Source organism: Bubalus bubalis, chromosome 12, assembly GCF_019923935.1.
Source record: "Bubalus bubalis isolate 160015118507 breed Murrah chromosome 12, NDDB_SH_1, whole genome shotgun sequence".
NCBI classification, from domain to species: Eukaryota; Metazoa; Chordata; class Mammalia; order Artiodactyla; family Bovidae; genus Bubalus; species Bubalus bubalis.
The window spans coordinates 103,339,823-103,478,179 of NC_059168.1; the positions used below are offsets into that span (position 1 = coordinate 103,339,823).

The 138,357-nt window shown below is 61.8% G+C and overlaps 1 protein-coding gene and 2 long non-coding RNA genes across 4 annotated transcripts; 2 read left to right on the plus strand and 1 right to left on the minus strand.

The window, feature by feature from the left end:
* Positions 1-367: 367 nt before the first annotated feature.
* Positions 368-47,465, minus strand: NOTCH1 (notch receptor 1). Of its 2 annotated transcripts, XM_006062210.4 has the most exons (34): positions 47,137-47,465; positions 45,271-45,352; positions 28,042-28,304; positions 27,193-27,531; positions 25,012-25,134; positions 24,295-24,528; positions 23,812-23,967; positions 23,468-23,653; positions 23,128-23,241; positions 22,316-22,429; positions 21,813-22,046; positions 21,610-21,720; positions 20,956-21,148; positions 19,358-19,503; positions 19,029-19,142; positions 17,271-17,390; positions 16,441-16,593; positions 15,527-15,755; positions 14,721-14,922; positions 13,038-13,191; positions 12,719-12,903; positions 12,193-12,325; positions 11,696-11,953; positions 11,245-11,357; positions 9,755-10,326; positions 9,122-9,517; positions 8,446-8,594; positions 7,487-7,703; positions 7,210-7,297; positions 6,964-7,129; positions 6,136-6,431; positions 4,954-5,101; positions 4,716-4,813; positions 368-3,492 (listed from the first exon to the last, which is right to left on the minus strand). In XM_006062210.4, the coding sequence occupies exons 1-34, from the start codon at positions 47,195-47,197 to the stop codon at positions 2,023-2,025; spliced, it is 7,617 nt and encodes a 2,538-aa protein (XP_006062272.1). In that variant the 5' UTR covers positions 47,198-47,465; the 3' UTR covers positions 368-2,022. The 2 variants fall into 2 exon arrangements, with proteins under 2 accessions (XP_006062272.1, XP_044782580.1); XM_044926645.2 differs by lacking the exons at positions 368-3,492; positions 4,716-4,813; positions 4,954-5,101; ... (2 more) ...; positions 7,210-7,297; positions 7,487-7,703 and adding an exon at positions 7,739-8,072.
* An 11,877-nt stretch (positions 47,466-59,342) lies between these two features.
* Positions 59,343-69,082, plus strand: LOC102415478. Its single transcript, XR_003102521.3, has 3 exons — positions 59,343-64,053; positions 64,369-64,424; positions 69,024-69,082. It is a non-coding gene; the product is annotated as an uncharacterized LOC102415478 (long non-coding RNA).
* A 61,371-nt stretch (positions 69,083-130,453) lies between these two features.
* LOC112578187 lies at positions 130,454-133,678 on the plus strand. The gene is made up of 2 exons (XR_003102523.3): positions 130,454-130,948; positions 131,293-133,678. It is a non-coding gene; the product is annotated as an uncharacterized LOC112578187 (long non-coding RNA).
* The last annotated feature ends 4,679 nt before the right edge of the window (positions 133,679-138,357 follow it).

The following is a 138,357-nucleotide window of genomic DNA, read 5'->3' on the forward strand; positions in this document are numbered from 1 at the left end:
CTCATTATGTCACCAGCCCCGCCCCCCAAAGTTCCCCTGCTCAGATGTTCCTGTGGCTCTCTCTGCCCCACGCCAGGGCCTGGACTCTTCCCTGTGCCCCTCCTGCCTGCAGTGGTGGGCCCCAGGCTAGTAAGTGGCGTCTCACTCTCCGTGACCCAGACAGTTGAGAGACAGCTAAGAGCCTGGTTTTGGGGTTGTGTGTGCCCTGCTCCCTGTGGGGTCTCTGCCCCGCTGCACAGGGCCTGGCAGGGTAGATGGACACTGGATATCTGACCCGACAAAGTGACCCTGCCACCCAGGAGCCTGGGCTGGCATTCCCTCTCTATCGCTTTCCCTCCGTCTCAGAAAGCAAGCCAGGACCACAGTCGAGTTTAGCAAAATCTGGACGACCATCGGAATCATTTTTATTGCAAATCTGTTAACAAAAAAGATGAAAAAAAAATACATCATTTTAATCACCTACAGTTTTGTAGGTAGATAACTTTTTTAAAAAGTTTTTTTTTTTTTTTATGTAAACTACACTCTATCTTATAAAACACAAAAAGAAACCACATCTTAGGAAGAGTCTGATCGTGCCCGCTAGGGGTGGCCCCACAGCACGCCCGGCGAGGCCGGGGCAGCAGACTCAGTGTGGTGGGCGGTGGGACCCCCCAGCTTTGCTCTCAGGAGCTACGGTTCGGCAGCTGCAGGTCGTGGGGCCTGGGTTCTGACATCCCTTATCAGCACGACCCTGACAGATTTGTCCAATCAGATTTCTTAAACAAAATCACCCTTTAAAAATGTATTTACAGATATGTATCTGCCACAGGCTTATACTTGATAATGTAAAAATCTGCTCTACCCTGGGCGCACACCCACCCCCTGAACTGGGAGGGGTGGCCCGCGAGCAGGCTCCTGGTGACCCGAGCACCCCAGGGCGCGCCAGGCCCTGGCACCAGGGTCTCTGAGCACTGAGGCTGGACACGCCCACATTTTTCCAAGTCTCCTATAAAAACCGGGCCTGTCGGCACTGGGCCCCAGGGGCGCCAGTTCATCTTCCGCTGAACCTGGGAGATGCAGTTCAAGTTGAGATGCCTCCAACAGGGCGGCCCGGCAGTGTCTTTCCCCAGGAAGGGGGAGGCCTCCCCAACGTGGGGTCCAAGGTGGGTACCACATGGCCACACCTCCGACTTCTCACATGATGCTTAAACATCAGCGGGGGCGAGGGGCAGGGGAGCCTCCAGAAAGAACAAGAACTCACAATGCCAAAGAACAGCTACGTAATACTGAACCTGAAACAAAGATTCATGATTGGTACCATGAGATGTACCCTGGGCATACCCCAAGAACACATTCTGAGAGACATAGCTTTAAAAAGTTTAAAAGTACACCGAAATGCACGAACCACGTCATTTTACACTTTACTTTCCTACTTCAGGTACAAAGTAACCCACATGCCAAAGGAGGAAAGGGCTTGCTTTTCTTTCTCTAGATGCATCTTTTCATAAGATGCAGGCAGTCCTGGGAGGAGGGCGGTCCAGGTTTGGAGGTGGGGGTGAGGGGATGTCTGGGGAAATCAAAGCAGGCCCCGAGCACCCCTGGAGCTTTCTAAACAATGCTGGCTCAGACCGCCCTTGTCTGACATCATTTCTTTTGGGATTCAAAAAAGAGGAAATCAATAAATAAATGGCATTTGCACATCATGAATCTTTGTTTATATTTTACAAATACCTAGGAGTCTTTATCCTAAGTAGGAAAATCATGACTGAGAACTAGTTTATTTTCTTTGAGCAGATAAAAGTTTCTACCTGATGCCATACAAAACAGTACATATAAATAAAAAGGCAGTGTTTCCATGTAAAATAAAAGTACATAAATAAATACTAAAAAAAAAAATTAAAAATCCTTGTCCTCTTATTTTGTATAAAAACACATTTGTTGAAAAAAAGCTCCTTTGGTCGGCCCCGGCATCCATGGAGCGCACGCACACGCCCCAGCAGGGCTTGGGAAAGGAAGCGCAGGGTCCTGGGGGCAGCCGGCTGTTTACTTGAATGCCTCCGGGACGTGGGCGATCTGGGACGGCACGCTGGTGGGCGGGCTGGAGATGCCCTCGGACCAATCGGAGATGTTGGAATGTGGCGAGGAGCTGGACCACTGGTCGGGGGACTCCGGGGACGGGGTGAGGAAGGGGTGCTCGGGCACCTGTAGTTGGTGGCTGGGGGTGTTGTCCACGGGGGAGGACGAGTAGCTGTGCTGGGAGGGGGGCGTCAGGAACTGGGCGGTGGTCATGGGCGGGGCCAGCGTGGGCGGGGCCAGCGTGGACGGCAGCGATGTGGGCAGGACCTGGCCCTCCTGCGGCAGGACGGTGTGCGCCGCCAGGTTGCCGGGCCCCAGCGGCTGCATGTCCGCCTGGCTCAGCTCCCCTCCCAGGAAGCTCCGGCCCAGGTGGCCGCTGGCGGCCGAGCTCACGCCGAGGTGCGGCTGCAGGTTTGGCTGCGGCGGCATGCTCGGCGGCTGCATCTGTAAGTTCTGCTGCGGCTGCAGCTGCTGCGGCTGCACTAGGTGAGGCTGGGAGGCCAGCCGCGTGCTGGGCAGGGCCTGGTAGGTCATCACCTGGGACAGGGCGGGGGCGTGCAGCGGGCCCACCGTGCCATGCTGGAGGCCGGCAGCCTGCGTGCTCAGGGTGCCCGGCGTCACGCCCCCTCGCAGCGGGTTGTACTGATTGGGCACCAGGCCGTTCTGCAGCCGGGACAGCCACTCACACTGGCCATTCAAGCCCGCGGCTCCACCCACGGTGAAATTCACAGCCCCACTGCCCCCACTGCCGCCCGAACCCAGGATCGTGCTGGTGCTGGAGGCCACGGGCAGGTGGGAGAGGCGTGGTGGCCCTGCCTCAAAGGCCAGCCGGCTGCCCCCGCTCAGCACCGCCATCTCGGGCTTGGCCGCCACGCTCAGGTGGCTGACGCCCAGGTGGGTCTCGGGCATTCCGGGCAGGTGGTTGAGGGGCACGGAGGGAGATGGCTGGAAAGGGGAGGGCAGGAGGGGTGGGGAGGCCACATCTGACAGGTAGCCGTGGGGGGACTCGAGGGAGTCCACGGGCGACATCACGCTCCCGCTGTCCAGCAGACAGCCCTTGCCATCTTGGGACTTCTTCCTCCGAGCCTTGAGGTCCTTGGGCTCCTTGCTGCCGCAGGCCAGGCCCTTGGTGCTGGGCTTGCGGGCCTTCTTGCCCTGCATGGGGGGCTTGAGGTTGCCCAGGTAGCCGTTGGGCGAGCAGAGAGGGGGCGACAGGGTGGGTGCGCCGCCCAGGGTGGCGCCATGCAGCGGGGGGCTGCGCACCAGGCTGTACTCGTCCAGCAGCCGCACGATGTCATGGTGCATGCGCTCCTGCGCGATGTCGCGAGGCAGGCGGTCCATGTGGTCTGTGATGTCCCGGTTGGCGAAATGGTCCAGCAGCACCTTGGCGGTCTCGTAGCTGCCCTCCCGGGCGGCCAGGAACAAGGGCGTCTCCTCCTGGGGGGAGCAGATGGGGGCAGGTGCAGGGGTCACCAGTCACCAGATGGACCAGCAGTCAGCCCCGCCTCCGCCCTGCTGCGGAGGGGAGGCACCTCATCTCAACCCTCCCCCTAGAGTCCTACCATCACTATTACGTCTTACAAACAAAAACACCTTAAACGCATCTTCTAAGACCCAGAGGACCTGTGGGATCCTATATTCTAAACCAGTGGGGATCCACCTTCATGGGGTCAGAGACCCCACAGGAAATCTAACAGACTGTGCCCCCCCTTCCCCTCCTCCAAAACCACACAGATGGAGACCCTGCCACGATTTCAGGGGCTTCAGGGTCACTAAAGAGTGTCTGTGGGCACCAGTTGGTCCCCGAGGAACCCTGACATCTTAGCTCTGTCCCCAGGGCGTAGTTTTCTCATCTGTACAGTGGACATGCCACGTATGCCCCCCGAGGCTGCTGTGTGGGGTAAGGCCGGACGGTGTCTGCCTGGCACACACGTGGCCTTGGCCGCAGCTGCTGCCCCACCACGGCAGTCCCTGCCACCAGTCACCCTGTCTCCCCAGAAGGAGGTGGGATGATGCCTCTGCCCCATGGCAGACTCAGAAGTGACCGGGCCCAACAGCATCCCCTGCGCCCCTCCCCCAGGACAGGAGATCCCTTCAGGGATCAGTGAAGGAAGGGGCGGGTTCGGGGACACAGGAGCCCAAGACAAGTGCAGGAGATGCAGGGCCAGGCTGGGGATGGGCAGGAAGGAAAGAGCACACTTTGACTGTGGGAACATACCGCGGCGAGGCTGAGGGAGGCCGGAGGCGGTTCACGTGTAGAAGGTGGACACCCACCATTCCATCTGGGGGCCTGGCAATGCAGAGCCCCCCACCTAGCCCACTGGCCTCTTGGCTCAGCGTGCACCATCTGGGTCAACCCGCCCCGGCCAGTGACAGCCAAGGACAGAGGTGAGGTCGCAGGTCACAGTGACATGGGGGCAGGGGGACAGCTGCAGCCGCCCATGCCCTGGGCCCGGGAGGGGACTGGTAATGTGGCCAGAGGGAGGCAGGGAGCGCCGATCACACGGGCACCCACTACGGGGTCCACGTCTCTGTTTCTCTGGGGCTTCTCCTGGGACTTTACGGGTTAGGGAGCCGAGGCCCAGAAGCTGAAGTCATGGCTCGGGGTGCCCCGGTCGGGAAGGAGTAGCAGAGGGGAAGTGTCTCGCCAGCCAGCCCACCTTGTTGTTCTGCATGTCCTTGTTGGCCCCGTTCTTCAGCAGCACGACAGCAGCCTCCACGTTGTTCACCGCGGCTGCCCAGTGCAGGGCGGACTTGCCTGCGAGGGGAGCAAAGGGCGAGTCAGGGGTCGGCAAGCAGGTCCGAGGTCGGCAGGCGGGTCAGGGGTGGGCAGGCGGGTTAGGGGTGGGCAGGCGGCCGTGACGTGCCCCTCCCTCGGGCTGGCCCAGCTGGACTCACCCAGGTCATCCACGGCGTTGACGTCGGCGTGGGAGTTGATGAGGTCCTCCAGCATGCCCTCCACGGCCAGGCGGGCAGCGAGGATCAGTGGGGTCGTGCCGTCGTGCATGCGGGCGTCCAGGTCGGTGGCTCGGTTCCGGATCAGGATCTGGACCACAGGGAAAGTCTTGGGCTCAGCAAGTGTGAGCACGAGGCCCCCGCCCGCTCCGGGACACATGCTTGGGACTCAACCTGATTCGAATGCAGCCCTCCTGGGGTCGGGCGGCCCCAGGGAGCCCGGACACATGTGGCATGGGAGCCCGGGGAGTGGGCAGAACTCCACCAGGCTCTGCTGGAGGGGTGGGGCTGGAGCATGAGAGAGAAGGATGGTCACTGTTTGCAGGCGGGAGCGGGGACGAAAGGAGCTGGGGAGGAGCTGTGTGTGAACCGGCATCACCCCGAGAAGCACCCAAGGGAATGTCTCTACGTGCCACAGAGACCGCCTGGGCAAACTCGGCCAGGGCCTGCCTCCAGGGGCTCGTTTAATTGTCCCCAATCTCTCATTTCCATAAAAGACAACATGTCGGAAATCATTAGACTTTTGTGATGCCCCCCATTTGTGCCCCATTTACCTGCCCGTCTGTGCAGAGCAGCATGGCCCGGGGCCTGGGGGTTTGTGGCCAGGGGACCGGCTGGCAGCTTTCAAAAGCTGCTTCTGCCAGGGATGCTCCCCAGAGACCCAGGCACCCACATCCCTAATCCATCCTCATCCTGGAAGCCCAGCAAGGCCAGAGCCACCCCCCCACTGCTGCTTGCAGGCAGCAATCAGCAGCCTCTAGCCCTTCTCCCCATCGCCAGAAGCGATCGATGCCTCCAGCCAAAGCAGGGAGGACTTAGGGGCCGGGAGGGGCAGGCGCAGGGGATGGGCCTGTCTTGGGTGAGGGTGAGGAGGTCCTGCCCCTGTAGGTCCCTGCAGCCTCTCCTGCTTTAGCGCCACCAGCCTGGCTGCCCCGAGGGGACGACACAGAGGATTTGACACCCTCCCTGACCTCACGCCCCCTCCAGGGTACAAAGGTTTGGGGTGCGGGGGGAACCCCAGCTGTCCCTGCTCTGGCCAGGCTTGGAATCAGGGCTCTGGGGCCCGACCAGGAAGGAGGGAAGGCAGGCGAGGGTGCACAGAAGGGCACGTGAGCGGCTGCCCACCTGGAAGACGCCCTGCGCGTCGGCAGACACGGCCGCGTGCAGCGGGGTGCGCCCCATGTTGTCCTGTATGTTGGCGTCTGCGCTGGCCTCCAGCAGGCGCTTGGCCGCGTCGGAGCGCGAGTAGCGGGCGGCCAGGTGCAGGGCGGTCTCGCCGGTGCGGTCCGTCTGGTTGTGTAGGCTGGCGCCCTGGTAGATGAAGTCCGAGATGACCGCGGGCGCGTCCTCCTCCTCCTCGCTGTTGCCAGTCTCTAAGCCCCCTCCGCTGCAGGAGGCGATCATGAGGGGCGTGAAGCCGTCTGTAGCGGGGCAGGACAGGGACGGGGCCAGGTCAGGAAGGCTGGCCCCTGGCAGCTGCTCCCAGGGGCGCGGCCCACGGAGGCCCAGTGCACACAGCCACACTGCCCAGCGCCAGTGCAATCCGTCTAAGCTCCCCGAGGGCAGAAACAAGTCCAGCTGCCAGGTAGCTGGTGGGCTCCGCGTCCTGACCTGCCCGAGACCTTCACCCACAGCCCGTCCAGGAGACAGAGGAGGGAAGCTAACAGGCACTCTGGGTGTCTCAAAAGATGGATTTTGAAAGAAGAAATCAACTCTGAGGGCACAGTGCACTTTGAGACCTGTACTCCTGGAGGGGAGGCAGCGAGGAGGCTGACCAACTCCTGGGGGTCCTCACCCCCTCCAAGGCCAGGGGAGTTTTCAGGTGCCGACCCTGAGGCTTGGGACAGGGGGTGGGCGGGTCACCAGGTCAGGGAAGCGCGGGCTGCCCGGTGCCACCAGGTGCCTGGGGGTGGAGCCCCGGGTGGGGGGCGGCGTGTCTGGCCAGCCACCTACCCGGCCCGCGGACATTCACGTCCATGCAGTCGGCATCCGCCTCGCCCTGGGGAGGCGTGGGGGCCATGGCAGACACGCGCAGGTCGGCGGCATCCAGGTGCTGCTGGGTCCACTGCCGGTGGTCCGTCTGGTCGTCCAGGTCAGGGAGGACCACGGGCTCCTCGAACTAAGGAAGGGCATGGAGCAGAGGGTCATGCCCCGTGGCGCGGGGCTGGGCGGGGCGGGGACCCTGGATCCCCGACTCACCCGGAACTTCTTGGCCTCTAGGCCCTCGTCGCCCCACTCGTTCTGGTTGTCGTCCATGAGGGCGCCGTCCGAGGAGTTCTTCAGGGGCCTGGGGGTGACGGGGCCGGGAAGGGGGGTGTGGGACTAAGCGCGGGGGAGCGGGGGTCCAGGGAGATTCCCTCCCCTTCCAGGCCCCGCCCATGCCCAGGGCCCAAGGGGGGCGCCGCGGAGGAGGGGAGGGGCAGCCCCGCCTCCCGCAAGCCCGGCCCCACCCAGACGCCCCGCCGCGCCCACTGACTTGAGGCCCACGGAGTCCTCGCCGAGGGGCTCGCGCCGCTTCTTCTTGCTGGCCTCCGACACCTTGAAGCCCTCGGGGAACCAGAGCTGGCCATGCTGCCGCCGGCGCTTCCGCGACAGCAGCACCCCGCAGCCCACGAAGAACAGCAACACGAAGGCCACCACGGCCACGTACATGAAGTGCAGCGGCGGCGGCGGGGGCGGCTCCACCGTCTCACCTGCGGGCACAGCGGCCGCGGGCGGGCGCCCGGACATCAGGCCGCGCAGCCAGGCAGGCCGGCGGCCGGGGGCAGCGCGCTGGCTCCGCGGCCCGGCGCGTCCTCGCCCGCTCGCCTCCATCCCGCCCCCCAAAATAAGGTCATTTTCTACGCGATTAATCAGAATTGCAAACTATCGCTAAATTCTCTCCTGCACCAGCCGGCTATCTGGAGACAGCTTTTACTTTTTTCTCCTTTAAGGGAGAAGGATTAGGCAACTTCAAATCGCTGCACTCGGATCGAGCTGTTAAGACAAAGGATTTAGGGGGATTTTCCAGATACAAACTTCAACACTTCACATGACATCGATCAATTCTTTGCTTTCTCTCTCTTTAAAAAAAAAAAGAAAAAACCGTAATGATTTTGAAATAATACCCAACAAAGAAAAATTGGGAGGAAGGGGTGGGGCGAGAAAAGTCTCCCCCCCAACATTTGCTGGTGGATGTGTGGACTCCCTTGGGCCAACCTCACTGACAGCTGTTGCTACGGGAGGGAGAGCGTGCCCGGTGGGAAACCCCAGAAAAGCGCTCCCCGAACTCTGGATGGCGTGACACACGCCCCCGTGGGTGGCAACTGGCACAAAGAACAAGAGCATCCCGGGGTGGGGGTGCAGCTGGGAGACCATCTCCCATGCACAACCCTTCCCAGGACAGTCCAGAGCTCCCGTGGGAGTGCAGCTGGGGGAGCAGGGCTGGCCACTCACTCTGCACAGCCTCGATCTTGTAGGGGATGTTAAGGCTGCCCAGCGAGGCCAGCGCGCCCAGGAAGGCGGCCACATCCGTGGCGCTCTGGAAGCACTGGGAGGACGACTGGACGCACTGCCGGTTGTCGATCTCCAGGTAGACGATGGACCTGAGGTAGGGGGAGAGCCCAGGTCAGGGGGCTTGGGCACCAGCCCCCTCCTGGCACCCACCCGGCCAGCCTGTCTCCCAGGGACAGGCTCTGGCTCCTGGGGTGTCACCCGGATGGATGGGCGGGGAGAGAGGGTGCTCCCAGAACCCCAGGGGGGCAGCCTGGGGAGGCAGAGAGCTGGGTCTGGACAGGAACAAGCCTGGAGGTGCACAGTGGACCTGAGGGCTCGCCTTGTCCAGCACCAGCAGGGCCCGTGTGGTGCTCACACGGACACTCCTCGGAGTGCTCCCCTGCCGGCAGTGGGGCTCCTACAGAGCCACGGGCGGCCTTGGTCCCCATCTTGGAAGGATGGAGGTGTCCAGAGCCCAGTCCCTCGCCTCCCTGAGAGCTGAGCCTGGGCGGGAAGCTGTCACGGAGCTGAAATCCCAGGTCTCTTTCCCCATCTCGGGAGGACAGTGCTGCCCTCTCTGGGAGGGGGGTAGCCCTGAGGGTCAGGGCGTGGAGGCCGCCAGGAGGGGCTCGCTCACCCACGGATGTCCATGGGGTCCAGCTCCCTGCGCTGGCGTCTGCCCGCGCCGCCCGGGAGCAGCGGGGCCCCGCCGTCCACGGAGCGCCTGACGGGGTGCTTGTGCAGCTCCTCCTCGCGGCCGTAGTAGGGGAAGATCATCTGCTGGCCGCTGGCGTCACGCTTGAAGACCACATTGGTGTGCAGCAGGCGGCTGAGCTCGCGCAGGAAGTGCAGGGAGCGGTTGCGCAGCTGCTCGGGTGGCATGAGCACCACCAGCACCAGCGTGCCGGCCGCCAGCCGCTCGGGCACGTGCTCCGCGCAGTCCAGCCCGTCCCACTCGCACTCCGCACTGTTGCAGCCCTGGTCGCAGTGCCCGTCCCTGAAGTGGTCCTTGCAGTACTGGTCATACAGGGGGCTGGGGGCACACGGCGACAGCTCAGGGCCCCCTCCACGCCTGGGTCCCCTGGGGCCACGCCTGCTCCTGTCCACCCGGAGACCCTCGGCCAGCACCCGGCCGTGCGCTGCCCTGCCCGCGAAGCCCAGTGTCCTCCCGCCTGCTCTGTCCTGCTGGTGAGCGGACGGCCCCCTCGCCTGCCCCCCACCAGCCCCGCGGGACATCACGGACGTGGAGTGGCGTCCCCGCGGGCCTTACTTGCACTGGCCTTCTGCACGCTGGCAGTCGAAGCCGTCGAAGAGGCAGCCGGCCGAGTTGCACTGGCTGTCGCAGCGGCCGTTGCTGAAGTACTTCCAGCACTGCAGGGACTGCGTGCAGTTCTGCCAGGGGTCGTCGAAGTCGAGGGAGCAGTCGCCGCCGTCCCAGCCGCACGCGTGGCTGTTGCACTGCAGGCTGCAGACCTTGTTGCCGGCCTCCTCGCGGCAGCCAGGGAGCTCGCAGGTCTCCTCGATCTGTGGCGGGGGGATGTCGAGGCCCACGCCACCCCCGAAGCTGTAGTCCAGGATGTGGCACAGGAGCCCGTTGAACTTGGCAGGGCAGCGGCAGCGGTAGAAGGGGCTCTCGGCGGTGGGCTCGCAGACGCCCTGGTTGTAGCAGGGGTTGCTGCCCACGCAGGGGCTGCTGGCCGGGAACTGGCACTCGGGGCCGGTGAAGGGGCCCAGGCACAGGCAGGTGGGGCTGCGCGGGCCCGCGATGCATGTGCCGCCGTTCAGGCACCGCAGGCTCCCGCAGCTGCGGGCGTCGTTCTCGCACGTGGCACCCTCGAAGCCCTGCGGGAGGGGCCATGTGGGTGTGAGGGGTGAGCCGGCCCCCCCAAGTGCTGGGGACCGCCTGGCTGCTCCATTGCGTCCCCCACCCACCCACAAGGGCTGGCGGGCTTTCCTTTTAAAGAAAGTCAACACGAAACGCTCGGGGGTGGGGGGTTCCCAGGAGTCGGGAGGGAAGGAGGGTGGGGTGGGCACAGTAGGAGCCTGGGGCACTTCTGGGCAAACTGACGACCTCCTGGGATCCTGCAACAGGGGTCTCGTGGCACCGCGTGTGTCAGACCCAAGGAACACACGATGTGGAGTGGACCAGACTTAACGGGTCAGTGTACAGATCACTTAGCAACATATTAATGTTGGTCGTTGATGGTAACAGTGTTCCCCAAATGCAAAAGAAAGTGAAAGTGAAGTCGCTCAGTCATGTCCGACTCTCTGTGGCCCCATGCACTGTAGCCCGCCAGGCTCCTCTGTCCATGAGGGATTTTCCAGGCAAGAATACTGGAGTGGGCTGCCATTTCCTTCTCCAGGGGATCTTCTTGACCCAGGGATCGAACCCTGGCCTCCAGCACTGCAGGCAAACTCTACTGTCTGAGCCACCAGGGAAGCCCACAGGCGAGCAAGATGTTAATAACGGGAAAGCTGGGTGTGCAGGGGGCGAGGGTACACAGGAACCCTCCTGCACCAATTTTCTACTAAACCGCTCTAAACATAAAGACACAAGAAAAACTGTCTTGAGGGGAACGCGGAGAGTGGAGTCCAGACACACGAACCACGTTTTGCCTTCCAGCTCACCCGCAGGCTGGGGGCGGGGGGCAGCAGGGCGGTTCTGGCCACCCCAGGGCACTAGATGTGCTGAGTGGGGGTGTCCTCCTGCCCCCTTCAGACCAGAAGCCCTCCCCACCACCTGCTGCCCATGGCACCTACCGCTGGGCACTTGCAGATGAACCCGCGGGCCGTGTTGGAGGCCACTGCACAGCTACCCCCATTCTTACAGGGCCTGTCTTTGCAGCCGTTGATGACCGACTCGCAGCGGCGTCCTGGGGACAAGAGTGGCGTGAGGCGCTGACCCCCTGCCCCCAGCACCACCCGCCACCCCCCGACCAGGGCGGCACCCACCGGTGTGGCCGGCGCTGAACCCCACCCCCAGCTCCGCCTGCGCCCCCGACCAGGGCGGCACCCACTGGTGTGGCCGGCGCTGACCCCCTGCCCCCAGCTCCGCCCGTGCCCCCGACCAGGGCAGCACCCACCGGTGTGGCCAGCGCTGACCCCCGCCCCCAGCTCCGCCCGCGCCCCGACCAGGGCAGCACCCACCGGTGTGGCCAGCGCTGACCCCCGCCCCCAGCTCCGCCCGCGCCCCGACCAGGGCAGCACCCACCGGTGTGGCCGGCGCGGCACTCGCAGTGGAAGGCGTTGACGCGCTGCACGCAGTTCTGGGTGCCACGGGCGTCGCAGGGGTTGGACAGGCACTCGTTGACATCCCCCTCGCAGCGCTCACCCACGAAGCCGGGCGGGCAGGTGCAGCTGTAGCCGCCCACCTGGTCCACGCAGGTGCCGTTGTTAAAGCACTTGGGGCCCCGGGACACGGGGTCGATGGGGGGGTTGCAGTCGTCCACGTTGATCTCGCAGTGCACGCCTGCAGGCCGGGCACCATCAGACCCCACGCGGCCGCGCTCGAGCCCCACGCCTCCCACAGGTGTGCCCCGGCCGGGGGTCAGACGTCCAGGAGGTGGACGCTGGCGACCAGCCCCCCGGACTCCCTCCCCAGGTGCGGCCAAGCCTACCCTGTGTGCCCCGGCCGGGGGTCAGACGTCCAGGAGGTGGACGCTGGCGACCAGCCCCCCGGACTCCCTCCCCAGGTGCGGCCAAGCCTACCCTGTGTGCCGCGGGGGCAGGAGCACTTGTAAGTGTTGGTGAGGTCGATGCAGGTGCCTCCGTTCCGGCAGGGCTGGGACAGGCACTCGTTCACCTCCTCGGAGCAGTTCACCCCGTGGTAGCCGGCCACACACTGCAGGGGGACAGTGAGGCGTGGGCCTGAGGCTCAGCAGGCAGCCGGGGCGTCCCCTATGCCTGTGTGGGCTGACGGGGCCCCATGAGCTGCCCTCTTGCCTCGCAAAGCCCTCCTACCAGAAGGACCCAAGTGGAGACCCTGGTAAGGGCCCTGGTAAGCTGCGGTTCACTGCCCGAGGCGGGAGTTAGTATAGAGGTGGGTGAACCTGGGGGAGGGGAAAGCCTGCCCTGCTTCTCAGGGTTTCCCTCTTGCAGGTGCCCGCAGAGGACGATCACCCAGCCCTCCCGGTGAGCCTAGTCTTCCCTGCTGCACTGGTTCCCAGCCAGGGCCTGGCCCTCGGCAGCACTCAGGCCAGACACACACACCCCCGCCCCGGGGCCGGGTGCCCACCTCACAGGAGTAGCCGCCGGGGTAGTCGGTGCAGGTGGCCCCGTTCTGGCAGGGGCTGGGCGAGCACTCGTCCACCTGCTCCTCGCAGTAGCTGCCCGTGTAGCCAGCCTGGCAGTGGCAGCGGTGTGTGTTGCCCGCATTCACGCAGAGGCCCCCGTTGCGGCACAAGTGGGTCACGTTGATGCCTGCGGGGGACGCAGCGGGCGGAGCGTGAGGCCCCAGCTTCCCTCCCCAGGGGCAACCTCGCGCCTTGGGCAGCGCGCCTCCTGACCTCAGAGGTCGGACGCCCAGTGGGCACGGAGAAGCCTGGGCTGGTTACCTTGCTGCCGCGCAGCCACCTCGCAGGAGACGCTGGGCACGTCGCAGTAGAGGCCGGTCCAGCCACTGTGGCACTCGCAGCGGTACAGCGCGTTGGTCTGCCAGCACCGGCCCTCATTCTTGCAGGGGGACGAGTCGCACCAGCGCACAAGGGTCTGGGGACGAGGGGGCAGCCTAGCTCACACCCCACCCACCGGCCCCCACGGGCCCAGCCCACCCAGCGGGGGACACACATGGGCGCCAGAAACCCTCACGCCCAAGGTGGCCCGTGACCTCCCCCCAATCCACAGAAACGGACACCGAGGCCCACGGGGCCCCCCTGCTTGGGAGCAACTGGGGCTGCAGGGGCCCCTCTCTTGCTCTGGGCCCTTGGTGGTGAATCCAGACAACAGGCTGCCTTTCCTTGAAGGAAGATTTTTCTTAAGAAGGAAACGGCTCTCTTCTAATTGGTGTTTTGTGTGTGAACATCTTTAAAGAAGATAAACCTCTGATACTTTTACACAGTCTTCATGCAAACACTGGCGTTCAGCCGCCTTCCCCCCCAACAGCTGGTCCTTGTTCTTGCTCCGTGGCCTCTGCTGCCTGAGCTGGAAACCGCCCTGCTCACCACCTCTGCCTCCTTATCTGGCCCCTCCTCGGCTCCCCGGGGTGGGAGAGCCAGCTGGAATCCAGGCAAGGGGCCCAGGCGTGCGGCCGAGGTGCTCAGTGTGTGCCCGGGGCTGGCCAAGGCACTGGGCGTGTGCCCGGGCCCCCCTCACCTGGCCGAGGTGCTCGGCGTGTGCCCGGGGCCGGCCGAGGCACTGGGCGTGTGCCCGGGCCCCCTCACCCGGCCGAGGCACTGGGCGTGTGACCGGGCCCCCCTCACCTGGCCGAGGCGCTTGGCGTGTGCCCGGGCCCCCCGTCACCTGGCCGAGGCGCTCGGCGTGTGCCCGGGCCCCCTCACGTGGCCGAGGCGCTCGGCGTGTGCCCGGGCCCCCCCTCACCTGGCCGAGGCGCTCGGCGTGTGCCCGGGGCCCCCTCACCTGGCCGAGGCGCTCGGCGTGTGCCCGGGCCCCCCCTCACCTGGCCGAGGCGCTCGGCGTGTGCCCGGGCCCCCCCTCACCTGGCCGAGGCGCTCGGCGTGTGCCCGGGGCCCCCTCACCTGGCCGAGGCGCTCGGCGTGTGCCCGGGGCCCCCTCACCTGGCCGAGGCGCTCGGCGTGTGCCCGGGGCCCCCTCACCTGGCCGAGGCGCTCGGCGTGTGCCCGGGCCCCCCCTCACCTGGCCAGGGCGCTCGGCGTGTGCCCGGGCCCCCTCACCTGGCCGAGGCGCTCGGCGTGTGCCCGGGGCCCCCTCACCTGGCCGAGGCGCTCGGCGTGTGCCCGGGGCCCCCTCACCTGGCCGAGGCGCTCGGCGTGTGCCCGGGCCCCCTCACCTGGCCGAGGCGCTCGGCGTGTGCCCGGGGCCCCCTCACCTGGCCGAGGCGCTCGGCGTGTGCCCGGGGCCCCCTCACCTGGCCGAGGCGCTCGGCGTGTGCCCGGGGCCCCCTCACCTGGCCGAGGCGCTCGGCGTGTGCCCGGGGCCCCCTCACCTGGCCGAGGCGCTCGGCGTGTGCCCGGGCCCCCTCACCTGGCCGAGGCGCTCGGCGTGTGCCCGGGGCCCCCTCACCTGGCCGAGGCGCTCGGCGTGTGCCCGGGCCCCCTCACCTGGCAGTTGAGGCCCGTGTAGCCCTGAGGGCAGGTGCACGTGTAGGTGCCGTAGCTGTCGTGGCAGGTGCCGCCGTGCAGGCAGGGCCGAGAGTCACACTCGTTGACGTCATGTTGGCAGTAGCTGCCCGTGAAGCCAGGTGGACACAGGCAGGTGAAGGAGTTGATGCCATCCACGCAGGTACCGCCGTTGAAGCAGGAGCTGGAGGTGGGCAGGCAGCAAGGGGGTGGTGAGTTGGGGGCAGGACCCTGCCCAAGCAGGTACGTCCACACTGGCACCCTCACCGCCAATCAGGGTGGCCACAGGGGTTTGGGTGCCAGGACAGGCCGGCAACAGCCTGGCTGAGCTCGGGGAGGCCAGTAGGAGTCCCAGGGGACCCCAGGCTCTCACACCACACCACGCTCCTTCCTCTGCCTTCTTTAGAACTCGTGCTGAGAGGAGCTTCATATCACACGTGGGTGTGTCGCGATCAAGACAAAAATGAGCAGAAACCAGAGCGCGTGGGAGATAAATGCTAGAAACCAGGGACAAGTGTGACGTTCCATGCCGAGCTTCCTGGCAGCCAAGGCAGATAAGGACACACGCCAGTTACGAGGTCCCTGGCTGATGGAAGCAGGAACAGCAGTTCCTGAGGATAAACCACAGGGCTCCTGCTTCTAATCCACAAGGGAGAATGGACGATGGCCCTTGCAGGAGGAATGGTGTCTCCCGCTGGCACCGAGTGCCGCCCCCAGGCGGACACCTGCTGGGTACACAGGTGTGCCGGCGCCGCGTGTGGCCCGTGGCCGGCCCGCGCCCCTGGCACCTGTCCGTGCAGTCGGGCGTGTTGTTCTCGCAGTGGACGCCGCTGAAGCCCGTGGGGCAGCTGCAGGCGTAGCTGGCCACGCAGTCGGTGCAGCTGGCGCCGTTGCGGCAGGGGTTGCTGGCGCACTCGTCGATGTCCTCCTCACAGAAGGCGCCCTGGAAGCCGGGCAGGCAGTCGCAGAAGGCCGTGTTGATGCCGTCTGTGCAGGAGCCCCCATTGTGGCACGGGTCTGCGAGGTGACCGGAGAGCAGGCCTGAGAGCTGGGCACCACCCCTCTGCCAGGGCGACCAAAGCTGCAAGCTCCTGGCACTGCCCCTGGGGTGTTCTGCAGGGAGCCCAGTCCAGCAGGCCGCATCATGAGCTTGGGGTCTACGCTGCCCCACGAGCTCCTGGTCCCCAGGCCATAAGCGTGGGCAGGCTTAACAGTGAGACCCACACAGGCCGTGGCCACACGCTTCCCTGCCTGCTGGTAATGCCAGATGAGGCACTCGGCCTCTCTTGGACCACAGGTCGCGTGAGCCCCATTCCTCAGGGGTCAGGACAAGACCTAGGTTAAGAGCCACGCTGGACGGGGCAGCTGCGGCCCCGGGGAGACGAGCCCGGGAGTCCGGCTGGGAGATGCTAGGATGGACGAGTAGGGGGCCCATCAGCCTGGCACCACAGCCCCTGGAACCGCCTGTGACCACCTCGCTGGTCGACAGCAGCCACCCAGCCCTGCCCCAGCACTTCCTCCAGCCCCCAACTGGGTGCCCTTCCGAAAGGTCCAGCTGGATCGAGAGGGCTGCCAGCGCCAAGCATGCACCCTGGTACTGCCCTGCCTACCCTCCCACGTGACCCTGGCACGCTCCCTGCCCCGCACCCGCCTGGGGACACGGGTCTGGGCGTCTCAGAGGCGGGGCCGGCCGGCTACTCACTGGGCCGGCAGTCGTCGATGTCCGTCTCGCAGTTGCGCCCCGTGTAGCCCGCCTGGCAGTGGCAGCGGTAGCTGCCATTGGTGTTCTGGCAGGAGGCGCCCGCGCGGCACGGGCTCTTCACGCACTCGTTGATGTCGATCTCACAGGTCTGCCCTGGGGAAAGGGACGAGAGCCGCTGACTCAGCCAGTGCCCACAGGGCACTGCCCGTCCCCCCCGGAGCAGGCCCTCCACTGCCACAGGACGACCCTCTGGGGGCGTCCGGGGAAGGGAGGCTCTCCAAAGGGCTGCCCCGACTTGGGGCAGGAGACAGACCTTCAAGCCTAGGAGGGTCCTGCAGCCCACTGGCTCATCCTCCAAGGACGGGGGCCCACTAGCAAGAGTCGCCTGAAGCCCCCGAGCCTCCCCACCCCATCCCCCCACCCCCTGGGCTGATCCTGCCAGCCCGTGGCCCCCAAGCCTCTCCGAGCCTCCCTACCCCGTCCCTTTGGCCTCACCCTGCCAGCCTGTGGCCCCCGAGCCTCTCCAAGCCTCCCCACCCTATCCTCCTGGGCTCACCCTGCCAGCCCGTGGCCCCCGAGCCTCTCCAAGCCTCCCCCAACCCAGTACCAGCGTCCCCTGGACTCCCCCTGCCAGCCCGTGGCCCCCGAGCCTCTCCAAGCCTCCCCCAACCCAGTACCAGCGTCCCCTGAACTCCCCCTGCCAGCCCGTGGCCCCCGAGCCTCTCCAAGCCTCCCCCAACCCAGTACCAGCGTCCCCTGGACTCCCCCTGCCAGCCCGTGGCCCCCGAGCCTCTCTGAGCCTCCCTCTGTCCCACCACCCCTGGACTCACCCTGCCAGCCCGCGGGGCAGGCACAGGAGAAGCTCTCATAGTCCTCTGACTCCTGACACTCACCGCCGTTTCTGCAGGGCCCGGGGGCACACGGGGCCAGCACCACCTCACACGTGGACCCTGAGAGGGAGAGGCAGGGTGGTGAGCCCCCCAGGAGCCCCAGCCAGAGGTCAACGCCCCGGGAAAGTCCTGACAGAGGCCACGGCAGCCACCATCAACAGGTGGTTCTACCGTCCAAGCACGTCTGGTTGCCCTGCGTGGGGGGCGGGGGGGGTACATACAGCGGGGCACCGGGCCCCTGGCTGTGTCAGCATCTGAATGTGAACCAGGGGAACACTTGGGCCCCACCCCCCGATAGTGCCAGGAGCAAGGGCTGGGCCGGGCCTGACAACCCCCCACACACAACGTCACAGGGGCCCTGGACTGGCTCCCAGCCTCATGCCCTGCTGGTGGCAAAGGACCCTGCGCTGAGCCGGTGGCCTGGGAGCTGATTCCAGGGGTTCGGTGCCTCGGGCGGCTAGTGCCCATCTTGGGAGGCCCCTGAGCAAAGGCTGTGAGTGCAGGGAGCGTGCCAGCCTCAGCCCTCAGCATGGCTGCTTATCAGGGGAGCACCGGACACGGTGTCAGGACCCCGGGTGGGAGCGGGAGTCTGCCTGGACCCCGGCACTCTGGGTGACCTTTCCTCCCTGAGAGCCCAACGCGGGGTTTCCTGTTTACGGCCCACGGGGCCGTGTCCCGAGCCCGCGAGGAAGCGTTATCTTCCCGGCCGCCCATTATCTCCCCGGCCCGCGGGGGTGACCAGCCCGGGCCTTTCATTCTATCGGTTTCCACAGTGACCCCAGCCGGCAGGAAATTCGCCAGGGTTTCCGACAATTGTGCAGAGGGAAGCAGGAAGCGGGCGGACGGGAAGCGGGTCAGCACAGGCCGGCTCCTCCCCGCCGGCCGCCGGCCCCGATGGCAGCGTGTCCGAAACGGACTCGGGTGCGCCCTGGGCGGCCACCGGGAAGGGGGCGTTTCCTCACCGACGGAGGAGAGAAAGTCCAGGTCCCCAGCTTCGGTCAAAGAAAACACTGCTGGGACCACAGGCCGCCGGTGTCGTGAGAACCGCAGCCACGGGCCCCACCCCTGCCTACGGGGGCCTCTCAGGACCGTCCCCAACAGCAGCACCCCCTGCCCCATCCCCAGGGGGCCTGGTGGCCTGAGCGTGCATGACTTCCATTTTTTAATACTTGCCAAATCTCTCCTTAGGAGGGGACCCACATCCCGCCTCCCCCGGCCGGGCCAATGGCAGCAGCTGAGATGCCAGGGACCCGTCTCCCGCCACCCTCAGCAGGAACACAGGGCTCCTTGTTTCCCCACACAAAGAGGGCCCACCATCAAAGGACTCCCTCAGGCCTGGCCAGCAATGGGGAGGGCAGCCTGGCCCCCCTACCTCCAGGGCAGCCTGAACGGCAGGCGGGGAGGCTGACAGACCAGGCCCAGCTCCCCCACCAAGGGGGCCACCTCACAGGCAGGTCCCCCAAGTAGGGACTTGCTTGTGCTCAAATTTTCTCCCAGGCACCTGGTTATTTTATAAGCAAATACACCTGCAGGGCAAGGCCCTAACGCAGCCAGGCCTGAGGCTCAGAGTACAGAGCAGGGCCTCTGGGATGCCTGCAGAGGGATGCAGACAAGGCCAGCCCAGGAAGGCCGCCTCGCACCTCAGCCACCCGCGCCACCTGCCGAGGCCCCGCCCCACCCTCCAGGCCCCGCCCATACCTGTGTATGGCAAGAGGCAGTTGCATTTGTACCCTGCCACGTCATCGATACACGTGCCCTGGTTCAGACACGGGTTGGACGCGCACTCGTTGATGTTGGTCTGGCAGTTGGGCCCTGGAGAGAGAGGAAACGCGGTCAGTGTGGCCGTCACCCCGGGTGCTATGGCCAAGTTCTGCCTGGCATGGAGGAAAAGCCCTGCCCTGAGCCTGGGACCTGGGAACCCACACCAGCGGGTCCGGGAGCCACCGGGGTTCTCGACGGCAGACCTGTGTCCGGGCTCCAGGTGGCCCCCAGGGCCTGCGCCGGGACCAGGAACCTCCCCCACTCACCACTGAAGCCCTCCCGGCAGGCGCACACGTAGCCGCTGGTCATGTCCTTGCAGGTGCCCCCGTTGACGCAGGGGTTCGACTCACACTCGTCGTTGTTGACGTCACAGTTGGCCCCACTCCAGCCGGGGTCACAGTCGCACCTGTACCTGCAGAGGCGACCACACGGCAGCTCAGGTGTAGCCAGAGAGGGCGGGGCCTAGGCTGGGAGCAACCCAGACTCTGCCACCGTCCTACGACCTGATTAGATGGAGACACTGGCCCGCTCTGACCCTTGGAGTCCTTTAAACGACTTTAAATAGCCCACCTCGACTAAGACGGTGGTAAGGGTTTGGGACAGTGCCCAGTTCAGAGCAGTGGTCAGGAGACCATCCACTGTTCACTTGCTGCTTGACCCTGAACAGGCTGCTTACCCTCTGTGTGCAAAACGAGGGCGTGTGGTCCCTGCCATGTCCATCACCCCATTTAGATAGAGCCAATGCCAGGCACGTAGTGGGTGTCGGAAACTAAAAGTCAGCTTCTCTACACTCTAATGTTCTGGCACCACATATATGAATGGGGTTCCCACACCAGCTGGGTGTCCCGCAACCCAGTCCTGGCCCTAAGTGCCTGGAGTCAGCGCAGACTGCCCCCCTACCCCCCAGCGAGGGCTGGGACCCACCAGACTGGCCCCAGGTCAGACACTAACCCCAAGCCCCAAGTTGTCACCTCTACTTCTGACCAAACAGCCAGGAACCAGACCTCTTCCTTTGAAATTTGCAGAAACAGCTCACAAAACTCAGAAAAACTGTTTGACTTACTAGATCAATGGTTTACTATAACCAGGGAAACTTGGAACAGCCCGATGGAAGAGACGTACGAGGCCAGGGATGGGGAAGGGCTCAGAGCTGGTCCCCGCCCCATCCCAGCACCTGTTCGCCAACCCGGAAGCTCTCTGAACTCCCGCACTTGGCCTTTTTATGGAGGCTTCCTCACGCAGGCGTGACTGAATATGTCACTGGCAGTTGGTGATTAACTTGCCCTGCAGCCCCTCTCCCGTCCTTGGCGGTCAGGGTGGGACAGAAGGCCCCGGCCCCCAGCCTCAGCCTCGGATGACCTTCGCAGCCTCCTTACGGAAGCTCAGTGGCAGTTTGGTCGCTGAGTCGTGTCCGGCTCTCACAACCCCATGGACTGTAGCCCGCCAGGCTCCTCTGTCCATGGCATTTCCCAAGCAAGAATCCTGGAGTGGATTGCCATTTCCTTCTCCAGGGGACCTTCCCGACCCAGGAATCGAACCTGGGTCTCCTGCATCACAGGCTGATTCTTTACCGACTGAGCTGTGGCCCAAAGGGGCTCAGACACGACCCAAGACACCCCTTCCACTCTCAGAGATCTCAGAGATTTCACCTCTGGTCCGCTGCCTTGGCACAGACGCGTTCCCTGGGCACACTCGGAGCCGAGGGCAGTGCTGGGCTCAGACCAGGAGCCAAGCAAGCGCCTGTGCATGGCACCCTTCAGGGCTCCCACGGCAGACCCATCCTTGGGGAGCACCTGCCTGCTCCGCCCAAGACCCGCCGGCTCCCCGCACACCCCCTGCCCCGGGCGGGGCTCCGAGGACGCACCCGTTGAGGCTGTCGCGGCAGGCCCCGTGGATGCAGGGGTTGCTGCTGCACTCGTTGACCTCAGACAGGCAGGTGGGGTCGTGGTAGCCCTCGGGGCAGCGGCAGGTGAAGCCGTTGATGCCATCCTCGCAGGTGCCCCCGTTGTGGCAGGGGCTGTCCGCACACTCGTCAATGTTGATGTTACACATACTCCCTGCGGGCGTCCCAGCAGCTCAGACACCGGGAACAGGAGAGGGGTCGGGCTCCCCGCCCTCGGAGCCTCAGTCTCCCTCTCTGTGAGCACTCCCCTCCCCCGGCTCCATCCCAGGCCCTCCCGAGGTTCAGACTCTCACCGATACAAGCTCTGCTCCCGGGACCCAGGGCCCACGCTGGACACGCTCAGGGCACAGGGCAGCATGTGCACTGGGAGCCTGGCTCCACTGCGAGCCTGCCGGGCTGCTTCTCACCCACATGCCAGGCTCAAGGATGTCCATCCCAGCGCCAGCCAGACCCACCCCCCACCCCCGGCCCTTCCAGAGCCTCTGCCGACAGCCACCAAGGCTGCTGGCCCGAGAGCTGGGCCCCCATAGTCCCAAGACCCTGATCTGCAAGTCAAGGCCCCGACGCGGGCGGAAGGGCAGAGCCCTGCAGGCCCCCGAATCCTGGGCGGCTCACCTGTGTAGCCCGGCTCACACGCACACTCGTAGCCGTCAATCTTGTCCAGACACGTGCCGGAGTCGCAGGGGTTGCTTGCGCAGTCATCCAGGTTGATCTCGCAGTTGGGTCCTGGGGGTGGGAGACCGGAGGTGGTCACGTGCTCCTGCTCGCTCATCCGCAGCTGCCCCCCGCCAGCCCCGCAGCTGCCCGGGGCCAGGCACCTGTGGTCCCCTTGAGGCAGAAGCAGAGATAGGCGTTGTCGCGGTCCTGGCAGGTGCCCCCGTGGCGGCAGGGCTGGCTGTGGCACTCGTTAATGTTGCTCTCGCAGTGGTGGCCCGTGTAGCCCGGCTGGCACAGGCAGGTGAAGGTGGCCACGCCGTCCTTGCAGGACCCGTAGTGGCAGGGGTCGGGGTCACACTCGTCGATGTCCACCTCGCAGTGGGGCCCCGTGTAGCCTGCAGGGGCGGGGGGCCACTCCCTGGGTTACCAGGCTGTCCAGGACACCATCAAGCAGACCCAGGGTCCTCTTGTTCCCACCAGGGAAGCCTGGGGATGTCTGGGGCGCCCCCCCTCCAACTGCCTGGGGTCAGAGATGCGCCCTGCTCTTGGCCTCCTCCATACTGAGGGGTCACCTTTCCAGCCTCAGCCTCCGAGCAGCCCCCCTTCTCTGGACCCCACCGCCTGCTTCTGCCCCTCCGCTCTGCCCGGGGCCGCGGCCCCGCACCTTCTGTGCACACGCAGGTGTAGGTGTTGGGCCCGTCCAGGCACTTAGCACCGTTCTTGCAGGGTGTGCTTGCACACTCGTCCACGTCATACTGGCACAAGTGCCCGGTGAAGCCTGCAGCCGGGGAGGGGATGGCAATCAGACGCCAGGGGCACAATGACACCACAGCCAAGTCCTGGCTGGCCAAGGTCGGGGGGCGGGGGGCGCCCGGGAGGGCCCCCCGAGAGTGCTTTGGCCAGGGCTGGGCAAACGGCAAACGCCCGTATCCTTGCCTCGCCCTCTTTCAGAGCCCAACCCTGGGGTCCTAGCCCTCCTGCCCTGCCCGCTCAGAGGAGGCTCAGCCCAAGACGGTTGCCATGGCTACAGCCGGGCTGGGCTGAGAATTCGGTTCCCAGCTCGGCGTCTGGGACAGTTGATTTGCATCGCAGGAGGTCCAGGGCTCTGACCCCCAACACCTCCCCGGGCCTGGCGTCCCCCAGCCCTTCCCTGCGACAGACTCAGGGCCCCCACAGGCTCTATAGGCCCTCCTGGCCATCACATCCACTGCCGCTGGCAGACGCAGGTGGGCGTGGCGGGCCGGCCCTCCTCCCACCAGGGCACGACAGCAGGAAGGAGGGTCTCTGGGCCCCGGGCTTCTCAGTGAGGTGGGGGCCAGGAACCCTGCCCGGCCCAGCTTTGTCTGCTGGGGGCTGAAAACCAGCCCACCCCCGCGCCCACACTCCGGAGGTGAGGCTCTCACGCCCCCTTTCCATCGCGGAGACCCGACCCGGCCTTGACGCAGGGGCAGGGCGGGCAGCGGGGCCCAGTCTCACCAGTGGGGCAGTCGCACACGAACTCGTTGATCTTGTCCAGGCAGCGGCCGTTCTGCAGGCAGGGGCTGCTGGCGCACTCGTCCGTGTTCACCTCGCAGTGCAAGCCCTCGTAGCCTGGCAGGAGCAGGCTGGTCAGCAACGCCCCATTCCCTCCACCCCTGCTCCCCAGGGCTGACCCAGCTGCCCAGCACTGGCCTCCTCTCCACTGCGCCCCAGAGACCTAGCTCAAGTCTCCCCAGATAACCGTGGGGGGTCTGTGGCCTGGGTGGGCACGGAGGCCAGGGGCAGAGGCGATGCGGCTTCCCCACCCCCAGGGTCAGGCGGGCAGCCGGCCGCGTACCGGGCATGCAGATACACTGGAACTCCCCGATCTGATCCAGACAGGTGGCGTCGTTCTGACACGGGTTCGACACACACTCGTTGACGTCGATCTCGCAGCGCGGGCCGGTGTAGCCCTGCAGACACTGGCACTCGAACGAGCCCAGCGTGTTGATGCACTTGCCCGCGTGCTCACAGGGGTTGGCGCCTGGTGGGGGCGGGGGGGGTGGATGCAGCACGGGTGAGGGGCTGCTCTGGGAACCCTGGCCTCTGGAACAGTTGGGGGTGTGCCTGCCTCCCCCATCAGACCCGCCTACCCCCATAGGACTGTTTCCAACAGGTTCCCCAGCACCCGGCTGCCCGTACCCAGCGAGCACTCGTCCACATCCTGGCTGCAGGCCGGCCCCGTGTAGCCCGAGGGGCAGGTGCAGATGGCCTTGCCGTTGACGGGGTTGGTGTCGCAGTTCGAGCCCTCGTTGCAGGGGTTGCTGATGCAGGCGTCGTTCAGGTGGCACAGCAGACCTGGGCATGGCGGTGGGGATCAGCGGAGGCACTGTCCCCCCACCTCCCCCGGCTGGGAACGCCGACTGCCCACAGCCGGTGTCCACTCCCACCCGGCTCCCCAGGGAGGGCCCCCCGCCACGACACAGCCAGTGACCCTGTGGAGGGCCCTACGATGCCGGAGCTATTCCGGGAGGCTCACAGCCGCCCGCGTCACTCCAGGAGGCCCCTCCTGGGGTTCCCCCCTTATGGGCCCCACAGAGCTGCAGTGTGAGCTTCTGTGTGAGGCCCCTCGCCTGGGCCTGACCCCCCAAGGGCCCTCCGTCCGGTGGCAGGCCAGGCACTCACCCGTGCGGCCGTGGGGACACTCGCAGTAGAAGGAGGCCACGCGGTCGTGGCAGGTGGCGCCCTGGAAGCAGGACGCGCTGGCGCAGTCGTCGATGTTCTCGCTGCAGTCCTCGCCCGTCCAGCCGTTGACGCACACGCAGTTGTAGTCGCCGTGGGTGTTGTGGCAGGTCCCGCCATTCTGGCAGGCATTGGGCATGAGCTGGCACTCATCCACGTCCTCTGTGCAGTACTGACCTGCAAGGGGCCGGGACGGTCGGTGCCTCCAGCCCCCTCCGCCAAGCTGAGACCCTCACCTCCACCAGGAAGTCTTCCTGACTTCCTCCAGCCCCGCCAGCCAGAGTCAGCCTTTCCCCTGCACCCCTGGCACCTGGGGGCTCTCGCCTGGCTGCTCCGTGTCCATGCTCACCTGTGGGCAGGGCCTGCCTCCTGCTGGCCAGAATCCCTGTGTCCTGGCCAGCAAGCTGGACTCAAACTGGGGACCCGATTGTGGCCAGGCCAGCCCAGGGCCAGGCTGCAAATGGCCCACACAGATGGGCTGGTGCCACCCACGTCTGTGCTGCTCCAGGGGGCTGGGGGGCCTCAGACCCTGGTGGGGGTGCAGTCAGCTGCAGGTCACAGCATCCTTCCCGCCCCAGATCTCAGCTCCCTCCTGCCTGCCCCCCACGGGGACAGACTCCAGCGGCAGAGGTGCCTGCCCGAGCCGCCCGCTGCACGCACCTGTCCACTCCGGGGGGCAGCGGCAGTTGTAGGTGTTCACGCCGTCCACACAGGCGCCTCCGTTCTTGCAGCCGTTCCCCGGACAGTCATCAATGTTCTCCTCGCAGTTCTGGCCAGTGAAGCCTACAGCAGGCGCCAGCCGCCCGGTCAGGCCTCCTCACGGGGCCAGGCTCGCACCCGTCCTGTCACGCTTGCCCTGGGTTCTGGCACCTTCCTGGCTGGACCCAGGACACCCTGCTCTGGGCGGAGAGCTGCTCTCCACGGCCTGTCCTGTGATGCCCACCGCCTCGGAGCCCTCGGGGTCCCTGCCCCACACCCTGCCCTCCCCACTCCTGTGACCGGGCCCCACACCCCAGAGCCCACGGTCAGCACATTCCTAAGCAATCGCTTTGTAAAGGGCCGGCTGAACAGACAGGGACCCACGATCACAGGCTCCCCAGGGTTCTGTCGGAGAAGATGTCTGTGCTATGGCCTCTGTGACTGGGCACTGGCTGCGGGCCCAGCCCTGTGCTCGGGGTTGTCTGCACACCCCCATGTGCGGCCGCGGATACCCCATCTGACGGGGCAGCACTGGGCCTGGGAGCCCCTACGCAGGGAACTGGAGCAGGGAGACAGAGGGACCCCGGCAGGCAGTCGGGGGTGGGGGTGTGCGTGCAGGTGCGGCCCCCACACTTTCCAGCAGCAGAGGCGCAGGCAGGGTGGGAGCCCCCCACCCTCTCCCTGCCAGGCCAACCTCCACGCACCACCTCCACATCCAACCAGTTAGCTATTAATCCGTTCGACTCCCGCTGGTTCAATAATCAACCCAGAAAGGTGCGTCTGGCAATAGCCAAACCTGCAGCCGGTTACTAATTAATGCCCCTCCCAGGGCGCCTTTGGACCCCCTCCTGCCCCTCCCTCGGAGGCCCCGCTGACTAGAGCCTGGCACCCACACTCCAGTCCCTCCTGCATGCGGCGGGCCTAAAGCGCCGCCTCTCCCAGCCTCAGCTCACCTCTGGCCGGTGGGGCCGCACCTGCTCTACGTGTGCGCCCCCTCTGCCAGGCCCCCACGCCTCCCACCACCCCCCCAGCCTGCACCACAGCCCCGCCTGACCCGCGGGGCCAGACGCAAGGTCGCAGGCTTGGGGTCCCACAGCCTGCCCCCCTCAGGAAGGCATCTGAACTCAGACTCTCAAACAGCCACGCAGCCCAGCTGGGCAGTGGGTAGTGCCGGGGCGGGCAGGTGGTGAGGGGAGAATCAGGGACCGGAAATGCACATGCCTGGCGTCTGCACGCAGAGGCAACAGGCCCGGGGCTTGCGGGCGGGAAAAGCACTTCCTCTTTGCAAGGGCCGGGCTGGGCCAAGGGCCGTGTGGGGGCCGGAGCGACCTTTGGGTCAGTCCTGAGTCACCCAGACCCTGGGCCCTCCTCTCTCCAGCACCCAAACCCCACCGACCCCACCTCCTCGTCGCCCCACCCCAAAACACCCTCCCCTTCCCAGTTCTGCCTAACTGCCCCATGCAAGTGACAGACTAGAGGTTTTTGAACCTCTTCGTCATTATTAGTATTTTTAGATCAGCAGCAGCAAAACAGACTCAGATGAAAACTACAGTGGAAAGTCTGCGACATGAAACAGGAACGGTGGAGCTGCTGAGGGGATGGGGAGGGCTGGGCCCACCTGTCATTCCTGCCCCGGCAGTGGGCGACGGGAGAGGCCAGGAGGAAGGCCACCACTGGGGGGAGGCACGCGTGCGCCCCGGCCCCCCCGGCCCCACCTCCAGGAACCAGGGGAAGCCCCGTGGGCAGCACAGGCGAGGGTGCTCCCCGCAGCAGGGGAGAATTCTGTAACATGCACGTGGTCCCAGGGAACTCGGGATAAGGGACCTCCCGGGGGGCCTGAAGGAGGCTGGTATCCACGGCCCGGGAGACTCAGAGCAGGGGGCCAGGAGAGCAGAGTGACCCCAGAGCAGACGGAATGCTCAGGCCCTCCCTGGGGGTGGCAGGGTCCCTGGCACAGGGGAGGAGCACTAGGGTGTCACAGCAGACCTGTTCTGAGGCAGCACTTGGTGGGTGGGTGCCCCCATCCCAGAGCCTACCCTGCACCACCCCCAAGATTGCCCTCCAACCGCCCAGGCTCGGGTGATGCCCCCAGACCCAGCCTGCCTGGCTCCCCGCCCCCTGCACGCTTCCAGTGGGCAGTACCTGGCAGGCAGGCGCACTCGTGGGTGGTGTCCCCCGTGGGGCGGCAGGTGCCCCCGTTCTGGCAGGGGGAGGGACTGCAGGGCACGTAGGGCAGCTCACAGTGGGGGCCGGTGTGGGTGGGGCGGCAGACGCAGCGGTAGGATCCGACCTCATTGAGGCAGGTGCCGCCGTGGTGGCAGAGCCCGGGGCTCTGGCTGCACTCGTTGACGTCCTGCCTGCACGTGGGGCCGTGGAAGCCGGGCGGGCAGTGGCAGATATACGACGCCTCAAAGGGCAGGCACTGGCCACCGTTGGCACAGGGGTTGGAAGCGCAGGGGTCGGCCTGCTGGCATGTCTTCCCTGGGGGGGCAGGGGATGGGAGGGTGGTTAGCCGGCCTCCCTGGTTCCTGTGAGCTGGGGGCAGCATCCAGACCCAGACAACGGGTGAGCCGGGCATGGGCCCAGTGGCATCAGCTCCTCACTGCCCGGGGACCCCAACCGCTTAGGGGCTAAGTGACCACTGTGGGATGCACGGTAGGCCAGGGCCCCTGGGGAGCTGACCCAGACTGCGTCCCTCCTGAGCCGGCGGTGACACCATGGGTCCTGCAGGGATGGGGGGGGTCTCCCCTTTTCTTACAGAGGCTGCGGCATGAGGCTGGGGGGTGCCCTCGAGCCGGAAACTGACACCTCCAGGGCTGGAAAGCAGCATGGGGACCCCCGAGTGGGGACTCTGGGCAATTTCTGGATCGCTGACCCCCACAGCCGAGCCCAGTCCAGGACCGTCCACGGCCACGCGGACGGGGGCCCGGCATCGGCTGTGTGGGCGGCTGGGGGAAGGCCACCGCATCCCCGCCCCTCCGGGGTCCTCACCTGACCAGCCCGGGGGGCAGAGGCACTTGTACTCGGTGAGCGTGAGCAGGTCACAGGTGCCGCCGTTGAGGCAGGGGCTGGCGAGGCAGGCGTGGTCGCGGGGCGTCAGGCACAGCGGCCCCGAGAAGCCCAGGCGGCAGCCGCAGACATAGTCCACCAGGCCGTCTCGCTCCGTCGTGTGGCACGTCCCGCCGTTCTTGCAGGGGGCGCTGAGGCAGGGGTTGGGGGCCTGGCATTGCTGGCCCGCGAAGGCCCCGCCGCAGCTGTAGCAGACACGCCAGCATGGTGAGCACCCACTCCCCAGCTAGCCCGCCACCAGCCCCAGCATCCATGGGGTCCCCTCCTGGGCAGCAGCCCCCCTCAAAGGGCTCGGGGAGGTTCTGGGACCAGAGTGGGGGTCATTGCCCAATATCACCATGGTGCCAAGCGCCACTGAGCTCTCCGCTTTAAAGTGGTTACTTTTACATCAAGGAAATTTCATGTCCATAAAAACAGTGATTATGTTAATTGGAGACATTAGAGACCAGAGTGTTTGCGGGCCCCAGCGTCGGTTTCAGAAGCCACGGAGGCGTCTGTCTGCACCCCTGAGCCACTGAGAAGGGGCTGCGCCGGCCAGACCCAGCCATTCTCCGTGGAAGGGAATGGTGTTGTGTGAAACCTTTTGTTTCGGGGACCTGCCTACTCTCTTTCTCTCCAGGTTTTCTGTAACGAATATGTGTTATTTGGGTAATAAAAGAGTTCACAGATGGCTCTTCTTTCAGTACGAACATGAGAGCAAACAGGGATGGGACTGCAGACGCCACGTGGCTGGGCTCCCCTGTTGTCGCCGACGTGGAATTCTTTATCGGGGGTCTGACGCAACAGGACTGCGCTGCTCGGCGCTCCACCCTCACCCACACATGGTGCCCGGACACAGTCTCTCCCTTTTGGGGGTGAAGGCTTCACATCAGAAGCCCAGCCCACTGCACAGCTGGAGAAAGCAGGGGCCAGGAGGACTGCCGCTCCGGCAGGCCCTGTGCCGGCTCCCAGGCTGCAACAGTAGCAGGCGAGCTGGGAGTGGGGGGCGCCCTGCCCCACGCCCGGCCCCAGGCCTGGTCCCCGGCGCTCCCCACCGGGAAGGGCTCGGCACCTGCCACCCCCGCCCCGGGGCCGCCCTTGGCCACCTGTTGCCTCGGCTTCTTGAGGCGGGGCGGTACACTGCCCCCCAGGGTCACCTCGCGGCCTTGAGCTCGAGGGAAAGCCCAGGAGAGGCTCTGGGACCAGCCAGGCCTCCCTCTTCCCAGCGGCAGAGCCTCTGGGGTGGAACGCGCCCACGGCCCCCAGCCGGCAGCGGCCTGGGAAGGCAGCCCTGACGCTGGGCCCACAGCCCCAGGCACCGGTGGGCGGGGGCCCGTCCCCCCACAGGGCAGCCACGGGGACTCTGGGGGAAAAGAGGGCCCTCCTGGGCTCCGACCACCCCACCTTCCCGAGACCCCCCTGAGAGGTGCTGCTCCATGGGGTTTAGGCCTTCACTCCAGGACCCCTCGCCCCCGACAAATGCCAGCCCGCCAGGGCCCCCTCCCTCCCCTCCTTCCCAAAGCTGCACAGGGAGAGGGAGCGGGGGCAGCCTCCGTCCTGGGGGCGGGGGATCCGTGAGAAGCAGGGGCTTTCCTCTGAGGCTGTGGCTTGGGCAGGGCGGGCAGGGAGGACGCAAAATGGCCACTCCAGACCACCATCTGTCGCCTGAAGCCAAAAGTCCCAAACCAACTGGCTTAAAGAAAACCAGCTGCCCTTCTGGGAGGGGTGCAGGGGTGGTAACTCAGGCCTGAGCCACGGCTCCCACCCAGCCCGCTCAGGGAGGGGAGGAGGACGGTGTGGCTGGCTCCTCTCTGGGGGCACAGACCCCAGGACGCACCCCTGTGCGACCGGCACCCTGGCACCTCGGGCTCCAGCAGGGCCATACCCTGGAGCCTGGGGAAGGTGGCATGGCCTCCACTGAGCGTGGATCTAGTTACAGGCCGCCTGGTCCCAGCCTGAGTGGCACTGGGAACCCAGAGCCCTGGAGGGGAGGGGGGAGACGCAGGAGGTAGCACCTCCCCCACCTCTCAATGCCCTCCATTGTCAGGCAGGAGCTGGCCACCGCTCCCTATTGGAGAAAAGGCTCTTTTTTTTTCTTTCCCAGCTACTAAAGAGCAGCAGAAAGTGGGAGCTGGACAGAGGACGCTTGGTCATCAAAGCGGGGTGGGGGGTGGGGGGTGGGAGCCCGCCCGCCCTGTCCATGCCCAGCTCCAAGGCGTGGGAAGCCCACCCAGGTGGGTGAGATGAGGCAGGCCTGCCCCATGGCCTGGGGGAAACGCACACAAGGCTGCCCAGCGCGTCCTCCGTGTGGGCTCCGCCTTCATCACCGGTCCGGTTCAACAGCATTCCCAAGTGGACCAGAAAGGCCCCACCAGGGTGCAAAACCCTCCAGCCTCCAGCCACGGGGCAGTGTGTCCATGAACCCCACCCCAAGCCCGTCCTGAATGGGGAGCCTAACGCAGAGGACTGTGGGAGAACCCACCTGGACCGAGAGCATCCCGGCCAGGGAGGCTGCGTGAATTACAGCGGGAGGAAAAGCGCGCCCAGGAAATCAGGCGGCAGCAGCAGGGACAAAGGGCGGCTGGGGAGCAGGTGCGCCTGTGGCCGAGGACGCGGGAGGCAGCTGCTCCCGGCCAGCGCAGCGGAGGCTGCCAGCCCCGGCGGGCGGGGGGCGGGGCAGGAGCCAGGGAGGCTCCTCCGTGGGGGGATGGCAGCGGCTGAGGGGGCCCATTGTCCTCCCTGCTCCCGTCCAGGCCTGGCGGACGCTGCTGTGAAGGCACGCTGCCCATGCGGGCCGGCTCCAGGGCTGGGCCTGGCAGCCGTCCACCACGAGCACCCCAGCCGGGGGAGCGGCAGGGCAGCGAGGGAGGGGCAGCCTCGGCGGGGGGCGGGGAGGAGGGGTGCTGCTGAGGCAGGTGCTCCGGGGGGTGCTGGGTACAACCAGGGCCTGGCTTAGCTCCACGGGAGGACGCCCGGGGCCAGGTCAGCCTGGCGGAGGGCAGGGGTGGGTAGGCAGGGTGGAGGGGCCTTACAACCCATCACAGAGGCCTGTCCCTGCCCTGGGCGGCCTCCGGCCATGCTCCCCCCTTGCCTAGATGTGTCCCCATGTGCCCCCCACCCTGGCTGCACTGCCGGGGTTTCCTGGGGAGGCGCCCATGGCACCCGCACTTCCCTGAGAAGGTGGAGGGCCCGTGAGGCTGCTCAGACGCGGCCAGTCCGCTGGGACCAGTGACCAAGTCCCTCATGGCCATTCGGTCCTGAACACCTGTCCTGGCAGCTCAGCCTAAGTGCCTGGCGGGGACAGGGACCCGTGCTTGGAGGGGAAAGTCGCGCCCGACACCTGCCTCAGGATTCCGGGCCAGGGGCCGTCGGGGACCCTGAGGCTGGACGAGAACCACCCCCCACCCCCGCCCCTCCGTGTACCGTGCCACTCGGCTCCTGGCGCCCGGGGGCCCGTGGCAGCTTCCCCTTCCTTGCTCCCCTCTGAAAGTGGTCCCCCAGTGTCTCCTCCTCCACTCGCCTTTCCTCCGGCCCAAACATAGCCTGGCGGAGTGTCCTGGCCCACCACAGCCAACAGCAGCTGAGGGTCAGGTGGGGGCTGGGGGCTCCAGGATCAGAGCTGCAGAGAGGCGGCACCCGGGGTGGGGGCGGCAGCGCCAAACAGACACCCGCTTGCCCGCCCGCCAGCCTGGAGCTCATTGGAGCCTCTGTCAGAGTTTCCTCTGAGCCAGCTCCTCCCCCCACCCCTCCCACCCCCCAGCGCGGCTCCATAGAAATGCAGCCCCAGAAGCGTCCAGAGGCAGATGCTGCCTCGACCTTTCACCCCTTCACCCGGGACTAATGCTAAATGACGCTGTTTTCCTTTCTGAGTTAAGCGGGCCATCTGCCACCCCCAGGGGAGAGATGACAGCTCCCTCTACCCGCAGTTCCAAGGCGGGACTCAGCACAGAGGAAGGACTCACTGGGTTCTGCCCTTGAGCAGTCTGTGGTTGAGTGGGGGGTTGAGTGGGGCAGAGCTGGGTGAGCACAGGGCCCTGGCCGGGTGGGGGTGCAGACGGGGGTCATCGGGGGTGTGCTGCCCCCTTCTTTCTGCAGGCACAGAGGCGCCCCAGGGGAGGGGCATCCGGGGGCACCACCAATGGATGGGCGAGACAGTCCATCAGAAGAACTTTTGGGGGGCTCTGCGGCACAGATGGGCACTGCCTGCCAGGCCTCCGTTTCATGCGAGTTGGGGGATCGAGGGCACAGAAGGCCCAGTTCAGAGGTGGCCTGGGCATCTGGGGCACAGTGGACTCTCACTCTAGCCAACACTGCTGGACTTGATTTGCACGCAGTTCACCAACGTGTCCCTGGGGACACGGTGGCTCCACCAGGGCCCGTGCACCTGCTTAAGGAAAGCCGTGGGGGACACAGGGCTCCCCAGCACGGAGGGCCCCATCTGACCCTGCTGCCTAGGGCCTGGGATATCAGCGCAAGAGCCGGTAACCCATGGCTGGAGGCCATGTCTGCAGGCCCGGGGCCTGTGCCCCAAAGGTGGGCAGGGACTGTGCCACCCAACGCAGACAGGGATGGATGCATGTCCCTGACCCCCAGCCATGCAGCCCGTATCCCCAGGGGGCTGAGTCAGGGCCTGGGGTCCTACCTGCTGCACCCGAAGGCCCCTCCCACCCCCCACGCCCAGCCCCAGTCTGCCTGCAGTGGGGTGCCTGCTAGAAGACCCTCCCCACACCAGACTGCCTCGCTCACAGGCTTTCTGCCCAGGACCCTCCAACAAACACAGTGTCACTGCGGCCCCGAAGAGGGGGCCCAAGGAGCATGGATGGCTCGTCAGGGTACCCCCCTCCTCCCCAGAAGTGGTCCAGGATGCTAAACAAAGACCACTAAGGCCCACCACCAGGCAGGCAGGCCCGTCCCCCTCGGGGCAGCTTGACCGGGAGGTTCTCAGACCCCCAGCCCAGCCCAGGCGACTGGGGCCATCTGCAGACTGGGCAGAGGAGGCTCTTGCCCGCTTATGGAACAGGAAGACTGAGGCCAGGAGAGACGGGGGTGCATCGGACAGACTCTGAGCCCCCAGCTCCTCCCTCAGAGGGGGCGAGGTCAAGGAGTCCACCTGTGCTCCTGGACAAGGCTTGCCAGGGGTCCTGAGCCCCTCTGGGCAGAGGCTGGTTCAAGGGCCCCGAATCCCAGTAGGGAATCACAGCTTCCAGGATGCTGTGTTTGTGGCAGGTGGGGGGCGGGGCGCGCAGTGACTGGGGGTGGTGCTTAGTGGCCTCTGCTGGCCTCCCCCACTGTGCCCACCCACCGTGCCCATCCTGGGGTCCTTCCCCACTGGGCACAAGCAGGACAGCTCAGCTGTGAGGAACGGAGCCCCTGGGAGACACAAAACCCAGGGGTGCCCAGGGACTCCGACGGCCCCAGGGTAAGAGCTGCAGTCAGTGGGGCTCCAGGTTTCTCCCAAACCCTCAGCATCCTTGGTCCAGACCGCTGTCTGAGCCATGACTCTGCCGTGCCCGAGGGCACCTAGACGACGGCCCTCTGCCCTCTCCTGTCTCGGTCCCTTTCTGCTTCAGGCAGGGTGTGCCCAGGGCAGCCCGGAGCCTGGCCAGCCCTGCACGAGTTTGGCGGCCACACTGTGAAACAGCACCCCACCACCTGCAGCCCCAGCTGCCCCAGGAAGCGACTGCAGGGACCTAGCCGGTGCCTGGCTGATCTGCGGTCTGCTTCCAGCCCGCACGGCCGCTGGGCTGGGGCGGCTCAGAGCTGCAGGGGAGGGCGCTGCCCTGGCTCCCAAGCTTCAGGGAGGAGGCGAGCGGCAGCCAGGGCTGCAGAGGGACAGGGGACCCCGGAAAAGGTCCAGCCAGGTCTGAGGCAGACAGACCCCAACCCCCAACAGCAGCTGACCCTCAGTGGAGAACAGGCAGCAGCTGCAGAGGAGGAAGGGGGTCCAGGCGGGGTGGGGCGTGGAGCCGCCGGGCCCAGCAGCTCCTCCCGCGTTCGGGGCTCTTTGTCTGCCTCTTTTCTCCCAAGTTGCACCTCTGGATGGTTTAGAATAGGCTGGAAAGAGGAAGTGCAGGCGCGCGGGGAAGCCCTTTGTGTCGTGTGTGGACGGAAGCGGTCCTCCGGGAAGCCACCTTTCCCACTGCGGGGAAAACAATGCTTCTGGCTCGCCACCCCCCTCGGCAATCAGAGCTGCCCCACCCTCAGCGTGGGAAGTGGCTGCCCGCCTGAAGGGATGGGAAGGCAGAGGCCAAGCAGCTTCCTGGAGATGGCCCAGCTGCAGTGGGCAGAGACCGACCCAGGCCCACCCACGGGCGGGCACACCGCTGCTTGGCCGCCCCTCCGGACATTGCAAAAGGCACAGCCAACATGCTGTCCCAAGAGCCCTGGGGGCTGCTGGGCGAGTAAGAAAAGTCTGCTGCCCACTCCACCCCCGCGGTCCTGCTCTGCTGGGTTAATTCCCCAACCATCACCCCCAAAGATGGAGCAAGGAGCTGGACAAAGGTGGGAATGGGTGTCCTTACCCAGGGCTCACCCCAACAGCCCCCTGAGACCCACGTGTTCGAGCCTGCAGCCCCATGTCTGGGAGGCCAGGGAGTGGACCCCCCCCAGCAGCCGGGGAGCTCTGTTCCCCACAAGACGGAGCCAGATCCGTGCCCCAGACACTGGATACAATGAAGGGATCGATGAGCGTGCGGCCCGCGCCATGGGGGGGGTGGCGGCACTTAATCCAAAACTCGATTAATTAAGTCAGCAACCACAGACTGAGATCCGAGCCAAAGCCAGAAACGATCCTGCAAGTGCCCGCCTCTGCTCAGCAGTGCGGTGGTGCGGGGAGAGGGGAGGCCTGCCCGGCAGCTCTCCCATCCTCTCCCGCCAACCGGAGCGGATGCTCAGGGCAGCCCCGCTTCTTCCCATTCTCCAGTTGAGAATGCAGCATGGGAGGACACTGAGGACCCCCCTCGACACGGGTCCCCGAAGACACTGTGGACCCTCCCTCCCTGCTCCCGGACCTGTACTCAGGCTTTATCTTGCCTCTTTCTCAAAATGGCCCTGCAGGGACACTGGCCCATTGTACAGATGAGAAAACCAGGGCTCTGGCAGGTTATGCCCATGGCACTACCTGGGTTTGAATGCAGCTCTTAACCTCTGCTGTCCCCAGTGGTGGCCAGACTCCAGGCCCTCGGTGTGGGGGTGGGGGCCGGCCAGAGCACAGCGCCCCCTGGAGGCAGCTGGGAGGCCAGCAGGAGCTCCCTGGGTGGAGGAGGGGGTGTGGGGCCTCCGCACCCCATTCCTTCTCCCCCTCCCCCACCCCGGAGGCCTGGGTTTCTCGCCTGACCGCCTGATCTCCCAGACCAGGAGGGCCGGAGCAGACAATGTGTTCTTACAACCCCACAAGATCTGCTGAAACTCAAAACCCTGGATTGGAAGTGGGGGTGGGGTCTGGGTGAGAAGCCTGGGAATTGGGGAGCTCCCAGCCGGCAGGGTGGGGCTGCCCTGGGCCCCGGCTTCCCCGCACCCCTTCCGTGTGGCAGGAGGGGTCCCACCAACGCCGGACACCTGTCACCACCCTCAGCCACAAGAGCTCATGTGGCCTTCCTTCCTGTCTGTCCGGCCCTAGGGACAGAGAGGAAGCACGGAGCCCACAGCCGCTGGCCGCTGGGCGGGCCAGCAGAGAGCGGGCCCTGATGAGGCTCCCGTAAGACCCTCTCCCTGGACGCCTCTCCCAGCTCAGGCTCACCACCTGCCCAGTCCCCAACCCCTGCCCAAGGCAGACCACCAGGCCCCGTGTCCCCAGGCTTGCCCACAAGCCCGCAGCCGCCCTGGCCCCCACCCCAGGCTCAGCACGGTCACCAAGGCACGGGACCACGGCAGACACCAGGAGACACAACCCTGGCAGCTGCACCCAGGCCGGCGTGGACCTGCTGACAGACCTGCACTGTTACAGTGTGGGGACACCCGGACAGCCCGGGCCCGCTGGTATGGGCCTAGGGCCCTCTGGGCTCAGGGGAGACTCTTCTCCACGGGGAAAGCAGGAGGTTCTTGGGCTGGCCACGACCTTGCGCCCTTCCGTGAAAATGAAAGTGAAGTCACTCAGTCGTGTCTGACTCTTTGCAACTCCACGGACTGTAGCCTACCACACTTTTCTGTCCATGGGATTTTCCAGGCGTGAGTACTGGAGTGGGTTGCCATTGCCTTCTCCAGGGGATCTTCCTGATGCAGGGATCGAACCCAGGTCTCCCGCACTGTAGGCAGACACTTTATTGTCTGAGCCACCAGCGTCCTTCAATGACCTCGCCCAAATCCGGGGCTGGGCTGGTCTCTAGAGAGCCTTCTGGACGAGGCCTGGGAGCACTGGGAACAGGCCTGAGAGTGGAGTGAAGCCACGCTGATATGTCCCATCGGGACCCACGTGTGTTACTGTTTACAGGGGAGTTCAGGGGGGCGGGTGAGCAGCCCCTGGTCACACAGCCCACCATTGCCTGTGCTGTAGAGTACAGCGCTCTTCCAGCCTGGCGGGAGCAGCAAGCTGGAACAGGGCCGGGCAGCTGACGTGGACCGTGCCTGCCTGTGGCCTGGAGGCCAGGCCTTCCAGAAACCCGGATGGGCTCAGCTGGGTCCAGCCCTGACCCAGGCCATGTCCCAGATGCCTGCCGAGCGCCGTGCTGGGCCGGGCCTGGGCCCTGGACCCCCGGGCAGAAGCCGTCATGGCCTGAGGCCCCTGCCACCGTGGACACCGGGACACACAGCCCTGCCTGGCCTCCCCCACCCCGTCTGGCTCTCAGTCAGGCCCGAGGCCACCCTCATCCTGAGCCCTGGAGGGGGAAGTGAGGGGAGCCCCGCCCTGTGGGGCCACCCCTGGGAGCCGGAACCAGCCTGGCAAGCGCAGGAGAGACCCTCAGGCTGACCCGGAAGGCCCAGAGGCAGTTACCTCCCCCAGCCCTCTCCGTGGTCAGAGGGAGACGGAGGCCCTGGGGGCGGAAGTGGGGCCAGCACCCCCCACCCCCAGGCCCCGCCTCAGCCCGGTCTTAGCTCAGCATCTCTTGTACTGAAAAGCTTTCAGGGAAAAACACACACACTCAAAACTCTGGCTTCTCCCCCAGACCTGTCATTTCCAGTAACCGTGTAGTTTCCGCTTACCAGCAACCGAAACCGAGAGGAAACGGTGGGAGGCAGGTCCCCGAGCCCCGGGTCCCTCCGGGAGGGAGGGCACCGACAGAGCTTTCCAGGGCCAGCCGCCCACCTCCTCTCACACGGAGGGGGGCACTGACAGCTTTCCAGGGGCAGCCGCCCACCTCCTCTCACACGCATCCCCTGGTGGACCCGCGATGACCCGCCAGGACCCAGCTGCCTGTCCAGCAGGCCTCCTGGGGTCAGGCAGTAGGCTGGCAGCTCAGCTGACCCAGGATCAAGGGGTGAAGGAATCAGGAGGCTGGCAGGGTCCCCGGAGGAGGGCCAGCCTGGGGCCCGCGTGTCACCCCGAGTGCCCGCCCAGCCTCCAGCGGCCTGTCCCCTGTGTGGCACGGCTCAGACCCCCAGCCCCTCTCCTGGCCCGCTGCCCTGACCCTAAGGCCAACCTGATGACATGGGACCTGCCTGCCCCAGGCCTCGTCCGGGCTGGGTGAGGCTGGACTTTCATGCCGCCTGCGGGGCAAAGAGTTTGCTCAGCAAATCAGCAGTGTCAACAGAGGGACGAGGGATCGTTTACCCAGCAGAGAAGAGCAACCGATTCAAGCACTTCAGAGACACCCAATGGACACCCAAGCCCAGTGACTGACTTGATCCACGACGACTCCCAGGTTGAGGCTGGTGGGGCCTGGCAGGCTGTCTGAGTGCCTCTCGTGTTTGGGAACCGCCACGTGGGCGTTGGAAGCGCGGCCTCCCCAGGGCACCCCCCGCCTCCACCAAGGCTTGCTGAGAACCAGGACCCCGGACGCACCTTCCAGGAAACAGAGCAACTCAGGTGCAGGATGCTCACGTCAGACCTCTAGAGGCCATCCCCAGCCCCCACCCAGCAGAGCCGAGACAGCGCAGCAAGGGGCTGCGGATCCTGGGGGAGCTGAGCCACAGAGGGGGCGGGCGGGCACTGCGTGGAAGGCGAGGCCGGGCCCTTGGAAGTGTCCACACGCCACCCGATGGGCTCCCATGCAGAGCAGCAGCTCGGTGTCAGGAAGGGAATGGGCAATGATGAACCTAATTCACTTGAACGTGTGAATGCCGGTATGATGATGACCCCTGCCCCCGAGCCTCGGCGGGGAGTGGATGGTGAGGTCAAGGCCCCCTTTCCCAGAACGCTTCCATCCCAGGGGCAGCGGGGGTGCAGGTGGGGAGTAGAGCCCCAGCCAGAAGGGACCACGCAGCGGTGAAACCCTGGGGAGGGCGTTCTGTTCCCAGGGTTCCACGCATCTCAGAGACGCACAGAGAGCTGCCGCCCACCTGTGACCGGGGGACCCACTCGAGCTTTCCCACCGGGTCCGAGCAGGTGTCCAGATGCTAACATTGCAAAAGCACCCCTCTGGTGCCCTGCAGGAAACATGGAGCCTCCCTGAGCCCCGAGAGCCACGGGGAGGGGATCAGCTTGTGGCTAAGAGCGAGGGGCCAGGCCCCTGACCCTCTGCCCTCTCACACCAGGTGGGGTGCCTCCCACCAAGGGTACACCCACTAACTCCGAGATGAGCCCTGAGGGTTCAGGAGAGATGTGCTCCAGGCCAGGGCAAGGCTGGGAAGCAGGCAGACGGCGTGGGTAGGGGCTCAGGTCTCAGACATGCCCCCCAGCTGCCTTTCTTCCTGCTGACCTGTCTGCAGCCCATCTGCCTGAGTCTCCACAGTGGACTCCCTCCAAAAGGCCCTAGTGGGCCTGGGGCACCCGGGCCGGGTATTCCCACAGTACCAGCCTCGCCCTGCAGGAGGTGAAGGCATCTGCCCTCGAGTCTTGTTCTCAAACAACGAGCCAGGCATGCGTCTGCCCTGCCTGCCTTGCCCCAGCACCTAGAGAGCGTTCAGTAAACGCCTGCTGCCCCTCGCATTCCTGATGCCCCGAGCAGGCGGTGGGGTGCTGGCCGTGGAGCCCTGTGCGCTCATCCTTTGGACCCTAAGGCATGCCACCCCACTTTAACAGGTACCCCTGGATGTGCCAGGCCCCACTCAAGGGGGTCCCATGGCTGCCCACGCGGACACAGGAGTGAGCGCCGCCTCTTCCAGGGAGCCTTCCGGACATCCCCCACCTCCGACACCCACCGCCTCTGGACTTCTGCCCAAGGCCATACCGGGATGACCATGCTGGGCCACCGCCAGCCAACCCCCGACATTCTCAGGCAGGTCGAGTCCAGCGAGTGCCCAGGAGTCACGCATGGACGTGCACCGCAGGGGACAGAAGCCGGGCGGGAGAGGCAAGCAGCGCGAGTCCACGCGTGTGAACCGCGCAGATCAGCACCGCAGGCGACAGAAGCCGGGCGGGAGAGGCAAGCAGCGCGAGTCCACGCGTGTGAACCGCGCAGATCAGGTAAAGCCAGAGACAGAAAGCAGATGAGAGCGCGTGGGGCTGGGGGGAGGGGAAGGGGGGACGCCTGTTTAACGCCTACGGGGGTTTTGTTCGGGTGGTGAAAACCTGGAACTAGACAGACATGCTGGTCCCACAACCTTGTGAGTGTACTAATCGCCGCTGAAGTGCAGACTTTATTCAGTTATTTATTTTGCTGTGTCGCACAGTTCCCAGGTGGCGTTAACGGTAAGGAACCCGCCTGCCAATACAGGAGACATAACAGATGCGTTTGATCCCTGGGTCGGGAAGATGCCCTGGAGGAGGGCATGGCAACCCACTCCAGTATTCTTGCCTGGAGACTCCCATGGACAGAGGAGCCCGGAGGCCTACAAGTGCACAGGGTCGCGCAGAGTCAGACACGACTGACGCGACCAAGCTCCCCGACCAGGGATGGAACCTGTGCCTTCTGCAGCGGAACCTGAGTCCTAACCGCTGGGCCACCAGGCAAGTCTCCCGAAATGTACATTTTAAACGTCTAAAATCATAAAACTTACAATATGTGCAACCGACCACCAAAATACAAATATCAGTCCTCCCTTCCCCCCCACCCCGCCCCCACCCCGCATCTGGTCTTCAGCAATCCGTGACCTCAGCGGAGCGAGGTGGGCAGGGCCTTGAGGAAGGAGATGCCAGGGAAGAAGCCAACAGAGGCCACTTTGGCAACGGGCTCTTCTCTGCCCAGCGGCCCTTCCTCTGCAGCAGCACCTGTCAATCACGGCCCCCGCTCCAGTGGGAGTGTCCACGGCCCACCAGCAGGCCCAGGGGGTGGGGGTACGGACACCGAAGCCCAGAGCTGGCCCCAGACAGGCAGAAGCTGCCCTACTGCATGGCCAGGCCTGGCTCCTGGGCCCTCTTCCTCCGACCACGCTGCAGTCCACTGCAGCCCCACTGCCGCCACCCGGGCATCTGCGGGCCCATCCCAGGGTCCTGCCAGGATGCCGCTGGAAGGGAGCTCCGGGCGGCCACCTAACCCTGCAGTCTCAGGCACAGAGGAGGAGCCAGTCGCTCTGTACCTGCTACAGTCCATGGGACTACGGGGTGTGGCCGCCAGAGACAGCCCGGCCGGGAACTTCAGGACCCATCAAACAGCCCCTGACCCACAGGTCGCGATGCCCCCAGGCCAGCCGCTCGTTAAAACCTCTGGGAAGAGCCTGCCAGGCTCCAGATGTGCCCAGACACGAAGGCAGAAGCTGAGGCAAGCTGGCCCCAGGTCCCCTACTCCCGTTCCCAGCCTCTTCATCTCTCAGCCTCAGCCGTTCCCACCTGTAAAGTGGGGACTGAGGATGAGATGCAGAGCCGGCCGCCACCCTGAGCGGGTGTGAGGCCACCGAAGAAGACGTCTGCCGCACTTTAACGAGGTCGGATGAAAGGGGCTGTCTGTGCGTGGAGCGACTGTGGGCACTTTATTGAGGAAAACAATCAGGACACTCAATCGACTCTGCAAAGCCACATCCTTTCACTATTTATAGGCGAGACATGAAACAGGAAAGGTGCCCTCCTCGAGCCCAGCCCGGCCCGGCCCTGCCCAGTGGGAGCCCCATCTGCCTGCGACGGCCACAGCCACCCATCAGCGTCACGGTCAGCGAGGGATGGAGCCAGTGCCGGCTTCCGCGGGACCCCTGGGCTGCCACCCAGCCCTGGGGGAGTGGAGCCGTGCCGCCCTCTGGACCTACCCCCACCCCCCGCCACCTCGGGGAGGGGGCCCCGCACCTGCCCTCTCACGCGTGGCCCCGGCTGCCCTGACCCAGCTCAGCTGACGAAAAGCGTTCTCTCTCAGCTGTCTGCCCGGCCCCACCCTCTTCCAGCTAAGGGCACAGCTTTCTTTTTTTTTCTCTCTCTCTTTTTAAAAAAATCCCTATTTTTTTTTCCCCCAGTGGAAAAAACACTGGCCGCCATAGAGGCAGAGCCAGGCCCGAGGAGGGCACCTTCCTGTGGGGCTCGTGTGCTCCCTGACGTCCGCCCGCCGTGGTCAGAGGCAGCAGGTGATGGTTTTGGGCTGAGGCTGTGCGTTCGCTGTGTTTTTCTAACCCTGCGTCCTTGGCGCCCAGGCGTTGACAAACAGAGGAAGTCCTGTACAGACCTGGTTCGGTCTCAGCCCAGGGTGGGGGCGGGGGTGAGGCTGAGAATTAACCTGTTCCTCCCCCAGCCTCGCCCGGGACGCGCAGGTGACTCAGTGGAAACGGGCGGGCCAGGTGACACAGACGTAGACTGTTCCTCTGCAGCCGGGTGGCCGAGTCACTTCCACTCGGCCCCTGACCCTCTTCTTCTAAAGGGAAGTCGTTGTCCCCGCCCTGCTTCCTCACAGGACGGCCAGCGAGGGCCCCGGGGGCAGTACAGGCAGGATGCGGCCGTGGTTAGGAACACACGTCCCCGGACAGAGCGAGGCGGGGCTGGGCGCTACGCCGGGCTGTGTGACGCTGGGCCCGGCGCCGACATCTCTGGGCCCCGCTACACGCCCGATGCCCACGGTTCCGGGGTTGCTGCCAGACACGTGGGGCCGGGCCGCCCTGCCCACTGCACTCCCCTCCCGCTGACGTGTCATGTGTTCAGGCCGCCTCGCCTAACCCCCACACTGGAAAGCGGAGAGACCATGGGGGCGGGGGCTGCATCGGACCTGAGCCCATATGCCCACGACCAAAGCAGCGCCCAGCACACAACAGGTGCTCAGAATTGGGAAGGAAGCAAGGAGGGTGTTCACGGCTACCCCCGCGGGTGAGAAGTCCTCGGAGTCGCTGGCTGGCCCCTCCCAGGCGGTGCCCCGGCTCGGGCCCACCAGGCTGTATCTTTCGGGTTCTCTGAACTCACTCATTAGACGACTAAACTCTCTCGAATGAGGATCCTGAAACCAGCGCTGTCAGCTCAAAAGGAGAAGGCAGCAAGGGAGCGGACACTCGCCCCGCGCCTGCTGCGTGCCTCTTACGTAACCTTCACGCACCACCAAGAGATCAATCACAGATCAAGCGCGGATTACAGACTGGGGGAATCTGGGTTCAGGTGACCCGATGACCTGAGGTCACGAGGACACTGGGCACAGGAGAGCCTGGCCTCAAGTCCAGGATCATCCAGAGCCAAGGTCCACCACCTGCCCGACTTCCATCCAGCGTACTCTGGGCGCCAAGGCGGCAGAGGGTCCCAAAGACCCACCTGAGGCCGCCCCTGGTTCACCGGTCTCCCCAGGCACCCCCCGCTGGGGCCACCACACACAGCCACCCTCCTGGGGCAGAGCACTCCGCCCCCAGAGGCTCACGGCCATCGGGTGTCCCGGCCCCGCTCTCTGGGACTTCCTGAAGGGCCTTCGCAACAACATGGACCTCTTTTTCCGACCCCGAGCCCCGCAGACACCTGACAGGCGGCTTCTGGGGAAGGTTCCCTCTCTCTGGATGGAAACAGATGAGTCACCTGGCGTGAATGCGCCTGGCACATGATAGCACCGATTCCCACGCCCTGGCCACAGGGGAAGCAGCAGGAAAGTCACAGAACTTTCTGCAGGTCTCGGCTGGAGGCTGCAGAGCCAGAGCTCACACCCAGGTCGGCCTGAGACCCAGACACCCTGGAGGGAAGAAAGCAGCTCTCCCCTTCAGCCCAGAGAGCTGGGCCGCCCCCGCCAGCAGAACCTCCACAGACCAGTGGGTGGTGGGTGAAAGCAAGACGGCGCGGACCCTGGGGGTGGCCACAGTGCCCCCACCCTGCCCCACAAGCCTGGACTGGGGCCTGACCACGGCTGGCCCTGGCCAGCCGTCATGGCTGATCCCTTGCCTCCAGCCTGAGGCGCCCAGAGCTGGGGCCTGCAAGGACGGCACTTCCGTTCAACTCCCCAGTGGGTCTGCAGGATGCGCACAATGGGGTCTCTGTGGGCCGAGTGAGGCGGGGTGCCAGGCCAGACAGGCAGGCTGCCCGCCAAGGAGGCGGCGGGGGTATCACCAGGCCAAAGGGAGGAAAAAGGCCGGCAGCCTAGCCTTGACCCGGGGCCCGGCAGCCTAGCCTTGAGCCGGGGCCTGGCTTGTGGAGGCAGGAACTTGCCTGCCCAGGTTTGCCCAGGTTTGGGGGTGGGAGAGCCTCCCCCAACCCCGCCCCTCTGAAGCGCCCACCCGGAGGCCAGTGGTGGCAGCTGCAGCGGCCAGGGCAGCGTGTGGCCGGAGCGCTGGCCCGGGGCGGGGGGCCCAGGCTGCCCCGTCCCAATTCCCCGGTGATGGCGCAAGAAGAGACGGCTCCTACTTTCCCCAGCCCAGCACTGCCCCTGCCCTCCCCAGAGCCCTCTGCAGAAATACGGAGACTGCCCCCAGCCCTACACGCACACACATCCCAGTGAGCGGCAGGGAAGGGAGTGGGCATTCTGGGAAGCCACGCATACTTAATCACCCAGCATTAATCCGCCTCCCCAACAATAGCCCCTGCACTTCCACTGAATCCCAGCTGTCGGTCTCTCAATGAAAGGAAACAAGATTTAGGGCATCAAGCGTCGGTGAGGCTTCTGCAGGAGGAGAAAAAGGCCCCAAAAAAAGCAAAGAAAAAAAAAAGTACTGCGCATTCATTAGTGTCCGACAAAGACACAATGCGTTTTGTCCATTAAACTGCTCACAGCCCTGCTTAATTGGCTTCAGTCTGGGGCCGGGGTGGGGGGAGGAGGGGCTGCTTGCCCACTGGCTGGGCCGGCAGTGAGCCCGGGCTGGGGGTTGTCAAGGGAATGGGCCCTCAGCAGTTGGAATGAGGGCGCGCCAGCCCGGCTGGGGACCCACTTCTGCAGCCTGGGGAGGGGGAGTTTCTCCAGCCGCCAGGAGCCTGCTCGGTATTCCCATCAGGGACGAACTCAAGTTGAAGGGCATCAGCCACAGCAGAAAAACTTCCCGAGAGGCTGACTGGTACTCGCAGGCGGGCAGGCAGGCGATAGATCCTAACCAGGTTCCCTGACTCCGGACACCACCGCCACCCCCGGCCCCCACCCCCGTTCACAGCTGAGGACCCAGGGCTGGGAAGGCGAAGGGCCACCAGGTCAGGAGGTCAGAGCTGGGGACAGAGACAGAGCTCCTGGCAGGAACTGCCACCCATACCCCGGCGGAGACGGGCACAGCCACCTCGATGAGTTCCAACCGCGTCTCCCCAACCTCACCTGAGGCCAGAGAGGAGAGGCCAGGGAAGGCAGAGGGCGGCAAAGGGTGGGTGTGCCTTTGAACTGGTCAGTTTCTCGCTCAGAGGCACCTCCTGTCCAGGAGGCGCTCACCTGCCTGGAGCAAGCCTCACCTGCCCCCAGCAGAGGCACTCTCCCCGGCTGGTGGGGCGGGGAGGGCCAGGCCTCCTTCCAGATGCTCTGGAGCCTCCCTGCAGGCCTCAGAGACTTTGGGAAGAAATGGGGGAGCAGGGATGCCCACCTAGCACCCCAGGAGCCCGAGGTGGTCCTCAAAGGAGCGCTCGAACCACCAGCGGCCAGGCTGGGCTCCACACGCAGCATAATTGCTGGTGATTAAGTAATTGCCAGACTTTGTCCAATAAACTAGCACGTGACCGCGCCCAGCCTTCTGGGCCATCTCCAGAAGACAATGGCCCAGTGTTCTGTCCCCACCGGCCCGCTGCAGAAGGCAGGGGCTCTGCTCCGACAAAGCAACAGGTCCCTGCAGGGGCGCGGGGTCCATACTCACATGCAGGCCTCGGTGCCGTTGGGGAACACTTCACACTTCCCGCCGTTCAAGCAGGTCTCACCGGGCTGGGAGCAGCGCAGGCCTGGGGAGGGGCAAGAGGAGAGGTCAGCTCGGCCAGCACCCCCAGGGGCACTGTCCACCCTTCACCTCCTGTCATTGGGGTTACTGGGTGCAGGGGGCCCCCAGGAAGCCCTGCATGAACCCCAAGGGGACTCAACATTCTGCCCAGAGTTCTGGGGTCAGAGATGGGGCGGGGAGGAATAGACTGGCTGGGTGGCAGGTGGACAGGTCAAGCTCAAAGTGGGTGGAGGGGTGGGGAGGAGTGGCCTGAAATGCATTGTAGACAGCAGGAAAGAAACGCTGGGATGACCCTGGGCCAGTCTCCCAAACTTCTCACCCCTAACCCCGGCTTCACTGGGGACCTTGGCTGGGCTGGGGCCCCTATCCAACCACCAGGATTGTCTTGCTGTTCAAACAAGCTCTTCCAGGGGGTGGCGCTGGGGGGGTGGCGGTGCTGGCCACACTCAGCTCCCCAGCTCGTGGGAAACTGCGACAGCTGCAAACGCCGCTGCCCCGCCCGCCAACAAAGCGCCGGGCAGAGGAGTCAGAGCAGCCCATTGTGCGCCAGGGCCGCCTCCTGGGGCTCCAGGACTGCACCCCGGGGACCTGGCCACGCCTCCACCGAGCCTCAATACCGGCTCCCCAGGGTGGGCATCTTCAGTGGCAGCCTCCCCCCCACACAGCCAGGGGCTGGGGGTGACGGTGAAGATGCTCCATTTGGAAGGAATTTGACTTCATTCCCGGGAAGGGAGTAATTAATCCACTCCCCCCCCCACCCCCGCCGTGCCACCCACCCCCTGCCTCCTTCTTACCAGGGCTGTGTAAATTAAGCCCCCTCTGGGGGTGGGGACGGGGTGTGACATGGAACCCCATCTTCAGGAAGCAGGGAACTAGCTCTCCCTCCAACTTTTAGGGGAAGAGAAGCATTAATCACCACCCGATTCCTTGGAGCTCCTCTCCACGGGAAACGGAGAGGAATGACCGCCCCCCCCAACCCCTGCAAGGTTTCCAAATGTGAACTCCACAAAGTGAAAGTCCATCAGTAGCAGCTGAATCTTCTGCACACACAACCCCCACGCCGCCCCAAATTGTGAGCCAGGATAGGAGTAGCGACCGGGTGTGGGGAGGGAACACCGCGGGCAGGGCGGCCAGGAGCCGGGGGACACCTGGTTCTGGGGCCCTCGCCCGGGCCCTGCCCGAACTCTCCTACTCCGAAGGGAGGCCGGGCCGGGCCGCCTGGTCCACCCCGCTCCCCTCTGCCCACCACTCTGGGCAGCCAGGTCCCGCAGTGTGGTTCTGTAAAGACGATCGCGGCGCCCTGGACCCCAAGCTCCGCGCCCCAACATCCGCCCCCGGGGCGGGCAAGAGGCGAAGAAAAAAGATAAATGGCCCCAAAGCAACAGGAAACCAAAACCGACTCGATTCAAACCGAAAAGTAGTAGGCAGCTCGTCCGCCCGCCCCGGGAGCGAGCCCCACGCGCGGCTGGTGAAGGGCGAGCCCAGAGCTAGGTCTCTCAGGCCCCCAGATGCCCACGCCCGGCTTCAAAGCCGACTTCAAACCCGGCGCCAAACTCGGTTCCAGGCGCGAGCGGCGCCAAGTCCATCCCGATCGGGCAAGCGGCGCTGGGGAAGGTCAGTCCTTCTCCCCGAGCCCGGGACTCTGGCTCCTACCCCGCCCCGGGTCGCCGGGTCCCCCTCCCCACCCTGGCCGCCCGCTCCCAGACACCCGAGGACGCGCGCCTAGGGCGCCGCCAAAAGTTTCTGAAGGCGCGGAAAGTTGCGAGCTCGCGGCGGGCAGTCGCCTACCTCGTGCGGCGAGCGCGGGCAGCAGCGCCAGGCAAAGCAGGGGCGCCAGGAGCGGCGGCATGCCTGCCCACCGGCTGCCCGCTGCGCCCGGGGGCGGCCTCCTGCGCCCGGCCGGCGGGGGCTCGGGCACACCCGCGCGCAGAGGGACTGTCCCACGGGCAGTGACGGCCCGCTACTGCCCTCTCCTTCCGGCTGGAGAGCGTCCCTGGGCTCTCGCGGCCTCCCCGGCCCGGTTCCGCGCCCACGATCGTTCCTACGCTGCGCCCGCGGCCCGTGCCCCGATACCGGCGCCCGTGCGCTCCCTCCCGCGGCCGAGGCACTAGTGAGGCTCCCGGCCGCCGCGCGCTCCGCCCCCGCCCCGTCGGCCCCGCCCCCGGGGCCGGCCCCCGCCGATCCCTCCGCACCCCGCGCCCCCTCGTTGGCCGCGCCCCTCCGCTCTCCTCGACCAGCCCCGCGCCTCCTCAGGCTGGGGCGCGGGGTCCCAAGCCCGGGTTCTCCGGGGATGGGGTCGCGGCCGTGCGGAGCGGGGTCGGGGCCCATGCCCTAAGGGACTACTTCTCGTTCGAAAGTTTTCGGAGACCCAAAGTTTGCTCCGGGGCTGCGGAAGGATCCGGCTGTGGGATCCCGCCGCGCCCGGCGACAATTGGCAACGATTTACATCTCAATAGCGGAGGAGGCGCAGGCGGAGCGAGGAAAGGGGCGCCTTTGACAGGCCTGTCCCCGAGAGGACCTGGGCCGGGCAGACGAGTGTGGGGGTCCCTGGGACAGGCTCTGGGAGAAGTCGCGCCATCGGCAGCCCTGAGTGTACCCCTGGCCCGGGGCTCCAATCCTAGAAGCCCCCCTGGTCGCAACTTAAAACCTCTGAAAGATCCAGCCCAGACCCGCCCCCACCTCCGCGGCTGTGAAGACCGGGGCATTTGACCCTGAAGGATGGTGGTGCCGCGGCTGCAGCCAAAGGGACCCTGGGTACCCCCAAGGAAATAGCCTGGGGCCAGCTCCTGGCCAGAAAGATTGCGCACCAGCTCCCCCAGGAGGGACCCCCACCGGACGCTCCTTGCTCACCGTCCTACCCCTTCTCCCGCGCCTCCAGCCTAAGGTGGCCCGCGAAGCACGCTGTGGGTCAGGCAGCCCTGGACCCTCCCCCATGCTCCTTCCGGGTGACTTATTTCTGCACCACAGCGCCAGATTTGGGCATCCTGTGCCAGCCCGGGTTAAGTGCTGGGCGTCCAAAATGCCTGCCATTGTCCCTGCTAAGCCGGTTTACAGCCTCACACTGGTACAAAACAGCACCCCCTCTCAACACAGGGTAGTGAGCCGGCATGGGGTTCCCTGGTAGGAGAACCCTCAGGACTGCAGAAATCCCAGAGGCTGGCTGAGAAGCCGCCCTTGCCAGGGAGGCCCAGAGAGGTGGGCAGAGTGGGGTTTGCCTGCTGGTGGGCAGGTTGCTCCAGCCCACCCTCCTTGGTGCACCTGTTGCAGGGCACCTGGGGCCAGCTAGGATGCAGCTGTGAGCACCAGGAGGGACAGCTTGTCCAGCTGCTGCTGGAGACTCCCTGGCCTGCCTCCTCCAGGAAGCTGGCGGCATGGCACTTCGCAGAGCCTGGGGTAACTCCTCTCGGGGTCAGTGCCGGGGAGAGGAGGCGCCTGGAGGCAGCAGAGATGTTTATATAACAGCAGCCAGGCGGCCTGGAGAAGCAGATTTTCCTTAGCAGGAAGGGGGGGGGGGTGCGGCTGCGAAGTCCCTCCCCTGCCCACCCACAACAACCAGCTCACAGTCTCAGGGCTCTGCACACTACAGCCTCTCCTCTCCCAGGGATGGACAGAGGAGGGCTTCAGGGCCAGCACTCCTCTGGGGCCACTGCCCGTGTGCCCTTCCATTGGAGCCCAGCGTCTCTGCCAACAGGCCCCAGATCAAAAGCAAAGACCCATCCAGCCCTGGCTTGGGAGCAAGTCCTCAGCCTTCCACCAAGGAAGCAGTCTTGGAGGAGGGACTCGGGACCGGGGGAGTCTCACCTGACTCTGCCAGCCCTGCCAGGCCTACACTGGGCCTCTGCCCAGGGGCCGGATACTCTCATTAGCCAGTGATAACAGAGAAGGGGGCCTCCCAAGCTTCTAACCCCCATGCCAGCCACCTGCTTCCTGGGGTATCCCGTGGGCGACTGGGGCCCCCAGGAGACCCTGGCAAAATCAGAAGTGCCTGGGACTGGGGAGGGGCTTGTGTGAGGCCAAGGTCAGGGGCTGGGCCAGACCTCCCTCCCCTCCAGGCCTGGGAAGGAGGTGGGCCAAGCCCTGGCAAGTGAGCACCAAGCTTTTCCAATCACAAATTAGGCCCCTTCTTATCTCTCTTTAACAACCTTCCCAGGCCAAGGGGTTTGAGGTGGGGAGGACTGGGGGTCCTGACGTCCCAGACCCTGGAGACCTCCTCTTACAGGATGGGCAGCCTAGGGGCAGCCCTGGTTGGGGGTGTTGGGGAGAGGAGGGGAATTTGGGGTGCGGGTCCTGTCCAGAGCCCAGTGGGAGAGTGGGGCCTGGGGTGGCCAGCACTGAATCCGGGGGGCACAGCAATGGAACACGGTTTGGGGCTTCCTGCCTGCTTGTGGTGGGCACTGGGGCCAGGTTTGCCAGGTGGTCCCTGCACAGGCCCCCAGGCCGCCTGGGGAACCTGGGACCGGTGCGGGTGAGGCTGCAGGCCCGGCTCACAGAGGGGTCAGTGTCTTGTGGCCACGCTCTTCTGCAGGGTCCAGCTTGCTGGGCCCGAAGAGGAGAAGGCCCTCAGCCCCCGCATCCCAGGCTGAGCGGGTCAGTTTCCTCTCTTCTGTCCCCAGGGATACCATCGCCAGGATGGGCAGGGGAGGTCTGCTGGGGAGTCCATTCCTGCCTCCCAAAGAAACTCACCCCAGCCCCCTCCTCCAGGGAGTCCGGCATGATTTGGCTTGCTGGGCGGGGGGATGCTGTTTAAAGCTCCCCTGCCCTGATTCTAAGGTGCAGCCAGACAGAGACTCCTGGTCCTGGGGCCCCAGCCCCTCTCCCTCCTGCAGAGGTTGGTCTTGGTGCTTCGGATGCACCTGGAGGGTGTGGGGTGCTCCTGGTTTTCCTGGTCGTCCTGAGAAGACTGATTCTGGGTTGGCCAGGTCCCCGCCTTGCTCCTCAGCAGGCAGATGGGCTCCGGAAGCCTGGGGTGAGCTGTCTGGGACCATAACAGGGCTGCTGCCCGCCCTGGCCTCGTGGGCTGCTCATAGCATGGGGGCAGCTGGGCAGCTCGGTGCAGGTGACGGTGGCCCTGCGGCAGAGGGGACAGGGTGTGGTGAGGAGAGGTGAGGGTGGGGGCGGGGGCCATGCCCGCCAGGGCAGCCGGGGGTAGAGTCCAGAACCCCAGGGGTGGCGCTTGTCCACCTTTTGAACTTAATTGTAAAATGTGTCTGACCCGCTTGGGAAGAGAGGGCCTGGGCGCCTGAGACGTGCCCAGCCTCCTGCCCCACCACAGCCAGGCCTTGACCAGCAGGCTCATGAGGGCCCATGCCTGCCGCCCTGGGCTTGGTCTCCTCCTCGACCAACAGATTCCTAGAGTCCTGTCCACCCTTTTCGTCTCGAAAGCAACCCAGAACATTTCCAGAGGTTCGAGCGTTTTTCTGGAGGTGGTTTCGGTGGCGACGTAGCATGCCTCCACCACGACGGGCTGCACCCGGGCCGGGCACCCCCGTGCGTGTGTGCCTGGGGCTCCGCCTGCTCCCCGCTCCTCTTCCCCAAGCTGGACTCCTGCCAGCACCCAGAAGGGAAGGGGTAGGCTGGGTCTCCAGTTGGCTCATCTGCCTGCACTCACTCCCCACGCAGGGATCCACGGTCACCCAGATCTGTCTGTGCTGGGAGTGGGCCGGCCGGGGCCCCCCTGCGGGTGCTGGCAGACCTCCTGGGCCAGCTCTGCCAGGCCTGGGGACACCCCCTCGTGCCCTGAGTCCCAGGCCGTCTGCAGTGGGTCGGTCCCCTGCTCTGCTGAAATGACCCCTCCCTCACTGGCCTCACCAGCTCCAAGAAGCTGTCCCAGGGCTTCCCTGGTGGCTCAGTGGTAAAGAACCCACTTGCCCCTGTAGGAGACATGGGTTTGATCCCTGGTCTGGGAAGATCCCACATGCCGCAGGACAACCAAGTCCACGGGTGTGTGCTGATCGCTTCAGTCGTGTCCGATTCTTTGCAACCCTCTGGACCGTAGCCCACCAGGCTCCTCTGTCCATGGGATTCTCTAGGCGAGAGTACTGGAGTGGGTTGCCGTGTCCTTCCCAGGGGATCTTCCCCACCCAGGGATGGAAACTGTGTTTCTTGTATCTCCTGCTTTGGCAGGCGGATTCTGAACCACTGAGCCATCCGGAAGCCCCTACGCCACAACTGCTGAGCCCATGAGCTGCAACTATCGACCCATGTGCTGCAACCACTGAAGCCCACGTGCCCTAGAGCCTGTGTGCCCCGAGAGAGGCCCCCACGATGAGCAGCCCATGCCCCGCAGCTGGACAGCAGCCCCCACTCAGTCGCAACTGGAGAAAAGCCCGAGCAGCGACAAAGACCCACCATGGCCAAAGATAAATAAAATAATTTTAAAAAAGAAGCTGTCCCAGAACCCCTGGGCCTCCCAACTCTCACACCTCCATGCGGTGTTCCTCAGGGGGTGCGGTGGACACAGGGACCTGTCACTGTGGGTCCTGCCCCCCCCAACAGATGCATACACTCTGGTGACTTCCAAACGGTGCCATGCTGCAGGACCCTGCACCAGGCCCTGCCCTTCTGAGGGGCCTGTCCACCTGTCACACACAGCGGTCACTCCCTGAGGGCACAAGGCCTCTAGACAGCTCAGGGCCAGGGAACGGGGTTGACTGTAAGCCCCCCGGCCTGCCCCCTGCTGCCCAGGAAACCCAGGAAGGAGGGTCAGCCTCTCAGAGGGAGGCACAGAGCTTAGGGAGTGTTGCCCAGGCAAATCCCCTGACAGGTAGCTGCCTCCCTGAGTAGGTGAGCTGATGAGGCCTGGCTGGTGTGGGCTTCGAGAGCTGCAGAACTGGCCCTGGCGCTTGTCATGGAGGCATGGGCTACGGGGCGTGCACAGGCCCTGACAGACCACCTGCTTCTCTGTAGGGACCCCCCTCCCCAAATGCTCAGAGCTTGACCCAGCAGGAAAGGACTCTGGGCCTGGTCTCCCAAGCTCTGAAAAGACGGGCCCGGCCTGGACCTCTCCAGACCCCTGACCCCTAAGCTGCCCAGAGGGCCAGGGCAGAGCTAGACTTGGGGTTGGGTCACTCAGGGCTCAGTGGCCCATTTCTGGGTATCCCTGGAGACAGCCAGCCTGAGGAGGAAGGGCCCGCCTAGTACTGGGGGCATGGTGTGGAGCAGGGTTGGCTGGCTAAAACGTGGGGCGGTGGGGGGCGGGTTGGGGCGGGAGGTGGGGGTGTTCAGAGAAGGCTGTCCAGCTCAGAGGTGACACCCCTGCAGGGCTGGCTGAGGGGCGGGGTTGCCCACCTTATGGACAGGACACTGAGGCTTTGAAGTCATGGAACCCAGCCTGGTGTCCCCATCCCAGCCCCCTCCCGTGGGTCCTGGGACCCCTGCAGAGCCTGCTGGGAGGTGGGGGCAGGCTGGCTCTAGGGAGCTTCTACCCAGCCCAGCCCTGCTGGCTGCAGCTCAGAACTTTCTCCAAAAAAAAAAGAAAAAAAAAGGGCCCCGGGGGATGAAACTGCCTGGCCCCACCCCCAGCTTTGGTAGGAGCCTCAGCAGGCTTGAGTCACTCACACGGGGAACAACCGGGCTGGGCTTCTCCTCCCCCAGCTCCAACCTCTCCCCTTCCTTCTCTCTTCCCTTCCTTCCTCCGTCCCGCCTTCCTTCCCTTTCTTCCTTTCTGAAGTTAAAAATAGCTGGAAATTGCCTTCTTAAAAAAGTCCATCTTTATTTTCACAGGGAAGACATAGGCTTCCCACAGCAAAATCTTTCTGCCCCAGAGGGATTTGCTGAGGAGGAGCCTCTGCAGACATTTTGCCCCCCACCCACCCTGCGAACCCACCCCCTCAAGCTCACCGCCCCCGCCCCTCCAGCTGCCCGACCCCACCGTGGACCCACAGGGAATCTCAGCCCATCCACTGCTTTCTCAGGGCTGCCTGGGTTTCCTCCCATTTGCTCCAGACACATTTAAACATGTCTAGGACTTCCGCCCTCCCCTGCACTCGCCCGCCCCCCACCACCGCCGCAGCCCCCTGTTAAAAAGAAAATGGGCCTGGACATCGGGGTTTGGGTTACACGGAGCCCAGGGAATTCTCTTCCCGGACTAAACGGAGCGCAGACATTAGCAGGTACTGCACATCTGTGAATTATTTTCATGTCTCCAGGGGCAGGGAAAAAAAAAAACCCAACAATCCTTAAGTAAGACCAGAATTCTTCTATATTTCTGCCTTGACAGCTAAGGAAAAAATTTGCCAAAAACCAGAGGCGCTGCTGAGTGTTGGCGTGGGAATGTTAGTTTAGTCAGAGACTTGCTCTGGGCCGTTTAAATAAAAACAGGCTCTTTGGTGGCAAATGCCAGTGGTCCATGCCTGCGATGGGAGCTCCCGCGATCCGGAGGGGGTTCTGCAACCTCCCGCTCTCTTGTCCCTTTTTCCTTGGCCTCTCCAGCCTTCTTCTTTTCATCACAATCAGCATCTCTCAGGCAAACATTTGGTGCAACAGTTCTCAAAAACCAGCAAGGAAAGCCGTGTTTTGTGTGGCAATAATTGTGTGGTCCCCGCTGGAGAGAGGACCGCTCAGCGCCGTCCAGCCCGCCAGAGGGGCCTGCAGCCACCGAGGGTCTTAGCACAACATAAATCAGACCAGCTATCACCCGGGCACAGGGCGGATAAAAATACTTGAGCGCTGTGGGAACCAGCAGGCTGTGATGGGATTAGGGTGCCTGTTCCCGGGGGCGCGGCCATGGGGCGGTGTGGGGGGCAGCGGACCTGGGAACCCTGATGGTGGCCCCTCCTGGCCTTAGCTGCATGCAGGAAAGGCCAGGGTGACTACTGAGCCTTGAGCACCCCGCCTGGGCACCCATGAGGCTGGGGGGATGGGCCTCATGCGTTTTCTGCCCCTCGTTCCCTCTCATCTCACAGAAGGAACGCTGGTTCCCACACCTGCGGGCAGGACCCAGAAGGGGCTGCCAGCCCAGGGCTCTGCTGACGCCAGAGTCAAGTGCCCCCTGTGCAGGGCACTGGGGAAGGTGGGCTGTGGTGGGGAACGTGACAGGGGCCCCTCACCCCTCCTGGGGGCCCTGACTCCGGGGGGTGGGTATCCACCCACGCTTCCCCAAAGCTGGGGGTCCTGAGCGTGCTTGTACTAACGTCTGCTCCTCACTTAGAACAGCAAGGCTTGGCTCTTAATACGCGGGAAGAGCCATGAAGCAAAGCAGATGCCATCTCTGCGTGGAGACCACTGCCCACTGTGGCCCTGCAAAACTGGGAGCAGGGACAGCCCTGCACCGCCCCACCCCGGCTGCCAGAGGGGGTCCAGCTAGTCCCAGAGGACGTGATGCGGTATGCCCAGCAACCAGCTGCAGCGGCCTGCTGTCCATCCATCCATCCGTCTGTCTATGTGCCTGCACGTCTTGCCAGGCCGGGGCCGCAACCCCTGGGCAGCAGTGACCTACCCGGCCTCTGTGTGAAGGCTGCCTGAGCCCCGACCTCTTCCATCAGCTGAGTCTGCTCTGAGCCCACTGGACCCCCAGCTGAGAAATGGACTGGCGCCCAGAGTGCAGGGAGGCGGTGGCAAGGCAACAGGGGGTTGAGTAGGGGTTGGAGACCTCAGGCTTTGCTTCGAGCAGGGCGAGGGTCCTGGCTGGGTGGTGAGAGAGCCTTTTGTGGACTCAGGGGACATCGCTCCTTCTGTGCTGCACGATGGGGCAGGAGGGAGGCAGGTCCGTTGGGCGAGGTCAGCTCAGGGGGCTTCTCTGGGGAGGCATCGGGGGGCAGAGACCCCAGGAAGTGAAGGGAGATGTTGTGCAGGCAGACTGGCCCCAGCACGTCCGCTTTGCTCCCAGGGGAACCAGCCCTGGGTGCCAAGGGCTCTCCTGAGCCTCTAGCCTGGCTGCGTCGAATGAAATTGGGTGCATTCAACAGGATCCGTGGGCCCCATGTCCCTCACCATGCCAGGCCCTGCTGGCCAAGAGCAGGTCCTGGTTTATCACTTGCCACCACTCCTGGGTGTTACGAGCTGAGCTGTGTCCCCAGAGATGCAGCAGATGGTTTCCTCCGGGAACCTGTGAATGTGGCCTTCTTTGGAAATAGGGTTTTTGCAGATGTGATCAAGCTAAAGTGAGGCCAGGCTGGAGAACGTGGTCTCCCATCCAGTGACCCGTGTCCCGAGACGAAGGGATCTGGGACCTGGGAGCAGGCTCCGTGACAATGGACCCAGAGATCAGGGGCATGTGGCTGCAAGCCGGGAACACCCACCGAGAACTGCCCACCGCCGGTGGGAGCCGCAGAGGCTGGGGGAGCGGGGAGACCCTCTTCGGCGCCTCTGACACCTTGATCTCGGACTTCTGGCCAGGAAACCAATGCAAGGGGTTTTAATGCAGAGAAAGCTGCTTTTTGAGTTTCACAAGCTTTGCACCAGGCTGTGGGTGTTGGCAAGGGGACGGGTCGAGGGTAGGTGGGATCTCTCGGGGTTTGCCTGCACCTGCCTCCGTGCCCGCCGGCTGGCACGTGGCAACAGCAGGGCCTGCGTTAGATGAGACGACCTCGCGAGATGCCCTGGTGTCAGTCCACTCGTAAAGTGGGACTCGGCTCGTCGCAGCCTGCAGGGAGAAAGCTGCCCTGGTTTCCGCGCTTGGTGGCTGCTGGACCCTTCCCTCCTCGGGCCAGGAGACGACCCGCAGCCCCACAGGGCGAGAACGCTCTGCTAAAATGTGACGATGATGCTGAAACTTGACCTTGCCCTGTCCACTAAACGCAGAGTCCAGCTGGCAAGCCGTGCTATGTTTGCGCCCCCGGGTACATCCAGCGCGTGGAGGTGGGGGGACCAGCGCTATCTCCCAGAGGCCCTGTCAGCCCCCACACCATTGATTTATACCCCCCCCCACACACACACATGATGCTCAGTCCCAAGCTGGGCCCTGGGACCCACAGCAGCCGGGGCCAGGGACCCAGGGACCCAGAGGGGACGTGAAGGTGGGGAGGATCCCCAGAAGGGCCCGGCCTCCTGACCGCAGCCGATCTTACAGGCTCTGAGCTTCCCAGGTGGGGAGACCAAGGCAGAGAGGCTCGGGCTGGCACCGCACTTCGGGTGAGCCAGGGAGGCCTGGGCCTCTCTCCCTCTGTGGGAGGCAACTTTTTTTACTTCAAGGCCAATTGAGGAAAAAGAAACATGTTTGTGTTTACCAGTTCCACTTTTTTCACATGACTGAAACACTCCCATCCACCCCCATTATAAAAATTCAGACAAAACCAAGAAGCGTAGAGAAGGGAGTTACACTGTGGGCAGCCCCAGCCAAGGCCGAGGGTTTTGCTTGTTTAACTTTTATGGGAGTGGAGTTGACTTACAGTGTCGGAAGCCGTGTTTAAAACACATCTGGGCGCTTTTCCCCGCCTTTGTTAGAGCCCGCAGGGTGGGCTGTCTCAGAGGTGGAGGCTCCTCCTCTCTTGGGGTCCCTTCCCAGGAGCCTCCCTAGGCCCGCACCCCAACCTCTGGGCCATCTTTATGGTTAGATGTCATGTGACTGTCTTGAGTTTTCACCCATCGGGTCAGGACTCGTTCCGTTGAGGACAGGACTTGTGTGGGACAGTTTGCCTGAGATCCGCAGAGCCTGAGGCTCGCAGTAGAGACGCTCAACCCGGGGGAAGAATGAGAAAGTACAAACCGGGGACTTTCTGAGCTGACTCACGGCAGCCCCCTATCTCCCATGCCGTGTCCGCTCTCCGGCACCTCGCCTGGGGTCACCCCACAGCCCAGGGTCTCTGCAGCTCAGGTCTGCATCTCAAGGTCAGGAAAGCTCTAGGTTCTGTCCTGACCAGGAGCCCACTATGGCTATCCCCTTGCATGAATGCACGTGTTCACATTTAAAAATGAGTTTGCATTTGTTTTAGAATTCAGGTGCATCTCATTTTATTGCACTTCTTGAGCACTGCGATCTTTACAAATGGAAGGTTTGTGGTGACCCTGCATTGAGCTGGTCAGTCGGAGCCGTTTTTCTAGCAGCATTTGCTCACTTCCTGTCTGGGTGTCACATTTTGGTAATTCTCTCCATATTTCAAACGTTTTCATCGTTAGTACATTTGCTATGGTGACTGTGGCCAGTGATTCTTCGTGTTACTACAGCTCTTGCATTTTTTAGCAATGAAGTATTTTAAAATTAAGTTCTGTACTTTTTTTTTTTCAGGCATAACACTATTAACTGGTTAGCTTAAAAAGCTCAGTTGTGTCCAACTCTTTGTGACCCCATGGACAGCCTGCCAGGCTCCTGTGTCCATAGAATTCTCCAGGGAAGAATACTGTAGTGGGTTGCCATTTCCTGCTCCAGAGGAATCTTCCCGACCCAGGGATTGAACCCATGTCTCCTGCACCTCCTGGATTGACAGGCAGATTCTTTACCACTGTTACCTCCTGGGGGCAATAACACTCTTACACACACGATAATGTAGTATAGAGCTATTGCACACGCAATAGACTCTATTCTTGTGTAAACATGACTTAGAGACCCTGGGACTAACCCATCTGTGTGACTCTCTCGCTGTGACTTCCTTGCTTTATGGAAAGGTCTGGAGCTGGATCCACACCATTCCTGACATCTACCACCTGCCCCTGAGTAAGACCCAGCTCAGAATAAACAGGCTGTGTTTTGTCCCATGGATTTCAGCTCTTCTTGGGCCCCACAGGTACCCAGTTTGAGAGGCTTCACCTCAAGCGTCAACCCCAAATAAGAGGCGCCCCAAGCAGACAGGCCCTGGTACAGGGATGACAACACAGACGTCAGATAACTGACTTCTGCACTGCCAAGGGCTTCCCGAATCGTCCCTAACGCCCGAGGGAGAGCTTGGGGGGTGCATCTTAGACTCTGGGGTCAGGGCCCCCTGATCCACATTTCTTGGCCACAGTCTAGCAAGCTGAGTGGCCTTAAGCAGGTGGCTTTCCTGCTCTGAGCCTCAGGCCCCTCATCTGTAGAGTGGACTCACTTCTGGGACTTGTGAGGGGATGGAATGGGCTAAGTGGACGCTCAGGGATTCTGGGTCTGGCTCGCAGTCAGCCCTCTGAGTGGACATCTACTGCTGCTCCCTTAACCATCCGCCCGTGTGTCTGGACTTCTGTGTCCACTGACGGGCACGAGGCCTGAGTTGCCCATGGCAAAGTTCCAGGCTTTGTGCGGAGTCCGTCTCCCACAGGAGTTGCTGAGTGGTGGGGACGTGAGCCTTCTTTGCCACACGGTGGGGAGCAGAGCCCGAGGGGCCCAGAAGTGGACAGAGACAAAACTTAAATAGATGGCATCGCCGGAGCCCCTGGATTCAGCCACGCCTGGAGCTGTTCTGAATAAAACCATTCATCCTTCCAGGGCTTTACTACTTACAAAGCAACTAAATATTTATCTTTCCCTTTTACCGATAGCAACCCTGCTGAAGGCTGGGCCAGGCTGTCCTGACTGCAGGACCACTGGGTCATTGAGGCCTCAGAGGCGAAGGTAGCATTCAGGAGGGGCACAAGGCACTGGGAGCAGAGCCCAGATGAGAGTCCAGGCCTGTGTCCCTGAGACGCCCAGTGGCTGGGCAAGCTCTGCCTGCCTGTGAGAATGGCCGCTCAGGGCTCCTTGAGCTGCCCTGGTACCCGGCCAGAGCCGGGGAGGCCTAGCTGCCAAACAGCAGCCAGAAACCCTCCGAGGCCTGCCCCACCCCCCCAACCCCCGGTCTCCGTGCCTTTGCCAAGCCAGCCTGAGAAGCCCCTGTGGCCAGTGACCTCAGGGCTTGGAGCAGACCTCCTGGCGCGATGCCTGTCCACAGCAGACACTGCATCCACCCACTTCCTTCCCAGGTCACCCAGCCCGGCTGGGGCTGCGCCACGGCCACCTGGTGCTGGAGCCCCCTTCCCACCCGGGCCCAGGGTGGGCACCCTCCCTCCAGCCGCCCGGTGCCCACTTCCTTCCTCTGCCCAGGCTGGACGGCTGGGCAAGATGGGGGTGCTGGCTCCGCTCAGGAAGCGCCTGAGCCCTGCATTCTCCCGCACGCGGAGCCGTGCCGGCTGCCTCCATCCCGGGGCGAGCAGGTGTTTCCGCACCTAGGTGCTCAGGGGAGCCTCCCAGCGGGAATCGGAGGCCCCCAGAGGCCCCACAGCGAGGCCCCCGTTTGTGCTGACTCTTGGGAGACGTTCCCGTCACCCCGGCAGGCGCTGGGCTTCGGTATGTTCCCCCAGGAACCAGGCAGGCCGGCCTGGCCCTCACTGGGCGAGTCTTGTGCTGTCCTGAGACCGTGAGGGCCTGGTGTCTGGGTGGGAGCCCCAGAGCTGGGCTGCCCCAGCTCTATGGGTCCTCACTCTTCCTCAGGCGGGTCCAGCTCTCCCGCATCGACCTTCCCGTCTGTAAAGCAGGGCCAACAACCCGCCCCAGAGAGAGCTACAGTGAGACACGTGGGGGACAGGGGCAGGGGGTGGCCAGAGGTTAGACGTGGTGCTAAAGAGGAGCAGACACAGGTCACAGTAGGAGGTGACATGGCTGATGCCAGACCATGCAGGTGGGGCCCCTTCTGGGCCTGACCTGGGAGGGTGCCCGGCTCCAGGGCAGAAGCCTCGCCTGGCACCAGGGTCTTCAGCTTGCTGTCCACAGGGAGGGTGCCTGGCCCCGGGGTCTTCAGCCTACTGTCCACAGGGACTCTTTTGCACCCTGGCCTGGCCCCACCCCAGGGCCCATCTCCTCCCCAACCTGAGAGGAGAAGGCCTGGCTTCAAGGCCTCATCCTGACTGTTCTGGTCACCAGCTTTGTGACCACCATGAGTCACCTCACCTCTCTCCTCTGGAAAATGGGAATATTTCTTCCTACCCTATTCACCCCATGGGATGGGCCAAGGATTAGAAAGCTAATACAGGGTGAAAAATGCCCCCTGCCTGCCCAGCGCTGCAGGGAGCGCCTTGGGACGCTCAGCCCACAGGTCTGCTGGGCATGTGACCCACACAAAGGAAGGCGGACACATCATGGTTTGTCTGCAGTCTTGCACGGAACGCTTCCCCACGACACTGCGGTCTCTGAGACACCACTGCCCCCCCAGCACTGTCCCTCAGGCTTGGTTCTTCCTGGAGTAGAAAGATGAGGGGTCAACGCACTGAGGCGCTGAGCTCCTAGGTTGGAGTCACACTGGGTTAGGGTTAACCCTAACTCTCCCTGTATGCACCAAGCTGAGCGCTGCGTGACCCCAGAGCTCGGTTTTGGCCTTCCAGGGTCACAGCCTCGGAGGCCATGGGTAGCCAGACAGCCCGCCACAGCTCTGGGGCCCCAAGCCCACAGCAGGGCCCTGCTTGGCTGCATGGGTTGGGGACAGCGTGGCCTGGCGTCAGTCCCAGCTGTGGGGTGTCAACCCTCGGGCCAGCCCATCTGCCCTGGACCTGCCGGCCTGGGCCAAAAATGGAATCGGACAGTCCTTTTGGGAAGCAGCCCCAGAGGAGAGAAGCCAGGTCAAGGCCAGCCTCTGGGGTGCAGTAAACAGGAAAATCCAGGGGGCTGGAGGCCCAGCGGGAAGGGAAAGGGCTGGGTCATAGGGCTTCACAGAATGTTTGAAATGGGCAGGAAGTGATGACTTCTTGGTGTCTACACCCCCATCCCCGTCTCCAACTGCCGAGTCAGCTCGGAGGTCCACCAGGGCCCCTCATGGGAATTTCAGGGAGCCCACAGCGTGGGCCGAGATTGGTGCCAGCTCAACACCCCAGATGAAGCCCAGGCCCCCATCTCGGCCCCCAGGGATGTGCCGGGGAGCTGCCGGTTCCCGGGCAGCCTGGCCCCAGGGGGCGGCTCAGCACGGAGTCCCGTCTCTGTGCCAGGCAGGGTCCCAGATTTATTCTGACGTCTGTGTGTAGCAACAAGCATAATGTGTTCATATTTTTGACCCAGTGATTCTGCTTCTGGGAATTCAACCTGAAGAAATAATGCGAAACCCAGAAAACCAGCCGCCCGGAGACTCCTCTGGCTGTGTTATTTATAAGGGATAGAACCCGGAAGCAGCCCAGATGTGCGTGGAGGCCGGCTGAGAAACCGTCCGCGTCTGTCTAATTGAATGATGTGCAGTTGTTAGAAGTCAGGCCTGTGGAAAGTTCCAACATCGTGGGAAACGGTTCCTATGCGATGGGAGGAGGAGGCGGCGGCAGACGGCGTCTCTGGGCCGCGGGGACGAAGCCTCGAGCACCCAGCGTTCCGGGGGCCCCGGCATCCGCCCTGGTTCCAGGTGGTAGGAAACCGTGGTTTGGGCTCTTGCCATGCTCTGCTCTGCTTTGTGGCCCGTGCAGGGGGCGGGGGGGACCTTCTCACAAAACCCTGGACTTGGAGACCCACCCCCCACCCCGGGGCCCCCAGGGGCTGGGACTGCAGGCTCTGTCTCCAGCTCAGCAGCTGCAGGGTGGGAGGCTCTCTGGGGGCTAGTGTGTGCGCCCCTGGTGTGGCCTGGGGTGAAGCCTGTTCTCACAGCCGAGACCTGGCTCTGTGCACTTGGTGTGTGTGGGGGGTGGTCTCTGAGACCCAGGGGATGCGTGGAGTGAGGGGTCTTCTCCCAGGGAGACTGGCTGGGGGCCGACACCATCGAACCCTCTACTGGCCGCCTCTGCTCCCGCTCCTGGAGCCTGCTGGGGTCTTAAACAGAACATGGACCGCAGTCAGGGTCCCTGCCCCATGAAGGGCCTGGGCTCGGGGCGTGGGGAAGGCCTGGGCCCCCCAGACGTCTGGGAGAGCGTGAGCTCCAGGCCCGGGTGTTGGCAGTGCCTGGCGGGCAGGGAGCCCAGCCAGGCACAGGGCAAAGAGCGCGCAAAGGGAGGAGGCGGGTAAGTGGTCAGCTGTCCGACCGGGGAATGGTGCCACCCCACCCAAGCCACACGGTGACCCTGGGGTGAGACGCAGGCCTCCTCGTGGGAGGGCAGGGGCAACAAGGCCCTGACCCTTGAGGGCTAGTGGGTCCCAGGGAGCAGAGGAACCCGCGGCCCACATGCCAGGCAGCAGGCCCGGGAGAGCAGCCAGCTGCGGCCACTCTCCTCCTAACCTTCTCGTGTCCAGGTTTCTGCGGCTGGGTCTTCCTCCTGCAGGCGGCAGGCGTAGTAGCCTCAGCGGCAGGGCCTCGGGCAACCAGGGTTAGGTTGGGACTCTGGCCGGACGGCAGTAGCCCGCATTCATCCCAGCAGGCAACACTGTTTCTTTCTCTAATGGGTTATCTGACCATCTGGTGAGGAAGGCCGTGCAAAAGTGGAGAACCTGAGTCACGTGGCGGGAGAGAGGCAAGGCAGGATGGGATCTGATGACCCCGGCAGTGGCCGCAGCATTTCTCCACGGTTCCCAGAACACCCTGGAGTCTGATGCAGGATTTGACCTTCCTGTTTTCCTGGGGAGAGGGTCTGAGCCTTCACCAGGCTCCCCAGGACCCCCGGGGCCACACAGAGGAGTGGGGGGAAGCCTCCCTCGGTCTGCCACCATCAGGCTGGCACTTGGCCACACACACTCCCCACTCTTTATGTTTAAAACCTAATTTCAGAGTGACCCAGGAGCCCAACAGGGAGGTGAGCAGGCTGGGAAAGGCCACGCGGATGGTGAGCGGTGCCCCCCCTGCCCACAAGGCAGCCTTCTCACTGTCAGGCGTCTCAAGGCTCACAGAGATGCGGATCGCTTCCAGACTGAGTGGGGGCGTTGCTCTTCTCTGCCAGGATCTGGGACCAGGACGGGCCCAGGCTGGCTCCCTGTGGGTGCCTACTTCTCCTTCATCCCCTCCACACCCGAGATGAGGAGCCAGCCCAAGACCGAGCGGGGAAGCCCCGGTCTGACTTCAGACCTTCCACCCAACCCCTCCTGGCCTTTGCCCTCAGCCCTCATGCCAAGCACCCCCCACTTCGTGCCCCTCCCTAAAAGCGCAGCCCGGGGCCTGGTCTCTGGGAGGGATGCCAGCCCGCCTAACCTTCCCCCAGCCTCATCGTCTCACCGGGAAATCAGGGCAGCGCTGCCATCCTCAGAGACTTCAAGGTGACATGGGCGGCTGCCACGTGGCCTCCTGGGGACCTCATGGGGACAGGCTGAGTGCTGCCCTTGGCACAAATGAATGAAGGAAAGAAGGAAGGAAGGGGCTGGAGTCCTGGCACGTCCTCAGGCCCATGTGCTCAGTGAAGAAGGTGAGACAGGAAGGCAGGTGCCACAGGCTCCCGTTGCTGCGAAGAGCCTGCAGGCGGCAAATCCTTGCAGGTACAGTGACTCCGCCTGGACGGGGCAGGCACGGGGTATGAGTGATGCCCGTGGGGTGGGGTCTTCTCCGGGGGCAACAAGGAGGCTCTGGGACTAAATCGTGGTGACGCTCGCTCACTGCAGAGAATGCATGAAATGCCACTGAATGGTTCAGTTTAAAGCGACTACGTGTGTGTCGGGAACCCCCATGTGGCTCAGACAGTAAAGAATCTGACTGCAACGCGAAAGACCCAGGTTCGATCCTTGGGTCAGGAAGATGCCCTGGAGAAGGGAATGGTTACCCACTCCAGTATTCTTGCCTGGAGAATCCCATGGACAGAAGAGCTGGCGGGCTATAGTCTATGGGGTCACAAGGAGTTGGACAGGACTGAGTGACTAAGACACACACTTCTGTGTCATGTGAGTTTCAGCACTACTGCAGAAGCCTGAAGCGTGGACAGGTCGGGGTGCTCCCTCCAAGTAGCTGACCCCTACTGGCACGACACCAGTCCCAGGGGCAAGGGCTGGCACTGTGCCCCCAGGTGAGGAAGGCCCTGCCCTTCCCCCCCCAACCCCAAGCCAGGCCTCCCCTTCAGCCAGAGCCAGGGCCCTGCGCCAGGGACCAGAGCTGAGCTGGACCTGCTGGCTGGCAGGCCCGTCTGGCACTCAGACCCTGAGATGGGGGGACAGGCCCCCAACACCACTGCCAAGGATGGGAGGGTGAGATGCCCTCTCGCTGCCCTGAACCCATGCGCCCCGGCCCCTCACTGGAGGCCCGGGAAGACCCGAGGTTGGGAGCCAGCTCAGCTCCTTGCAACCCCTTGAGGCTCTTCTGATGCCGCTTCTCGGGTTTGCAGGTGGACAAGATCCTTGTTTCCAGCCGTCGGCCCAGCCTTCCAGCCCCGACCCCCAGGTTTGGCCCACACCATGAGATGCCCTGAGAATGCCCAGACCTACAGGCCTGGTGGTCAGGGCACCCATCTCCATTCCTGGCCTCGAGGTGCCTCGTCCGCTGTCCTCCTCTAGAGGCTCCTGAGCCCGCCCCGCCCAGCCCTCCCTCCCTCTCTCCCTCCCTCCCTCCCTCTGCGTTCCTGGCAAGCCCCTGCCACTCCCAGAGCCTGTTCCTCATCCCCACTTTGGGAACCAGTGGCCCTCCCAGCACTGGGAACCTCGGCCCACCTGCCTCTGGTCATGTTCCCACTCCCAGTGTTGCCTCCACCATGGAGCTCTCCTGGCTTATTCCAATGCCGACAGGAATCCCCTCAGCCAGCTCCATTGAGCCAGTCGGAGTTATCACTCAGCCCTGGCTGGTGAGGTCAGCGGCCATCCCCATTTGACGGATGGGCTGCTGAGGCTAGGAAAAGGGAGCCACTGGCTGTAAACCGCACAGCAGATGTGGGGCAGAGTGGGGCTGAGTTCCCTCGGAGCAGGTGAGAGCATCTGACCCACCCTGTCTAGTTCCCAGGGGCTCCAGGGGGTGGCATGGGACAGAGGGGGCCACCCTCCTGCAAGGCTGGGCCTCCCGGGGAGCCTGGCCCCAGCTGGCCTGCTGACTGCCAGTGTCCCCTTGCCCGGCTGTGGATGCCAGCTCAGGGCTGGTCAGGGCCCTGCCACCCCCAGGCTGCCCATGACTTCCACTAACCCCCTGCTCCCAGGACGGCACATCCCTGGGCTGGGGCAGACAGGGGACAGGCCGCCACGCCCGGGGCCTCCCGGCTGCCCCTTGGCCTCATTTTCCCCCATCCCCGGTGACCCACCTGCTCCGTGCCAACCTCCCCGATTAGCACCGTCACCGACAGCCCTCCTCCCTGCGCCTGGCCACACCCCAGGCCTGTTCCCACCTCTTAACCTCTGCCCTTGCTCTCTCCCCGAGGTACATTCCCCCCCGCCAGAAAGCACACCCATGGACCTGTCTCTGGGAACAGTGCCGATCAGACTGGCCGTGCTTTCTGGGTGCTGCCTCTGGTGTCCTCTCTGATGGGTACCAACCCACTCACCTCCTGCTCCTTGGGAGGCAGACCCCATCCCTAACCACTTCCCCCACTTCCCAGACAGCGGCAGGGGCTGCTTCTGAACTACCGGCCGTCATTTCCAGATCAGCAGAGGGGACCCACCCAAGGCATCCATGACCCCACACGGCCCACAGCAGCCCCTCACGCTCCTGCGTGGCCCACAGCCTGTGGGACAGGGGCCTCTCCCATCTCACAGAGTTAGCAGATTTCCTTCCCTCTGCCCGCCCCTGCTTCTGCCACACCTCCCCTTCCCACCTTGGGCTGAGAGCAGATGCCCTCTCAGGGCAGGGATGTCCTGTCCCCTTTTACTGCTGAGATCACTGAGGTCAACAGGGAGACTGCAGGGTTGCTGGTGGCTGTGGCCGCCCAGGTGAATGGGGTGCGCTGGTGTGGTGCAGCGTGCAAGCTGAGCCACTGTGCTTGGTGGGCCCGGGTCACTCCCACCCGCTGCCAAAACCTGGCCACTCTCATCCTTGTCCACCCTGTGCCTGCCAGGTGTGAGTGGCAGAAGGAATCGGAAGCTGAGCGAGGATGTGCCTGGCTGGCCTAGAGCTGGAGACCTCAGGCCCTCGGAGCTCAGGCAGCATTCCTGGGATGCCTGTGCCCCATTCAGCAGCCAAGGCACTTGCTATGCAAACACTCGGGGGCCCCACACACAATGGTTCCCGCCAGCCTGGCTGCCCAGCCAGACCTCGCCTCCGCCTCCTCCCCACCCCATTGTCCTTCCCTCTGGAGAGGGGCAGTGTGGGGGGCACTGGTGGGGGGACCCAGGCCTGGTCCCTTTCTCCAGGGCAGGAAGGGGCTTCTGGGGTGGCTGGGAATGCCCCAGAGGATGAATGGCCATGCAAATGAGATGTTGATGAGCCCGGGCCAGGCCTCCCCAGAAAGCAGTCTTGGGAGCTGCCCCTCAGCAACCCGCAGGGAGGGGGTCCTCCACCCCGGCCCTCCCCCTTCTGTGGGCTGACCCTCCAGCCCCTCTACAGAGACTTTCTTGGGTGGAAAGGGCAGCTCACTGGGCCTCCCGCCTGGGCCTTATGCATTCTTTTTCCTCTGTTTGGAATCCCAGCCTGGTAGGCCCCCTCCTCAGGGTCTGACTGTCCACAGCGTGGCCCTGGGCCCCAGGGATTGTCGGTGCCCCCTCCGCTCCCCGCTGCAACGGCACCGTGTCACCACTCTTGAGGTCTGAGTCCAGAGGGAAGAGCCTGCTTGGTCAGGACTGAGTTCCGCAATCAGCAGCCTGTTTAATGAAAGAATAAGCGACCTCTCCAGCCTTCCACAGCTCTCCCCACACCCCCAGAGTCCCGACCCAGATCTGGAACAGGGGGCCAGGCTTTGGCAGCACCCCAGCCCCTCCTTCACTCGCATTCGCCTGGTCCTGAAACCAACAAGGATCCAAAGAGTGCGCTGAGGAAAGCTTTCCGCACATGCCCTGGCTCTCACGCAGCCAGTCTTGAGGGCCGGCAGGTGCCATGTCTGTGGGGCCTTCCCCAGACCAGGTTCTGCAGGCACATCTAGTGCACACGTCTCTGCCAGCCCCCCTCTGTTCCCTGAGACAATCGGAAGCCCATTCCACACACCACTGGGCCTCCTTTTTATCACATACAGTCTGCAGACACGGCCTTTTATTAAAACTGGAAGGCCTTCTTCCTTACTCTCTGCCTTCCTATGTGGTTTATATTAATACATTCCACTAATGGGCATTTAAGCTTTTCTTCTGGCTGGCTCAGGAACCATGCTGCCATGACCTGGTACCCAAGGAAACTGTGGGCAGGATGCCCTCCTAGAGGTGGGACCACTGGGTGGCAGGATGTGAGTTTGTAATTCTGAGGCATTTTGCCAAATGCCTGCCTTGCAGAGGCTGTAACCATTTCCAATAATCCACAGTAATGTGTGCGAGGCCCTGTATTCTCACGGCAACGCCAGCAGTGTGTGAGCGGAGCCTCTGCCAGTCTGAGAGGCTCACGTGCCCTCAGCCCAGTCGTCAGTTGCGTTTCTCTCACCGAGAGCGAGCCTGAGTGTCTTTCATCGCTTTAGGAGCCGTTTGCTTTTTCCTTTCATGAAAAAGAAAGGGTATTGAGACTCCTGTTCTCGCCCTTTGCTATTTCATTTTATCCCCTGCTGCGTTGTGGCCCCGTTGCTGATTTGATGGAGTTCTTTACATATGATAGAGACGAGCTCTTTGTTTGACGCAATTTGCAAATATTTTCCCCAAGTTGCTTTGTGTGGCTTTTGCTACGCAGAAATTTTATTTCGTGTATTTGAAATGATCCAAACACTTCTTTGTGTGTTTTGGGGTGTTTTTGTATTTTGTATCCCGTTTAGGAAGTTCTCATCTCAAGTTTATAAAGAAATTTCTACTATTTATTGTTAAGACTTTGTGGTTTCAGTTTTACCCTTTCAAATCTCTGACCCATTTGGAATTTATTTTGGTACGAGGTGTGAGATATAGCTCCAACCTTACTCTCTTTATTCTTTCCAGATGGCTTCCCAGGTATGGGTGGGTCTCGAATGAGCCATCTTTTCTCACTGATTTGCAATACTGTGTTTGTCATGTGCTGAATTCTCTTACGTGTTTGAGACTGTTTGGGATTCTATTGTGTCCCATTAATCTACTTGTTGATTCTCGCACCAGCATCCCACTGTTTGAACTATTCTAGGTTTTAATGGTTTTGATGCTTGTGGGGGCCAGTTTCCTCTTCTTACACAGGCAGAGAATGCAGGAGCCATGGCCTTCGCCTTTCCTCCTTTGTAACCTGGTTCTATCTGAGCAAAGCGCTGAGAACCTGCATGCCCCAGCAGCAACGCAGAGGAGTGTGGCCACAGCGTTCGGTTCTAGACAGGGGGAAGACAGGGCTTCTAGAGGGGAAAGTAGAAGTACGGTTTGGTGCTTCTAAGGACTTTCTCTGTAAAGGAATACTCCTCCTTCCTTTCTCCTCCCAGCTGCCTGGAATCTGAGGTGATGACTGGAATCGAGCAGCCGTCTTGCACCACTAGACAGACTTGGAAAGGAAATCACACAAAAAGGCAGAGCGATGGAGGATCCCGTGTCTTGAATACCGTGGCACCGCCACAGCCAGGCAGCCCTGTGCTGCCTGCCTCACTAGGGGCTCCTTTTACCGTAGAGAGAAATAAACACTCGTCAGAATAAGCCTCTGAGGACAGGTTTCTGTTATAGCAACCAAACCTAATTCTTACCGAAATATACTTCTTCTTCAGAATTTTCTTGGCTGTTTTTGCTTGTTTAGCTTTCTACATGCAATTTAGAATTAGGTTGTTTAATTGAAAAATGTATCTTATTTAGCTTTTCAGAAAGTGAACCATCAATATATGTATGGATTTGTTAAGGAGAATTGATTTCTTTATGGTATTGTCTTTATATTTTAAGTTAGGTCTTTCCATATGTTTAAATGTTGCTTTATCTCCTTCAGTAGCATTTTAAATCTTTCTTAATATGAATTTGGAATATCATATTGATCTCCAAATATTTTATAATTTTACAGCAATCCTATATATGCAGAGCACATCATGAAAAACGCTGGGCTGGATGAAGCACAAGCTGGAATCAAGATTGCCGGGAGAAATATCAATAACCTCAGATATGCAGATGACACCACCCTTATGGCAGAAAGTGAAGAGGAACTAAAAAGCCTCTTGATGAAAGTGAAAGTGGAGAGTGAAAAAGTTGGCTTACAGCTCAACATTCAGAAAAATAAGATCGTGGCATCTGGTCCCATCACTTCATGGCAAGTAGATGGGAGAACAGTGGAAACAGTGGCTGACTTTAATTTTTTGGGCTCACTGCAGATGGTGACTGCAGCCATGAAATTAAAAGATGCTTACTCCTTGGAAGGAAAGTTATGACCAACTTAGACAACATATTAAAAAGCAGAGACATTACTTTGCCAACAAAGGTCCATCTCACCAAGGCTATGGTTTTTCCAGTAGTCATGTATGGATGTGAGAGTTGGACTATAGAGAAAGCTGAACGGCGAAGAATTGATGCTTTTGAACTGTGGTGTTGGAGAAGACTCTTGAGAGTCCCTTGGACTGCAAGGAGATCCAACCAGTCTATCCTAAAGGAGATCAGTCCTGAGTGTTCATTGGAAGGACTGATGTTGAAGCTGAAACTCCAGTACTTTGGCCACCTGATGCAAAGAGCTGACTAATTTGAAAAGACCCTGATGCTGGGAAAGATTGAAGGCAGGAGGAGAAGGGGATGACAGAGGATGAGATGGTTGATGGCATCACCGACTCAATGGACATGAGTTTGGGTAAACTCTGGGAGTCGGTGATGGACAGAGAGGCCTGGCGTGTTGCAGTCCATGAGGTCGCAGAGTTGGACACGACTGAGTAACTGAACTGAACTGATAGGGAGTCTTTCATATATCGCCCAATGGGTTAATATTTGTACATGAAGGATATTGAGATTCCTGTATTTATTTTGCTCCCAGACACCATAAGGAATTCTTTAATTGTTTGAAAGAGTTCAATTTTTTAAATATTCAATAAAATTGTCTCCAAATGGTGACACATTTATCTCCTCTTTTTCCTATAGTCCTAACTTTATTTCTTTCTCTTGTCTAATTTCAGTAGCCAGTACCTCTAGAACGTTAGATATTGGTGGATCCCATTGTCCAATTCTGACTTTTATACGTGTGTTTTTAAAGTTTTCACATTAAGCAAGGTGTTGCTTTGGGGTGAAGACAGATATTTTATCAAGTTAAGAAAATATTTGCCCAGCCCTATTTTATTGAAAGTGTTAGTTGCTCAGTCGCGTCTGACTCTCTGCAACCCCACGGACTGTAGCCCACCAGGCTCCTCTGTCCATGGAATACTCCAGGCAAGAATACTGGAGTGGGCTGCCATTCCCTTCTCCAGGGGATCTTCCCGACCCAGGGATCAAACCTGGGTCTCCTGTATTGCAGGTGGATTCTTTACCATCTGAGCCACCAGGGAAGCTTGTTTTATTATGATTTTTTAAAATCCAGAATATTGATGCATTTTGTCAAATGCCTTTTTGGATCTCAGTGGAAATATCTCTTTTCTTTTAAGCTATTCAAAGGTGAGGTACAATCATATAATTCAGAGCGCAGAAAGTACACAGACGGTGTGCTCAGATGAGGTAATTTGAAGAGACTTCGTAAAGGACTATTTACAGAGGTGGGGGCGGGGATTGGAAAAATAGCAAGAGATCCCACAGCCCGAGGGCCATATGCGCTCCAGTCTTTAGGGCTGGGACAGGTCAGCACAGGACATGGAGAGAGATGCTCAGGTGATGGATGAGGCCAGACAAAAAGGGAGGCCGCGAGGTGGAGACTCCACCCACCCCCATACCTGCCCAGTCTCACCTGCAGCCTCAGAGGGCAAGTCCATGGAGGATGAAGACGAGGGTACAGAGGTACGGGCCGGAATCCTGGCTCCCAGGGCCCAGCTAGGGGTGGAGAAGGGGGGCTTCGTCTTTTTAGGACTGCTAGGTTCTGCCAGCTGATGCCTGCCTAGGAGTTCTGCCTTGATTTTCAAAAGTGAAATTTGTCTACAGTTTTAATATGTTTTAGTGCAATTTTACAGTTGCATTTGATATTCATATTATGCTGTTCCCATAAAATAAAATTGGAAGCTTTTCTTTTCCTTCTTTTTCTCCCCCCTTCCTTTATGGGCTGAAGCAGTTGAAACCGCGCTTGAGCAATCTCCTTCCTGACACTTTGGCAGAATCCTCCTGGCGACCTGTGCTTTGGTGGGTCATACGATTGCTTTTCTTCTCTGATCACTGGTATGTTTACATTTTCGATATTTTCTAGTGCAAGTTTTGGTTAAAAATTGCCCATTTCATCCAAGATTTTAAAATCCATTTGCATATAGTTGAGCAATGTGGACGTTGAGGATCCCTTGGCATTGGTCCCCACATCCCGCTGTTGGGGTGTTTCCGCCTTCACCCTTTCAGAAAAACCTGGTTAACAAACGTGCTTTGCAGATTAGGCTGCTACGCCTCAGCATCTTGCACAAAATCTCGCACCTCGGGTTTCCCTGGTGGCTCAGGGGTAAAGAATCCACCTGCCAATGCGGAAGATGTGGGTTCAGTCCCTGATCTGAGAAGATCCCACGAGCTCCAGAGCGGCCAAGCCTGTGAGCTACAGCTATTGAGTCTGTGTTCCGGAGCCCGGGAGCCACCACTTCTGAGCCCACGTGCCTAGAGCCCACGCTCTATAGCAAGAGAAGCCCCCATAGTGAGAAGCCGCCGCACCACGGCAAGAGTAGCCACTGCCCACTGCAACTAGGGAAAAGTCCGGGCAGCAACCCCCTGCTCCCAAAGGCACTTCACGGGTGTTTGCTGGACGACGGACACGCAGCAGAGCGAGACTAAAGCAGAGAAACCGAGTGAGCCCACCCGAGCGGAGGCCCGCTGATCCCGGGCCGTGAGGCTGTGGGAAGCCGGGGACTCTGGCGGCATTGGCGACAGGGCCGTGAGACTGCGAGACCCATAAAACTGTCCCCGGGCTTCAGAGACAGCTGGGCCCCATCAGCACGCACCTAGAGAAATGGTCCCAGACCCCGAGGGGAACCCGCGTGGGAACAGAGGGCCTCCGCGAGGGGCTGAGGTGGTCGCAAGGTCGTGACACGGAGCGGGCAGAGGGGACGCGAAGTGGGCAGAGGGGACCCGGTGACCGCAAGGGGGTCCTTCTTCCCTCCGCGTGACCATGTAGCTGTGTGGTTAGTACCGTGGACCCCGGGGCCAAGCCCAGACGCCAGCCTTCTGCTGGGACCCCCGCTGACCCGGGGACACTGAGCCTCATGGGGCGGCCTGGGGGCCCACAGGGCGCTGCGTCAGGCTCCCGGCCCTTGGCCAGCCCCACCCGCAGGCCGGCAGGCTCTGTCCTTAGTGATGTGGTGAGGACGTTCTCCGAAAAACCACAAGCACCCCCGAGCCCACCTCCCCCGGGGGGCTGAGACGGAGCACCCCCAGCTGCAAAGGCCCCGCTCCGTGGGAACCGTTACTTCCCAGGGTGAGGTGTGGGGGCAGTGGCTAGGTTTTGTATGAAGATCGTTTTCCCAACCAATAAAATAAAGATTCTAAATGACTTGGCAAATGGTCTTAACGACAGAAGTCATTTTCCCTGGTAAAAAACAGACAGCATCAAAGTCTACAATATCATAAGGCTGCCCCCAACCCCGACCCAGAGACTCCTGGTGTTACCCCCACCTTTACAGCCCCGAACACTGGGTACTTATAAACAAACCCAGCCTGGGTGTTTCTGTCGGTGAAATTCTCTAAAGACAGCTGCGGACAGCCCAGTGTTCAGAGGGACCCCATCCTGGGCCGGGCTTGTCTGCGAGACCCCCTCAGGCAGGGGGGGCTCAGAAGGAGGCAGCCAGGGACTGTCATTCCCAAAGAAGTTATTTTTATGCGCAGAGATGTTTGTGGGAAAGTAAAGGGGAGTGGGAGGAGAGGAAATAGAGAGGCCGGCTCACAGACGGGAAGGGGACCGGTCTCTTCAGTGGCTGCTTTCTGACCCTGGGCTGGGGAGGGACGGGGTGTGTGGGGGGAGGGCCCGGGGTGGTGGTGGGGGAAGCGGGGAAAGAGGGGACATGGCTGCCCTTCGCTCGGCCTGGCCAAGCTCCAGGGGCTCAGGCTGGGGGCTGCAGGGGGCCTCTGTGCAACAAAGCCCTGGTCCTCCCAGGGCCCAGCTCCAACTAGGGCCTAATTATAGCTGGGAGGGGGTGGCCCCTGCACCCCACAGAGCATGCTGAGATAAGCCTGTTTAGACAGGGCCTGCTGCTGGTCTCGCCCGTTCCCAGTCCTTCTGAGCCGCTAGGACAATTTTCGGTGGCCAGGCAGCTCCCAAGGGGTCAGGGAGGGTGTGGGCAGGGTGTCTGCTCAGGCCCGCATTCACTGAGCCAGGAAACTACCCCCTAATCCACCAACCCCCTACCTCCTTACCCCCCACCCACCCCCACTCCCACCTCCAACCTGCTGGGATGCCCTGCCCCCCAGCCCCCGCCATCCTGCAGCCCTTGGAGGGGAGGGTGGACACCCAGCCCGAGCAGCTTCACCCCTTGGTCTTCCGGAAAAGCCTTGCATCTTCTGGGCCTGATGAGAGAACTTCCTGCCGGAGACACCCTGCATTCCCGGGCTGGTGGGCCTGCCCGTTTCCTCTTATTTTCTGATTCTCATCCACTCGTTTACACATTCATTTGTTCAATACACACAGGGGCGAGAAGAGAGGGGGCCGAATGCCAACGTCTGCGTCCAGCGCCTTGCAGGCCATGTGGGCGCCAGGCCGCCGAGACGTAGCCCGCCTGTCGGGGGTGTGGGGGGCGGGTGGGCAGTGAGTTGTGCCGCTGACCGACCCCACCCGTTTCCCATCTCTGTCCTCCACTGCGCTCTCTCCTGGGGGCCCCACCCACCGAGGCGGCCCCAGGTGGGTGCTCAGACAGCAGGGCAGGGCGGCCGAGTCTCCCTGGAGCCCTGGGGGTCCTTGCACAGATGGGGAAACGGAGGCCAGGGCAACAGCAGGGTGCCAGCTGGCCACATGCCTGAGGCCCCCCAAGCTGTCCTGACCCGACCCGTCCCTGCCACATTCTGGCTGGCGTCCCGCCCCACCCTCGCCACCTGGGTGGGCCTTTGAGCTCCCTGGGACCCTGTGGGGCTGGTTCGGCCAGGTGCAGGGACCCCTGCAGGACACACTTCCTGGCCCTGCCCTTGAGGTGCCCAGAGTTGGGGGCTTTGTCTTCAGAGGGACCCAGGCACGGGCCAGGGAGCAGCCCCCGACCACTGGGCCCCTGCCATGGAGGGGGCACCCCACCCTCATCCAAGCCAGCCCATGTCCACTGGTGTGTCTGCCCGTGACACCTGGGTGTGTCTGCCTGCTCTGCCCGCCCCTCTACTTGGGCCTTATCTGATGGGCCTGCTCCATCCCTTGTGAGCCCACACGGGCCCTGAAGAGCAGGAGACAGCCTACCCTCTACCCCCTCAGCCCCTTCCGGCCGCCCTGCCCTGCGCCTCCTTCAGGAGGGTGGGCCCCGTCCAGGCTGGCTGGCTGGCTCCCGCCTGGCTCGACGGAGTCCCATCTCACTGCACCTGAGATAAGGGCCCGGCTCAAAGCTGCTTTGTTCGGCCAACAAAGGGACGTTTCTGCGGTGCCCTGGGAGCCGGGCCCTGGGCTGGCCCGGGCTGGGGACACCCCAGCCCAGCCTCGGCACCAGCTCAGGAAACCTTAGCCCGGCCCTGGCTGGGCCCCGGGAGCTGGGGACGTACCTGTTACAGGCTTCCCAGGCCCTCGGGCTCACAGCGGGTGTCTCCTTTCTGCTCCCCGGCCCGGCCTGCCCACAGCCCAGGCTGTCCCCGCCCAGCTCCCAGCTACGGGGCCCACAGCCTCTACCTCCAGGGCCAGGAGAGCAGCCACCTGAGGGCAGGGAAGGGCCGGGTACACTGCCAGGAAGCCGAGGCAGCTGGCTGTCCGCAGAGAACAGGGAGCGCGCCCAGCCCGGGCCTGGGCCCTAGCGCCCCAGCCCAGCCTCCAGGCCTTTGTCCACGCTGTTCCCTCTGGAAGAGTCCTTCCTGCCCCCCACCAGCTAACTCTGACTCAAGGGCGCAGGGACTGAAGACAGCACCTGGGTAGGGGCCCCTTGGATGTCTGGAGCTGGGCCAACAGTTCACGGTGTTTGTGGCGAGTCGGATTCCGTCCCCCGCAAGGGTAGGTTCACGTGGACCTTCTGAAGGAGAATTTCTCTGGACTCGGGGTTGGTGCAGATGTAATTCAGTCAGGATCTGGAGATGAGACCCTCCCAGGTTAGGGTGGCCCCACATGCAATGACAGGCGTCCATGGCCCCACGGACATGAAGAGGGCAAGGCCGTGTGACGTCAGGCTGGGACAGCAGCGATGCTGCTGCCAGCCCGGGAGCTGCGAGGGTCGCCAGCCAGATGCCAGGGGCTGGGAAGGGCAGGGAGCGGACTGTCCCCCGGAGCCTCCGAGGGATAGCGGCCTGCAGGCAGACTTGCCTCCAGAGCTAGGAAGCAGTTAATTCCTGTTGCTCTAAGCTTCCCGCTTGTGGTCCTCTGTGACAGCTGTCCCACCCTCCGGCAGGGCCACCTGGAGCCCTCTGGACCCCCGCCTCCCAGGGCGCCCCCCTCCCAGGCTCGCAGGGTTCCCAGCAGGGCGTCTCCTGGAGCGCGGAGGGTGTGTTCCTTTCTAGCCGACCGCGGTGCCTGCCTCCCATCAGGCACACAGCAAGCACTTAGCGACCGCCCCGTCCCCAGGGAAGCAGCCAGGCGGTGCTAGTCTCCAGGGGCGGCCTGGGTGGCCGGGGAGCCGGGCCTGGGGCCGTAGCAGTTCCCACCCACCCCTCTGCCTCCCTGCTTGGGGTCTGCAGTGCCCCCCCAGCTTCCTCCTCCTTCCCCTGCAGCCCTGGTCACAATGAGTGGCCCCCGGGGCGTCCCTGCAGTTGCCCTCCCCCAGGCTGGCTGGAGCCGGCCTTCCTTCCCCCTCACCCTCTGCTTCCCACGGGCTGGCGGGAGGACAGGCCAGCTGCTCACCCGGGCCCAGCCTGCACGCCTCGGGTCACGGGGTCACGAGCAAGTGCGGCCGGGAAGCCAGGGCCCCCTCACCCTGCTCCCAGACCGAGGGGCTGCCCCTCAGAAGGTTACAGGAGGGGCACAAAGGCCCAGCAACGTGGGGGCCTGACTCACTTCCCTGTCACCCGGCCCCTGCCCCTCTGCCCACAGTCCCTTCTGGAACCAGCCAGTGGGGGTGCTGACCCCACCCCAGGAGTAGAAGGTTTGAACCTGAGCGACCAGGGGCAAATACCTCCAGTTCTCCGAGCCTTGGTCTTGGCACCTGCAGGATGGGACCCTGGGACAGGGTGGTGAGAGGGAAGGGCAGGAGAAACGCTGGGCAGGGCTCCACCTGGGCCCCTAGCGGCCTTCATGCTTCCTCTCGCTCTTCCCAGCCAAGCAGAGGTTCATGCGTTCATTCCCATATTCACCCTCCACGCGTCTGCAGAGCGCTCACTGCGAGTCGGGCTCATGGGCCCCTGGGAACTCGCCCTCAGGAGGGGTGGCCCTGCTAGGGGTCCGCAGAAACGCCTGAGGTGGGAACTGAGGCCAGCAGGGTGAGTGGGGGTATCACATAAGCCAACTGAGAGGGCAGGCGATACTCCAGGGGTCAACTCAGGCACAGACCCCGAGGGAGGCCTGGGCACTGCGGGAAGGCACAGACCCCGAAGCATGGAGCCAGGTGCTGGGAGGACCACAGGGCCAGACCCCACGGCTGAGGGGGCAGCCAGGGCCTGCCTCCAACCCAGCCCCCCAGCCCTGCGGGCGGTAAGAGGGGCCAGCGCAGGGCAGCGCTCCCTCCAGGGCCGAGGGGCCGGCTCCCCGCACAGGTGCACATTCGCATCACCACACTTTCCCACACGCCCGGCCTGCACACTCACCCCCTCCCTCACCCCCCATGCTGATGGTGGAGACAGGCACTCAGGACTGGGGCCGGGCAGGAAATATCTAATAAATGTTTATCCGGTGACACACGGGCTGAGTCAAGAGCCCGGGGTGGGCCAAGAGCCGGGACCCCAGATGGCGGGAGGCCCCAGGACAGGGGGTCTGGCCACCCCATGCAGGAAGCCTTCCTGGCTCTGCCCACGCAGGGGCCCTCTGGGCAGGTGCCCTGTCCTCCTGGAGAGCGTCTCCCTGCCTCCCCGCGGGCATCACACAGCTGCAGGTTCCCCCTAGCCCCGACCCTTGCCTGGGGCCCGGGGCCTTGCAGACTCGCGTTTGGGTGAGGCCTGGTGGCTGAGAGAGGGAGCCGGCTGTACCCCATGCCTGAGTGCACGCGTGAGTGTGCACACAGGTGGGCTCCGTCTGTGTGTGAGTGTGTTCCCACATGCTGCGTGGGTGCTCCTGCGTGCGCACGTTTGTGTGCGTGTACTCGTCCTCAGGTGTGTGTGCTGGGTGGGTGCCTGTGAGTGTACATGTGCACTCATATGTGAGGACAAGCGTGTGCACATGTGTGTGGATGAGCATGTGCACACGTGTGAGGACGAGCGTGCACACACACACATGTGTTGCTGAGCATGTGCACACATTGCAGTGTGTGAACGTGTGCACACACGTGTGTGTCGATGAGTGTGTGCATACACGTGTGTCGAGTGTGTGCACACGTGTGTGGACGAGCATGTGCACGCATTGCACACTGTGTGGGCTGCTGAGGCACAGCGAGGCAGAGACCCCAGAGGAGGCCTGTGTCCCCTGGCCTGGGCGGGTCAGCTGTGGGCCTCCGGGTCCTCGTCTCCCTGTCTGATCAATGGGGTGGCATGGGCTCTTTCTCTTTTTCTCTCCCAAGCCCCGCCAGGCCCTGCTTACTCTCCAGGTGGACACCCCCCAGCCACTTCCTCCCCCCCACCACGGGCCACCGTCCCAACATCTGGTCAGTGTTTCCAGCGAGCTGCAGGGCGGGGGCTGGGAGCCAGGGAGGCGACTGCGAAACAGCGTGGGAGTGGCCCTGGGACTGTGAGAACCAGCGTGCTGGGGGCGGCGTCTAGCCTGGCTAGTTGGGGGGAGGGGACCAGAGCGGGCGGGCCATTGGGCCCCAGCCTGGCAGAGGCAGGTGGGCAGGAGGGGGTCCTGGGCTGCAGAAGCCCCCGCCTCCAGACCGTGGGAAGTAAGGGGTGCGTCCAGCCCAGGCCTTCCCCAGCAGGCTGCCCCCACCACAGGCCTTCCCCAGCAGGTTGCCCCCACCCTGGGTCTTCCCACAGCAGGCTGCCCCCGCCCCGGGTCTTCCCCAGCAGCGTCAGTGTCCTCTTTGGTTGGGTGCAGCCTCCAGGCTGTAGGGAGGCCTGGGAGGTCAGACAGCCCCTGCCCATCCCAGAGTGACCTTCCTCGCAGTGGGGCCACATGCCTCCTATTGCGTGAACCCTGCCCCCCAGCTGTGGGTCTACCCATCGGCCTTCATGAATTTCTGCATCCGAGCCTACAGAGCGCACTGTGCAGGGCTGAGCCAGGATGTCTGAGCCCCTGCAGGGTCTGCCCCCCACCCCAGGCCAGCCTGCTGCCTGGCAGGAGGGTGCCAGGGCAGTGGAGGCAGGGACCCCGGCACACTGGGTCTGCATCTACCTTGGGCTCAACGCAGCCCTGGCTGCAGAGGACGCAAGGACACCGGTCTGGAGCGCCGGCCTGATAGTGGCTCCAGGGGGGCGGCTCACCCCACTCTGGCTCAGCCCTTCCGGGTGAGGTAATGGGAAAAAGTTGCCGCAGACGAGCCCCCCACTCCAGGATCCCCGAAGCCACCTGCAGGCTTAGCGAGGCTCCTCCGGGTCAGATGCCCCAGGTCCCCTGGCCCCGCATCCCCGGCTCTGGGGCCGACGCGGGGGTGTTTCCGGGTTCTCAGACTCCAGAGGCCGGGGGCTCATTTATTGCTGAGGCTTTGATTTGTGTGTGTGTTTGCAGCCCTTCCCCTCCCCCTTGGAGTACAGGAAAGCAGTTCCCCAGGCTCTGGGAGCCTCAGAGGAGCGCCAGCCGGAAGGAGGGACAATTAAATCTAGAGAAGAAAGAGTTAATTCCAGCTCGGCTCCCTCCAGCCTACTGGCCTGGGCACAATTCACCAGGAAATAAACAAGAAGCGGTGTTTCCATTTGTCCTCAAAAATACAAGGATTTCCTCTCTGGCTGGTCTGGCCTGGCCCCCAAGGCCCCTCTGAACCCCAGGGGGCAGGGCAAGAAGGGGGATCCTGGGATGGGCAACCCCTCATTGGGCCCCTGCCACCCCATCACCCTCAGGCCCTGCAGCCAGCAGGGGTGTCCTGGGACCCCTGGATGGATGGAAGGCCCTCCCTGGGTCTTGGCAGGTGAGCCAGCACCTCCCCAAGTAGGGGAAGGTGGGTCGTGCCCCTCCCCCCTGCCTCGCTCACTCAGTCCTTGAGGACCTGCTGTGCCCACACAGCTCTGCTCCCAGGAGCTCACCACACAGACTGGAAAGCAGCTGCGTGCATCCACTCGGATGCCCAGACAGTCAGTGTGGGCGGAGCGGCTGGCCAGGCAGCGGCTTGTGCAAAGGCCCTGTGGTAGGTGAGTACTTGGAGCCTCCAAGAAACAGGGAGGAGGGCGTGAGGCTCAGGGAGCCAAGAGAGGAAGGCACCAGGGCAGTGACAGCCCCCCACACACACCGCCCACCGCCCAGGCACAGGGAGCTCTGATCTCACCACAGCGGGGAGTCCTGCAGGGGTTAAGCCTCGGACACTGTTTCATGATCCCTCCTTAGAAGCTTACACCGGTGGAGGGGGACCTGGGGCAGAAGAGGGGCCGGTAGAGCCTGCAGATTCTGGGGCACCACTTCTGGGAAGCGGCAGAAGTGGGGGGTCCAGGGTGAGGGGCCTGCCTTCTCCCAGGCAGGAAGGCGGGGAGGGAGCAGGTGGAAGTGTAGCTCTGGGATTCGAGATACAGGGGCCCTTCCAAACTGGAGACCGGCATGGCCTCCCTGGGAGCTCAGAGCTGGAGGAGGCTTCCGTCTGAGCACTGGGCCCTGCGGCCAGGCCTCCGGGGGAGGGCCCCTGAGGACATGAAGAAGTCGGAGGAGGGGAAGGAGGAGGCGGTGGGTGGCCCCTGTGGCAATCCCGTTGCCATCCTGGGCTAGATTTCCTCACCCAGAGAGTAGGGCCCCATGGGGTTGTGCGCTTGAAAGAGGTAAGAACAGGCTCATTTAGTGGGAGCTGGGCCTCAAAGGCCCGTGCTGTCTTTAATACAGGAGCCTCCCGGGTGAAGCTTGGGTTGGCCACACCACTGCCTGAAAGTCCTCCTAGATTGCCTCACCGCACCGAATCCCCACCAGTCCCCACGCTGACTGTTTGCTCTGCCTGACGCTCCCTCCTCCCACCCCAATCCATTGGTGCTGTGCCTGCGTGGCCTGTCTTTCAGCAGCTGGCACCTGTATTATCCACTTTGCCCAGGAGTGACAGCATTTGGGGACTGGAAATGTCAATACATGGCCCCTGCTCCCAGGGAGTCCTGGGGTGTGTTTCGTGCAGTTCCCCGGCTCCTCCAAGGACTGAGCCGGCCTGGACTTCGGGTCTGCTCCTGAGACCTCCACTGGCCCCAGCGTGGCTCCAGGGAGGGGAAGCTCAGGGTGGGGTTCTGGAACCCAGGTGCTGTCCAGCCAGGTGGCGGAAGAGCCCCGGCCTAGAGCCACAGGTGTGTACCCTCCTGCCAGGGCGATCTGGGAGGGGGGGCCGGCCGCGGTACCCCCAGACCCAGGGGCTGGGGGACGATCATGTCACGGCTGGGTCTGGCGGCTGTCAGCCGAGCTCCCCTCCGCCCACAGGAGGGGAGACTCACCCAGACCCCTGGCTTTACCCTGCAGCCAGAGCTGAGGCGGGCGACACGGGGCTCCAGGACCTCAGTGGACACAAAGACTGCAGGGGAGGCAGGCACGGCCCCCCGGGATAGGTCGGGGCTCTGACCTGGCAGGAGGGCACTCTGGGTCCTGGGTGAGGGAGTCCAAGGACAGGACACCCCCAGAAGTGGCCACTCCTTCTTCTAGGGGTCTGCAGCCCTCTGTTCTGGGCGCCTCGCAGATGCCCCATGGGACCCCCCTTCCCCTTCCCTTCTGGGCCCCTCCCAAGGCCAGGCTGCTGTGACCATCGGGGCAGGGGCAGGGGGACTAGTGAGGGAGGGACGACAGGACCCTGGGGGGCCAGGGCGGGGCCGTGGCCATGCTGCGTGGGGAGAGTTCTGACGGTGGTTCTGGGGCATGGGTCAGGATTTGACCCTGGAGCTGGTTCTGGGGCTCAGCCCACATTAGCTGAGGGGCGGGAGCAGCACATGTGAGCGTTGGAAGGACGCAGAGAACCCTCTGCCCACCTCTGCCTTCCCAGAGGACAGCCTGGCCCACGCGGCAGGAAGCACGCTGCAGCGGAGGCTCCATGGTGGCCGGGCCGTGGAGGCCAGCTGGACGGGAGAGGGTGCGTCCAGGAGCCGCCTCCCAGCCCCGAAGCCTCTGTGATGGGGAATGTCAGAGGGCGGAGGCCAGAATCGCCCCGGGGCAGCCGAGCCAGGACAGCGGCCAGCCCCGGGGACCCGCTGCAACGGCGGCAGGGCACGCTGGTCTCTGTCGGCCGTGGGGCGAGGCTGACGGGAACATGGGCGGGAGCTGGCCCGGGGACTGTCCCTCAGTGCGGGGACAGGTGAGCTGGAATGGTGCCAGCTGCTGCTGTAGAAGCATTTTCACCTGGGTCTGGGGCCTGAGCCAGCGTTCAGACCCGGAGCCCAGCACTTGAATCAGAGCCGGGTCCCTTAAGGAGGAGCCCTGTGATGACAAAGCAGGGTTTGCAGAGGCAGTTCTGCCGGAGCCTCCTGGAGGGGCCCGGATGTTTCCCAGAGCAGCGGTGTACCCGAGGGAGCACACCGGGAGACCACTGTGACTCGTACCTGACCATCCGGCGGAGCGCGGGGGTGAGGTCAGAAACGGACCCGGCCTGACTGTCCAGCAGAGCAGGGGGTGAGGTCAGAAGTGGTGCCTCTCTGCAGAGCATCCTACAAGCTCTCTGTGTTGATGATATTGAGGGAATCTGACTGGTGGCCCAAGAGGTGCCACGTGGTGGACAAGCCCAGCAGAGACTCAGGGGCTTCTCCACCAGCGGGCGGTACCTGATGGCAGAGACCAACGCCGCCCTCCAACACGGCAAGGGGCCGCTGGTCTCCGAGGGTTGAGGCCCGATGGCGCCTCTGCACCTGCCCCAGCTGCCTCGGTGGTCCAAGAGGCAGCTCCAGAGACCCCCCTGGGCACTGCCCCACCTCATTTGTTGGGTAGCTCAGAACACAGTCAGTTTTGAGTGGAACCCGGAGCAAGAGAGTGTCTGTAGTGAGTTCGGGCTGTAAAGCCACCCTTCCCCATTTGTCCAGGACCAGGAGACCCCAGGAAGCCAGAGTCATCATGAACAAAAGAACCAGGTAAGCCCAGCCAGGGGCTTCCCAGGTGGCTCGACGGGAAAGAACCCGCCTGCCAATGCAGGAGACATAGGTTAGATCCCTGGGTCGGGAAGATTCCCTGGAGAAGGAAATGACAACCCACTCCAGGATTCTTGCCTGGAGAATCCCATGGACAGAGGAGCCTGGCAGGCTGCGGTCCGTGGGGTTGCAAAAGCGTCGGACACGACTGAGCGATGAAGCAACCACAGGCCCAGCCAGAGGGCTCCGGCCGCGGGTCTGATCACTGGGCCTCACCGCTGCAGGAGAAGCTGGGCCCAGTGTGCCGGGTGGGCGAAACCAAGGGCCTGCGGGGGGCTGAGCAGGGGCCCCGTCATGGGGATCAGGAACTTCAGAAAGGGATCTGATTTGGACACATGGTCTTCGCAGGTGTAATTAGCTAAGGGTCTTGAGATGAGACCACCCTGGCTTAAGGAGGGAGCTGAAGCCACTGACAGGCGCCCTCCAGAGAGAAGAGGAAACAGACCCAGTCACAAGGGCACAGCCCCATGAAGCCAGAGCAGAGGCTGGAGCGACGCAACCACACGCCAAAGGGCCCTGGAGCCCCCAGCAGCGAGAGGAGGCAGGACAGACCCTCCCCTGCAACCCTTGGAGGCAGCGTGACACTGGAACCCTTGATTCCACGCCTGTGCCTCCAGAGCTGGCCAGCCGCTCAGTCACGTCCAGCTCTGTGACCCCATGGACTGCAGCACGCCAGGCCTCCCTGTCCATCACCAGCTCCTGGAGGTCACTCAAACTCATGTCCATTGAGTCGGTGATGCCATCCAGCCATCTCATCCTCTGTCGTCCCCTTCTCCTGCTGTCAACCTTTCCCAGCATCAGGGTCTTTTCCAATGAGTCGGCTCTTCCCAAAAGTGGCCAAAGTATTGGAGCTTCAGCTTCAGCATCAATCCTTCCAATGAATCTTCAGACTTGATTTCCTTTAGGATTGACTGGTTTGATCTCCCTGCTGTCCAAGGGACTCTCAAGAGTCTTCTCCCGAACCTCAGTTAGAAAGCATCAATTCTTTGGCGCTCAGCCTTCTTTACGGTCCAGATTTCACGTCCATACATGACCACTGGAAAAACCATAGCTTTGCCTATACGGACCTTTGTCAGCAAAGTAAGGTCTCTGCTTTTTAATACACTGTCTAGGTTTGTCATAGCTTTTCTTCCAAGGAGTAGACATCTTTTAATTTCATGCCTGCAGTCTCCGTCTGCCGTGATTTTGCAGCCCAAGAGTCCACTGTTCCCACGTTTTCCCCTCCATGTGCATGAAGTGATGGAACCAGATGCTAGAAGGCGGAGACCCTATTTCTGTTGTTGGCAGCCCCGGGTCTGTGACCGTTTGTCACGGCGGCTCCAGGAGAATCAAACAGTGCTGACGACGAGACAGAAGTGACACGGCCAGGGCTGCCCATCCTGGCCACCGAGTCCTAACTTTGAGCAGTAATGTGCCAGGTTCTCAGTGGCCCTGGGGCAGCCCTTGGCCAGTGACTGACTGGAAGCCAGCCTCCCTCCTGCGTTGGATCCGCGTCTGTGATGAGAGGGCTTGGGAGGAAGCCTATGCCGGGGCCTCTGAGAGGGGGCACCTGTTGGGAGGACCTGTGCTGCCCAGTGCCTCGCCTGCCCCCCAGGACAGGCGATGCCCCTGTCCTAGGGCGGGCTGGATTCACGGCGCGCCCTCAGCAGCCATGTGCCTCTCTTGCCAGTGCCCAGCCCTGTCTCCTGGGGGAGCCCAGAGCAGCTTTCCCGGCCACCTGGTCCCAGGTGTGCCCCAAGGAGAACCTCAGGGAAGGGCCCCCCACCCCGGGATCTCCCCGGGGAGTGCTGTTTCCAAAGAAGCTGTACAGGAGACTTGGATGCCCCAGAATCAAATGTCTGTGCTTTGAATGACACTATCAAGGCAGTGGAGAGGCAGCCCAGGGAATCATATACATGACAAGGGGTAATATCCAGGATTCACTAAGAACTCCTACAGGGACTTCCCTGGCGGTCCAGTGGCTAAGACTCTGCAACCCCAATGCAGGGGGCCCAGGTTCAATCCCTGGTCGGGGAACTAAATCCCATGTGCTATGAGTAAAGATCCCACAACGAAAGCTGAAGATCCCACATGCCACAGCTAAGACTCAGTGCAGTCAAATAAATTAAAAAAAAATTTTTTTTAAAAAAAGAACTGCTACAACTCAACAACAACAAAAACAAAGAGTCCGACTCCAAAGTGGGCAAGAACACAGGCGTTTCTCCAAAGGAAACATACAATTCACCAACAAGCGCATGAAAAGAGGCTAAACAGCAGTGATCATTGGGGAAAATGATCGTTACCACAGCAAGGTACCATCTCACACCCATTTCATCATGCTGCTGTCAACATAGAAACAGAACCACCAGAAAACAAGTTTTGATGAGGATGTGGGGAACGTGGAGACTGTGAGCACTGGTGGTGGGGTGTGAACGAGTGCAGCCGCTTTGAGAACAGTGTGACGGGCCCTCCAAACACACAACACAGAATCATTCACACCACATGGGGACTCCCCAGGAGGCCCAGCGGTTAGGACTCCGTGCCTTCATTACGGAGCCCGGGTTTGATCTCAAGCTGAGGGATTGAGATCCTGCGAGCCTCCTCAGCACGACCGAAAATAAATTAATTAATTAAAATTAAAAAAAAAAGAATTATCAGACGATTCAGCAATCCCACTTCTGGATGTTTACCCAAAAGAATTGAAAATAGAGACTTGAGTAGGGATTTGCTCGCCCACGTTCACAGCGGCATTATTCACAACAGCTGAAACGTGGAAGCAACCCGCGTGTGCCCTGATGGGTGCAGAGCGGAAGTGAGTGTGAGCAGTACTACCTTTGGAATACGACTCAGCCCTGAAAAGGAACGGAATCTCCATGCAGGTGGCAGCGTGGATGAACCACAAGGACATCACGCTGAGTGAAATCGGCCAGCCACAGAGGAACGATTATACTATACAACTCCAGCTGGGTGGGGTCCCAGGGGGTCACGCTTACGGAAACAGTCCAAAGACAGCTTGACTTTATCTGTGGGGAGATCTGGGCTGTGGGAACAGGAGGGGCCAGTTCATCCCGGCTTCTTTTAGGGAAGCCGGGAACCCCCTCCCCGATCCAGCCCAGCCCTCCTGAGCTGGGGTTTCCTCCTCTGTCTGATGGTTGATGGCTCGGCGAGCCCTCATGGGGGTGGGAGGCTCCTGAGATGATGCCTGGTCCCAGAGTCTCACTGCCACAACCCCTGGCTAGGCCCCCAGAGCCTGGCGGGAAAGAGGTGTCCCAGACAAGGTTGACTCTGTCGAGGGTCAGAGGAGGGACAGAGAGTGCCCCACGGGAAGTGGGGAGGTGACGTCAGCTGCCAAGTCAAACAGCCCCCGTGCTGTCCCTGCTGGGCTCAGCAGGGCACCTCTCTGACCCTCGGTCTCTTCATCTGCACAGCAGCGTTCGCACAGCACCTCCAAAACCGCACTCAGCAAGCACCTGGCACGCAAACAGCAGCTTCACAACTAAGCTGCCCCGAAAGCATGTTTGATAAAACGCGGAACAACGCTTTCCGTGAGACCCAGTCCCACGACCGGTAAGGGCATTGCAGAAACATGTCCAGTGTCCGGGTGAGCGCTCACCATCCAGCGTCAGGTGAGAGCATGATTGGATGACAAACCAGTGTGTTTACCCCGTGGCTATCTCACCCTCGGGAAGGGAAGGCCGGGCCCCAGGGCGGCTTGTTTGCAACAGCCCCTCTGGTCTAGGGCGAAGCTCTGGGCCCTGAGCTGCTTGAGGGTTACCCGAGGAATGAATGAATGAATGGTGCCTCCAACTTTGTGAGGCAAGATATGCTATTATGAGTGTGCGGGGCCAATCTAGAAGGACATGCCCCAGGTACTAAGAAACTGTCCCTGCCAGGAGGAATTACTGCTGATTTTTATCTTCTCTTTTTGTGTGATCCTCCCCTTATTTTTTGCATTCCCGAAGAGCTGCGGTGAGTGTGTGGGAGAAAAGGGCAGAGCTGATGGGTTGCTGTGCAGGGTGGGAGTGGGGTGTGGGAGTCACGGCTCTGTGCCCTTTGGCCCTTCTGCCAGGCAGGATGGACAGACGGACGGATGGACGGACACATAGACAGACAGATGGACAGACGGATGGATGGACGGACAGATGGATGGATCGTAAGGAGGAATGGTCCTAACCCCACGGACAGGGCAGTGGGTGCTGGAGGCCCGTGGGCTTCAAGCCCTGAGGAATGTGTTCATTTCACCCCCTCCCCACCCCAGGGAAAGATGGAGGGGAAGGGGCACGCTGCAGCTCCCCACCTTCCCCCCCGCCTTCCAGGCCCCTTGCACAGGGCATTTTGCAAAAGATGAGAAGGAAAAATCGGGCCCTCCCCACTGCCATGTGCTGGCCCTCAGCAACAAAAGTGATTCTGTACTTGAGAAAAGGAGAGGGTTATGAGAAAAACTTCCCGTTACAGGGTTTTACATTTGGAGGGAAAATGCCGGGCCTTGCCGGGTCGTACCAAGAGGGGCTGTCACAAAAGCCCCTTTGTTCCCCCCCACCAGTGCCCGACAATGGTACAGAAAGAAATTATCTTTTCAGCAAAAGATTAAGCGGGCGTCCCAGCCAGGCTGGCTTGTTTCCATGTGGCTGGGAGCTGGGGGTGGGGTGGGGGGGTGGACTCCTCTCCAGCCCCAGGTCCTGGTGGACCTCTTGGAGGAGGCAGCAGCAGCTTCCCAGGAGCTGACAGCACAGCTGGGAGCAGGGGCAGGGAGACCCTGCGGCTGGATGAGACCACTGTTGCCCCTAGTTACAGATAAGGAAGCCTCCGCTGCCCCACCCCCGCAGCAGCAGGCTCTCTCAGGGTCCCTGGCGGGCCCTCCCTGCCCTGGAAAAGGGATGATGTCAGAACAAGGGGGCTTGGGCCACCCAGGCGGGCACCAGGGGCTGAGCCTCCAGGGGGAATTAGGAAACCAGTCTGCGGCGCTCACCTGCCCGCCCGGCTCACCTGCCGGCCTGGCCCTCGCCCAGCCTCGCACCTGAAACTCCCAGTTTCAGTCTCCACCGTGTCCAAGACTGCGCCCCACCCAGCGTCAGCCTGCCCGCCCCCCACCCACCCAGCACTCCTGAGAAAGCCCCTCCTGAGAAAGCTCCCAGGACAGGGGCTGCCGGAGGCTGGGCTCCTGGGTTTGCAGGGCTCCTGGGAACACGTGTGCTTCCGGGAATGGAGATGAGTCTGGACTGGCTGGGACCACCCTCAGCCCAAAGCCCTCAGTCCAGACTGGGTGCCAGGGGGCAGGGGGCATCTGCGGAGAGGGACCACCTCCAGCCCATCTCCAGCAGCACCAGTGAAAACGAGGAGCAGGTCGATGTGCAGAGGAGACACCACTTCCCCAGCCCCTCTCTGCCAGAGGGGTCTCTGAGAAGGCTGGAACCAGGGCCGTCTGCGGGCCAGGGCGGTCCTGAATTGGGAGGGTGGGCTTAGGAGGCCCTGCTCCCGCCCTGCACCACCCCCCAGCAGGCTCTACTCAGGTCCCTCCTGCCCTCGGAAGGGATGGAGTGGAGGTACAGCTGGCAGGAGATTGGGGGTCATAAAGGCTCCCAGTTGAGAGGGCGGGCTCAGAGAGCAGGGGTGGGCTAGAGGGAGAGTGTGAGCCCTCCCCCGGGCCTGGGGCTGCCCACCTGGACCTTCTTCTCCTCCTGCCCTCCCCTGCCTTTCCCGCCTCACTTCTAGGCCCAGAAACTTCCAAGCAGACTCTCAGGGGTGGGGGGAAGCAGCCTGGGTGCTGGGCCCCCACTGCCTCATGATGGATGGGAAGCTGAGGCCCAGAGGGGAGCTGGCCGAGTGAGGTGGGCAGCTGGGGGGCGGGGGGGCGTCTGCTGACCATGGCTTCCCATGGCCGGCTCCCAGAGTGGCCACGGCGGCTGGCGAGGGGAGGAGCGGCCCCAAGCTGCCCAATGTCTTCTTGCTTGTAACTCGTAACTCCGACGGGGCCTGTCTCCAGGCGATTTTGCAGCTTTGCTGAGCTGTTGCTCACCTTGGGTCCCAGCTGTGCAGCCCTGTCTGCGGCCCTAAGAGCCCAGGACAGGGCCCCTGGGTGCCCACAGCCGCTGCTCACATCCCAACATGGATGGAGCCCCCCCAAGTCCCGATTGCTCAGAGGAGACGCAGCTTGTGGCGTGAGGTGCCCACGTGCATGGGTGGGGGCGGGCGTGTGGGAGGGGCAGGTGCCACCCAGGCAGGGTGTGTCCCCCAGATGCCCAGCCATGTGGTGAATCACATCCTGGGGATGCAAGGCGCTCAGCTTGGCCCTGACCATGCACAGTGGGCCTTGTTTTAGCGCTGTATTCACAGAGCTTGAGGCCCCTGCCGTGGCCACAAACCTGATGGGCCGGAGCCCAGCTTGGCTGCAGGGGATCTCCGCTGCCCGCCGACCTCCAGGGTCTGCGGGTGTCCCTGCTGTGCTGCCACTCGGGGGTCCCCGCCCCCTGCTCGGGGCTGAGCACTGGGGCAGCTGGGTCTCCCTACTCACCACCGAAGGCTATGCCTGAGCCTTCATGACCCGGGCTCCCTGTGAGGCCCCAGGGCTGGGTGGGGGGGCCCACCCTGAGGGCCTCTGCGAAGTCTCCGGGGGCAGCCCAAGCCCCGGCGTCTCAGCTCGGGGGCCGCGACCCGCATGCCCTGAGCGCTACCGCCCTCCAGGCCGAGTGGAAACGGGGCAGTGGAGCCAGAGGGCAGCTCCGTCCCCTCCCTGTGGATCCCTGCCTCCATCCCGCCCGGCCTGCTCTGCTCAGCCTTACCCCCCGACCCCCGTCAGTGTCTGCACCCGGGGGACTGGCCATGAACCGAGGAAGAGGTGGGACCCGGGGTCCAGCCCCCCGCTGCCCCTCCCCGCAAGCGCCCATGCCAGAGGTGCCCGAGGGTGGCGGGTATGCACACGCCTGTGTGTGTCCAGGGGAGTGTGTGCATGCCGGGAATGTGCCGCAGGCTCCGTGCGGAGGCGCACCTGTCCCTGCGCCCCGCCCCATCCTCTGCGCACTCCTCCCGTACCGGGATCCCCACGTCAGGTTGAGCGCTGCCCGGGCATATTCCCTCCTCTCCCAGCCTGGGCCTCGAGCCCCTTGGTGTGCCCCGGTCGGAAGGGAGCTCACCGACCGCTTGGCCCCGTGTTGAAGGGGGCGTCTGTGCTGCCTGCTCCCAGGCCCTCCTGAGAACCCCAGGCGGCCCCCAAGCTGGGGACCAGGAGATGTGGCAGGAGAGGCCTGCTCTTGACAGGTGTCCTGGACTCTGTGCCAGGCGGGGGGCTTCAGGGCATCCTGCAGCGCCTTGGACTCGCCTCTAGGGTGGGCACTAGGGCAGCGGGGACACAGCCTCTCCAGGAAGCAGTTCCCTTGCAGGGGGAGGCCCTGGGAGCTCCCGTCAGCCCTCCCAGGTGGATGCAGGGGCTGGGTGACCCGGGCCAGGCACCCTGCACGGCCCTCGCTTCCTCCGTCCACTTTGTGCGCTGGCAGGGGTCTGCAGAGCGCCAGCGCTGGGGCCTGCTGTGTCTGGTGTCTCCGGGCGGTGATTTTGGGGGTGTGGGTGGGGGAGGGGAGAGGTCCCGAGGGCCCTAGCGTGTGGGGGAGGCAGGCGGGGAGGGGCGGGCCGGGTGGACAGGAGCACCTGCCACCGCAGCCTGGGAATGTGGGAACCGAGCGGCCCGCTTGGTCCCGCAGGGAGAGACGGGGGTGGGCCCGGGTCCCTCAGGTGGGCTCCCTAGCTGGTGTTGACCCTCCCCTCTAGCGAGCACAGCTGCTATTCAAGCTCCGGTCTGCTTCGGGCTCCGCTGAGTCCTGGGCCCCAACCCGAATCTGTCCTGGGGAAAGGGTGGTGGCCACAGAGCCTGGAGGACCACAAGGAGGGGGTCCAGCCCCCCAGGGCTGTGCCTGCACGCTGCCTGCACCCCCACTGCAGCAGAACCTCTCTGCCTGCGTCCACCCACCAGGGGCCTGGTACACCTCCACTGCCCCCCTCCGCCCAGTCTCCACTGACCACTGGGGGTCGAGCTGGAGTTTGAGTCCCGGAGCCAGGCTCTTGCCCAGGCTGGGCACCCTGGAGGGCAGTGGGTGGGTGGGGAGGACTGAGCCCTGGCTGGGTGGCCTCTGGCAGGCCTGCCGGGTGGAGGCGGCCCTCTGGTTAGGAGTCTCCCGGCCCAGGGCAGTGGTTGTGTGAGTTCAGCCTCTCAGCAGCCTGTGGAACCCCGTGGCTGGGGTGGGGGCCATCTGCAGGGAGCCACTGTGCCTCCAGCCCCTGCTGTGGGCTCCCCGGGTGCCAGCAGGCCGCGGCCCAACCAGCCCAGCTCTGCACACTCAGACGTCCTCTGTATCTCCAGCCCCCTGCCCCGGGTTCAGTTTCCCCACCTGTCAGGTGTGGGGGACACCTCCTCCCCTGATGAGGACTCAGCCTGAGGCCCACAGACTCCCCGGTCTGAGCTTGAACCTCCTGGGGTCTCTAGTCCTCTGACTCTGAAAACTGGGTGTGCTGTTCTGCGCTAAGGTGCATTTTCCCCGGGGTGGGGGGGGGTGAGGATCAGATTGTGGGGTGTCTGGAGCCCCTAATGTAAAGTGGCAGCGGGGGAGGGCAAGGCTGTAGTTCCCCAGACTTGGCTCAGAGGTGCGGGCAGGGGATGTGGCTTGGGGAGGCCCCGTGGAAGGGTCACTCAGGGGTGGGGAAGGGGGCCCATGCTGCAGGTGACAGGGGCCTGCAGTGGGAAGGCAGGATCAGGAGGGCCGTGGGCATATGGGAGCATGCGGGGAGGGGGCGGTGCAGTGGCACTGGGGCCTGCTGGACGGAGGACCACTGGACGTTTCCCCACAGGCTCACCCCCCGGGGCTCTGGCCTCCCTGAGCTGGGGGCCGCCCCGGAGCCAGGATTTCCTGAGGGAGTGTGTGTCAGAGCCGGTGGCTGGCTGGGGCCCTGGACAGGGTGGCTCCTGGACAGGAAGTGTGCGTCCCTGATCCCACCACTTAGGACTCTCCTGAGCCCTAGATCGGCAGCTGGGCGGGTCCTGGGAAGGGAGAGTGCAAGCCGTGCCCACAGGACCCGGCCAGCCTCACGCCCCAGGCCCTCCCCAGCTCAGGAGCCCCCCAGGGCTGCCCTTGGCTCACGAAATTCAGCCACCCCTGCCCCAAAGTCAGTGTCTCCCCCATCTCCACGCCTAGGACCACGTCTTCTAACTTCGTAAAGGGCCAGGGAAACGTCTCCTCCTGCAGGAAGGCGGCAGGGATAGACCTTCCACCAGTGGGCATGGCCAGGCCCTTCTTCCCAGGGTAGGGTTCTGAGGATTTCCCAGCAAGTCGGACCCCAGGCCGAGCTCCTGGACTGAGCCTGGCCTGCTCTGCTGCCCCAAACAGGCTTAGAGAGGGCCCCCAGGGGCTGGAAGGAACAGGGCATCCAGCACTGTTGGGAAGCCTGGCCTGCCCTGCCCTCCCTGGGTACCCCAGCCATCTCTAGGTTCTGTCTGCCCTGACCGTGGCCACATTGACCAGTTCCTTCCCCTGCCTGCTGCCTGCCGGGGTCTCCCCAGTTCTGGGGACCTGTCCCTTCAGGCACAGACCCTGCATGGATTAGAAGCCTCAGGCTGGAGGGCTGGGCAGGGCCCACGAGTCCCAGGGACGTGTGGTGCTTTGCTGCTCCTGCTCACCCAAGGCGTGGGGTGGAGGGGTGGCTGGGGCACCCACAGGCAAGCTGCTGGGCTCCCGGGTAAAGGGGGCTCAGGACGCCCTGCCTCCAGGCTGCTCTGAGACCCCCAGGACCTGTCTTGGTTAACGGTGACTGTGGGCCTGGCTTCGAGTTCTTCTGGCTGCAGTCATTCATTTAATGAGTATTTATTAAGCTCCACAGGTCCTGGCCCCTGCCACCGTCGGCCCCTCCTTGGGGAGCCCCAGGCAGGAGGGATTTCGGGGATTGGAGTCTGGGGGTGGGAGTGTCTGCCCAGAGACAGTGTGGCTGCAGTCGTGGGGTCAGGCCAGTGGGGGAGCCGAGGTCAGAGAGGGAGGTCATGTTCCGTGCCCCTCACCTGCGCATCTGTTCTTGGAAGTTAGGGCTGGACCGCTGGCAGGACCTCTGGCTGCTGACGGCTATCCAGAGGCATAGAGGGGCCTTGGTGGGCAGCTGCACGGGGGCTGATGCAGGTGCTTCAGGGGTCAGGGTGGGAACCGTGTGCTGCTCCGACCTCCAGGGACACGGCCCTCCCAGCTGCCCGTAGGGACTCCCTGCCCGGGGCCGGTCCTCCTGCTGAGCTGCGCTGTCCGCCTCCTCCCTCCACCCCACCCGGCTCCCCGCCTGGCTCCCTTGACAAATTTCTGTCCCTCTTTAGACCTTAGCCGGGACAGGCCCCACCAAGGCCTTCCAGACACGTTCTCCACCCTCTTCCTAGGGAGGCCGTGCCCCGTGCTGTGCACCCCTCTGTCCAGCCCCTCTCTGTCCGTGCTCTCCTGGTCCATGCTGGACCCTGAGCCTGGAGGTCATCACCGCCGTCCAGCGAGCCCCCCGGCCCCGTCCTGTGAGAAGCAGCAGTTTGATTCCAGGGCGGCCAAGGAAGTGAGGAGAGGTGGGGGCAGCCTGCCCCCAGGGCAATGTCCCAGTGCAGGGCTGCAGGGGCTGCACCCGTCCTGGCTGGGCCCCTTCTCCCCCACCCGCCCCCAGGGGCCTGAGGCTGGATGGACTGTGGGCCACATGTTTCTGGATGCCCAACGTGCCCTTGCTCTGGGGTGTACTGCCCGCTATTCCTGGCAGTGCTTCTGGAGCAGGCCTGAAGGGCCAGGAAGGAAGGTGCTATCAGAGGAAGGGGACCCACCTGGTGACATGCCCACAGCCGTGGGGGCAGCCTCAAGGGCACAGGACTCCCAACCCCAGCCCTTATCCCGCCCCCGCACTGACCCGAAGGGCACTGTCGCCAGCCGCATGGTTGGACTCCTCCCTGAAGCTCTGGACACTCAGTTCTTGAGTCTGGGAAGGAGGAGGAACAAGAAATTAGGGGTGTGTGTGCATGCATGCGTGCGTGTGCGTGTGGGTGTGTAGGCGTGCTTCCCCTCCCACGCCCATAGTTGGGTCATTCCCTGAAATGAAGTACTGCAGGTGACCTCACACTCTGCTGGCAGGCATTGCTGTCCCTGGAACAATGGCCCGGGCCCAGCATTTCAGAGCGCGGCTGCAGGGACAGGCGGGCACCTCTCCCCTGCCCTTTCTCCAGCTCCTGCAGAGACCCAGCTCAGATGGCCTTTTTAGGAAGGGCTGCCGCAAGGCCCCTGAGATAATCCCTCCCACAACGCTGTCTCTGTTCTCTCCTCTGTGTGCTCTCCCCAGAGCAGATCCCGGCCTAGAGTAGATGCCCCATGAACCTGTGCTGAGTGAGTGGAAAAGGGGAGGAGTGGATAGATGATGCATGGATGGGTGGGTGGATGGACTGATGGGTGGATGGATAAGTGGATGGATGGATAAGTGGATAGATGGATGGATAAATGGATGGATGGATAGTGGATGGATGAATGAATAAGTGGATGGATGGATGGATAAGTGGATGGATGGATGGATAAGTGGATGGATGGATGGATACATGGATGGATGAATAGTGAATGGATGGATGGATAAGTGGATAGATGGATGGATAAATGGATGGATGGATAAGTGGGTGGATGGATGGATGGATAAGTGGATGGGTGGATAGTGGAAGGAAAGTTATGACCAACCTAGATAGCATATTCAAAAGCAGAGACATTATTTTGCCAACAAAGGTCCATCTAGTCAAGGCTATGGTTTTTCCTGTGGTCACGTATGGATGTGAGAGTTGGACTGTGAAGAAAGCTGAGTGCCGAAGAATGGATGCTTTTGAACTGTGGTGTTGGATAAGACTCTTGAGAGTCCCTTGGACTGCAAGGAGATCCAACCAGTGCATTCTAAAGGAGATCAGCCCTGAGATTTCTTTGGAAGGAATGATGCTAAAGCTGAAACTCTAGTACTTTGGCCACCTCATGCGAAGAGTAGACTCATTGGAAAAGACTCTGATGCTGGGAGGGATTGAGGGCAGGAGGATAAGGGGACGACAGAGGACAAGATGGCTGGATGGCATCACTGACTCGATGGATGTGAGTCTGAGTGAACTCCGGGAGATGGTGATGGACAGGGAGGCCTGGTGTGCTGCAATTCATGGGGTCGCAAAGAGTTGGACACGACTGAGCGACTGAACTGAACTGAACTGAATGGATAGATGGATGGATAAGTGGATGGATGGATGGATAAGTGGATGGGTGGATGGATGGATAGATAAATGGATGAATGGATGGATAAATGTGTGGGTGGGTAAGTGGATTGATGGATGGATGGATAAGTGGATGGGTAGATGCATAAGTGGATAGATCGATGGATAGGGGGGTGGGTGGATGGATAGGTGGAAGGAAGGAAGAATGGGAGGACGAATAAATCACCACCAGGCTCTGTTGTGTCCTCTGATCACACACACCAGTAGGAGAGGGTTAGACACTGGGATTTATGCTCACTGTAGTCGGTGCTGAGATAAGGATGCTCGGAGCATGCAAGAGTGCAGACGAGGGACTTTCACTATAGGGGGGCTTAGGGAGGCCTGGCTGGAGATCCAGGTTGAGACCTGAAAGACAGATAAGAGGCAAAGTTGTGTTCCAGGCAGGGCACAGCATGGCCAAAGGCCAGAGTTTAGGTGGAGAAGGTGAGGCAGAAGTGGCCAGACCCATGGGCCAACAGCCCAACATTTTGCCCCATTCTCCTTGTCAACCCAAGATGCCTGAGAGCAGGCGGGTCCTCCTCCTGGCACAGGCTCAGCTGCAACAGCAGAGAGTACAGGGAGAGAGCACGAGGAGACAGAGTATGGAGAGACAGGACAGAGAGACAGTACCAGGAGAGAGAGTACGGGGAGAGAGTACAGGGAGAGAGTATGGGGAGAAAGTACCAGAAGAGAGAGTACAGGGAGAGAGAGTACAGGGAGAGAGTATGGGGAGAGAGTACCAGGAGAGAAAGTACAGGGAGAGAGAGTACCAGGAGAGAGTACCAGGAAAGAGTACAGGGAGAGAGTACCAGGAGAGAGTACAAGGAGAGAGAGTACCAGGAGAGAGAGTACCAGGAGAGAGAGAGTACCAGGAGAGAGAGTATGGGGAGAGAGAGTATGGGAGAGAGTATCAGGAGAGAGAGTACCAGGAGAGAGTACCAGGAGTGAGAGAGTACCAGTACACCTGGCTGGCACAGCCCTGGTGCCCTGGTCTCCGCCAGGGTCCTGCTCTCTGGGGATGACACTCAGCAGGGTTTGACCATGACTCCTGCCTGACACCCCAGGGGCTCCCCCCACTCTGTTCTAGAAACAGGATCTGGGCCCCAGGTGGAAAGACCCTGAGAGATGAGGGTGGTGCCCCCTGAGCTGACCCCCACAGCAGGGAGGGGAGCGCTGCCAGGAGCCCCCTCCACCTTCTGCCTGCTCCCTTCTCCATCATGAGGCAGGTAGGTGGTCCTCAGGAAGCAGGTCCCACCACCTGCTCTCTCAGGGATGGAAGCCAGGGTGGCCGTGGAGCCGGGACACCCTGCCCAGGCTCCTGTGTGAGGAACAAGCCTCCGTCCTGGGAGTCAGCGGCTGCTTTTCCCGCGAGTGTGAGAGAGTGAAACCTCCGTCTCTAATTATACCCTGGCCCTTCTCCTCCTGCTGCCAAACCTTCCCACTTCAAAGGCCGCTGGCCTCTGGGCAGGGAGGGAAAGTTTCTGGGTGTCCTGATGTCTTCCCTCCCCCTGGGGTGGGGTCCCTCGGCAGCAGCCATCCCAGGCTGGAGGAGGGGGTGCAGCCCAGGGCACCTCATCCTTCCATGAGCCCTGGGGGCTCCGGGCCGTAACCTAGCTCACTGGGCTGCCAGCCCGTGCAGGTGGGTGGGCACTCAGCCCGGGACCCCAGCCCAGCCGCACCCCCAGCTCCTCTGGCCCTAGCTGGGTGGGACGCTGCGACCCAGAGAGGTGGGGCTGGGAGCCTGGCCTGCTCCCCACACCCGTGCCCAGCGCTTCTCCAGCTCCAGCCCCTCTCTGGCCCTCCGTGCCCACCTGCAAGCAGCCGCACCCGCTACACAGCCTCTAGAAGCCCAGCCCCAGGCAGTGGGCCCCCCACCACTGGGGCTTTTCTGAGCCATGGCTCATTCCAAGTTCGCTGCCCTGGGCTGCCCCTTCCCCAGGCTCTGCCTCCAGACGCTCTTGCCAGAGACACACAGAGTTGGCACCTCTAAGACCACGTGGCCACCTTGAGCTGGTGGCGGGTGAGGGGGGATGCTGGGGATTGCTGTCCAGGCCAGAACTGCACCAGAGAGGGAGGCAGGGGTCAAGGGGCAGGGGCAGGCCTGGCCCAGGCTCAGGGCACGGTGCCCAGAGATGCCTAGAGGTGTGGGGGAGGCAGAGCTCGGGTTCCCAGGCTGGGGATCAAAGCAGCTGGAATGGGTGGCTGGTGAGAGAGGGAGGCAGTGTGTACCTGGGGAGGCCCTGTGGGCAGGGCCAGGACGTTAATGACCCTACCCCGGGGGTGGGGTGCAGGCCAGGCACCCACCAGCCATGCAGCTGGATGGTTCCCACAGGGCTGCAAGGGAGTAGATGCCAGTGCTGGGCCTGGGGTGGCATGCCGGGGTGGGGACGCCAAGCAGAGCTGGCTGTGTTGGGGGAGTACCCGGGGGCAAAGGCCTGCTCAATGATATTAATAGAGGCTGAGTGTTCAGAATGAGGGAGGCAAGCTCCTCTCTGCTCTGCACTGATCAGGTCTCCCAGGCCGAACTCCCAGGCTCCGTCCCAGGAGCCCTGCCCTAAGTCCCGAGCCATCACCCCCTCTGCAGTTTCTGAGTCCCGTTGCTCCCAACACCTTTTTGTCCATCCTAGAGCTACCTGCTGGCCTTGCCCTGTGTGTGGAGGTGCCAGCTGCCTCCAGCCTAGTGGCTCACAGGGCCAGGGTCGGGGTGCCCATGGAGGTGGTTGAGGATGCCCGCGGAGGTGGTCAGCCAGCGCTGGCTCAGTTAAGATGAGATACTCTTCCCTTGAGGACTCCTCTTCAGGAAGGAGGGAAGCAGCGGGGACGGGGGAAGAGGAGGGAAGGGAGGAGGGATGGGAGGAGGGCAGGGAGGAGGGATGAAATGGGGAAGGAAGAAAGGGGGAGGGAAGAAGCTCCCAGGACCCCTCAGGCCTCTGAAGCGGGCCTCCTGCCTCACCTGCCCCCCCACATTATACAGTGAGGCCCCGAAACTCACTGCCTCTTCCCAGAGCATTTGATCTCGATTTCAAAGGGGTCTTTGTGCCGTGCCCGCTGGCATGTGGGCCTGGCCGCTCCTGACTCACCTGTCCCTCCCTCCCCCGGGCCGGGCAGCTGAGCCAGGGAGCAAGTGTGGCCTGGCCCTGCCCCTCCCCGCAGCCGGCCAGCCTCCTGGGGGTTGGGGGTGTGGCCCACTGGCCCTCTCTTGGCCCGCCCCAGTCTCTCCCCAGCCCGTCTCCTTCTCTGTCCCTGCTCCCTGGGAAAACAAGCCTCTGGTCTCCTCGGTCAGAGGGACAAATGCCAAATGGGCCGAGGCGGTTCCCGGGGGCTGGGCAGGGGGGTGAGGCCTCGCAGCTGGGCAGCAGCCTCAGCAAATGGTGTGTGTGGCCAGGCCTCTCCGCCCACCCCCCTGGGGCCCCCAGCCCTCCCACAGGCTCCTCCTGGGGGGCCATAAAGACTCGTTGGCGGCTTCCCCTTGGGCAGCCACGGGCAGCAGGCACAGAGACAAAGTCATGCCAGGTGCTGGGCAGGCCTGACGGTGCCCACACCCCAAAGAGGGGTCCTGAGGAGGGGCAGGGTCTCCTTGACTGCACGGATCCCAACCCCAGCACCACTGTGGGAGCCCCAAGGCCTCGGGGGGCAGAGCCACCCCCTCCCCAAGCCCCACCCCCTCAGGCTGGCCTAGTTCCAGCCCCCTGCCCCTCGAGTTCTCCTCCCTCTGCAGGCAGTGGCCCCAAACACCCCCCCACCCCTTCTTGGACCCTTCTTCCCTTTATAGGGGCTTTCTCTGCAGGGACACCTCCCACCAAACACCCAGGGGCCCCTGAACCACGTGCTGGCCCCATGGCTTGGGGGTGATGGCACAGGGCCACCCAGCTCTGCTGCAGGGAAGCCACCTTTGGGGACACAGTGGGTAGGGGCCTAGCCCTGGGCACTGGACGTCTCGGCCCTTCACTCGGCAACTCTCTTCTGAGCGTCCGCTCTGTCGGGCATCTCGTGAGGTGCAGGGGAGCTGAGTGGCCCATGCACCCTGTCCCCAGAGAGCTCCAAGTTGGGGTGGTTTGGGCCACCCCAACAAGCCTGGAAGCAAAGGGGTGGCGGGGTGAGATGAGCAGCGGTCTGCACCCCCAGGGGTCTGCTGACTGCACACACAGGCGCCCGGGGGCTCTGGTCTCGCCTTGGGAGGAACTGATGGTGTTTGGGGTTTGCACCTCCCCCTCGCCACCCGCCCTGAGGTGCAGCCCCCGCAGCAGACGCCTCCTCCCAAAGCCTTGCCCAAGGAGCTGTTGAAACCTAACCCGAGGGGTGGCTGAGGGGCAGGGTGCCATTCCACCCCGAGCCTGCCAGAAGGCTCAGCTGGTGCTCGGGTGACTCTACCCAACCTCGGGGGCTTCTGGGGATCCAGTAGGTCAGGGTGCCTAGCATGTCCATCTAGCCATTTGCCACCTCTCTGGGGACCACCCAGGGAAGGGACAGCGGTTTCTAGGAAGCAAGTGGGCAGACAGTGCTGCCCAAATGGTCACAGGCATTCCTACGGGGGCGGGGCCGCAGCTGAGTCAAACCAGGCAGGGCCCCTCCCTGTGAGCCCAGCGCGGGGCCTGGGCAAAATCATCCCAGGGCTCCTGGCACCCACCGGCATCACCCAGGGGCAGCAAGTGGGCAGGGCATGGACCACCAGGGGCCGGGGCTGGAAGGGGGCTCCCATGGAGCAGGAGTGCTCCAAGCGAGAGAAGACAGCAGGGGAGCAGGGCCCGCAGCCCGTGTGCATCCACGGGTGCCTAGGCAGGAAGAGGCAAGCCGGGGGTGGCGGGCCAGGCTGCGCACTGCTCATGTTCTGGCCATGGTGCCCAGGGAGCTTTGGGAGCCAGGAGGGCCCTCCAGGATCTCACGCCTGGACGTTCTTTGTTCCGGGCTCTCTGGCTTCAGACCCATTGGCCAACTCTAGGTCCTGGGCAGGAGAAGCATGGAGCTGGGAGACAGAGAGCGGCCCTGTGCTCCCTGCATTCCTGTCTTGCCCAGAAGCCTGGTGGGCACCGCCCAGGGAGGGGGTGGGCCAGGCGGCCTGTGCCCCCACAGGAGAGCCCTTACTTGAGGCGGGCTGCTTCTCTCTCCCAGCCGCGCTCTCGAAAACAGTGACCCTGCCTGCTTCCAGGGCTGAGCCCCCTTGGACCAGCCCCCAGGTGCGGAGTGAACGCCGGTGCGCCTGCGTCTTGGGCCCTCCTCACGCTCACACCTGCCGCCAGCTCAGCTGTCCATATCCGGAGAGGAGCCCAGATGATCTAGGGAAGGCTGGCGAGCGGGTGGAGAAATCAGAAACTTAGACGCTGGGAACGTGAAATGGGGCAGCTGCTCGGAAATCAGGCAGCAGCTCCTCGAGGGATTAAACCCAGAGCTGCCAGATGGCCTGGCTGGGCCACTCCTGGGGGGACACGTACCCAGGAACAAGGACTGCATGGCCACATGACGCCTGGACACACAGGCTCACGGCAGCCAAGAGCCGAGTGCCCATCAGCAGGTGAAGGATAAGCTACTCGTGGTCTATCCGGTCCGTGGACCATCACTCAGCCGTGAAGAGGACTGAGGACAGACACGGCTCAGCCTGCGTGAGCCTGGGAGGTCACGCCCAGTGAGAGGCCAGCCCCAGAGGCCACGTCGCTTATGTTTTCCCCTTACGGGAAACGTCCAGAACGGAGGAGTCCACGGAGGGCAGAAAGAGGCTGAGTGGCTCCTTAGGGTGGAGGGTGGCGTGGCGGGTGGGGGACCCCGACCTGATGAGGGGTTTCTCCTGGAGGAGATGAAGAAGTCCTAGGCTTGACTGGTGACGGCTGCCCTTGTTTGTGAATACGCTGAAGACCCCGAACGGCACACTTGAAACGCATAGACTGGATGCCACGTGAATTCCATGCCAATCACGCTGCTAAGACGCAGACATGCGCTGGGTCCCCAGCCAGGCCAGGTGCCTGGCTCCACGCAAAGGCGCAGGGGCCACGCCTCCTTGTCACTGCTGCATCCCCTGCCGCGGACGAGGGCGGGTGGCCGCTGGAGCCAAATGGGCTTGGGAGGGGGGCCGGGCCCAGCTCCAGCTGCCGTGGGTCGAGAGAGCTGTTTGTTCAGGAGGCTTGGGCCCTGCTCCCGACCTGCCCAGAGTCTCCTAGCCCGCCTCTGCTGGCCCCTCTCAAGCCCTCCCAGAAGGATGTTTTTCCAGGGACCTGCTGAGCAAACGGCATTTAGACGGTGGCCTGGAAGCCTGGTGGGGACCAACCTCTCGTCCCACCCTGCTTAGCAGCCTCCTGTTTCCTCCGGATTGTCCAGGCCTGGCCAGAGCCTGCCCAGCTGTGTTGCAGCCTCTCTGAGATGCAGGACCCAGGAGGGCCGGCCCCACAGGTGGTCCTGGGCATTAGAGAGACTGAGGGCAGGGCTTGGGGTCCCTCCACCCGCAGTGTGACTAGGTTATTTGATCCTCAGGATAAAAACATCTGGGGAGGCCCGGGCAGCTCAGCCTCAGCCTGGCAGCTCGGGGAGCCCAGCCCAGTGGCCGAGGAGGAGGAGGCGTCTCAGCAGGCATCTCGTCCCTGTCCCGGGGGCCCCCACTTCCCTCCCCCCAGGCCCCGGCCCCTAATCACAACCACATTCCCCACACTGGCCCCCATGTGGCCGGGCCCTGCCCTGGGATCTGGTCAGGGTGGAAGGGGGTGGGAGTTTTTCCAGAAACGGGACCATGAGTCACCAGCCAGCCCAGGAAGTGGCTGCCTCCTGTCCAGCCCGCCAGCTGACCACTGGGCCTCGGTTTGGACCACAGAGCAAGCCATTCCCACATGAACTCAGTGTTGACCGAGTGCCTTCTGCACCCTGACCCAAGGGGCTCCAGGCTTGGGGGGGCAGGACCCCCGTCAGCAGCCAGCACAAGACCCCCACTGAATTGGAGGGGTGACAGGCACTCTGGGGAGAAGGGGGTCCGTCGGCCTGGGACATGTGTGGGAGGAAGGGCCTTCCCTAAGGGAGCAGCTCGTGGGGAGCGCAGAGGTCTGAGCAGACAAAGCAGGGGGTGGCAGGGGAATCTATCAGAGGGGGAGGGCCGGGGCCTCGGAGGTGGAGAGCAGGGGCTTCCCTGCTGCCAAGGGTGTGTCCCTGGGGACCAAGAGGAAACCGCTTAAACTCCCCTGACCGGCCCGCCTGGCCCCAAACTGCAGCCTTGGGCCCAAGTGCAGAAAGGACCAGAGAGGAGAGGCAGGTGGCTCGAGGTCACACAGCAGTCTAGGACCAGGCCCCTGAACCTAAACCCCATTCCATTAGCTTCCAGGCCCCTCTCCTGCCAGGGTGCTAGAATCTGCAGGGAGCAGAAGGTGGCAACTGAGGGGTCCTTTCTGGGTCCTCTGACCCCAGGCTGTGAGCAGGGCCCAGACACTGCGCTCAGCAGGCCGGGTGCCACCCGCCCTGCCGGCCCTGAGACATGCAGAGGCCTGGAGCTTGGGCCTTGGGGACGTGGCAGGGCCGGCCGGCTCCGTCCGGAGCGGGTGACGTGTACCCAGCTTCAGGTCCTGCCCCCACAATCAGGGCAGACGGCAGAGGTCCTCGCGTGGCTCCACATCGTACGCGAGGGAGGGCCTGGTGGTCTCATCCCCAGATCGGGGAGCCAGAGGTCACAGTGCTCACGTCTCCCCTCCCCAGGGACCTGGCCCTGCTGCAGCAAGGGGAGCCCCTGGGTCCCCACAGAGGCCTCCAAGCCCACAAGGAGCCCTGTGTGCCCCGGGGAGACCGAGGCACAGTGGGTTCGAGCACTTGTCACAAAGTACCCACCCTCCAGACTCTAGACCGACCCCACCCGCCTCACCAGCCCAGGCACAGATGTGTCCTGCGTCCTGGCCGATGGTGGGGGGCTGGGGGAGGGCTGTGCGCATCTGCCCCTGAGCACCCCACCCCCGCCGCTTTCCAGAGCCCCAGCCCCAGGGAGCGAGGCCAGGGGGGCACCGCCCAGGAGCCCCCTATCCGCCCAGGCCCCCAGGCCAGAAGCAGGAAATGCTCGGTCACAGCTGTTCACATGTTGGGGATGGCGGTGGGGAGGATGTGGGGGGGGGGAACACGTTCTTCCTTGGGTCACAGAAGCTCCGCCTCCCCCCATCTTTGGGAAGCCTGGAGGAGGGAGTTCTGGATCCCAGCCGGTCGGACAGCAGATTCCAGAGCCTTCTCCGGAGCCCCTCCTCCCCGCTCCCCACCCTCCGCTGCCCTGCCATGGCCCCCCGGGGGAGGGGGGTGCTCCCCCACCTCCAGCTGAGTTATCCTCCCCAATGGAGGTGATTTCCTCTGCTCGGCCTCCTCCCCACGTTGGCCTCCAGAAAGACTAATTAAAAATGAACCCGGGCCAGGTCAGGGGCCGGCCCGGGCCCTCCCAGCTGTCAAAACACGCTGTGCCTGCAGGGCGACCTGGACAGGGGAGGCTGCCTGGCCTAGCTCGCAGGCCAGGGGGCTCCGGGACCCCTCTCGGCTGCAGTAGCTTTGACTCCATCCTGCTTGCCAACCCCCTCCGCCAGCCTGGCAGTGTCAGGGATTCATCACCATTGTTGCACTTTAAGAGGCAGCCAGAGAGGATGGTCTGGGGAGACCCTCGGGGCTGCAGGGGGTGGGGGTGCTGAGAGACATCAGGGGTGCAGGGGGAGGGTGTGGGGGCTTGGGGTGAATCTCAGCCTTAGGGTCCAATGGGCTTGGAGGGTGGGGGGTATCCAGACAGGTCAGGAGATATGAAGGCCCAAGTGGACAGGCCAGAAGTGGTGCGGGGCGGCTCTGAGCTCGGGATGGTCCCTGAGGCAGAGAATGGACACATCGGTCCATGGCTGTGGGTTGGAGCTGGTGAGGGGTCTTCGGGAGGGAGTCCTCCCCAAGGGCAGTTGGTACAGAAGGACCCTCAACAGGTGCCGGGGCCAGAGGGCTTGTCTGGGCTGGGAGGTGCAGGTTTGGGGTGAGAGCAGTGAGCCCAAGGTGCCAGGATGGGGGGTCCCTGAGCCAGAGCCCAGGGAGGGGACAGGGGCGTTCCGGGGTGGGGTGGCTAGGAGAGGCAGCCAGGCCAGCTGGGCTCTGCCGCAGGTCTGCTGCATGACAGCCCCGTACCTGACAACCCAGCCACAGGGGTGAGCCCATGGTCACGATCCCCAGGGCCGGCGGTCAAGGTGATCTTTGGGGGAGGCTGGAACAGACTGTTGGGCTTTGCTGGGAGCCTCACTGTGGAGGCAGGGAATGGGGAAGGGCCCCAAGAGGAGGCAGCCCCACCCAGTGAGGGGACCTCAGGTGAATCTCTGCCTCTCTGGCCCTGAGAGCCTCGCCCGTGGGCTGGGAACAGAGCGTGGAGCTGCTGCAGGGTGAAGGAGACCGTGGATGAGAAGAGGCGCGTTTGGGAGCAGCTGTGAGGGAGCTGCTGGATTTGGGGCAATCGGGAGCCTGGGAGCCGGCAGTCAGCCACTCCAGGGGTGCCCTTCGTGGGGAGGGCGACCAGGAGGCCTCCTGGATAGGAGCAGGGAGGGGCAAGCCAGGGCTGGAACCTGTATTTCAGGGCAATAAACTCCCCACCAGCCGAAACCAGGAGAAAGGCATGAGAGAAAGGAGGTGCGAGGTCCAGGCCTGCTCAGGCCCAAAGGGAGGCTTTTCTGGGGCAGCCCCGCCTGCACCTGGAGCCCACGGGCAGCTGGGGAGTGGGGGCAGGGGTCTGCTGGGGCCCCTGGAGGCCGCCTGGCTAATTACTCTGCAGAAGTGTGGAGCAGGGCCTGGCCTGAACGAAGCTTCAGTCTTTTAAAGGACAAGGCAACGTGAACTTATCTTTACTGTCAGGCAACACGTGTAGGCCAACTCAACGGACATAATTTTGAGCAAACTCCGGGAGATGGTGAAGGACAGGGAAGCCTGGCATGCTGCAGTCCATGGGGTCATAAAGAATTGGACACAACTCAGTGACTGAACAACAATATGTATGGGGAGCTTCCCTGGGGGCTCAGATGGTAAAGAATCTGCCTGCAATGCAGGAGACCTGGGTTCAGTCCCTGGATTGGGAAGATCCCCTGGAGAAAGGAATGGCTACCCCTCCAGTATTCTTGCCTGGAGAATCCCATGGACAGAGGAGCCTGGTGGGCTAGTGTCCATGGGGTTGCACAGCGTCGGACACGACTAACTGACACACAATGAAAACAACATGTGCGGGACCTGCCGTAAGACAGGGGGAAAGGCCGCAGGCTGCGAGGCGTCCACCCAGGGCGGCTCTGGTTCCGTGAGAACCGCATGGCGGGGGCAGAGCTGGGGGGCTGGGTGGCCGCCAGCACAGAGCTCCAGGCCACCTGCCGCCCGTGTTTTTCCTTTCTTCCCTCCCGTGCATCTGCCGGTTTGTCTGCGCCGAGCAGCACAGCCTGTTTTATCAATGAGCGCCCTTTGGTTGAGGTCAGGCCCGGCCCCACACGTGCTACCTGCCCTGCCTTGGCCGCAGGCCAGCACCCCCCAACCCCGAGGGCTCAGAGCCCAGGGTTTGGGAACCAAGGCGCCTGCACCCCCCCAGGGCCGGGGCACTCACAGGTCACAAATGAGCCAGCTCCCCCATCCTCACTCCTTGAGGGAAGCCATCACCCTTTCTGCAGGTGAAGAAAAGGAGGCAACCAGCAAGCATCTAGGGACGCTGCATCAGTGCCAAGGCCAGCCGAAGAGGAAGGGGACACAGGGTCCCCAAGGGGCAGAAAGGGCCCCTGTTGGATGGGCAGGGCGCGGGGCGGCTGTGAGTGTGGGGGGCGTAGTAGCAATAGGCAGGACGCCCCGTCGCCTAAGGAGGCTGAGGGCCCGTCGAGGCAATGTAGTCTGGGAGGACTTTTTGGAGGAGGAAGAGGAATTTCAGGGCACTTGGAGGCTGGGCACTTCTTTTGACCCCAGTTTTCCCCCTGTGAGGAGGTGAGAGGATGCTTGTCCTATTGGCTGATTGGGTTTGTTTAGCTTCGATTTTTGCAAAAGTGCAGATGAGCTCATGGACAAGAAGTTTCTAGGGCTTCTGCTCCCTCCGTGAGGGTCTGTTTCCGTGTGGGTCCAAGAGGCTTCACGTCCCAGGGTTCACCAGCGAGCCCCAGAGACCTGCAGGCTGAGCCCCGGGCAGACCGAGGCCAGTCTGGGCTCGGCACGCTCCCCACCCATCTCAGGAGCCCAGGAGGCAGCTTCTGGGACTTGCCAAGGGCTCAGAGGTCCACACCCCCGCAGCCCAGAGAGCCACTCATGAGGTCGTCAACAGAGCAAAGAGGAAGCTGGGCTGGGAACTCGGTGGTGCAACCTGGTCCTTGGTGCTGACGACCTCAGGAGCTTGTGCAATGAAGCTGGGGTCCGGAAAGCTGGCCGCCTGTGGCCGCACGCAACGGGCAGGCCAAGGGGTCACGCAGGAGGCAGCCCACTGGTCCTGGTGGCCCCGGGCGAGCCACGACAACAGGTCACCCCCACCTGAGCTGACCAATGGGGTCCCAGCCCCTGCTCTGGCCACCGAGGCCTCGCTTACCACCCCCAGCTCCAGGGCCTCCTGTCCTGGGGGCTCCCAGGGCACAGGCCATCCCCCCACACACGGTTAAGTGGCCACTGTCCGTCCCGGGGGACCTGTCCCAGCCTAGTTCCTGTCATGTCGCCCTTCCGGCCCTCGATCCCCCGGGACAGAGCAGGAGGTCTGGCCCTCAGTCAGAGCTGGGCTCTGCTCTTAAAAACAGACCTGGGTTCGAATCCTGACCGGCCCTCCTCTGAGTGCACCCTGCGGCAAAACCCTTTCCCCCTCTGTGCATGGGGGTCATGATGGGGGCCATGAAGGGGTCCACTTGGGGCTCATGGTGGGGTCCACTCAGGGGTCATGATGGGGGCCATGAAGGGGTCCACTTGGGGCTCATGGTGGGGTCCACTCAGGGGTCATGATGGGGGCCATGAAGGGGTCTACTCGGGGGTCATGACAGGGTCCACTCAGGGGTGATGACGGGGGCCATGAAGCGGTCCACTCAGGGATCATGGTGGGGTCTACTCGCTGGCCGGGAGCCCCCTGAGAGGAGGCCAGAGCCCTCGGTCTGGGAGGGCCCTCAGGGCTCCTTGCTGAGAGGAGAGCCCGAGGTGGGCTGGGAGGCTCTGGGAGAAGCCGAGGGAGGTCACTGAAAGCCATGGGGGCCCAGGCCAGGGCAGCAGGAGATGGACCCATGCGAGGAGCCGCCGGCCTGGCCCAGCCAGGAAGCTGGGCCCAGCAGGGTACAGGAGCAACAACATGGTGACCTCATGCCGGCTCCTCCCACAGCTCCTGGCTGGCGGGACTCCCCCCAGCTTTGCCCAGCAGAAGGCTGGGAGGAGGAGGCAGGGGTTACGATGTCCCTGGCGCCCCCCAGCGGCGACAGCCCCCCAGAGGACAGCCCTAGAGTGAAGGGGAATGGGGCCTGCAGGCCCTCTCCCAGGACTCTCAGACCCAGGGCTGGTCAGATCTGGGTTGGCTGGACCCTGGTTATCTCAGCTCCCCCGACAGGGCACTAGATACAGAGCCCAGAGGCCCAGGCCAGGCAGGTTATCAGGGGCCACGGAGATCCTGACCTCACCAGACCCAGGCTGGGCATGGGGGTGGGGGTGCCCGAGGCGTTTCCAGCCCGCCCAGTACCCACTATCTGGGGCAGCCTCGCCCACCCCAAGATAATTGCCCAGAGCAGAGATAGACGCTGGGAATAAGGCCAGGGGGCCAGCTCCCAGCTGGGGAGGGAAGATCTGCCAGGCCAGGCCAGGCCACAGCAAAGGGAGGTGGGCCCCTGGGAGGGAGGCCAGGCCTCAGAGGAGCGGCTCAGCCCAGCGCTCGCTGGCTGGGGGATGAGTTGAGTGTCCCATTGCAGAAGAGGCCCAGGGCTGGGTTGCCCGGGGCCCAGGTACGTTGAGCAAGAACCCAGACTGGGGCTCACACTCCAGGCTTCCTGCCCCAAGGACCAGCTTCTCATGACAGGCCACACTGTCCACAGGCCTGGCTGGGTGCTCTCCCCTGGGAAGAAGGCTTCAGGATGGAAGGGGTGTGCCTGCCCCGGCCCGGAGCTTCCAGGGCAGCCCAGCTCTGCCAGGGACCTGCCAGCCAGAGCCCCGCGCCCCAGGCAGGGCCTCCCCCGTGCCAGGCCCAGCGCGTGACTCCTGGCCCGGGCAGGGGAAGGAGACACCTGCCCCACCCACCCGGGGCGCCAGGGGCTCGTGAGAGCGGAGAGCGCCTGGAAGAATGGGATACACAAAGCCCCTCTTCCCACGCGAAGGGCCTTCCAGGGCCCCCAGCCCGGACCCACCCGGCGCCCAGGGCCCGTCTTCCTGCCCGCTCTTGCGACACGCAGTGAGGGCTGCCCAGAAACCCGATCTCAGGCTCAGGCCCCGACGTGCCCCCGCCGCCTGTGTCGTTCGGCTCCTCTCATGGCAGGCAGCCAGTCCAAGGCCCCGTGGAGAAGCTGTGGTCCTGCCCGCAGGTTCTCCAAGGGGCAGCAGTGGGCACTGCCTCCAAGGCAAAGGGGCTCTGAGACAGGACCCTCCACAAAGGCCTCTGTCCCGCCAGCCGGCCAGGACGGTGGACAAAGCCAGCCCCTGACCCTCTGGCAGCCTGGGACGAGTCCACCCAGTGCCGGCCCCTCAGCATGCCCACCTGGGCATGGACCTCTGCCCAGGACCCTCGTCGGGTCTTGGGGCTGGGCCCCCACCCCAGCCTCCTCCAGAAGTGGTGCCACCCTGGCTGCTCCCCTGTGAGAGGGGTGGGGAGTCCCTCCCCTAGGCCGGGGGCTGCCCCAGGAAGCCCCCTCTGTCTCCTGGGAGAAGGGGTTCTGTGCGGCCCGTGGGAAAGGGACACTGAACGCCTTGGGGAGGTGCTGGGTGCCGGATGGGCATGTCCGGGTCTCGGGGGGTTCTCCAGGACCTGAGTGATCAGAGCTGGGCAGAAGCAACAGGTCTGCCTGGGGAGAGGGCAGTGGACACCCCAGGACCCTCCAGCCTCAAGCCCAGCCTCCGTCCCCCACCCTCCTGCTCCTCTTGGGTGGTGGGGGTGGGGCAGGTCAGGACAGGTGGGCAGGTGGGCAGGCGACCTGATACCCTGGCTTCCTGTTCCCAGCAGTGGCCCCCGCAGGTGGGGCTGGTGACAGGGGCCTTCCTTCCTCCGCAGTAGATGGCGAAGGCGCTGCGGTGACAAGGGATACACAAGCCGTGGGCCTCCTCCCCCTGGTGCAGCTGCTGGAGCGGGGTCCTCACAGTGGGTTTAGTGGAGGAGAGGGGGTTGGCCCGGCAGCCAGAAGGCTCCTGGAGGCAGGCAATCCCCTCTCTGCACGAGGCCCAGGCTCCTCCAGCTGCTCTCCACACTGAAGCCGGCAGGCCTGCCCTGCACGGGTGTGCAGGTTGGGCGCTGCGCAGGGGACCGGAAGCCATCGGGGCAGCGGCCCTGCCTACACCAGGCATCTTTCTAAACCTCGAATCAGAGCCCCTCCTCAAGAGCTGGCTTAAACCCGGAGCAACGTGCCCCCCACTCCCCACCCCAAGGGATGAAGCTTGACTCCTCTGCCCCCGCCACGCCCCTCCACGGCTCTCAGCCTGTCTCAGCTCCGCCGTGAGCTCCGTGCTCCTGCTGCCTCCGCTGTACCTGTCAGCATCTCGGTCACCCCATGCTGCCACCTCCTGGTCCCAGAGACATCTTTCCCTCCCCACGTCCTGGCCTCTTGGTCTGCGGGCTCTGTCACTCTGCAATCCCACAGACGTTTGGAGGAGGCAGGGGGGCAGGAAGGGCCTGGACGTCAGGTTTTGCTGGGGAGAGGACCAAGGACTGGGGCTGAGAGTGGAGCTGGGAGGTAGGGAACAGAGGGCCCGGGGAGCCTCTGGTCAGGGGGACAATCCAGGGCCAGGACCAGTGAGCTCAGTGTCCCTCCCTCCTGCACCTCTGCTCCTATGGCTGCCCACTGCCCACCGCCCACTGCCCACTCCAAGTAGCGCTGGCATCAAGGGCCTCCCCCAGGGCTCCCGAGAAGAGCCTGTATCTCCCCCAGCCTTGCAGGGGTCATGATGGGCCTTTGTGGGGCCTGGCCGGGCCCTCGGGACATCTGAAGCCCAGGTGACTCCGGAGGCTCACTGGGGGTCGCAGGCCCACTGACGGCGCCCCAGCCCATTCCCACCAAGGCAGCTCCGGGTGCCGAGGGTGGCACATGCCTGGGCAGGGCCCACAGCAGCTGGCGGCTCTGAGGACAGCAGCGCTGCCCCCTGCTGGCTCGCGCCCCCTTGGGAGTCAGGGTTCAGGGAGGCGCCCGCCCACACCCTCCTGGCTCTGGGCCCCCACTGTCTTCCTCCCTGCTTCTTTCCAGTGAACCAGGGACCCAGACACCAGACTTCCATGAGCCAGAGGGCTCAAGGGCCCTCTGGGGTCTGGGGCTCCCCTATGCTCCCCCACGTTGGGGAGCAGCAGCCTCTCAGGCCTCCACACTGGTCCCCAAGGGCCACCACAGCTTGGATTTCAGCGACCCCGCTGGGAGGGACGCGCTCTGACAGCCCGCCTCTACAGACCCCCATCGGCCACATGGCCCGACTGCCCCACTGAATCTCCTGCCGGAGACAACCGTGGCCACCAGCTGCATGCAGCTGTGCTCTGCTTCAGGGGGCAGAGTTGATGGGGTGGAGAGAGCTGCAGCAGGGGGTGTGTGCTGGAGGGGCCCAAGCTGGGCGTGGCCTCCAGGCCAGTCCAGGAAGGGCCAGGGAAGCGGCCAGGGCTGGCCTGGCCTCCTCTCGGGCGCCAGGAGGGTGGACACCAGCTGGCACTCACACTCCCACCTGCCACACCTTCCTCCTCAGCTCAGCATTTTCTCACGCTCGGAGCTGGCACAGCAGACCCTGCCATGCTGGGACTTGTCACCCAGATCCCAGGAAGGTGGGCGAGGCCTTCCTTTGGGCCTGGAGGCAGGGGCCGCTGCAAGTCAAGACACGGCCTGGAGGGGGGGACGCCGGGTTGCAACACCGGCTGAGCAGCTGCGGGAGGCCCAGCCCACGCCTGGCACGTGTCCCAGCCTGTCTGCCCACCTTGGCACCCACCTCCCCGCTGGAGGGGGTGCAGAGAGCATGGGTGGGCAGCAGGAGGCAGGTTCCCACCCTTCTTCGAGTGGGACCCAGGCCCAGGGGCCAAGGCCCTGTCCCTCTCTGGTCCCGTTTCCCCCCCTTTGAGGTTGGGGATCCAGCTCATCCAAAGAAGTGAGCTGGGACACCTGTGTGCATGCACGGCGCTCAGCGCTTTGTCAGAGCCCAGGGCAAGGTCGGCATGTGACCTCATTTTTCCTCTCTGCAGAGTGGGGTGACAGGACAGCTACCCCAGCTCCAATAGGAAGTCCCCACTGTGTGATCTCAGGCCCTGCAGCGCCGAGGCTGTGCCTTCGAGGCAGGAGGTCAGAAGTTCCTAAGGGCCCCTGAAGCCAGTGGGCTGGGGGGACAGAGGCCTGGGGCCCCCGATTCCCAGACCTCGCTCATCCCCGGGACAAGATCTCGGGTCTCTCTGGCCAGAATTGGAGGGGCTCATTCTCTGGCTGAGAGTGGGGAGGAGAGTTCCCCTCAAGTCCTTTCAGGGGCTAATCCTCGGGTGCCAGGCCCTGACCCCCAAGCAAATCCATCTCACTTGAGGTCAGACTGGTCCCTGGGTCTCATGAACCCACAGGTCCTGAAGCAGACCTGTGGCTTTAAAGACAACAGGCTTCTCTGGGCACAAGCCGTGCAGGCTAGCAGGGGCCCCGAGGAGCCTGGCGCCCAGGACCGCACGTGTTCCTGGCCTTTCCGATTCTCCGCAGCAGGATGGGGGTGGGGAGTGGAGTGGGACACGGGACAGGCTGGAGGGGGCGACCTGGACAGACCCCTCCTCTGTTCTGTTGTCACGTAGGGAACCCGAGGCCAGGGCGGGTGCAGGCCCTTGGCTCACGAGTCACGCTGGGCCCTGGGAAGCACCGGGCCTGCCTGGCCTTAGTCTGCAGGCCTCTCGCTGGGCAGGAAGGAGAGCCTGGGGCACTGGGCTCTTAGGAAGGGCCTCCAGCGGACAAGCTCCTCCCGTGAGTCACGGGCTGCTGTCGGAGGCTGGGGGGGGTGAGAGGCCGGTCCCCCGGGAGGCAGCCCCTCGACACCCAGCCACTCTCTGGCAACCCCCCAGGCAGGCGTGGGAATGTGACTGGTGGGAACAGGGCCTCTTCCCCCGGGAATCAGCAGCTGGGTGCCAGCCAAGGCCAGTCTGATCCAAAGAGGAAGCAGAGTTCAGCTGCTGGGGAGCAGACGAGCCTCTGGGGGCAGACGCGGCGTGGAGATGGAGCCGCAGCTCCTGCAGACCAAGCCCTGCACGCAGTCACACCCCGAGCCCCGAACCCAGCTGCAGACCAGCTTCTGACCCCAGTTACTAGTCTCAACCCCGGACCAGGCCCTGACCCCAACCCAAACTCAGTCCTGACCCAGGTCGTAGACTGATCTCTACTGCCGAGTATAGACTGGAGCCCTGACCCAGGCGCGGACTGACCCCTGATCCCAGGCAGACGGGCTTCTGATGCAGGCGTGACTGACCCGCTCCAAACAGACCAGCCTCACGTCTGCTGATCTCAAACCCCAGCTCCGCCCACCCCTTTGCATTCTCAGCTCCACGCCAGGACTTCCCTGGGTTGCATTAGCAGAGGCCAACCACCAGGATGAGGAAGGGGATGGTCCATTCTGCTGAATATCGTGTTCCCTCCTGTCCTGCCTCCAAAGGGATGCAGAGCAGCTACAGCGGAGGCGGGAGAGAGAGCTGAGTGCCGGCCTGGAGGCACCCGGGGGGCAAAGGCGGGCTGGGAGGCCTGGTCAGCCTGGTGGGACCCATGTCGCCTCCAGCGTGTTTACCAGCAGGTCACCTCCACCCCTAGTCTTCCAGCCCTGGAAGGAGGAATACGCCCACCCCGCTTTGTGGATGAGGAACCCGGCAACACAGGGTCAGCGATTCCCAAACGCGGGATCCAAGTCAGTCTGACCCAAAGCTCAGTCCAGCCACTTGCTGGAGACAGACCTCAGCCTAACTCCAACAACAACTCCCTCCTGTGGGGCTGGAGGTGCCTTCAAGGGGGTGGGGCAGCTTTGGGGTGGGGGGTGGTATAGGAGGAGATGCCGGGACCTCGGAGCTGGGGAGTCAGAGCCCGATCTGGGCCCCCAGGGTGCAGGGGAGAAGGGCCAGCCTGATCTCTTGGGCCCCTGCAGCCACCAACTCAGGCTCCCTGAGCCTCCCAGGGTCCGAGGCTGGGACTCTGAGCTTGGAGGGAAGGAAGCTGCATGTATTCCGAGCTCTAATCTCAGCGCCTTATCGCCACCTGTTTGCCCATTGAGAGTTCAAACATGGGCTGGAGGTCACAGGGCCGTGGGGAGGGGCTGCAGTATTTGCCCTGCTTCTCCCGGGGGTTATAAATAGCACAGAGCTTCCCAGCACGGAGGAGTCTCCCGCGGGCACCACAAGCCAGGTGCCGTGCCTGCGGTGTTGACATTCCCCGGCTCTGAGTTTGGCTTCCGATAGCGACACACGAGGGTGTGGCCGGAGGGGACTTTTCTCATAGGAAAGCCCGAGAAACAGCTGGGCAACCCCCAACCCAACCCCCGCCCCTCACCGAGGGACTCGGCCGCCCCCTACGCTGTCCCAGCCCACACCTGGGGTGTGGGAAAGTCCTCTTGGAGTGGGACTGGGAGCAGCACAGCCCCAAGTCGGTGGGGCGGGGGGGCCCAGAGTGCCCAGGCGCTGCCCGAAGGATAGTGCAGCCTGCTGGTGAAGGAACCTCCATGGGCTTGGGCAGGGTGCGACTTGGGAGCCCCAGTTTCCAGCTACTAAACGAGGCGCTTGTGGGTCCCACACCCAGTCTCCAGACTGGGCCCCATTGGGCCATCACCCCACCTCACTCGAAGGCTGGCACACACCCCCGACCCAGGCACTATGCTGTGGGCCTAAGCGGCTGCTGGTTGGCCAGCGGGCTCAGCAGGCTGGCACCCCTTCCCTCCCCGGCTGCTTCCAGGGGGGGCCCTTTTCCTTTCTGGTTTATTGGGGTTTAATCCTCATCACCCAGTTTACACGGCCTCCGGGGGCTTCTGAGCCCTGGAGGAGGGCACGGCAACCCACTCCAGTACTCTTGCCTGGAGAATCCCATGACAGAGGAGCCTGGCGGGCTCCAGTCCATGGGGTCACAGAGTCAGACACGACTGAGCAACTGAGCAACGCATGCACGGAGAGATATACTGACACATGAAAGCATTTTCTTAAAAATTCAGTGTTTTTCTCCTGATTTTAAAAGATATTAAAATACTTCCCTGAGCCCCTGAAGGCGTCCTAGGCCCTGGTCTCTGGGTCTGAAGGGGGAGTCTGCCTCCGAATTCAGGAGCCCAGAGGAGGGACCTGACTTGGGTTGGGGGGTCAGGCACGTGGCTCAGATGTGACACAAGAGCCCAGACCTGGGCACAGGAGGTGCCAGTCCAGAGAGGAGGGGCCAGGGGAAGAGGCAGGAGGAGCCCAGGCTCCTGGAGGTGGATGGAGCCAGGGAGGGGTCCAGCAGCCTCCAAGCTGGAGGCCAGGGAGGCAGCACCTCCAGGGAGGCCCCCACCTCGGAGGGGCTGGGGCTGGTCCAGGGCGCCGGGAGGAACTCTAGGAGGTTTAAACAGGTGTGGGCAAGATTCAATCTGTATTTCAGAGGCTGCTGGACTGGTGGGGTGAGGTGAGGGTGGGGGTGGGGGGCTGAAGCTGCAGCCTGGAAAGGGGGAGATGCTGCTGCCGGTGTAGGGGTGAGGCAGGGGTCCCAGCAGGTAAAGGGCTGGCTGGCTGCTGGTAAGGCAGAGACCTGGAGGCTTCCCCCCAGACCAGATGGTCTCCAGGGAGGTTCCTGAAGGCCATCTGAAGGACCTGTAGGGAAGGGGGTGTCATCCTTACGGAGGGTCCTCGCCTCCAGGAGGGAATAGGGTGGGGTGGGGTGGGGGCTGGGGGGCTCCCTCTGCCCCTCGCCACTGCAGCCTCTCAGCTCCAGGGCTCTGCCCACTCTCTGCCCCTCTTCTGGCCTGGGACCACCTGCCCAGGGCCCCCGCCTGCATGCCAGCACCTCCCCGCCCTCTGTCCACCCCTCCACTGGTGCCCGAACTGCCGTCAGTCAGGCCGTGAGATCTGCTGCTCTCCCTCCTCCCTTCACTGGCCCAGACAGTGCCTGCCACCCTCCTGGGGGCTCGAGGGGCCCAGCACCCAGCGGCCCCTCTAGGACCCTGAGATAGGACAGCCTGGATCTGGGGGCTGCAGCGCCCTGTCCTGTGAGCCCCCAGGAGAGCCCCCGACCAGCTTAGCTGCCAGGGGAACGAGGCCCTACGCCGCCCTCCCACCATCCGCAGGCGAGAAACCAGGGCAGCCTCCCCCTGGCTCGGCACCTGAGGGGGAGAGGGACACAGGCAGGGAGGGCAGTGGGAACCCGCCGCCCCGTCTCTCACCAGGCGCCTCCCCCGTGCTCCACGCCACGGGTAGAGACGGACGGACGGGGGCTGGCTCCGTGCCCATCGGGATGTGCCTAAGAGAACTGGGAGGCGTGGGGGCTGTGCCTGGCTCAGGCTGTCTGTTTTGGGACTGCCTGTGTCCTGCTGGGGGGACCCTGGAGGCTGGGCTGGGCCAGGACAGGCCCTGGGACGGGACCTCCACAGACTCCCAGCCCCCTCTTGGCAAACAGAGGCCCTGCTGACCATATGCTGCTGCTTTGATTTGTGCGGGTGCGGGGACCCAGCCTAACCCGGCACACCCACCCCGCCCACCTTGGCACAACAGAAAGGCCACAGTTAGGGAGAGGATGGGCTGGGGGGCGGGGTGCGTGGCTGGGACAGACCAGAGGCCTGAGGGGATTCCACCCGGAGAGTCCAGCCCAGGAGAGGAGAAGGATAAGCTGCCTCAGGCGCAGTCCCCGCCCCAGGCCCTCCCCCAGGGCCACAGCTCCAGCCCACCCTGTGTCCCAAAGGGGTGGGCTGGCCTAGTGGGGATCGCTGCCTCTCCTAAGTGGGAACCCCCAGACTCCTCCCAGCTCCCCTCCCACTGCCCCTTGCTGGGCGGGATCCCACTGCTGCCTTCTGCTCACCTGGACCCCCGGGAAGGCCGGGTCCTCTGCCCAAACCCGCAGAACCACCACAGGCCACAGGCTCACCCCGTCACCCCCGGCCCCAAGCCCTGGCCCCTGCCAACTTCCCCTAGGACCCTGACCGCAGGGAGGCCTGGAAGGGCCCCCCCTCTGCACTGCGGGCGATTGCCTGGGGCTCGCTCAGGCAGTCTCTCCAGCCCTGCTGGCCAGCCTCCAGCCTCCCCCAGCAGAGGCACCTCCTCCCTCCTCCTCCCACCAGACCCAGGGGCTGGTCCCCAGGCTCCTGACGCCACCTGCCGGGCCAAGGGGATGCTGGCGTGGCTGCGTGCTCGGCCACTGACACGGAGGGGACTCGGGAGGGGAGCGGGCTTAGATGCGGGGGCTCGGAGAAGTCCTGGGAGACCTCCAGTGGCCCGAGGAGGGTTGATGCTGGAGCACCAAGCCCCGACCCCAACACACACACACTCAAACACACTCACTCACGCACACTGGCCTTCCCTGAGTACACACTGACCCCCTGTGGCAGCGGGAGGCGCTGCGTGAAGCCCGTTCATCCACTGACTCAGTCCCGGCAGGACGCTCAGCCGCTGAAGGGGACGGGGACCATGAGGCCTGGGTGAGGGCGGGACCTGGTGACCCACGGACTCCTTGCGCTTCCCCCAAAATCCCCAGAGATAGTCTGGGTCTGGTACTTGGAGCCCTGGGCTTCCAGACCTGGCGGTCCTCCGGCCCCTCCCAAGTGCGTCAGGAAGGGCCTCCAAGAGCCCTCTCCTGAGAAGTGAGTGAAGCGGAAGTCACTGAGTCGTGTCTGACTCTTTGCAACCCATGGACTGCAGTCCATGGAATTCCCTAGGCCAGAATACTGGAGTGGGTAGCCTTTCCCTTCTCCAGGGGATCTCCCCAACCCAGGGATCAAACCCAGGTCTCCCGTATTGTGGGTGGATTCTTTGCCAGCTGAGCCACTAGGGAAGCCCTTTTTCTCCTGAGAAAGCCAGGTGCAAAGTCAGGACATGTGTCCCAGCACAGACCTGCCCTTCCTGGCACCCGGGCCGAGTTGCCAGGCCTGCCAAGGACTGTGGAAGAGGAAACTAAACTCTAAAGAAATGGGAGAAATAATAAAGACAAGAGCAGATATGGATGAAATGGAAAACGTACAGACAAAGGAGAAAGTCAGTGAAACCCCAAACCGGTTATTTGAAAAGACCAATAAAATGGATACATTCCAGTTGATCCGATCAAGAAAAATAAAAGGGGGACTTCCCTGGTGGTCCAGTGGTTAAGACTCCATGCTTCCCCTGCAGGGAGCACAGGGAACTACGATCCTGAAAGCTTCGTGGGGCAACCAAAAAAAAAAAAAGGGAAGGAAAGGAAGAGATGAATGACCAGTACTGAAACGGAGCAGGACCGTGTGGTCCTTGCCCCCAGCATGTCCCCTGCCTGCCTTTTGCCCGTGGAAAACTTTAGTCAAAGAATAAGTTTAATCAGAGAAGTGAGAAATGCTAAAACAAAGGAAAACAGTCAAAAGAGACTAAATAATAAATAATGTAGTCACTAAGCATAGTCAAGGACCTTTAGTTCTTTCTCAAGGGCTATAGATGATATTCTGAGCCATATCCTGAGAGCTGTCTTATAGATACCAAAATCCCAGGTGCAGAAGTTAACTACATGAGGACCAGACTCTACCCATGATAAAAGCTGCCACAATTCTGAGAACTGACCACAAAGAAATGGGAACAATTCCCTAGAATTGAAGATTAACTGTATCTAAAATGACCAAGATGATGCTAGCCAGACCACTGATGACCAATTTGAAGATCACTGTTAGAGATGTTTGTACTGTTTCTGCATGTAACCTCACCTCCAAAAAAAAAAAAAAAAATCTGTCTGTAAAAGCTCTCACCCCCTGCTTGCCAGGGGCAGGAGTCAGCCTTGGACAGATCTCCGCTACCCTACCCCCGCAGTTGCCAGCATCTGAAATGAAGCAAATGTTCCTTTCCACCAACCTGGACTGCTTATTGGCTTTTAAGTGGCGAGCAGTCGGACCCCCTCCCCATGCACACCTTTCGGCAACAATATCAGGAGTGAAAGAGGAGGTATCACGTCATACCTTTAAGATGTTGCAAGAATAATATTTCAATATTACCAATTGGTGACCAAAAACTGAACAATTTGGATGAAATGGTACAATTCCTTGAAAGACACAAGTGATCAGAACAGGCACAAGAAATATATAATCAGAATAGCCCTGGAGGAAGCACAAGCTGGAGTAAAGATTGTCAGCAGAAGTACTAAGAACCTCAGATATGCAGATGATGTCACTCTAATGACAGAAAGTGAAGGAGAACGAAATAGCCTCTTGATAAAGGTGAAAGAAGAGAGTGAAAAAAGTGGCTTAAAACTCAACATTCAAAAACTAAGATCATGGCATCTGGTTGCATCACTTCATGGCAAATAGATGGGAAAAAGTGGAAGCAGTGAAAGATTTTATTTTCTTGGGCTCTAAAATCACTGGCGACTGCAGTCATGAAATTAAAAGACGCTTGCTTCTTGGAAGGAAAGCTATGACAAACCTAGACAGCGTATTAAAAAGCAGAGACGTCACTTTGCAGACAAAGGTCTGTGTAGTCAATGCTGTGGTTTTTCCAGTAGCCATGTACGGATGTGAGAGTTGGACCATAAAGAAGGCTGAGCACTGAAGAACAGATGCTTTTGAATTGTGGTGCTGGAGAAGACTCTTAAGAGTCTCTTGGACTGTAGATCAAACCTGTCAATCCTAAAGGAAATCAACCCTGAATATTCATTGAAATGACTGATGCTGAAGCTGAAGCTACGAGACTTGAGCCACTTGATTCAAAGAGTCGACTCACTGGAAAATACCCTGATAATAGGAAAAACTGGAGGTCAAAGGAGAAGGGGGTGGCAGAGGATGAGATGGTTAGACAGCATCACTAACTCAGTGGACATGAATCTGAAACAATTCCAGAAGACAGTGCAGGACAGAAGAGCCTGGTGTGCTGCAGTCCATGGGGTCCCAGAGTTGGACATGATTCAGTGACTGCACAACAACAGCCCTGTATCTACTCAAGAAATTCCATTTGTAATTTAAATTTTGCCACAAAGAAAGTTCCTGCCCACATGGTTTCCTTGGCAAATGCAACCAAACATTTGGGGAAGACATTTTTCTACACAGACCCTTCCAGAAAATAAGATTTTATGAGGCCACCTCTAAAAATTGACTTTATGAGATCAAAATCAGACAAGATATCACAAGAAAAAAGTCATAGACCAATATTCCTCATAAGTAAGAACATAAAAATCTTTTAACAAAATATTAGTAAATCCAATCAAGCAAAATGTAAAGCAGAGAACGCACCATGACCATGGGGAGTTTATCCCGGGAATGCAAGCCTGGCTCGACATCCTAAACTCATCAGCATAACGCAATGTTTTAGCAGAGTAACCGAGGAAATCCACGTGATGCAGCCAAAGCACTTGACGAAATTCAGCGCCATTCATGGTAAGAATTCTCAGCAACCCTGGAGGAGGAAATGGCAACCCACTTCAGTATTCTTGCCTGGAAAGTTCTATGGACAGAGGAGCCTGGCAGGCTGCAACCCATGAGGTCACAAAGAGTCGGACAGGACTGAGCAACTGAGCACGCATGCACGCAATATGTAGTGTATAATTTTTACTGTTGTGTAAAGCAAATAAAGATCTTTCTCAAAATATTAACATTATAGCTTAAAATGATAACAGACAGGAATGCTCAGCAAAGTGGGAATGAAATGGAACTTAAGCAACTTGATGTGGACGTCTACATACAACCCACAGCTGAAGTCATGAATAATGGCGAAAACCTGGGCACTGCCCCCAAGGGCAGGAACAAAGTCAGAATGCCCACTCTTACTGTTTCCGTTTAGCCTTGTCCTGGAGGTCCTAGCAACGGCAGGAAGGCAAGAAAAAGAAAGAAAAGGCATGCAGGGGTAAAAAGACGCCATGAGCCTATAGGTAGAAAATCCTTTTAAAAGGTCGAAAGTCGCTTCTAAAACTACTCAGTACATTTAGCAGAGTTGAGGGATAAAGGGTCAATTCAGAAAAGTCAGTCATATTTCTATATGCTAGTACTGAAGCATTGAGGAAATTTTTTTTCTTTTTTTTTTTTGGCCACTCTGCATGGCTAGAGGGATCTTAGTTCCCCCGTTAGGGACTGAACCCAGGCCATGCCAGAGTTCTAACCTCTGGACTGCCAGAGAATTTCTGGAAAATAAATTTTTTAAAAATCGCATTAAAAATAACAAATAACCAACTAATGAATCAAGTGGTAAGGAATCAAAATAATTTAAAAATACAGAAGATTTTTCAGAAAGAAGACTGGAAAGTTTTGCTGAGAGAGACTAGGGAAGGCCTAACTAAACCATGGGAGAGAGACACTGTTTGTAGACCAGGAAACTCAGCATTTCTAAGGTGCTCGTTCTCTCCAAAATAACGAAGAATCATTGGAAATTCTATCAAAAATTCAAGAGACTTTTTGAGTTTTTGACAAAATGTTCTCATTTGAAGGAACTCCCTGGCGTTCCCATGGTTAGGACTCTGTGTCTCCACGGCGGAGGGCATTGTTTTGATCCCGGATCAGGGAGCCAAGATCCCACACATCACACAGCAAGGCCAAAAAAAGAAAAAAAGATGATTCTAATTTGAAATGGAATTGCAAAGGATCTAGACTAGCCAAGAGAAATGTGAAGAAATAGACGAAGCTGAAGGCTTCCACTCTAACAGCTTACTGTGGAGCGGTAGTCATTAAGACAGCGAGGTACCGACACAAGGGCAGACACAGGGGTTACAGAAACCAGCAGGGAATCCAGGAACAGACTCCTAAGCTTCTGGCTAACTGACTTTTCAACTAAGATGCCAAGTCAAGTCAACAGGGAGAGAGAGTGTTTTTAAAAGATGGCGCTGGGACAACTGGATATGATACGGAAAAAAATTGAAACTCAACTCCTAGTTCTGCACAAAAATAAATCCTGGATGGGTCAGGGACATAAACATAAACCCCAGCACCTTCTGGAAGAAAATATAGGAGAAAACCTTCTTGATCTCGGGGTAGGTGAAGATTTCTTTCAAGTCACGAAAGCACCAAACATACAAGGAAAAAAACTGATAAATTGGTTTTCATCAAAATCAAAATTTCCCTTTCATCAAAAGACACCATTAACATAACTGAATCACTCTGCTGTACACCTGAAACTAACATGATAATGTAAATCGACTATATTTCAATTTTTTTTAAGTCACCAATAAGAAAATGCATAGACAATTCACATGCTGGAGGAAAAAAAAATCACAATACAATTTCTGATTAAGGATTTGTGTTCAAAATTAATGTAAAGAGCACCAGCAAACAAACAATAAAAATACAACCAAGTTTTTAAAACAGGCAAAATATTTGGGTAGGCATTTCACTAAAGGAGATGGACAAATGACCAGTAACCCTGGAGAGGTGCCCAGGATCTGCAGACATCAGGGAAATGCAGGTGAAAATCACAAGGAGATATCTATACACACCCATTAGAATCTACAGGGCTTCTCCAGTGACTCAGCAGTAAAGAATCTGCCTGCAATGCAGGAAATGTGGGTTCAGTCCCTGGGTGGGGAAGGTCCCCTGGAGGAGGGCATGGCAACCCACTCCAGTATTATTGCCTGGAGAATCCCATGGACAGAGGAGCCTGGCGGGCTACAGTCCATGGAGTCACAAAGAGTCAGACACGAGTTAGCAGCTAAACAGCAAGCACCCATTAGAACGTCTACTATTCAAAGACTGATGACAGGGACTTCCCTGGAGGTCCAGTGGTCAGGACTCCGTGCTTCCAACACAGGGAGCGTTGGTTCAGTCCCTGGTTGAGGACCTAAGTCCCCACATGCAGTGCAGTACGGCAAATAAACAAATAAAAAAGAAGAAAGTCACCAAGGCAGATGACACCAGGCATCACTAAGGGCATCAAAGAACTGAAACCCTCTTATTTTGCCAGTAGGGACATAAAGCTATACAACCATTCAGGGGACTCCTGGGGAGTTCCTTATTAAGTTAAATATCCATCTGCTCTAAACTACAGGGTCTTCTCTTCCCCAGCAAATCTTCTCCTCAGACGGCAAATCGTCTGCCTACTATGCAGGAGACCCAGGTTCAGTCCCTCGGTCGGGAGGATCCCCTGGAGAAGGCAATGGCGCCCCACTCCAGTACTCTTGCCTGGAAAATCCCATGGACGGAGGAACTTGGTAGGCTACAGTCCACGGGGCCGCAAAGAGTCGGACACGACTCGGCGGCTTCACTTTCACTTTTCACTTTCATGCATTGGAGAAGGAAATGGCAACCCACTCCAGTGTTCTTGCCTGGAGAATCCCAGGGATGGGGGAGCCTGGTGGGCTACAGTCCATGGGGCCGCTGAGAGTCGGACACGACTCGGCGGCTTCACTTTCTTTTCTTTCTTTCTAAACTCCAGCAATTCGATCTCAGGTGTTGGTCCCTGAGAGAAATGAAAACACCTCACTGTATCAGTTACCCATGCCACATAACAAATCCCCACAAGCTTGGTGGCTTAAGAGAACACCCACTGATTAGCCACAGGGATATAGATCAGAGATCTCTCGTGACACAGGTCTCGTGACACTGAGATCACATGTCAGCCAGACCGGGCTTGTCTGGAGACTCAGGGCCAAATCTGGTTCTTGGAGCTGTAGGATCCAGTCCCCGTTTCTGCTGGGTCTCCTTCCGCCCCTGCAGCCCACCCTCCATGGCACAGGCTCCCCCCCTCTGTAAAACAACAGAGCAGAGGTCTCCTCCAACCCCCTTCCCACCTCCATGGGGGGAAACCCTGCTTTTAAAGGGACCATGTGACTGAGCCCCTCTCACCACGTGGTCTCCTGTCACCACATAACATTATTTGATCTCAGGAGGAACAGCGGGCCATGTCACAGGTCCCACCTGCTCAAAATGAAGGGGTGAGTTCGTCAGGGGCCAGCCTTTGAATCTGCCTCAGTCACCAAGGCTGAATGTTCCAGTCTTGGTACGGGAATGTTCCAGCAAGCCTCATTCGTAAGAGCCGAAGGGCAGAAGCCAATCAGATATCCAAGAGCAGCTAAGAGGCTCAGCCTTTAAGGCTGTGGCTGGGTGGACAGCCCTGCAAAGGAACTACAGGCACACACACGTGAATGGTCTCAAAATGTCACACCGGTGAGGCGGTTTCCCCCAGGAACCCAGGGCATCAGTTCTGAACCACCGTGTGTGCATTTTGGAATGACACAGTTAAGCAGAAGGAGCCAGGGGCTCACTGTTGGAGTGGGCCTCACAGGGAGGTGCTAGCACGGTCCTTGTGATGGGTTAGAGTGGGAGTCATCAGTAGGAACCTGTGATTAGCTTCACATAGACACAGACGTTACACAGAGAAATATTTACAGATAGTATACATACTTAGGTTCCGAGACGCACTCATGTGTCCTTGCTCTGTGGGTGCGCCTAGAAGCTATGGCGCATGGCTCAACGGCCACGAGCACTGCAGCACGCAGACCTTGATTTCTAACACCTTCCACTGGAGGAACCAGAGCGTCTTAGAGATACGGCTGCCTCTGGGGCTGCAGCGGGAGATAACAGGTGATGGGTCTGGAGCACCCTGTGGTGCCAGAAAGTAAGGAAGTGCCCAGCCACCCCCAACACCACAGGAAAAAACAAACCCGCAGTGGGGACATGCACATCATATGCGCCGACGCCACCCAGAAGAGCCCCTGGTGGGAAAATCCGAGCAACAGAATAATTTCTTTTTCTTTTCATTTTTAAAAATGATTGTGTTCATTCATTTTACTGCACTGCTGCGCGGGCTTTTCTCAGCAGTGGGGGCTGCATTCCAGTTGTGGTCCATGGGCTTCTCCCTGCGGGGGCTTCCCTTGTTGTGGAGCTCGGGCTTCAGCGCTTGCAGCACGTGGGCTCAGCAGCTGTGGCTCTTGGCCTCTAGAGCACAGGCTCAGTAGTTGTGGCACGTGGGCTCAGTGGCGTTTGGGATCTTTCCGGACCAGGGATCAAGCCTTCGTCCCTTGCATCAGCAGGCAGATTCGTTACCGCTGAGTCCCCTGGGAAGCCTCGGAGTGTAGGAACTCCCCGGGGTTGGGGAGGCATTGTCCCATCTCCCTCGGCAAGCACACAGACTTCCTTCCAGGGGACAGCAGGGAAGGTGGGCAGAGTAGCTTTACTGGGGACACCTGAAGGCACAGCAGGCAGGTGGTCAAGCCCTACCTCCTCAGCCTGAAGCCGTGCTGACGGCAAGCACCTCTGATCAACGTGGGAAGGGCGCCCTGGCCCTGTGTTCTTGCCCCAGAACTTACCACTCCAGTCCTGAGGAAGACATCAGACAAATCCCCAGAGAGGGACAGTCTATGAAATCTCTGGCCAGTCCTCCTCAAAACCATCAAAGGTGATCAAAGGATGTCTGAGAAACTCACAGCCCAGAGGAGCCGAGGAGACGTGGCAACCAACTGTCCTGCACATCCTGGGTGGGGTCCTGGGACAGGAAAGGGACTTAGGGAAAAAACTAAGGAAACGTGAATTAGGTTCGGACTTCAGTTGATGATAAATATTGTGTCGATGTTGTGACGCTACTGATGTAAGATGTTCGTAGAGGGGAAGTGGGCGCAGCGTGTAGGACAACCCTCTGAACTATCTTTGATGTTTTGTGTAAGTCTGAATCTGTCCTAACATCAAAAGTTCACTTCAAAACCCTTAAAATGTGGGCTGCAGACACGTGGCAGGCTGGCAAAATCCAAACGCCATGCCTGTAACTCAAAGCACGTGCTACAGATGGAAGCATCAGAAGGAAACACTGTGGATGCCGAGGCCCGGTCTCACTTTCTAAAAACGCCCAGGACTGGACCCCCATCCATTTTTAAAAACTGTCCTCGTCCATTTGACCCCTGCTGGGGCCCGAGGATCTGTTAAGCGGGTGGACGTGGGCATCTACCTCCTCCCTCAACCCACCCTGCTGTCTGTGCTAGGATGCTCTGTCCTGGGACTTTCCTTCACTCCACTAATTCATCTGTTTCTCGGCTTATTCTTTTCCGAGTTTGTGTGCAGGCGTGCATGTGCTCAGTTGGGTCTGACTCTTTGTGACCCCATGGACTGAATACCCTGTCCATGGGATTCTCCAGGCAAGAATGCTGGGTTGCCATTTCCTGCTCCAGGGGATCTTCCCGACCCATGGATGGAACCCGCATCCCCTACTTCTCCCGCATTGACAGGCGCGTTCTTTACTAGCTGAGCCACCAGGGAAAACTTTATCAAGTGTAACTACCTCTTAATTGTACAACACCCCTTCTTCAGAATTTGGGATGACACTGGAGCCTATTATACAGAAGGAAGTAAGTCAGAAAGAAAAACACCAATACAGGATATGAACACATATATATGGAATTCAGAAAGATGGTAACCATGACCCTATATGCAAGACAGCAAAAGAGACACAGATGTAAAGAACAGACTTTTGGACTCTGGGAGAAGGCGAGGGCGGGATGATGTGAGAGAACAGCACTGAAACATGTATATTGCCATGTGTGAAACAGATCGCCAGTCCAGGTTCAATGCATGAGACAGGGTGCTCGGGGCTGGTGCTCTGGGACGACCCTGAGGGGTGGGAAGGGGAGGGAGGGGGGAGGGGGAGTTCAGGGTGGGGAACACGTGTACACCCGTGGCGGATTCGTGTCAATGTATGGTGAAAGCCACTACAATATTGTAAAGTAATTAGCCTCCAATTAAAATAAATAAATAATTTTTTAAAAAAAGAATTAAAAAAGAGAACAACACCCTTCTCCAGAATTTGTAATGGAACTCCTGAGAGAATTCCAGACTTGCAGGTATTTTAAACAAGCTGTGATAGTAAAATTCAATGTGTGATCCTCAATTTTAGAAGATGGCGCTGAGCTCAAGAAGCCGCCGGTACGGACGAGACCGGGCTGGCTGACTCCGTCTACAGGAAGCCCAAGTGCTTCTGCAGCCGCTCTGTGGGGACAGGAATCCGCAGTGGCCGTGGGGCCGGGGTGCGGCCGGGGAGGGGCCGAGGGAACTTGCTGAGGTAATGCCTTTCTTGCCGCTACTTTAAAAAACAAAATTTTTTTAAAGTGTGGTAAAATCCACATAAAATGTTTACAGCCCTAACCATTTCTAAGTGCGCCGCTTTGTGACGTAAGTACATCGCAACGGTATACAACCGTCACCAAGGTTCTTTCCAGAACTTTCTCCTCTCCCCGAACTCAAACTCTCTCCCCTTAAATATGAGCTCCCAGTTCACCCCCAGCCCCGGCCCCCACCACCCTACTTTCTGTCTCTATGGATTTTTTTTTCTTTCTCTTTTCCTCTCTTTTTTTAAATTGAGGCCAAAACAACCAAACAAACAAACAAAAAAAAACCACGACATCAAATTCACCACCTGAACCATTTTTAAGGGTACATTTCAGGGGCGTGACGTACCTTCCCATGGTCGTGCACCCACCACCACCATCCACGCCCAGAACTTTCCATCTGGCAAGTAGAAAACTCTGCACCCGTGAGATGCTGACCCCCTTCTTCTGTCTCTGTGGGTTTGACTACTCCAGGCCCCTGTGTAAATGGAGTCAATCAATGTTTCTCCTTTTGTGACTGGCTTATTTCACTCGGCACGATGCCCTCAGCGACCCCCGTGAGGGCAGGTGTCAGGATTTCCTTCCTCTTTGAGGATGTATAATATTCCATTGTCTAGATAAACAACATTTTCTTTATCCACTCATCCTTCAGTGGGTATCCGAGGTGTTTCTACCTCTTGGCATCTGTGAAAGATGTTGCAATAAACGTAGAGATGCAGATATCTCTTCTGGACCCTGATTTCAGTCCTTTGGGTACATACCTAAGAGTGAGACTGCTGGATCATACACTAATTCTATTTTTGTTTGAGGAAACTTCATACTGTTTTCCGGAGAAGGCAATGGCACCCCACTCCAGCATTCTTGCCTGGAAAATCCCATGGACGGAGGGGCCTGGTGGGCTGCAGTCCATGGGGTCGCTAAGAGTCGGACACAACTGAGCGACTTCACTTTCACTTTTCGCTTTCCTGCATTGGAGAAGGAAATGGCAACCCACTCCAGTGTTCTTGCCTGGAGAATCCCAGGGACGGGGGAGCCTGGTGGGCTGCCGTCTCTGGGGTCGCACAGTCGGAAGCGACTTAGCAGCAGCAGCAGCAGGACTATTTTCCACAGTTGTTGCTCGTTGTTTAGTTGCTAAGTCGTGTCTGACTCTTTTGTGACCCCATGGACTGTAACCGCCAGACTCCTGTGTCCACTGGTTTTTACCAGCAAGAATAGTTGCCGTATCCTTCTCCAAGGGATCGTCCCAAACCAGGGATCGAGCCCGTGTCTCCTGCATTTGGCAGGCAGATTCCTTCCCACTGACCCACCTGGGAGCCCTTTTCCACAGTGGCTTTACCATTTTGCATTCCCACGAGCAATGCACAAGGGTTCCACCTTCTGCACATCTTCACCAACACGTATTTTCTGTTTTTCTGATGCTGGTATCTCATTGTGGTTCTACCTAACTTTTGCACATACAGAACACAGTTATAACGGCTCTTAATGTCCTTCTCTGCTGGTTCATGATGACATCTCTATGAACCCTGGGGAGGCTTGGAGGACTTGTCACTCTCCTCACGGGTCGAGCTCCCTGCTTCGTGGCGTGCCTGGTAACTTCTGCTTGCGTGCCTGTCATTGTGAGCTTTACCTCATCGCGTGCTGGGTATTTAGTGCTCCTGTGGATCTCCCAGGGCTTTGTTCTAGGACGCAGTGACAGTACTTGGGAACAGTGTGAGCCTTTTGAACTTCGCTTTTATGACTTGTTAAGTGGCTCCAGAGCAGGGCTCACGCTTTGTTATTGTTGTTTGGTTGCTCAGTTCGTTTGCAACCCCAAGGACTGCAGCACGCCAGGCTTCCTTGTCCTTCACCATCTCCTGGGGTTTGCTCAGACTCGTGTCCATTGAGTCGGTGATGTCATCCAGCTCAGTCTGGGGCTCGCTGTTCTCTATCACAGAGGCGAGCTTGTCCAGAGGTCTGTGCGTTGGTGACCCATAGCATCTCACCTTTCCAGATGGCTCTTTGCATGCCCCTTCCGAGGCAGGCACAGGCCAGTCTTCCACTGGATGCTCCGGGGGCCCTCTCAGCTGGCCAGTGTTCTCTGGGCAGCCCTCCCCTCTCTGACACTCTGTATCACGGCAGCTAGCCACCTGATCTCCCCAGACTCTCACCCAGAGGATCCACCAGGACCACCTCGTCCCTCTTCTCACGCCACAACCTGGAAACTCCCTCAAGACGGTGAGTTGCAGCCAGCGTAGGGCCCACCTCACCTGCCCCTTCTCTCAGGGACCTTGGTCCCATGTTACCTGGTGTCCAGCGCCATCAGAGCCATCCCATCTCTCATTTTGTCTGGTGGTTCATTGTTTTTTTGGTTGTTTCAAGTGGGACAGTAAATTCCCCATCACAGCTGGAAGGGAAACTTTTTTCTAATGGAAATGCCCTAAGTCTGGTTTTTCATGATGGCCGCATGGGTGTATCTGATGAACAAAACTCACTGAACTCACTTGATCCACCAGATCCTCATCTGAGTGTTGTTTAGTCACTCAGGTGTGTCTGACTCTGCAACCCCATGAACTGCAGCACGCCAGGCTTCCCTGTCCTTCACCATCTCTTGGAGCTTGCTCAAACTCATGTCCATTGAGTCGGTGACGCCATCCAACCATCTCATCCTGTCGTCCCCTTCTCCTCCTGCCTTCAATCTTTCCCAGCATCAAGGTCTTTTCTAATGAGTCACCTCTTCGCATCAGGTGGTCAAAGTATTGGAGCTTTGGTTTCAGCATCAGTCCTTCCAATGAATATTCAGGACTGATTTCCTTTAGGATGGACTGGTTGGGTCTCCTTGCAGTCCAAGGGACTCTCAAGAGTCTTCTCCAACACCACAGTTCAAAAGCATCAATTCTTCAGTGCTCAGCTTTCTTTATAGTCCAACTCTCAAATCCATACGTGACTACAGGAAAAACCATAGCCTTGACTAGATGGGCTTTTGTTGGCAAAGTAATGTCTCTGCTTTTTAATATGCTGTCTAAGTTGGTCATAGCTATTCCTCCAAGGAGCAAGCATCTTTTAATTTCATGGCTGAAGTCACCATCTGCAGTGATCTTGGAGTCCAAGAAACTAAAGTCTGTCATGGTTTCCATTGTTTACCCATCTATTTGCCATGAAGTGATGGCACCAGATGCCATGATCTTTGTTTTTTGAATGTTGAGTTTTAAGCCAGCTTTTTCACTCTCCTCTTTCACTTTCATCAAGAGGAACTTTAGTTCCTTTTTGCTTTCTGCCATAAGGGTAGTGTTATCTGCATATCTGAGGTTATTGATATTTCTCCCAGAAATCTTGATTCCAGCTTGTGCATCATCCAGCCCAGCATTTTACATGATGTACTCTGTATATAAGTTAAATAAGCAGGGAGACAATATACAGCCTTGACGTACTCCTTTCCCAACTTGGAACCAGTCTGTTGTTCCATGTCCAGTTCTAACTGTTGCTTCTTGACCTGCATACAGGTTTCTCTGGAGACAGGTAAGGTGATCTGATATGCCCATCTTTTTAAGTATTTTCCACAGTTTGTTGTGATCCACACAGTCAAAGGATTTAACACACTCAATAAAGCAGAAGTAGGTGTTTTTCTGGAATTCTCTTGCTTTTCCTATGGTCCAAGAGATGTTGGCAATTTGATCTTTGGTTCCTCTGCCTTTTCTAAACCGAGCCTGAACATCTGGAAGTTCTCTGTTCACATACTGTTGAAGCCTAACTTGGAGAATTTTGAACATTACTTTACTAGCATGTGAAATGAGTGCAATTGTGCAGTAGTTTGAAGGGGCTTCCCTGGTAGCTCAGCTGGTAAAGAATCCACCAGCAATGCAGGAGATCCTGGTTCGATTCCTGGGTCGGGAAGATCCACTGAAGAAGGAATAGGCTACTCACTCCAGTATTCTTGGGTTTCCCTGGTGACTCAGCTGGTAAAGAATCTGCCTGCAATGCAGGAGACCTGGGTTCGATCCCTGAGTCAGGAAGATCCCCTGGAGAAGGGAAAGGCTACCCACTCCAGTATTCTGGCCTGGAGGACTCCATGGACTGTATAGGCCATGGGGTCACAAAGAGTCGGACACGACTGAGCGACTTTCACTTTCACTTGAGCATTCTTTGGCACTGCCTTTCTTTGGAACTGGAATGAAAACTGACCTTTTCCAGACCTGTGGTCACTGCTGAGTTTTCCAAATTTGCTGGCATATTGAGCGCAGCACTTTCATCTGAGCGTACACTCAAGAAAACTGGACATAGAGACACAGAGAGAGGTCTGCACACTCGTGTTCACAGCTGCGTTATTCACAGCAGCCAAAGGTGGAAGCGTCCCATATCCGCTGGCAGACAAAGGGTAAATGAGATGTGCTCTATCCAAACCACACGGTACTGCGCAACCTCAAAAAGGAAGGAAGTGATGACACAGGCTGCTGGATGAACCATAGGACGTCACGCAGAGTGAGATATGCCAGGCGCAAAAGGACAAGACCCATAGGGTTCCACCGATTTGAGTGTGATGGTTAATTTTATGTGTCTGCTTGACCGGCACAAGTGCCCTATAATTGGTCAAAGGTTATTCTGGGTTTTTCCATGATTTCTTTTTCCTTTGTCTGAGATTAGCCTTTAAATCAGTAGACTGAGTAATGCAGATTGCCCTCCCTGATGTAGTCAGGCCTCTTCCAATCAGGTGATGGTCTGAATAGAGCAAAAGTCTGACCCTCTGGACATGAGTTTGAGCAAACTCCAGGGGCTGGTGAAGGACCGGGAAGCCTGGTGTGCTGCCTTTCCTGTGTCGCAAAGAGATAAACACAATTGAGTGACTGAACGACCCAGAATAAGAGGGAATTCTTCCTGCCTGAAGGCCTTCAAACCGGGATATTGATCTTTTCTTTCCTTCAGAGTTCAGATGAAACCTTGGTTCCCCTGAGTCTCACTCATCCTGCCGACCTTGGGATTTACAGCCTCCATAAACACGTGAGTCAATTCCTCATAATAAGCCTCTTTGAAAATACACAGACACACCCCATTGATTCTGACTAACGCAACGAGGGCCCTAGAGAAGTCAAATCCACAGACAGACAGTAGGTGGAGGGCTGAGAGTGGGGAGAAGACGTGTGTAGAGTGGACTGTAGCCGTTCTAATGGACTGTTGTTTGGTCATTCAGTTGTGTTCAACACTTTATGACCACGTGGACTGTAGCCTGTTAGACTCCTCTGTCCATGGGATTCTCCAGGAGAAAGTGCTGGAGAGGGTTGCCATTTCCTTCTCCAGGGGCTCTCCCTGACCCAGGGATCGAACCTGGGTCTCCTGCATTGCAGGCGGATTCTTTACCAACTGAGCCTCCAGGGAAGAGGTGGTGACTTTGGCACAACCACGTAAATGTGCTTAATGCCACGGAGCTGTGCGCTTAAACCAGGTTAGGATGGCAAATCTCACGTGCTATATATTTTACGGCAAACACTGAACCGAGCAGCTCAGCTCTATGCAGAGAGGAACGTCATCCAGAGCCGCGGCCGCACACCGGAGACCGGGAAGTCTCTGCCACCAGAGTCACGGCGCTGGTTGACCCGTCAAAAGCTGGCAGCCAAGATAAGACGGCCTCCATGACCTTGCCCGCCAGCAGACGCCGAGAGATGGCCCGGCCTCCAGAAGCCTGAACGAGATTCGTGACCTGCATCCAACAGATGCTGTCAGTGTGCTCGTAAACTCGGGATTTGCCCAAGTCCACCTCTCTGTTGAGTCCTTGCCTGCTGGACCCGGCCCCCTGCACCAGCCTCTCCTTAAGCCTGCAGCTCAGCTGCGACCCTGGTGTCTCTCTCTCCCATCATCACAGGAATGTCCCGTGGGTCCCAGGCTCTTCGGAGCCAGTCCTCGTCACCCACAAGGCTGTATGCCCCTGTTGCTGGTGAGGAATCATCTCTCCAGGGGCAGAGATGAGAAGCCAGGGAACCAGCTGCCTCACCCAGGCATTCAGCACGCACGGGCAGCGGGCACCTCGGGGGAGCCAAGAAAACACACGCGTCCAGGTGCCCCGCCGGCTGCCTGCCCCTCCTGCTCCTCCTGTGCCGGGAGCCGGGCCAGGCTGTAGGTCCACGGGACTCAGCGCCCTGAGCGCTATCACAAGGTCACCAGAGGGACAGCTGCCAGGAGCTCCAAGGGGCCACGCCAAGGGGCCCCGGGCACCAGGTGGCGATCCTGGGAACCCACACACGCTCCCCGTTGGGCACCGGCCCCGCGCTCCTGGCTCCGCTGGCCCCTCGCAGGTGCTGAGACCCCAGGTACAGACCCTGATAGCCGCAGGCGTCTGGCAGCCGACCAGGGGTGAAGCCTCCGGGTTGAAGCCTGGGGGCCCAAGGATTCTGGCGGACAGAAGGAACGGCTTTATCACACCTTGGTCTACTGACCCCGGTGCACCTGAAGCATCTTCGGGAGAAAACAAGGAGCCGGGCCGCCCTAGACAGCAGCCAGGTGGTCAGGGGAGGGCGCCTGCCCACGTGAGTAGGCTCAGGTCTGCCCAAAGCCCCGCCCAGAGTTTCCAGGACGACCGGCAGGATCCATGCGGCCAACAGCGCCACCTGGTGGCCAGTGGGTGAGCAGCAGGCAGCCTGCTCCTGCTCACCTCCAGCCAGACAGATGCAGGGACAGAGGGCGGTGGGGCTGAGGACCCTAGGCCTCTGGGCCCTGTGTCTATGGAGTCGGGTAAAGAGATGACCCCTGCCCTCACGGAGCCCCCAGGAGTATGGAGGTGGGAGCCACATGTCCCAGGGATCAAGGCCTCAGGCCAGGCCTCGGGGGGGACAGGTGGCTGGGGTCTGGGGTCCCCGGAGCAGCCCAGGGGTTGGGTCAGTGAGGAAGGCAAGGCACCAGCCCACCGGGGACCCCTCCATCCTGTCTGGTCAGCAGAGGCAGGGCCTCTGGCCAGGCTGGGCCAGGGCCAAGTGTGGACGTGATCTGGACACGAGCGCTGGTCCTCCTGCAGCCCGGAGCACGTCCCGTCCTGCGGCTCAGTGGGGCTGCCCACAGGGCCGGGGCAGACGGGCATGTCCCGGCCCAGCATGACCACGGAGCCCAGTTCTGGGGCCTCAGCCTCTTGTTCCCTGGGCCACAGGCCCCAGCAGGGACCCACAAGAGGGACTCTCACAGCCAGACCCCCCGAGGGGCCTGCCTGGCTGTCACCTGATCTCGGGTGAGGACACGGAGGTCACATCCTGCGGCAGACTCGGGACCTCGGCCCCAGAACAGGGCTCCGCGTGTCCCCTGAGACACAGCCCGGAACACCCAGTGGCCCATCCTCGTCCACCTGCCCAGGTACCCGCCGGGGACGCAGAGCGGGTGCAGTTGAAGCACCCGGGGCTCCCCCAAGCCCTTCCACTCTCTGCAGGAAGGGCGCCCTGCTGGGGGCCCTGGGTGCTCTCCTACGCCCGGCATCCTCGGGAGAGCCTGGCCACAGATGCTGGGGTGGGGTGGGGGGTGATGGTGGCCCCCAGGACCCTGCCGCCCGGCTGTTCCCGGCAGTTTGTCTCTCGGGGTGCCCCATCCCCAGGGCCTGTTCCACCCAAGACAGGGGCCCCCCACCCTGGCCTCACCCTGGCCCCCCGGGGGAATTCTCAAAGTCCCCGCTGCCCAGGCCCTGACCCAGGGGTCAGCAGGCGCCCTACCCAGGGGACTTGTAAGGGTTCCCCGGGTACCAGGACTGAGAACCACTCCCTTCTCTGTGCTTTGTTCTTTTTGACTGGGACCCGGGAACACTCAAGCCAACCACGGTTCATGGAGGTGGAGGCCCTGAGCACAATAGGCCTCAGCCCGGGGAAGCAGGGGGCATGCGGGGGAGACCCCTGCCCGTTTTACAGAGAGGAAGCCTGTGGCTGCAGAGGGACCCAACCAAAGTCTGCAGGGCAGAGCCTCGGGCCTGGGGTCACCGTGGCCCGGGTGGCCTGCTGGGTGGAGGGGCAGAGCGGTCCTCACCCCCAGCCCTGGGCTCAGTGCTGGGGTAGAGTCACCCTAACTTGGGGGTTAATTTAGGGGGACAGTTTGCCCCCAGGGCTGACCGCCCCAGAGAGCTGGCTGTTCCCCAGTGTCCCCACTGCCCCATGCCCTCCCTGGGCTGGGAGGGCCAGTCCAGTGGGCTTGCTGGCGAGTTGCCTGGCCTGGTCACCAGCACAGGGCCCACCCTGAGCCCTGGCCGCCCCCTCCTCAGAGCGGGGCAGCCCCCCAGGAGGATCTCAGGCCACACGGATGGGCAGGGGGTGGGCATGAAGGGCCACCCAGATGGCTGGTATGGGTCCCCTACCCCCACCCGCCCAGGGTCCTGCCAGTCTGCGTTTGGAGGTGGGAGGCTGTCAGGGGGAACTCCCTGCAGCCCAGCCTTGCCCAGCAGAGGGCAGCTGCGGCCCGGGCTCTGGGGGCAGGGCTGCAGGGGTGGCCGGAGGGCACTCAGGCAGTGGGACCACTTCTATAAAACGGAGCACACGTGCCTGCCCCCAGGGTGGGGCAGGGGAGAGCACACCCTCCTCCACGCCTGCTCCCTGGTGGGAAGCCCACAGAGCCCCACACTCCTGCCTGCAGCCCCGCCGTATTTGTACATCAGGACGCACTTGTCATATGTGAGCTAAAAAGAGCGGCTCCTAAGGCTCCATGTGGGTTGTGACGGGCGTGCTCTGCCGGATCCGCCCCACCCTGCCCGTGTGGTGCCCTCCTTGCCATGGGTGGCCGTGCAGAGCTCTGGGGGGCCTGGCCCCCCACCCCATCACTGCTGCTCTGGGCCTCAGTCCCCTCGTCTGACAGAGGGGGAGAACTTCAACTCTGACATTAAGTGAATGATGCCACCGTGTTACTCAAGTGACAGTCCGGACCCCTGGCCAGGCGGCCCCCCACACCGCCACCCTGCCCCCGCCCTGAGCCCGCACAGGGCCCGGCCATGGCAGGAAGGCGGGCTCAGAGGAGCGTTTCCGCCCAGGCCGGGCCGGCGAGTGCAGACCCTGATAAGAGCGCACATGGCTGGCTGCACGTCCGCCTTTTGTCCCCAGCTCCGGTCAGCCCTTCCTGCCAGGGTGAGAAGCCTGAGTGCCTGGCGATGGCCTCCCTCCCCTCCACCTCCTCTCGGTCCCTGGCTCCGTGGTCCAGGGTCTGGGGGAGTTTGAGGCCCCCGGGGCCAGGGGCCCCAGGACCAGCCGGGAATCTGAACTGAGCTGACCAGGCTTCCTTCCTGCCGGGTCCCCTCCAGGCCCCGTGCTCTGCTGGCTCAGCTCCGGGCAGTGGGGAAGCGGGGAGCAGTCCGCCAGGGCAGCTGCGGGGGCCTGGGCGGGCTCAGGCCCCCTCGGGGGCAGACCCCGCCCACTCCTGTGCCTGAGGCCCCAGGGAAGTGTGGGCCCGGCTCAGCCTGGCTCCGAACCGGCCCTGTCCTAAAGCAACCCGACGTCAGGCAGAGAGGGGGCTGTCACCACACCCCCAGGGGCCCGCACGCTCAGGGGTTTCCGTCCTACAGAGAGCTGGCGAGCTGAGCTAAGGAGGGCTGCACTGGCCCCCGCAGGGGCCTCTCCCAGCCCCTGGACCCCAGAGGCTGCCCTTGGCTGAGGACCGCATGCCCCAGTCTAAGGGGGGTGGTGGGTGACCGGGAAGGCTAGGCCCCGTGTCTGTTTCCGGAACAGAGAGTCGGACCCCTTGGGGCTGCCTCCCCAGCGGCCCCTGGCAGCCCCCTAAGACGCGACCCCCTGCCTCGTGGGGTTGGTAGCAGGGCCTGGTGGGCAGATCCTCAGCGACCTGCTCAGGAAGCACTCGGATCTGGGGCATCTCTGCTTCTCTTATAAGGGCTTTCTTGAGGCATGCTTGACAGACCGCTCAGTGAACCCAGTCCAAGCACACAATTCAGTGAGTTTGGATATATTTTGTTAATTCTTTAGCAGCTTCCCGGGTGGGTCGGTGGTAAGGAATCTGCCTGCCGGTCCAGGAGACTCGGGTTCAATCCCCGGGGTCGGGAAGATTCCCTGGAGGAGGGCATGGCAACCCACTCCCATATTCTTGCCTGGAGGATCCCATAGACAGGGGAGCCTGGCGGGCTACTGTCCCCGGGATCGCCAAGAGCCGGAGACGACCGAGCCCGAGTGCAGTGACACATATGGACCAGAGCTCCGCCACGTCCGCCGTTCTCATGAGCACAGTCCGGCTGGGTGGGTCACGTTCAGTCTGTGCAGCCACCACCCCGTCTGCTCCCAGAAACTTTTCACCCTCCCAACAATCGCCCCCTTCCCGTCCCCACCACTGGGTTTCGGTCTGAACAGATGTGCCCGTGTGGGGCATTTCCCACAGATGGAATCACACCACTCTTGTCCTTCTAAGCCTTCACACAGTGTCAGCTTCCCAAGGCTTGTCCGTGTGGTCACGGTGTCCGCTTCATCCCTCGCTGGCTGAACACCGTTCCGCTGAACGGCCGGACCGTGGGTGTCATCCACCCACCACTTGTCAGCGGCCGGACACCCGGGTTGTTCCCCGCTTTCGGTTATTGTGAAGATTAATACTGATGGCCTGTTCTCAGCTTCTTTGTGTATCGTCTCGGAGGAGGATGGCTGGAGGGAATTCTATGCTTGCTTTCTGAGCCGCAACAGGCTCCTTCTTCAAAAATGCATTTGCTTTGGACTGTGGGCCACTCAGCCCCAGGCAGGGATGGCATGCATCCACTCACCACTCATGCCATCTCTGAAGCCTCGAGCTGAGCTCTGGGCACTGCTGTGTGCTTTCAGGGTGGCAGGTGCCAGCTGAGGGCATGGTGACCACGCGGGGGGCGGGTGTGGGTGCGTCAAGGGATGAGTGGCCGTTTGGCCCGTGGTAATGGGCATCACAGCCGCCAAAACTGTGAATTCGTCCACATAAACCATGTGAGTCTCAGAGGGAGTTTAGGGCTGTGAGGCTCCCACGTGAGTCCATGTGATGGACACACATCTTGACACCTTGTCCAAACCCAGGGAACACACCACACCCAGAGGTGTGTTCTTGGTGGGCCGCACGGTGGGCTCCGGGCGGTGGTCGGTGTCAGCTTGCCCCTGTAACGAGCGCATTGTCGGAGGCTGTGGGTGGGGGGTGGCTGCACTCAAGGAGGGGCCTGTGGGAATTCTCCAGACCTTCGCCCCAGTGTTGCCGGGAACACACAGCTGTGCTAAAGACAATCCACCTTCACCAGTGCGCCTCTTCCTGGGGGTCGCGAAGTCACTAAGACTGGGCAGAGCTGACCTCAAGGCTGCACGGACCCGGGGCGCCCTCCGCCGTGAGTGGCAGGGGCTGTGGCAGGCACCCGCTCCAGCGCCCCCAACCCCAACCCCAGGTGCTGAGACGAGCCGGAGTTGCAGCGGTTTCTCTTTCATGCTTTTGGGAATCTAATCCAACCAGCTCTTTCCAAACGAGTGCTTACCACTTCATGGGCTGGACGACACACACACACAGATTGATTTTCATTTTAGAATCACAAAATGCAGCATAAATAAGCAGTCCTGGCCCAGAGGGCCCTTCCTGTCCTGCTCCAGCCACAGGCCTCTGGAGAAGTCACATCCTCCCGGCTCCAGGGTGTGGCGGGCGGAGGAGGGGGCAGGAGGTGGTGGCGGGGGGGGGGGGGGGGGGGGCAGTCCCTCTGTCCCTCCGCAGCTCAGCCCATAGGCTCCAGGGATCAAGCCTGAGAGGGAGGTGGCTCTTGGGCTTTTGGATGTCATTCCTTTAAACGGTGGGGCGGCCAAGTGGGAAGAGGGGTTGGGACACCTGTGCCTCCTGAGTCAGACCCAACAAACCATCAGAGGCAGCATTCCGGAATGTCTGGGGGCATTCCGGAGCCCTCTGCGCTTTGCCCCATGAACCCAGCGGGCCCTGGAGCTGGGACTCGTGCGTGGAGGGTGGAGGCGGGCATAACTCCCCAAAGCCTGGGTGGGACTGGGCCCTGGGTGGGCAATGGACACCTGCTCCCACCTCCTGAGTCCTCCACCAGCCTAGCCCCGTGGGCAGCTGTCCACGGCCACCCACCCCGAGACAGCAGGTCCTTGGGGCACCCTTCCACCCCAGGGAGGGAGGCCTGGGCCTCAAGCGGAGCTGCCTCCATCCTCTCCCAGGGATCTGGTGACCGCCTGGCCTGCGGCCTGAGCTCGGCATTTCCGGCCATTGTCCAGAGCCGGGTTGGCTCCGGAAGCTGCGATCCCCAGGCGGGCCTGGCAGTGCTGGGGAGGGGGCCGGCGGGGGAGGGGTTGGGGACATACATCCTGTCTGAGAGTCCGGCTGGCGTCATCTGGGCCAGGACGGTGGCTGGGGCAGAGGAACCAGGACTCTAGTGGGGTGCCTCTCGCACCTAGGTGCCTGCCGGGCCCGGGGAAGGGTCTGCCCCACGCCCCCTCCCTCCCCAGGAAAGGGCG

Bases quoted from the DNA above. Each gene is read 5' to 3' on its own strand.
- NOTCH1 (XM_006062210.4), bottom strand. From the start codon at position 47,197: ATGCCGCCGCTCCTGGCGCCCCTGCTTTGCCTGGCGCTGCTGCCCGCG. The intron at 28,305-45,270 runs GTGAGTATGGAC...TGTCTGCTACAG, and splicing joins AACGGCACCGAGGCCTGCAT to CTGCGGCGGGGCCTTCGCGG. The intron at 3,493-4,715 runs GTGGGCTGGCTG...TGCTCCCCCCAG, and splicing joins AGGACATGCAGAACAACAAG to GAGGAGACGCCCTTGTTCCT.